We start from the raw sequence: 144,179 nt of genomic DNA, 5'->3' as shown, positions 1-144,179 counted from the left end.
TCTGTAGGTCTAGAGGTCTTAGAATAGCTTAAAATAAGGAAGTGGAGGGAATGAAGCCCAATACGGCCGTACTGAACTTAATACGGCCGTATTGAAGCTTCAATACGGCCGCAGTGAACTCAATACGGCGTATTGAAGTTTCTGAAACTTCAATACGGCCGTACTGAAATCAATACGGCCGTATTGAAGCTTCAATACAGCCGTATTGAACTCAATACGGCCGTATTGAAATTTCTGAATTTCAATACGGCCGTATTGAACTCAATACGGCCGTATTGAAGTTCAAAAATTTCAATACGGCCGTATTGCTCCTGTAGGCCGTATTGCGCCTATTCCCTATAAATATGACGTCAATTGGACGTCATTAGACACTTTCACACTCAGTTTTGACTCCCTCCTTGAGTATTCTGGGGTTTTTGAGCAGTGTTCTGCCCTAGAAATCTCTCTGGGAGTCGATCCGACGAAGTTCTGGAATTCCGAGCACTTAGCTTGGAGATTCGAACCTAGTCGAAGGGAAATCCTCCGGATTTCCATAGTCAAAATTTTATAGGAGGGAGCGAGCGGGCTTGTAGAGCGAGGGAACGCCAAAAAGCTTCCCAGTTTTACGAAATATATAAAAGCACGCTTCAAAGGTTTCTTCTTAAAGTCCTTCCTTTTACTGCTTTCTGTGTGAATATTTAAACTGTCATCATGTAGATAGTTAATTTATAATTTCTTAGAATAAATAGGGGTAATTTAGTAATTTTACACTGTTATTTTAGAAATAATCTGTCATAGGGAACCCGAAAGGGGCGCTGTGGGGTGCTAACACCTTCCCCACGCGTAACCGACTCCCTTACCCAACTCTGGTTGTAATGGCCAAAGTTGATTTATAAAATCAATTGCCTTATCCCTTTTTCCAATGTTTTGAGTAAAACATTGGTGGCGACTCCACGAACCATCCTTTTGCGAAAACCACTAATCCATGGAGGGTCCCGCTTGGGATTAATATGGATTGGTGAGACATTTTAATAAATAAATTGGATAAGATCGACAAGGTCTCAGTTTGAGAACAAGTCGTTCTAATAATCCAATACATTTTCAAAACTAAAATAAAAGCGAGCTTGACCGTCTTCGCGACCGCCGAGGCCCGTTTGGGCCGGTGGCGACAGGTCTATACATCCCTATCGGAAGGAGAAGAACACTTGATGACGACGACCGACCTTGACGCTTGTGAACCGACCTTCCTAAAGATCTGGCTTAAAGAACGTCGAGAAGGATCATGGTTCCTCTTCGTCCTTTGATCTTTATCCTCGGATTCTTTATTTTCCTCGGTTTTTTTTTTTTTTTTTTTTTTCTTTTCCTTTATTCTTGGGAGCTTTATCATGAAGATCTTCGGGAGTGTAGATCCTGCCACTCCTAGACATGCCCCCAAGTCCAGCGATGTTAGAGATATCGCTGTCGGTAGAAGAATGGATGTCGTATATCCATGGCACAGTCTTATTCGATTCGTAGGGGAAAGGTCTTGGAGCAGTGATCCTTAACGGTGTCGGACCTTCCCCTTTATTCGTCTTGATTACCAACAACGGAGTTGATGTGCGTTCGCTTGGCGCGGTTGTTGGCTTACACTTAATAACAAATGGCGTGCGATCCATCTTGAACATACGCATCGATTAATTCTTTCTTTTTATTAATGTTTATTAATGAATCACTAGGAGGGATGTATGAAATGCAAACCTAGATCCCTCCATGATCTTTGATAAGAATGCATGATATGAGATGATGACGTTGAATATGCATGCATTGTGTTTATTCAACTAAGCATTATCATGTTTTCGGGATGCTCCTAAGATGATGCATGATATTGCTTGGTTTGGATAAATATCTTTTTTTTTTTTTTTTTGGATATTTTGTTTTTTGTATTTTTTGGGTGAAAAGGGAAACTACCTATATGAATGTGATGAAGGTAGATGTTAACACCATGTAATGGAAGATTCTTATTCCTATTTATTCTTATTTTAAAAGGGAATGTTGTATGTTTAAAGAATGCAATGTATGCTTGTCGCCACCCGCCGAAACGGACCTTGGCATTCGCGACGATGGTCATGACTCGTTTTAAAGTTTTGGAAAGTGGTGGATTGTTAGAACGACTTATTCTCAAACTGAGACCTTGTCGAACTAACAATTTTATTAAAATGGTTCACCAATCCATGTTAACCCCAAGCGGGACCCTCCATGGATTAGTGGTTTTCGCAAAAGGTAGGGTTCTTGGAGTCGCCACCAATGTTTTACTCAAAACATTGGAAAAAGGGATAAGGCAATTGATTTCATAAATCAACCTTGGTCATTACAACCAGAGTCGGGTAAGGGAGTCGGTTACGTGCAGGGAAGGTGTTAGCACCCCACAACGCCCCTTTCGGGTTCCCTATGACGGATTATTTCATAAATAACAGTGCAAAATTACTAAATTACCCCTATTTATTATAAACGATTATAAATTAAATATCTACATGATGACAAAATTAAATATGCGACAATCAGAAAGCAATAAAAGAAGGGATTTTAAGGAAAACCTCTTGAAGCGTGCTTTTATATATCTAAACAGATGTTAGGAGGCTTTTTGGCGCTCCCTCCCACTACACGCTTGCTCGCTCCTTCCCTAAAAATTAATCTTTACTATGGAAATCAAAAAGATTTCCCTTCGACTAGTTCGAATTCTCAAGCTAAATGCTCAGAACTCAAGAACTTCGTCGGATCGGCTCTCGGAGAGATTCCTAGGGCAGAACACTGCTCAAAAACCCCAGAATACTCAAGGAGAGAGTCCAAGAAGTGTGAAAAAGTGTCAAATGACGTCCAAATGACGTCCTATTTATAGGGATGAGGCGCAGTACGGCCCCTGGGATCAATACGGCCCGTATTGAGTTTTTGTACTTCAATACAGCCGTATTGAATTCAGTACGGCCGTATTGAAATATAGAAACTTCAATACGGCCGTATTGGTTTCAGTACGGCCGTATTGTAGTACAAAATGTGCAGTACGGCCGTACTGAACTCCAAGGAGGCCGTATTGAGCTCCAAACCTCCCACTTTCTTATTTTTGGCTACTCTAAGACCTCTAAACCTACAGATAGTCATCCTATGGTCTTCTGGGAGTCCTTCTGGCTGACTTTCCTTTGATCTTTGAGAGTCTTCGAGTCTTATTTCTGACCCGGACAATTTTAGGGGTCTACAGCTGCCCCCCTTTACTTAGTCAAACGGCCTTTTGGTGTACCGTTTGATAAGTAAAGGAGTTGACCCAATTGTCCGGGGAATAAGCCATCCTTCCGACTTGTAGTGTCTTCAGGTGGGAAAATTGTTGAGTAGCCTCTCCAGGTTGAGTTTGCCCTCTCCAGGGTGAGTATTAGTCGTCGCCTCTCTAGGCTCATGCATACCTCCGTGTTCTTGACAACCTCGGGGTAGCTGAGTACCGCCTCTCCAGGCTATACCAACGTGTTCTTGACAACCTCGTGGTAGTTGCATACCTCCGTGTTCTTGACAACCTCGGGGTAGCCGAGTACCGCCTCTCCAGGCTATACCAACGTGTTCTTGACAACCTCGTGGTAGTTGCATACCTCCGTGTTCTTGACAACCTCGGGGTAGCCGAGTACCCGCCTCTCCAGGCTATACCAACGTGTTCTTGACAACCTCGTGGTAGTTGCATACCTCCGTGTTCTTGACAACCTCGGGGTAGCCGAGTACCGCCTCTCCAGGCTATACCAACGTGTTCTTGACAACCTCGTGGTAGTTGCATACCTCCGTGTTCTTGACAACTTCGGGGTAGCCGAGTACCGCCTCTCCAGGCTATACCAGCGTGTTCTTGACGACACTGGCAGTTGCATACCTCCGTGTTCTTGACAACCTCGGGGTAGCGTGAGTTTGCCCTCTCCAGGGATTTGTGATGATTTTGTCTCCACAGTCCACGATGCTGCTTCGACGATTTGTTTTTGATTTTGGTGCCGCTGAGGGCTGGATAACGCAGGGATCCGTCTAGGGGATGTGCAGTTACTCATAGGTTCTTGTGTCCCAACTTTCCATTGCGTAGTTGGTACCCATTGGGGAATTTCTGATTCCTTGGGGTGTAGACACAAAGATGCTCTTTTCTGATGTGAGCGATGCCTTATGATTGGCTGACGTCCTTTCGACGTTGGTGGAGTATCCTGGTTATCCTTATTCGGGTGACTCTTTTGATTTTCCAGTTTTTGTTGCCTCTGTGTAGGCTATTATCCGCTGGGGGATTTTGTCATTAATTGTGATTAGCCTCTTCTGTTAGACAGATCATCTTGACGTTCAATGATTGGCTTGATGCCGAATTCCGCTTGGGGAATGATTATTGATCTTTTCGATTTTTTCTCTTTTTTGAAGGAGTGCCTCTGAGTAGGCAAATGTGGATTGAGGATTTTATGTATCCCAGAGTATTATTTAGAAAGCCTCTTCAGGCTTAGCTTCACTCATCGCTTGAGTTGGAAAGCTATCTTCCACTGAGGAAGTATGAGTCCTTTCGACTTGGATATTCTGTTTAGATGATCAAGCCTCCCTTGGGGAATCTTGCTTGATCTTGGTTTGATAGCTCTCACTGGGGAATTTGGTCCGTGAGTGGAAGCTGAGATATCTCTGGGGAGTATTATTTCGGCGAGCCTCTCCAGGCTCAATTATTCTGATGAGGGAGTATTATTTCGGCAAGCCTCTCCAGGCTCAGTTATTCTGAGAGAGTATTATTTCGGCAAGCCTCTCCAGGCTCAATTATTCTGTGGGAGTATTATTTCGGCAAGCCTCTCCAGGCTCAATTATTCTGTGGGAGTATTATTTCGGCAAGCCTCTCCAGGCTCAGTTATTCTGTACGAGTATTATTTCGGCAAGCCTCTCCAGGCTCAGTTATTCTGTACGAGTATTATTTCGGCAAGCCTCTCCAGGCTCAGTTATTTTGTACAATTTGTTGGGTTTTCTGTATTTTGCCTTTTTTTTTTTTTGTTGATTTTTTTCAATAAACAGAGAATAAGTGATCTTCCAGTACACCTATCATCTGTATGCATGTATGCGGTATGATGCACCTAATTCTATTTGATTTATTTTTTCAAAAGAATTAACCGATGCGTTTCTTTGTTTGAATCTTGCCATTCCTCTAGACGGGCTGTGCGCTGCCGATTTCTGTAACCGAGGAATGATGTGTGTTATATTGAGATGGGCGTCATCAACCCAGTGATCCTCCCCTTCCTTTAGAAGACGTGTCAACCCTCCTATTGACCACTATATCTCCATGTTTCCACTAGATTATCCTAAAATCGTTTGGGACAAGAGAGAAAAGAAAGGAAAGATATTTTTGTTCTGAAGTTTGTGTTTTAGAGGGGATTTATTTTTTCAAAAATGGTTTTTGTAAGAATGGTTGGCCAAGGTAGGCTTATGTGTTTAAGCTTGTTTGATTAAACACTTATGAAGTTAAGAAAATCTTGTTATTGACGTTGTGATTTTGACAACTTAGATAGCTTCCCTTGAACCTTTCTTTTTGAATTCGGTTCATGGTACCATCATGGATTTCTTTTGTTTTTTGATTGTCCTTATTTTTGCCTAAAACACCCTTTTGTGGCGTTTTAGCGGACTTTTGTTTTTGTTCATTTTTGCAACCCTAACTTTTGCCTAGGTCACCCTTTTGTGGGATTCCTAGCGGGTCTTTTGCTCTTATTTTTGCACAGCCCCCTTTTTGGGTTTCCTGGCGAGCTTCTTTTATTTTAAAGGATTTCTTTTTATCCATGATGGCACTTGTCGAGGCCAAGGGAAGGTGCTCTAAGTTGTCACGCACACTTCCACATAAAAATGATGCGGGTTTATTGTTATTTAAGACAATCTTAACCTCATTCATGCTTATTCAAACAGGGTTAAAATAATGTGGTCTAGAATTTTATTATAAGCAAGAAGAGAAGCAGTAAGAAATAATAAAGAATGATTTTATTATAATCATAATGGAAACATGTGCCCTATCGAGGCTCGGGGGTCGGGCTGTCCCCGAGGAGTAATCTCTAATAGTCATCAGGTCTATATGTCCCTATCGAAAGGAGAAGAGCACTTGATGACGACGACCGGCCTTGACGCTTGTGAACCGGCCTTCCTAAAGATCTGGCTCAAAGAACGTCGAGAAGGATCTTGGTTCCTCTTCGTCCTTTGATCTTTATTAGGGTTGTATCCTAACCCTTGTTTCCCCGGATTATCCTTGATAATAGGTAGCTCGGGAATTCCTTGGGAATCCTTGCCAAGTCCTTGTCCTGGCAAGTATCCGTTCTTGGTGAGCATGGAGGCTACCTTCTTCATTTCTCGGGGAAATGTTTCGACATTGGCAATCTCCAATGCTTGGAAGGCGGTTTCTAAAGCTTCCTCTGCTGCATCCACGTAAGATATGGTGGATGGCTTACTGATGAGTATGTCATCTTCAGCTTGTACAGTCACCAGCTTGTCACCCACTGTGAATTTGACTTTCTGGTGGAGCGTAGAAGGAACAGCTTTCGCATCATGAATCCAAGGTCGGCCGAGGAGACAGCTGTATGCGGGAGTAATGTCCATCACTTGAAATTCGACGTTGAAGATGGTGGGTCCAATTTGGATTGGGAGATTGACTTCTCCCACCACTTCTCTTTTAGAACCGTCGAAAGCTCGAACGATCATATTGCTCGGGCGCATTTGGATTCCCTTGATTGCCATTTGATCGAACGTTCTTTTTGGCATCACATTCAAGGAAGATCCATTGTCTACCAAGACTTTAGCGATGTGATACTCCTTGCACTTTACAGAGATGTGCAAGGGCTTGTTGTGGTTCGGTCCCTCAGCGGGGATTTCTTCATCGGTGAAAGTGAGGTGACCATTAGCCGTGATGTGACTAACAATCCCCTCAAACTTGTCTTGGGAGATAGTGTGCGACACGTATGCCTCGTTCAAGACTTTCAACAGAGCTTGTCGATGCGGTTCGGAGCATAGGATCAACGACAACAGAGTAATCTTTGCTGGCGTCTTATGAAGTTGATCCACGATGGAGTACTCGCTCTGTCGGATATATTTTAACAGCTTATCAGTCTCCTCCTTGGATTCTTTGTTTTCCTCGGTTTTTTCTTTTTCTTTTTCTTTTCCTTTATTCTTGGGAGCTTTATCATGAAGATTTTCGGGAGTGTAGATCCTGCCACTCCTAGTCATGCCCCCAAGTCCAGCGATGTTAGAGATATCGCTGTCGGCAGAAGAATGGATGTCGTATATCCATGGCACAGCCTTATTTGATTCGTAGGGAAAAGGCCTTGGAGTAGTGATCCTTAACGGTGTTGGACCTTCCCCTTTGTTAGTCTTGATTACCAACAACGGAGTTGACGTGTGTTCGCTTGGCACGGTTGTTGGCTTACATTTAATAACAAATGGCGTGCGATCCATTCTGAACATACGCATCGATTTAATCCTTTCTTTTTATGTTTATTAATGAATTACTAGGAGGGATGTATGAAATGCAAACCTAGATCCCTCCATGATCTTTGATAAGAATGCATGATATGAGATGATGGCGTTGAATATGCATGCATTGTGTTTATTCAACTAAGCATTATCATGTTTTCGGGATGCTCCTAAGATGATGCATGATATTGCTTGGTTTGGATAAATATATTTTTCTTTATTTTTTTCTTTGGGTATTTTGTATTTATTATTTTTTTGTATTTTTGGGTGAAAAGGGAAACTACCTATATGAATGTGATGAAGGTAGATGTCAACACCATGTAATGGAAGATTCTTATTCCTATTTATTTTTATTTTAAAAAGGAATGTTGTATGTTTAAAGAATGCAATGTATGCTCAAACAATGTCACATAAACAATGCACAAACAATTCACTCATCCACGAACAGTCACGAGCGAATCACGAGGTAGGGGTATCCTGCAGAAAAGTGCATATTCAAGGTGGTTCTAACTGTTCTCACCGGTCTGAGGCCCCCAAGGTGCCCCCATTATAGGGACCCAATTCCTCTTGTCGTAAGTCGATGGAAAGCTCCAACGAACTGTCGGACTCAAGTTCATGGTTATCACCTTGAGTGATGCTTTCCGACAACGGTCTACGGGCACCTATAGACCCATTCGACAACCGGCCGTACTAACATCCACTCCCTATGGCTTTCCACTCATGCCCCCGGGTATAGAGGGAACTGTTGTGTGCAAAGGTTTGTGTGCAGTTTTTATTTCAAACAATTGCGAAAATTTAAACATACAACAGTTATTAAAAGCCACATAGATAAAGCATGTTATCATACAAGTAAGGGGTAATGAAGTAATTTTAAACTATTATTTTAGAAATAATCCATCACTAAATGGGACTGACTCTCGAGGCTTCCCCAGCGGAGTCGCCATCTGTCGCCACCCGCCGAAACGGACCTTGGCATTCGCGACGATGGTCATGACTCGTTTTAAAGTTTTGGAAAGTGGTGGATTGTTAGAACGACTTATTCTCAAACTGAGACCTTGTCGAACTAACAATTTTATTAAAATGGTTCACCAATCCATGTTAACCCCAAGCGGGACCCTCCATGGATTAGTGGTTTTCGTAAAAGGTAGGGTTCTTGGAGTCGCCACCAATGTTTTACTCAAAACATTGGAAAAAGGGATAAGGCAATTGATTTCATAAATCAACCTTGGTCATTACAACCAGAGTCGGGTAAGGGAGTCGGTTACGTGCGGGGAAGGTGTTAGCACCCCACAACGCCCCTTTCGAGTTCCCTATGACGGATTATTTCATAAATAACAGTGCAAAATTACTAAATTACCCCTATTTATTATGAACGATTATAAATTAAATATCTACATGATGACAAAATTAAATATGCGACAATCAGAAAGCAATAAAAGAAGGGATTTTAAGGAAAACCTCTTGAAGCGTGCTTTTATATATCTAAACAGATGTTAGGAGGCTTTTTGGCGCTCCCTCCCATTACACGCTTGCTCGCTCCTTCCCTAAAAATTAATCTTTACTATGGAAATCAAAAAGATTTCCCTTCGACTAGTTCGAATTCTCAAGCTAAATGCTTAGAACTCAAGAACTTCGTCGGATCGGCTCTCGGAGAGATTCCTAGGGCAGAACACTGCTCAAAAACCCCAGAATACTCAAGGAGAGAGTCCAAGAAGTGTGAAAAAGTGTCAAATGACGTCCAAATGACGTCCTATTTATAGGGATGAGGCGCAGTACGGCCCCTGGGATCAATACGGCCCGTATTGAGTTTTTGTACTTCAATACGGCCGTATTGAATTCAGTACTGCCGTATTGAAATACAGAAACTTCAATACGGCCGTATTGGTTTCAGTACGGCCGTATTGTAGTACAAAATGTGCAGTACGGCCGTACTGAACTCCAAGGAGGCCGTATTGAGCTCCAAACCTCCCACTTTCTTATTTTTGGCTACTCTAAGACCTCTAAACCTACAGATAGTCATCCTATGGTCTTCTGGGAGTCCTTCTGACTGACTTTCCTTTGATCTTTGAGAGTCTTCGAGTCTTATTTCCGACCCGGACAATTTTAGGGGTCTACAATGCTCAAACAATGTCATATAAACAATGCACAAACAATTCACTCATCCACGAACAGTCACGAGCGAATCACGAGGTAGGGGTATCCTGCAGAAAAGTGCATATTCAAGGAGGTTCTAACTGTTCTCACTGGTCTGAGGCCCCCAAGGTGCTCCCATTATAGGGACCCAATTCCTCTCGTCGTAAGTCGATGGAAAGTTCCAACGCACTGTCGGACTTGAGTTCATGGTTATCACCTTGAGTGAGTTTTTCGACAACGGTCTACGGGCACCTATAGACCAATTCGACAACCGGCCGTACTAACATCCACTCCCTATGGCTTTCCACTCATGCCCCCGGGTATAGAGGGAACTGTTGTGTGCAAAGGTTTGTGTGCAGTTTTTATTTGAAACAATTGCGAAAATTTAAACATACAACAGTTATTAAAAGCCACATAGATAAAACATATTATCATACAAGCGAGGGGTAATGAAGTAATTTTAAACTATTATTTTAGAAATAATCCATCACTAAATGGGACTGACTCTCGAGGCTTCCCCAGTGGAGTCGCCATCTGTCGCCACCTGCCGAAACGGACCTTGGCATTCGCGACGATGGTCGGACTCTTTTTAATGTTTTGGAAAATGATGGACTGTTAGAACGACTTATTCTCAAACTGAGACCTCATCGAACTAACAATTTTATTATATGATTCACCAATCCATGTTAATCCCAAGCGGGACCCTCCATGGACTAGCGGTTTTCGCAAAAAGAAGGGTTCTTGGAGTCGCCACCAATGTTTTACTCAAAACATTGGAAAAAGATATAAGGCAATTGATTTCATAAATCAACTTTGGCCATTACAACCAGAGTCGGGTAAGGGAGTCGGTTACGTGCGGGGAAGGTGTTAGCACCCCACAACGCCCCTTTCGGGTTCCCTATGACGGATTATTTCATAAATAACAGTGTAAAATTACTAAATTACCCCTATTTATTAGAAACGACTATAAACGAGATATCTACATGATGAAAAATGCAATGCAACAATCAGAAAGCAATAAAAGGAAGGATTTGAAAAAGAAACCTTTGAAGCGTGCTTTTATATATTCAAATAGACGTTAGGAGGCTTTTTGGCGCTCCTTCCCACTACACGCTCGCTCGCACCTTCCCTAAAAATTAATCTTTACTATGGAAATCAAAAAGATTTCCCTTCGACTAGTTCGAATCCTCAAGCTAAATGCTCAGAACTCAAGAACTTCGTCGGATCGGCTCTCGGAGAGATTTCTAGGGCAGAACACTGCTCAAAAACCCTAGAATACTCAGCCAGAGGGTGGAGAAATGGTCCAAATGTGTGGAAATGTGTTCAAATGACGTCCTATATATAGGAGTGAGGCGCAGTACGGCCTCTGACATCAATACGGCCCGTACTGAAGTTTTGAACTACAGTACGGCCGTATTGAATTCAGTACGGCCGTACTGAAGTTCAAAAAACTTCAGTACGGCCGTATTGGTTTCAGTACGGCCGTACTGAAGTTCAAAAACTTCAGTATGGCCGTATTGGTTTCAGTACGGCCGTATTGTAGTTCAAATTGTTCAGTACGGCCGTACTGAACTTCTAGGAGGCCGTATTGAGCTTCAATCCTCCCACATCCTTATTTTAAGCTATTCTAAGACTTCTAAACCTACGAATAATCATCCTAGGGTCTTCCAGGGTCTTCCAGGAGTCCTTCCGGCTGACTTTCCTTCGGTCTTCAAGAGTCTTCGAGTCTTATTTCCGACCCGGACAATTTTAGGGGTCTACAAAGATTTAACTGAATTACTTGATCAACCCCTATTGGAGAATGAACCAAGTGATGTGCCTAAAGTGAGTGAATCACATGAGAAAGCAAAGGAAACAACTGAACAACTGCCTAAGGAATGGAGAACTTCTAGAGACTTATCAATGGATAACATAATTGGAAATATTGGTAAGGGAGTTTCAACTAGGAGTGCTATTAAAAATATTTGCAACACTATGGCATTTGTGTCACAAGTTGAACCTAAGAGCATTGATGAAGCACTAAAAGATGAACATTGGTTAATGGCAATGCAAGAAGAACTAAATCAGTTTGAAAGAAATGAAGTGTGGGATTTAGTACCATTACCAAAAGATTATCCAATTATTGGAACCAAGTGGGTTTTCAGAAATAAGCTTGATGAATCTGGGATAATACTAAGAAATAAGGCAAGACTAGTGGCTAAGGGGTATAACCAAGAAGAGGGGATTGACTATGATGAGACTTTTGCCCCTGTAGCAAGGATTGAGGCCATTAGATTACTTCTTGCTTATTCCTCTATAAAGAATTTCAAGTTGTATCAAATGGATGTGAAAAGTGCTTTCCTCAATGGGTTGATACAAGAGGAAGTGTACGTTGAACAACCACCAGGCTTTGTGGACTTTAAGAATCCTAATCATGTGTACAAGCTCAAAAGGGCACTCTATGGCTTGAAGCAAGCTCCTAGATCATGGTATGACAGGTTGAGCAAATTCTTGATTGAGAATGACTATGAAAGAGGAAAGGTGGATAATACATTGTTTGTTAAGAAATTTAATAATGATACAATGTATGTACAAATATATGTGGATGATATTGTGTTTGGATCCACAAATACCTCTCTTTGTAAAGAATTTTCTAAAACCATGCAAGGAGAATTTGAAATGTCAATGATGGGAGAGCTTACATTCTTTTTAGGATTGCAAATCAAACAAATGCATGATGGAATATTCATAAGTCAAAGCAAGTATTGCAATGAACTTCTGAAAAAGTTTGGTATGGAAGGGTGTAAGGAGGTTGCCACACCTATATCAAACAATTGCAATCTTGACTTAGATGAGAAAGGAATTGTTGTTGATAGTTCAAAGTATAGAGGCATTATTGGATCACTCTTGTACTTGACAGCAAGTAGGCCTGATATAATGTTTGTTGTGTGCCTATGTGCAAGATTCCAAGCTAATCCTAAAGAATCTTATATGAAGAGTGTGAAGAGAATCCTTAAGTATTTGAAAGGTACAACTAATGTGGGGTTGTGGTATCCAAAGGGAGTCTCACTAAGTCTGATAGGCTACTCAGATTCAGACTATGCTGGGTGTAGACTAGATAGAAAGAGCACAAGTGGAACTTATCACTTACTAGGGAGTGCACTTGTTTCATGGCATAGCAAAAACCAAGCTTGTGTTTCTTTAAGTACAGCTGAGGCTGAGTATATAGCTGCTGGAAGTTGTTGTGCTCAAATTCTTTGGATGAAACAAAAATTAAGAGATTATGGAGTTGAGTTGAATAAAATTCCTTTTAGGTGTGACAATACTAGTGCAATAAATCTGACCAAGAATCCAATTTTGCACTCTAGGACAAAACATATTGAGATAAGACACCACTTTTTGAGAGACCATGTGCAAAGGAATGATTGTGTTGTAGAGTTTGTAGAAACTAGCAAACAACTAGCTGATATTTTTACAAAACCTCTACCAAGGGAAAGATTCAACCATTTGAGAATTGAATTGGGAATAATCAATGAATCATGTTTGAATTGATTATGCTTTGAGAGTGATAGTTAGAGATGCTTGGAAGAGATTATTCAAAGTGACAAATAAGACGGTGAAATTTGAGAAGTTAAAATTTCTGAGAAGCAAAACTTCTCTGGAATAATCGATTATCTTAAGATATAATCGATTATCTTAAGTAAACCCATGGAAATAATCAATTATCTAGGTAATAATCGATTATCTAGAACATGAAGAATTCCAAGAGCCTCTGAAATAATCGATTATTTGGGCAATAATCGATTATCTGGTAAGAAGGAACTCAAGAGTCACTGTAATAATCGATTATCTTGGGTAATAATCGATTATCTAGGAGTTGGAATCTAAGAAGTCACTGGAATAATCGATTATTCTGTAAATAATCGATTATCTGGACTGTTAGGAGAAAATACCCTCTGTAATAATCGATTATCCTGAAAATAATCAATTATCTATATCAGATTGTGTTTTTTAAGGGGTTTTTGCTGATGCAAATAATCGATTATTTGCATAAATAATCGATTATCTGGGCAGTTTTTAAAATTCCTGATGCGTTTAAACGGTTTAGTGCGCGCCAAACGTTTGGAACCTCCTATAACCTCCTACTTAGAAGCCATTAGGGCATAAACCCTCTCTTTTCTCATTTTCTCTCATTCTCTCTCAAACCCTCTGATGAGTCATTATTTTCCCTTATTTTCTTACCTTTCTGTACTTATTTTAATCTCTGATTTGCGCTTAATTGTTAATTATCTGCACTGTTTTCTATTTGGGCTTTAATTGAACCAGTAATTCATATTTTATCTAATTTGAATTTTCTGAATCTAATTATTCCAAATTTTTATTTTCAGGGCAGTTTAATAATTATCTGGGCTTGGAATTAAATTATGGACCTCAAGTGCAGCTGCCACGTCATCTGCCACATCATTTGCCATGTTACCACTGCACCATTTTCCACCTCAGCATTTAATTTCATTTTGTATTCTGTTTTATTGTAATATTTCGGGTCAAACCTGACTTGGGGCCCATTTTGACTCTACTAGGTTTTATTTAGGGTTTTACATGTTTTGGTTCCATGTTGCTTTCAATTTCGTTTATTGTCTTTGAGCTGCCATTTTCGTTCTTCTCTTGTCTTCTCTGGTTGTAGAACTTGAATATTTACAGATTATTCATTTTCGTTTTCCTGATTGCCATTAACGTTTTCCTTGTCTGCCATTTTCGTTTTTCTTCTCTTCCATTTTCGTTTTTGTTCCATTTTCATTTCTGTTTGTATTATTTTCGTTTCTATTCGCATTTTCGTGTCTGTTCCATCTTAATGGAAGGCTAAAAACCACTGGGTTGGCTTCTTGTTGTGGATTGTAATCTCTGTTTGAGGTTCGGTATATTTTTCTGTCTCTATTCTGCTTGTTCTTCTTCATTTAACCTCTATTGGGTCCATGCTTAATGGGCTGTGCTTCAAAGCCACAGTTGCTTAATCTGTGAAGAGGTTGATGCGGTATACGTTTGCTTAATTCGTGTAGGGAAATCTTGAGTTAATCTTCGCTTAGTTGATTAACTCGGATGGAACAAGGATTAAGTGGTTAATGGGGTAATCTTTGAGAACCAGGGATAAAAGAGTTACAATCCAAACAAGGAGCCAATCTGTTTTACTTACTGTTTTATTTCGTATTATTTTGTTATAAACTAAAAATCTGAACCAAACCCCCCATTTCGTGTGATTAAGCCTTTAACAGTAAAAGACGGTCCTTGGGAGACGACCTAGGAGTCACTTCCTAGTACTACATTAACTTGTATAAATTTGACCGGATACAGCTCCGATCAAATTTGGCACCGTTGCCGGGGATCATCGGTTCCTGTTAGAGGCTTTGTGTTTGTGTGTTATTTGTGTTATTTGTTTATGTTGTGTGTTTTGTGTTTTATAGTTTCTGTTATGTTATGTGTGTTTTTGGTGTAGTGTTTTAGTCAGTTAAAGAATTCATGTTGTTAAGTGTGATGAACAGTAAACAAATGGAACAGTAACTCAAATTTGGTTTTTGGTGCATTTGTTATCTTGTGTTTGTGATAACTGATTCCATTTGATGTGCCAAATCATTGTTATGTTTATTGAGTTTCATTGTTGTGTTTATTGAGTTTCAACTCTGGTGCATTTCGTGGTGAATTTTGGTGCATTTTGGTGCAAAAATCTGGTCCATTTTGGTGCAAATCTGGTGCATGTTGGTTAAAAATCTGGTGCATGAGGTGCAAAATCTGGTCCAATTTGGCTAAAAATCTGGTGCGGTTACTCTGTTTTTTTGGTGCGTTTTCTGGTCAGTTTTGGTGCGTGTTCTGTTCCGGTTTGGGATGCTCTGTTTTCTCTCCCTACTACTCCTCTGTTCGGGTTCTAAAATGGTGGGAGATTGGTGCGGAAGTGGTCCAAAATTGGTGCAAAACTTGGTGCAAAATGTGGCGCATGAATAGTGCTGAATAGTGCCAAATTTTCCAATTAATTGTGATTTTTGGTTTTGATAGCTAGACTTGTTATTTTTGTCTGATTTTTTTTGTGGTAACTTATTTCAACCTATATTTTGTGTAAAAAATCGCTAGGGCACATAGTTTGGTCAAAATTTGGAGATACAAATTTTTCAAAAAACTTTTTCAGCAAAACTTCAAACGGCCATAACTTTTGCTCTGGTTATCGGAATTAGGAAAACTTTTTTTTCATTTTGTGTAGAAAAAAAAGATCTATCCAACCCACACTGCTAGGCTGGGTGGCCCCAGCCAGATCTTCAAAAAAGGTCTTTTACTATTTTTTTTCTATTTTTGAAGTTTTATTTCACTATTTCTCCAAACTTTTGTAATTTTTTTAAAATAGTTAGGTTTTGAATTTTGTTCTCAACTTTTTTGTGGTGGTGTCTTATGATTTTAGGATGATGTTGGTGCATTAGTTTTGATATTTTCTGAGTTTTCATGGAAATTCCCAGTTTACCCCTACTATTCACGTGTCCTGATGCATGTGTTGCATGTAGTGCATGACTAGGAGCAACCCTGGTTATTTGCATCCATTTGATCTTGAAATTGATAGGATATTCCATAGATTAATTAGAGAGCATATCATTCCATCTTTAGATAGTTTTAGTCATAGCCATAGTGATAGTGTTAGTGATAGTCTTAGTGTAAGTGTTGCATCTGAACTTGATTCAAGCCAACCACAAAACATGGGTGAACATAATGGACCTCGAGAGAGAACAGTTAGGGAGATGGCTGCACCTGATTTAACATATGAGAGTCTATGCATTCAATATCCTGAGGAAGATATCCCTTTTGTGCTTAAAACTGGACTGATCCATTTGTTGCCTAAGTTTCATGGTCGTGCAGGTGAGGAACCACACAAGCATCTCAAGGAGTTCCACATAGTTTGTTCCACCACGAGGCCACCTAATGTCCCTGAAGATCACATCTACCTGAAGGCATTCCCTTTTTCATTGGAGGATCTTGCCAAGGACTGGTTGTACTATCTGGCTCCTGGTTCGATAACAGGCTGGGATGACTTGAAGAGAGTGTTCCTCGAGAAATTTTTCCCTGCATCTAGGACCACTGCAATCCAGAAAGACATATCTGGAATTAGGCAACTCATGGGAGAGAGCTTATATGAGTACTGGGAAAGATTCAAGAGGTTGTGTGCTAGCTGCCCTCACCATCAAATTAGGCAACTCATGGGAGAGAGCTTATATTGTTGCAGTATTTCTATGAGGGGTTGAAGATGATGGATAGAAGCATGATTGATGCAGCTAGTGGAGGAGCTTTAGGAGATATGACACCTGTTTCTGCTAGAGGGCTGATTGAAAAAATGGCATCCAACTCACAACAATTCAATATGAGGAGTGATGCCATAGTTGTGAGGGGTGTGCATGATGTGGTAGCCTCAGATTCCACTGAACACAAGAAGCTGGAGAGTAAGATTGATGCTCTCACTACCTTGGTTTCACAACTGGCTGCAAATCAAAAATCAGCTCCACCACCAGCAAAGGTATGTGGCATCTGCACTTCAATTGGTCATCCAACAGATGCTTGTCCATCCTTGCAAGACTCTTCTACAAGTCCTAATGCCCCACAAGCATATGCTGCAAATATCTACAATAACAGACCAGCGCAACAACAACAACAGCAGCAGAGTTATGACCTATCCAGCAATAGGTACAATCCAGGTTGGAGAAATCATCTTAATCTCAGATGGTCTAACCAGCAGCAGTAGCAACAGCAGCCATCCCCTCCTTTCCAAAACAATGCTGGTCCTAGCAGATATGTACCTCCTCCTATCCAACAGCAACAACAAAGACAACATGAAGCTCCTGTACCACCAGCTCCTCAACCTTCTACTTCTGAGCCTTCATTGGAGGAGCTAGTGAGGCAGATGACTCTTCAAAACATGCAGTTCCAACAAGAGACAAGAGCTTCCATTCAAAGTTTGACAAATCAAATGGGTCAGATGGCAACTCAGCTCAATTAGGCACAGTCCCAAAATTCAGACAAGTTACCCTCACAAACTGTGCAGAATCCAAAAAATGTGAGTGCCATCACATTGAGGTCTAGCAAACAGATTGACATACTAGCACCACCTACAGCTGTTGTACCTCCACCTGAGCCTACACTTGAGAAAGAGGGCCATACAGGTAGTAGAAAAAATTTTCATGCAGGTGGACCTTCTTCCAGTGCACACAGTGATGATCTACATCAGCCTCCTATCCCTCTTCCATTTCCACCAAAATCAAATCCAAGCAAAAAGATGGAAGAGATGGATAAGGAGATCTTGGAGACCTTCAGGAAGGTGGAGGTGAACATACCTCTGCTGGATGCCATCAAGCAAATTCCCAGATATGCAAAAGTCTTGAAGGAGCTGTGCACTCACAAGAGGAAGCTGAAGGGAAATGAGCGAATCAGCATGGGCAGAAACGTCTCAGCACTCATAGGTAAATCTGTTCCACACATTCCTGAGAAGTGTAAAGACCCAGGTACATTTTGTGTACCTTGCATTATTGGTAATAATAAATTTGAAAATGCCATGCTTGATTTAGGAGCTTCAATTAATGTCATGCCTTTGTCTATTTTCAATTCTTTTTCTCTTGGTACTTTGCAACCTACGGGTGTGGTCATTCAGTTGGCCAATAGGAGTGTTGCCCACCTCACAGGTTTTATAGAGGATGTCTAGGTTCGGGTTGGTGAACTAATTTTTCCTGCTGATTTTTATGTGCTTGATATGGAGGATGGATTCTCCCATGGTTCTGTCCCAATCATTCTAGGCAGACCATTTTTGAAAATAGCCCGGACCAAGATTGATGTTTATGCTAGCACCCTGTCTATGAAATTTGGTGATATTGTTGTTCATTTTAATATTTTGGATGCCATGAAATTTCCTTCTGAAGCTCATTCTGTTTTTCATGCTGAATTGATTGATGATATAGTTGATGAGCACATTCATGGTTTAGATTCTTCTCATGCTAGGAAGCATTCATTTTCATCTGATTTGTATAGCTATCTTCCATGCATTGAGTCTGAGTCTGAATTTGAATATCTATCTCAATGTGAAACTGATTATGAGCCATCTGAATTTGAATTTGACACTTTGGGTGTTGTACCTCTTGCTCTTGATTTTATACAGTCAGAATGCACTAACCATGTTGCAGGAAGTACAAAAGAATCTGACTTGCAGGTTGAGGTACAGGCTGCGGAACCCCTTCTCCCTTCTTTGGTTCCTTCTGATGTTCAGCCAGCACCCACACCAGAGTTGAAGCCTCTTCCAGAGAACCTCAAGTATGCTTACTTGGAGGATGATGAGAGATTCCCTGTGATCATATCCACATCCCTTGATGTTGATTAAGAGGATAGGTTGCTGCATGTGCTTCGGAAGCACAAGAAGGCAATTGGTTGGACCCTGGCAGACATTCCTGGTATTAGCCCATCCACATGCATGCACAGGATATTATTAGAGGATGGAGCTAAACCAGTGAGACAACCCCAGAGGCGACTCAACCCTGTCATTTTGGAAGTTGTGAAGAAAGAGGTGACCAAGCTTCTACAAGCTGGGATCATCTATCCCATTTCAGACAGTCAGTGGGTGAGTCCGGTCCAGGTGGTCCCCAAGAAGACAGGCCTCACTGTTGTCAAGAATGAAAAGGATGAACTCATACCCACCAGAGTCCAAAACAGTTGGAGGGTCTGTATTGACTACCGGAGGCTCAACCAAGCAACAAGGAAGGATCATTTTCCTCTGCCCTTCATTGATCAGATGCTTGAGCGTCTGGCAGGTAAATCTCATTATTGTTTTCTTGATGGGTTCTCTGGCTATTTTCAAATTCATATTGCTCCTGAGGATCAGGAAATAACCACATTCACCTGCCCTTTTGGTACTTTTGCCTATAGGAGGATGCCTTTTGGCCTATGCAATGCCCCTGGCACATTCCAGCGGTGCATGCTCAGTATTTTTAGTGATTTTATGGAAAATTTCATAGAGGTGTTTATGGATGATTTTACTGTTTATGGATCCTCTTTTGATGCATGTTTGGATAGTTTGGATAAAGTTCTGAATAGATGTATTGAGACTAACCTTGTTCTTAATTTTGAGAAATGTCATTTCATGGTAGAACAGGGTATAGTTTTAGGACATATCATTTCTAGTCGGGGCATTGAGGTTGACCCTGCAAAGATATCTGTCATTGCACAATTGCCTTACCCCTCTTGCGTGCGAGAGGTGCGATCTTTTCTTGGCCATGCAGGTTTCTACAGGCGTTTCATTAAGGACTTCAGCAAGAAAGCCCTTCCACTATCCAGCTTGCTTCAGAAGGATATTGAATTTGATTTTGATGACAGGTGCAAGGAGGCGTTTGATTGCCTCAAGACAGCTTTGACCATCACTCCTATCATTTAGGCACTAGACTGGACAGTTCCCTTTGAGCTGATGTGTGATGCTTCAAATTATGCACTAAGGGCTGTCTTTGCACAGAGGGTTGACAAATCACCTAGGGTGATATACTATGCTCCAGAACATTGGATGCTGCTCAAGCAAATTACACGACCACGAAAAAGGAACTTTTAGCTATTGTTTTTGCACTTGATAAATTTCGGTCATATTTGCTTGGTTCTCGTGTTGTTGTTTTTACAGATCATGCAGCTCTGAAGTACCTGTTGAAGAAGGCTGACTCAAAGCCTAGGCTGATCAGATGGATGCTCTGGCTTCAAGAGTTTGACTTGGACATCCGTGACAGGAGCGGAGCACAAAACTTGGTAGCAGACCATCTCAGCAGGATTGAGAGAGCTGGGGATGACGACACTCTGCCCATTCAGGATGATTTTCCTGATGAACAGTTGTTAACAATTTCTATTCCTACCCCCACCCCTTGGTTTGCAAATATTGTCAATTATTTAGTTGCTTCTGTTTTTCCTCCTTTAGCATCTAGAGCTCAGATTGATAAACTCAAGAGTGATGTTAAACATTATGTTTGGGATGACCCCTATTTGTGGAAGTTTTGCAGTGATCAGGTAATCAGGAGATGTTTGTCGGACCATGAGATTGACTCCGTCCTGCAGTTCTGTCATTCTTCTGCATCTGGTGGTCATCTTAGCATTCAAAGGACAGCTTGCAAGGTGCTTGACTGTGGTTTTTACTGGCCCACCATCTTCAAGGATGCGTGGAAGATTTGCAGCACTTCTGAGCAATGTCAGAGAGCAGGGGGAGCCCTTTCTTGGAGACAGCAGATGCCTCAACAGCCCATGCTATTCTGTGAGGTGTTTGATGTCTGGGGTATTGATTTCATGGGTCATTTTCCTGTCTTTTTCGGTTTTTCATATATTCTCCTAGCTGTTGATTATGTTTCAAAATGGGTGGAAGCCAAAGCCACCAGAACTAATGATGCTCGGGTTGTTGTGGATTTTGTCAGATCTAACATATTCTGTAGGTTTGGAGTACCCAGAGCCATTGTTAGTGATCAGGGCACCCGTTTTTGTAACAGATCCATGCAGGCTTTGCTCAAGAAGTACGGGGTAGTGCATAGAATTTCTACACCCTACCACCCCTAGACTAATGGGCAAGCTAAGATTTCAAATAGAGAGATCAAGACGATCTTAGAGAAGATTGTCCAGCCCAACAGGAAAGATTGGAGCAATAGGCTGGAGGATGCTCTCTAGGCGCATAGGACTGTCTACAAAGCACCTATAGGGATGTCTCCTTATCGGGTTGTCTTTGGTAAGGCATGTCATTTACCTGTGGAGATAGAGCACCGAGCCTACTGGGCTGTGAAGACCTGCAACTTCTCTATTGATCAGGCTGGAGAGGAAAGAAAGTTGCAACTGAGTGAGCTTGATGAGATCCGCCTTAAAGCCTATGAGAACTCTAAGTTCTACAAGGAGAAAACCAAGAAGTTCCATGACAGCTTGATAGCTAGGAAGGACTTCGTGGTTGGCCAGAAAGTTCTCTTGTACAATTCTCGGCTCGGACTCATGGGTGGTAAGTTACGTTCTAAGTGGATTGGACCTTTTTTTGTTACTAATGTTTTTCCTTATGGTACAGTTGAGGTCAAAAGTGAATCCACAGACAAGAGCTTCAAAGTTAATGGGCACCGTCTGAAGCCTTTCCTCAGCAATCCATCCCTGTTGAATGCAATTGAAGAGGAGATGTCTCTGCTCGACCCTGCTACTCTCCCACCATGACTTAGGGAGTTTTCTTTTCTCCTTCTCTTTCTTTACTTTTATTGCACTTGTCCAGATTTATTGATTGTTCTGATTGCTCTGATCTTCTGTTTGGGCCACATTGGGACAATGTGTGATTTAAGTGTGGGGGGGACTGTTTTGGCTTGATTACATGTTTTTAGGGTTTATTTGTTATTTTAGGTTTTATGTTCACTACGTGTTCTGTACAGCTTTGCATGTTTCTCTATGATTTCTGGGTTTTGATTGTTTGTATGCACTTACTTCATTCTTGGATAGGAGTTTCTTGATACTATATGGTTTGAAAACCCTGTTTTTCTCTGCTTGGAAAGATGCTTTTGAGGTTTGAGAGGTTGTTTTAATTGTGACAGATATACCCTGTGTGAGGATTTGAGCCACTCTTTGTTCTTACTTGTGTGTTATGCCTCTTGATTGCCTGCACAGTTGCCTTGTCTTGACTCTTTTTGATACTTCTTGATTCACATGCATGTTTGGATATGATTAAGGCATTTTTGTTCTTATAAGCCTCTGGCCAAATAAGCTTACCCTGAATTATCTCCTCTGATAACCCCTGCTGAGCCTATTTCCCCTTCTTTGTTTGAAGCTCATTACAAGCCTTAAGCGAAAAACCATGAATACCTTAACCTTAGGGAGTTTTGGAGCTTTGGAATTGTTTTGGGAATAAGTTATTGAATAAGTGTGGGGGTGTGTGTATGTTTCATTGGATGATATATATTGGCTAGTTGATTCCTTATGCTGTACATTTTACTTCTCTGCATGTTATCTTTTCTCATTTCAAAATTCGTGTGTACTGTTCACTATGTACTTTTCATTCAAAAAAAAATTACAAAAAATCAAAAAATCAAAAAATCAAAAATAAATAAATAAATAAATAAATAAAAACGAAAAAAGAGAAGTTGTTTGAGGCAAGAGAAAGAGGATTGATCATCATAGAGGTCATTAGAGGTTTCTGGGTTTGTTTCTTGTGCGTATTCTTGACTTATTCCCCATTGCTCCTCTAGTTCCTCTGGTTTGTAGTTACTTATCCCATATATTTTCCTCTACCCTGTCCTTGGCCTCATTACAACCCTAAAAAGACCTTTTGATCCTTATGTGAATGTTTATTGGGTGTTGATTTTAGAGGCTTGCCAAGTCTATCTGTTGCTTGTTTTTCATGAGTGCTTTGAGAGTATACAGTTGCCTAGACACTTGAGAGATACAGTGATACAGTGCATCTTGTGAGGTTCTGTTGCTTTTGATTCACCTCTTGAGCTGATTGATTGTCTTGCCATGTCTTGAAATGCTTGGATGAGTTCCATAAGTATCTGGTTTCTCTGACTCTTTGCATGTTGGATGTTGTCTACTCTTTTTCTTTTCCCAGGATTCATTGAGGATTGTGTAAATCTGTTTGTTTTCTTCTGTGTATTCTTGTTTTTTTTTCTTTCTTCCTGTTGGGTCACTCTCTTTGTTGTCTCTGGAATTGTTCCTTGCTCTACCTTTTGATTTTGCCCAGGAGTGCAAAAGGCTAAGTGTGGGGGAATTTGATGAGTCATTATTTTCCCTTATTTTCTTACCTTTCTGTACTTATTTTAATCTCTGATTTGCGCTTAATTGTTAATTATCTGCACTGTTTTCTATTTGGGCTTTAATTGAACCAGTAATTCATATTTTATCTAATTTGAATTTTCTGAATCTAATCATTCCAAATTTTTATTTTCAGGGCAGTTTAATAATTATCTGGGCTTGGAATTAAATTATGGACCTCAAGTGCAGCTGCCACGTCATCTGCCACATCATTTGCCATGTTACCACTGCACCATTTTCCACCTCAGCATTTAATTTCATTTTGTATTCTGTTTTATTGTAATTTTTCGGGTCAAACCTGACTTGGGGCCCATTTTGACTCTTCTAGGTTTTATTTAGGGTTTTAGGGCAGCCACTAGGGGGATATTCTGATGTGACCACGTTGGGGCTGCCTCTCTTGAGTTTTGTAAACGTTTTTCTTTCATGCAGCTACAGTGTTTTACATGTTTTGGTTCCCTGTTGCTTTCAATTTCGTTTATTGTCTTTGAGCTGCCATTTTCGTTCTTCTCTTGTCTTCTCTGGTTGTAGAACTTGAATATTTACAGATTATTCATTTTCGTTTTCCTGATTGCCATTAACGTTTTCCTTGTCTGCCATTTTCGTTTTTCTTCTCTTCCATTTTCGTTTTTGTTCCATTTTCGTTTCTGTTTGTATTATTTTCATTTCTGTTCGCATTTTCGTGTCTGCTCCATCTTAATGGAAGGCTAAAAACTACTGGGTTGGCTTCTTGTTGTGGATTGTAATCTCTGTTTGAGGTTGGGTATATTTTTCTGTCTCTATTCTGCTTGTTCTTCTGCATTTAACCTCTGTTGGGTCCATGCTTAATGGGTTGTGCTTCAAAGCCATAGTTGCTTAATCTGTGAAGAGGTTGATGCAGTATACGTTTGCTTAATTCGTGTAGGGAAATCTTGACTTAATCTTCGCTTAGTTGATTAACTCGGATGGAACAAGGATTAAGTGGTTAATGGGGTAATCTTTGAGAACCAGGGATAAAAGAGTTACAATCCAAACAAGGAGCCAATCTGTTTTACTTACTGTTTTATTTCATATTATTTTGTTATAAACTAAAAATCTGAACCACACCCCCCATTTCGTGTGATTAAGCCTTTAACAGTAAAAGACGGTCCTTGGGAGACGACCTAGGAGTCACTTCCTAGTACTACATTTACTTGTATAAATTTGACCGGATATGGCTCTGATCACCCTCAAACCCTAACTCTCTCAAATCCTCTCAAATCTCTCATCTTCTTCAACACCCACTCATGGCATCTTCATCAAAGGCACCAAAGAAGCTTGAAGTGAGGGGGAGCAAACGTCCTCTACCCTCTGGGCAACTGATTTCAAAGTGGTTCCCTGATGAGAAGACTCAAGAATATTATTTTGAGTGGTATGTGTCGCCACCCGCCGAAACGGACCTTGGCATTCGCGACGATGGTTGGACTCGTTTTAAATTTTGAAAAATGATGGATTGATAGAACGACTTATTCTCAAACTGAGACCTTGTCGAGCTACCAATTTTATTAAATGATTCACCAATCCATATTAATCACAAGCGGGACCCTCTATGGATTAGTGGTTTTCGCAAAAATTAGGGTTCTTGGAGTCGCCACCAATATTTTACTCAAAACATTGGAAAAAGATTTAAGGCAATTGATTTTATAAATCAACTTTGGCCATTACAACCAGAGTTGGGTAAGGGAGTCGGTTACGTGTGGGGAAGGTATTAGCACCCCCACAGCGCCCCATTAGGGTTCCCTATGACGGATTATTTATTAAATAATAGCGCAAAATTACTAAATTACCCCTATTTATTATAAGCGATTATAAATTAAATATCTACATGATGATAAATTTAAATATGCAACAATCAGAAAGCGGTAAAAGAAGGGATTTTTAGAAAAGAAACCTCTTGAAGCGTGCTTTTTATATATCAATGAAGTCTAGGAGGCTTTTTGGCACTCCCTCCCTCTACAAGCTCGCTCGCTCCTTCCTAAAAATAATTTTTTACTATGGAAATCCAAAAGATTTCCCTTCGACTAAGTTCGAGACTCAAGCAAATGGCTCGTGACTCAAGAACTTCGTCGGATCGACTCCCAGAGAGATTTCTAGGGCAGAACACTGCTCAAAAACCCCAGAATACTCAAGGAGGGAGTCAAAACTGTGTGTGAAAGTGTGGAATGACGTCCAAATGACGTCCTATTTATAGGTATGAGGCGCAGTACGGCCCCTGGGTTCAATACGGCCCGTATTGAGTTTTTGTACTTCAATACGGCCGTATTGAATTCAGTACGGCCGTATTGAAATACAGAAACTTCAATACGGCCGTATTGGTTTCAGTACGGCCGTATTGTAGTACAAAATGTGCAGTACGGCCGTACTGAACTCCAAGGAGGCCGTATTGAGCTCCAAACCTCCCACTTTCTTATTTTTGGCTACTCTAAGACCTCTAAACCTACAGATAGTCATCCTATGGTCTTCTGGGAGTCCTTCTGGCTGACTTTCCTTTGATCTTTGAGAGTCTTCGAGTCTTATTTCCGACCCGGACAATTTTAGGGGTCTACAGCTGCCCCCCCTTTACTTAGTCAAACGGCCTTTTGGTGTACCGTTTGATAAGTAAAGGAGTTGACCCAATTGTCCGGGGAATAAGCCATCCTTCCGACTTGTAGTGTCTTCAGGTGGGAAAATTGTTGAGTAGCCTCTCCAGGTTGAGTTTGCCCTCTCCAGGGTGAGTATTAGTCGTCGCCTCTCCAGGCTCGTGCATACCTCCGCGCTTCTAGTTACTTTGGTAGCGTGAGTCTTGCCCTCTTCAGGGTGAGTTTGCCCTCTCCAGGGTGAGTTTGCCCTCTCCAGGGTGAGTATTAGTCGTCGCCTCTCCAGGCTTGTGCATACCTCAGTGCTTCTGATCACTTTGGTAGCGTGAGTCTTGCCCTCTCCAGGGTGACTTTGCCCTCTCCAGGGTGAGTTTGCCCTCTCCAGGGTGAGTTTGCCCTCTCCAGGGTGAGTTTGCCCTCTCCAGGGTGAGTTTGCCCTCTCCAGGGTGTTGCCTCTCAACATGGGCAGCTGAGTTTGCCCTCTCCAGGGTGAGTTTGCCCTCTCCAGGGTGAGTTTGCCCTCTCCAGGGTGTTGCCTCTCAACATGGGCAGCTGAGTTTGCCCTCTCCAGGGTGAGTTTGCCCTCTCCAGGGTGAGTTTGCCCTCTCCAGGGTGTTGCCTCTCAACATGGGCAGCTGAGTTTGCCCTCTCAAGGGTTTTGCCTCTCAACATGGGCAGCTGAGTTTGCCCTCTCCAGGGTTTTTCCTCTCAACATGGGCAGCTGAGTTTGCCCTCTCCAGGGTGAGTTTGCCCTCTCCAGGGTGAGTTTGCCCTCTCCAGGGTGTTGCCTCTCAACATGGGCAGCTGAGTTTGCCCTCTCTAGGGTGAGTTTGCCCTCTCCAGGGTGAGTTTGCCCTCTCCAGGGTGAGTTTGCCCTCTCCAGGGTGTTGCCTCTCAACATGGGCAGCTGAGTTTGCCCTCTCCAGGGTGTTGCCTCTCAACATGGGCAGCTGAGTTTGCCCTCTCCAGGGTTTTGAGATAAGTTTGTCTCCACAGTCCACGATGCTGCTTCGACGATTATTTTTGATTTTTGTGCCACTGAGGGCTGGATAACGCAGGGATCCGTCTAGGGGATGTGCAGTTACTCATAGGTTCTTGTGTCCCAACTTTCCATTGCGTAGTTGGTACCCATTGAGGAATTTCTGTTTCCTTGGGGTGTAGACACGAAGATGCTCTTTCTGATGTGAGCGATGCCTTATGATTTGCTGACGTCCTTTCGACGATGGTGGAGTATCCTGGTTATCCTTATTCGGGTGACTCTTTTGATTTTCCGGTTTTGTTGCCTCTGCGTAGGCTGTTATCCACTGGGGGATTTTTTCGTTTTGTTGTGATTAGCCTCTTCTGTTAGGCAGATCATCTTGACGCTTGATGTTTGGCTGAGAGCCGGATTCCACTTGGGGAATGATTATTTGTCTTTTGTGATTTTTCTTGAAGGGGTGCCTCTGAGTAGGCGAGTGGGGATTTAAAGTTTATATATCCCAGAGTATTATTTAGAAAGCCTCTTCAGGCTTAGCTTCACTCATCGCTTGAGTTGGAAAGCTATCCTCCACTGAGGAGGTCATAGTCCTTTCGACTCGGATATTCTGTTTAGATGATCGCGCTTCCATTGGGGATTTTGACGATCTTGCTTTGCTAGCTCTCGCTGGGGATTTGTTCCATGAGCTTAAGCTGAGGTTTCTCTGGGGAGTATTATTTCTGCGAGCCTCTCCAGGCTCAGTTATTCTGAGAGAGTATTATTTCGGCGAGCCTCTCCAGGCTCAATTATTCTGAGAGAGTATTATTTCGGCAAGCCTCTCCAGGCTCAATTATTCTGTGGGAGTATTATTTCGGCAAGCCTCTCCAGGCTCAGTTATTCTGTACAATTTGTTGGGTTTTCTGTATTTTGCCTTTTTTGTTGATTTTTGGCTTTTTCTGTATTTTTGCCTTTTTTGTCGATTTTTTGGCTTTTTCTGTATTTTTGCCTTTTTGTCGTTTTTTTTTTTTTTTTGGCCTTTTCTGTTGACTGTTGTCATACACAAGCAATTTTTCTATTTTTCTATTTTATGCAATTGCCTCATGATAAGGTCTTTGAATGTGCAACTAATGTGTGTGTGATGCACAAATGCAAGTTTGATTATTTTATTAATGCTTTTTTTTTTTTTTAAATGAATGGCTCTCCCTATCCTCCTTTTCTTGGAGGAATTTCTGTCGTCGACGTGAGGGAATATCTTTGTGAGCCTTTTTCACAGGAGATTACGGATTTTATAGGAACCCCTCCAATTTTCTTTATTGACTGATTATTAAAGGAATTTCGTACAATTTTTATGAAATACCAATTTTAGAGGCATAATCACATGGTCAAGAGAGAAGAGAAAATGAATAGATATTTTATTGATATTCACAAGTGTTTTTACAGAAAGATATACAGAAGGAATTTCTGAAGAATGGCTGGCCAGGGTAAGCTATATACATTGGGCTTAACAATTATATCTGTAATTGTTGCTTTTTACATTCCCCTAGTTTCTTCGGGTGAGATGCCTGAGCCAGGAGTGTAGATGCTGCAAGACGCTTGCTTCTAGAAGATAATCACTTGAGCCGCCTTTCGGTTTTCGATTCAAGTGATCGTTGCTTGCTTTGTTTTTGTATCTTATTCTTTTGCCCCTAATTTTTGCCTAGGACATATCCTAGCGGGGATAAATTCGCCTTTGTTTTGCCTAGTACCCTTGTACTGGCGGGCTTTTTATTTTGCCCTAACTTTTGCCTAGGACGCCCTTTTTGGGTTTTCATCCTAGCGGGCCTATGCAAGCAACGTCTTCAAGCATAGTACTTCTTTACCACGTCAGCGTTGACTGGGTATCGAAGTTCTTTTCCATCCATGTCTGTGAGGATCAATGCTCCTCCTGAGAAGGCTCGTTTTTCCACGTATGGTCCTCCGTGATTTGGGGCACACTTTCCGATTTTGTCCTTTTGAGTTGGTAGCAATTTCTTCATTACCAACTCTCCCTCATGGTAGACTCGAGGGTGGACTTTCTTGTCAAAAGCCTTTTTGATCTTCCTCTGATAGGCTTGACCATGGCATATGGTGTTCAGCCGTTTCTTTTTGATAAGGTTCAACTGGTCGTATCGGCTTTGAACCCATTCTACCTCGGAAAGTTTTGTTTCCATGATTACCCTTAGAGAAGGTATCTCGACTTCGACGGGTAGAACTGCCTCCATCCCATAAACGAGGGAGAATGGAGTAGCTCCTGTAGATGTACGTACTGAAGTCCTATAGCCATGAGGAGCGAAGGGTAACATCTCGTGCCAGTCTTTAAATGAGACAACCATCTTTTGCACTATTTTCTTGATGTTCTTATTGGTTGCCTCGACTGCCCCATTCATCTTTGGCCGATATGGGGAAGAGTTATGGTGTTGGATCTTGAATTCTTGGCACAGTTCTTCCACCATTTTGTTGTTCAGATTAGATCCATTATCAGTGATGATTTATTTCTCCATGCTTCCACTAGATTATTCTAAAATCATTTGGGACAAGAGAGAAAAGAAGGGAAAGATACTTTTATTCTGAAGTTTGTGTTTTAGAGGGGATTTATTTTTCAAAAATGGTTTTTGTAAGAATGGTTGGCCAAGGTAGGCTTATGTGTTTAGGCTTGTTTGATTAAACACTTATGAAGTTAATAAAATCTTGTTTATTGACGTTGTGATTTTGACAACTTAGATAGCTCCCCTTGAACCTTTCTTTTTTTTTTTTTTTGAATTCGGCTCATGGTACCATCATGGATTTCTTTTGTTTTTTGATTGTCCTTATTTTTGCCTAAAACACCCTTTTGTGGCGTTTTAGCGGACTTTTGTTTTTGTTCATTTTTGCAACCCTAACTTTTGCCTAGGTCACCCTTTCGTGGGATTCCTAGCGGGTCTTTTGCTCTTATTTTTGCGCAGCCTCCTTTTTGGGTTTCCTGCCGAGCTTTTTTTTATTTTAAAGGATTTCTTTTTATCCATGATGGCACTTGTCAAGGCCAAGGGAAGGTGCTCCAAGTTGTCACACACACTTCCACATAAAAATGATGCGGGTTTATTGTTATTAAGATGATTTTAACCTCATTCATGTTTATTCAAACAGGGTTAAAAATAATGTGGTTTAGAATTTTATTATAAGCAAGAAAAGAAGCAATGAGAAAGAATAAAGAATGATTTTATCATAATCATAGCGGAAACATGTGTCCTTATTTCATCACTGATATGGGTCCCAATGTTGACCTCTTTTATCTCTCGGCCCTGCCCCAAATTCACAGTCTCCAATTTTTCTTGACACGGTTGGAGTAGACGAGCTTCTTGATCTAGCGGTCTTTGCAGATCCGGAGAGATGGCCTCCTCATCACTGTCCAACTCAACCCATTCATCCTCAACTTTCGGATCCCGGTCAGAGCGAACAATTACAGACATAATTATTTTATTGGTTCTGTTTAAGTTTAGAATTATTAATGTTAATGAGGAAAGAGAGAAAAGAACAAAAGAGAGAATGATATGTGAAAAATGCCTCTTTATTGATATGTATTAAAACTGTACAAAAACCCTTATTTACATGAAAAGGTTCTCATGATCTCGGGTACTGATCATGAGTCCCTAAAAGAGAAATATGAAGGGGCCCTATCGTGGCTTGTTCTTCTCTCTAATCCTGCTTTGGCCGAGGATTCTTGCTCACGTCGGGCGCTGTTGAATCAAAAGTGATCCACCCAGCATCGATAAGGTTTTGGACCTTATATTTGAGAGCTCTACAGTTCTCCGTTGAATGCCCCGGTGCCCCCGAATGGTATAGACATTTATCTTGTGGATTGTACCAATCGGGGTAGGGTGGATCCATTTTCTTTGGTGGAACATAAGCTAGGAGACGTGCTTCCACTAGCTTCGGCAGGAGGTCGCTATATGTGGTCGGAAGTTTATCAAACTTCTTCACAGGGTTGTATTGCGACTTTCCTGACTTCGAAGTGGAAGAAGATGAAGAAATATTTACGGCATTGACTCCTCTCTCCTTCTTCTTCCTAAAGGTCGTCTTAGCTTTAAATGATTGGGAAGGTTTAGCTAGCTTCCCACTTTTCAGCTCTTGTTCCACTCTTCCTCCAACATGATGGGACTCATGGTCACTGTGCTCAGCCCCGTGTATGTTGTGGTGACGCATGAGTTCCATCATTTGCGCCATTTGCTCCTTGAGCTGTGAGAGCTCAGCTGTAAGCTTCTTATTTTGTTCCTCCAACGCGTCCATCTTCTTGATTTTCTGCGCGCGCGTGAGGACAGAGAGATGACCAGCCACTTTCTAAAATGAATGTTTAATTAGTTTATTTATGGGATGAATACGCTCTTGACATGAGCTTGATAACCCTCCATTTTTAAGGCGCTGCCTTTTTAAAACGGAGTGTTACCACCCTCCTTGACTTATGATCCCTCCCCAACGGAGAATCTCGATAATTATGGGTCTCTTTTACTCATGTCAAGAGGTATTGGTGAACCTAAAATGCATGGTTTATGAGGATGCATGATGTCTTATCGGTAATGATGTACATGCTCCTCACTTTTATTATATTTTCACACATGATCTTTCCTCTCATGTCATGGTATTTTCATGCATGGGGATTATTCTTTAGACCTTATCACGAGGTTTATTATTAATGCACAAACAATATCACATAAACCTATACACAAACAATTCACTCATCCACGAACAGTCACGAGCGAATCACGAGGTAGGGGTATCCTGCAGAAAAGTGCATATTCAAGGTGGATCTAACTGTTCTCACCGGTCTGAGGCCCCCAAGGTGCCCCCATTATAGGGACCCAATTCCTCTCGTCGTAAGTCGATGGAAAGCTCCAACGCACTGTCGGACTTGAGTTCATGGTTATCACCTTGAGTGATGCTTTCCGACAACGGTCTACGGGCACCTATAGACCCATTCGACAACCGGCCGTACTAACATCCACTCCCTATGGCTTTCCACTCATGCCCCCGGGTATAGAGGGAACTGTTGTGTGCAAAGGTTCGTGTACAGTTTGTATTCCAAACAATTGCGAGAAATTAAACAAACAACAGTTATTAAAGCCAAATAGTTAAACATGTTATCATACAAGTGAGGGGTAACGAAGTAATTTTAAACTATTATTTTAGAAATAATCCATCACTAAATGGGACTGACTCTCGAGGCTTCCCCAGTGGAGTCGCCATCTGTCGCCACCCGCCGAAATGGACCTTGGCATTCGCGACGATGGTTGGACTCGTTTTAAATTTTGAAAAATGATGGATTGATAGAACGACTTATTCTCAAACTGAGACCTTGTCGAGCTACCAATTTTATTAAATGATTCACCAATCCATATTAATCCCAAGCGGGACCCTCTATGGATTAGTGGTTTTCGCAAAAATTAGGGTTCTTGGAGTCGCCACCAATATTTTACTCAAAACATTGGAAAAAGATTTAAGGCAATTGATTTTATAAATCAACTTTGGCCATTACAACCAGAGTTGGGTAAGGGAGTCGGTTACGTGTGGGGAAGGTATTAGCACCCCCACAGCGCCCCATTAGGGTTCCCTATGACGGATTATTTATTAAATAATAGCGCAAAATTACTAAATTACCCCTATTTATTATAAGCGATTGTAAATTAAATATCTACATGATGATTAATTTAAATATGCAACAATCAGAAAGCGGTAAAAGAAGGGATTTTTAGAAAAGAAACCTCTTGAAGCGTGCTTTTTATATATCAATGAAGTCTAGGAGGCTTTTTGGCACTCCCTCCCTCTACAAGCTCGCTCGCTCCTTCCTAAAAATAATTTTTTACTATGGAAATCCAAAAGATTTCCCTTCGACTAAGTTCGAGACTCAAGCAAATGGCTCGTGACTCAAGAACTTCGTCGGATCGACTTCCAGAGAGATTTCTAGGGCAGAACACTGCTCAAAAACCCCAGAATACTCAAGGAGGGAGTCAAAACTGTGTGTGAAAGTGTGGAATGACGTCCAAATGACGTCCTATTTATAGGGATGAGGCGCAGTACGGCCCCTGGGTTCAATACGGCCCGTATTGAGTTTTTGTACTTCAATACGGCCGTATTGAATTCAGTACGGCCGTATTGAAATACAGAAACCTCAATACGGCCGTATTGGTTTCAGTACGGCCGTATTGTAGTACAAAATGTGCAGTACGGCCGTACTGAACTCCAAGGAGGCCGTATTGAGCTCCAAACCTCCCACTTTCTTATTTTTGGCTACTCTAAGACCTCTAAACCTACAGATAGTCATCCTATGGTCTTCTGGGAGTCCTTCTGGCTGACTTTCCTTTGATCTTTGAGAGTCTTCGAGTCTTATTTCCGACCCGGACAATTTTAGGGGTCTACAGTATGCTGGCCGGAGAATCATTCCTCCGAAGACCCTTAAACTCGAATGGTTTAAGAATGAGGGTTTCAGTTTTCCAACCCTTTTGGAGCACCAAGGATTGAAGAAATTTTTGGAGATGGATGGACCTTATTATCCTGAGTTGATAAGGTTATTCCTCTATTTTGCCACAAGCAACGACGACATTATGCAATCGGTGGTGAAAGGGAAAATGATTCGGTTGGACGGACCGACATTGGAGGCTGCTGCGGGGCTAAGCGGCACTGGACAGGAGAAACCCCAACCTTTCAACTTTGGGGATTTTGAAGAGCTAACAACCTTCCAGGACTGTCAAAGGAACCCGTTGAACACCAACTACAGGAAATTCTTGGCGGGAGGTATGAAAAAGAACTCTCGTTTAATTTCTTTTATTATTGCTTGGATGTTGAAACCCAGGTTGCACAACCATGCTCAGATGTCAAGAGATGACATTCTGTTGATGCATGTGATTAAAAAGAAAATAAAGATCGATTGGGTATCGGTCGTGAACGATTGTATGTGAAAGGCTAGACGGAAGGAAGACGGCCCAATTGCTTATGCTCTTTTGTTGTCTAAGATTTTTGAAGTTGCTGGTGTAGATCTATCTGGAGAAAGAAAAATAATTTTGCATGCCTCAAACAAAATAGCGAAGTCTTCATTGCATCACATGGGGATGCTTAAGCAAGAAGACAAATGGGTGTTTAAAGGCGATGTACCCCCTACTCCGGAGCAAGCAACCGATGAAGACGGTGTTCCGTCACACGATGAAGATCAGCCACCACAGGTGGAAACTGAACCGAGCAAGGAGCCTGAAGCGGAGCTGAAGCCGTTTTCACCCTTTGAGCTGTCGCCACCGGCCCGAAACGGGCTTTCGGCATTCGCGAAGGATGGTTGGACTCTTTTATTTGTTTAAAAATATGGATTGCTAGAATGACTTATTCTCAAACTGAGACCTTGTCAAACGAGCAATTTTATTAAAAGGCTCACCAATCCATGTTAATCCCAAGCGGGACCCTCCATGGATTAGCGGTTTTCATAAAAAGGAAGGGTTCATGGAGTCGCCACCAATGTTTTACTCAAAACATTGGAAAAAGAAGTTTAAGGCAATTGATTCAAAAATCGACTTCGGCCATGACAATCAGAGTCGGGTAAGGGAGTCGGTTACGCGTGGGGAAGGTGTTAGCACCCCACAGCGCCCCTTTCGGGTTCCCTATGACAAATTATTTCTAAAAATAATAGTGCGAAATTACTAAATTACCCCTATTTATTCTAAACAATTATAACTTAACTATCTACATGATGACAGTTAAATATACACACAGAAAGCAGTAAAAGGAAGGTCTTAAGAAGAAACCTTTGAAGCGTGCTTTTATATTCAAGTAAAACTGGGAAGCTTTTTGGCGTTCCCTCGCTCTACAAGCCCGCTCGCTCCCTCCTAGAAAATTTTAACTATGGAAATCCGGAGGATTTCCCTTCGACTCAGTTCGAGACTCAAGCAAAAAGCTTAGAACTCGAGAACTTTGTCGGATCAACTCTCCGAGTGATTTCTAGGCAGAGCACTGCTCAAAAAAACCCAGAATACTCAAGAAGAGGGTTAAAACTCAGTGTAAAAGTGTAGAATGACGTCCAATTGACGTCATATTTATAGGGATGAGGCGCAATACGGCCTCTGGGGGTCAATACGGTCCGTATTGAAGTTTTGAACTACAATACGGCCGTATTGAATTCAGTACGGCCGTATTGAAGTTCAAAAAACCTCAATACGGCCGTATTGAGTTCAGTGCAGCCGTATTGAAGTTCAGTGCAGCCGTATTGAGTTCAGTGCAGCCGTATTGAAGTTCAGAAACTTCAATACGGCCGTATTGAGTTCAGTGCGGCCGTATTGTAGTTTAAAATGTTCAATACGGCCGTACTGAACTTTTGGGAGGCCGTATTGGGCTTCATTCCCTCCACTTTCTTATTTTTTGCTACTCTAAGACCTCTAAACCTACAGATTGTCATCCCACGGTCTTCTAAGAGTCCCTTTGGCTGACTTTCCTTTGATCTTCGAGAGTCTTCGAGTCTTATTTCCGACCCGGACAATTTTAGGGGTCTACAGCTGCCCCCCCTTTACTTAGTCAAACGGCCTTTTGGTGTACCGTTTGATAAGTAAAGGAGTTGACCCAATTGTCCGGGGAATAAGCCATCCTTCCGACTTGTAGTGTCTTCAGGTGGGAAAATTGTTGAGTAGCCTCTCCAGGTTGAGTTTGCCCTCTCCAGGGTGAGTATTAGCCGTCGCCTCTCCAGGCTCATTGCATACCTCGGTGCTCTCGACAACTGGGTAGCTGAGTACCGCCTCTCCAGGCTTGTGCATACCTCGGTGCTCTCGACAACTGGGTAGCTGAGTACCGCCTCTCCAGGCTTGTGCATACCTCGGTGCTCTCGACAACTGGGTATCTGAGTACCGCCTCTCCAGGCTTGTGCATACCTCGGTGCTCTCGACAACTGGGTAGCTGAGTATTGCCTCTCCAGGCTTGTGCATACCTCGGTGCTCTCGACAACTGGGTAGCTGAGTACCGCCTCTCCAGGCTTGTGCATACCTCGGTGCTCTCGACAACTGGGTAGCTGAGTATTGCCTCTTAGGCTTGTGCATACCTCGGTGCTCTCGACAACTGGGTAGCTGAGTACCGCCTCTCCAGGCTTGTGCATACCTCGGTGCTCTCGACAACTGGGTAGCTAAGTATTGCCTCTTAGGCTTGTGCATACCTCGGTGCTCTCGACAACTGGGTAGCTGAGTATTGCCTCTTAGGCTTGTGCATACCTCGGTGCTCTCGACAACTGGGTAGCTGAGTACCGCCTCTCCAGGCTTGTGCATACCTCGGTGCTCTCGACAACTGGGTAGCTGAGTACCGCCTCTCCAGTCTTGTGCATACCTCGGTGCTCTCGACAACTGGGTAGCTGAGTATTGCCTCTTAGGCTTGTGCATACCTCGGTGCTCTCGACAACTGGGTAGCTGAGTATTGCCTCTTAGGCTTTGAGATGATTTTGTCTCCATAGTCCACGATGCTGCTTCGACGGTTTGATTTTGATTTTGGTGCCGCTGAGGGCTGGATAATGCAGGGATCCGTCTAGGGGATGTGCAGTTACTCATAGGTTCTTGTGTCCCAACTTTCCTTTGCATAGTTGGTGCCCATTGAGGAATTTCTGTTTCCCTGGGGTGTAGACACGAAGATGCTCTTTCTGAGATGAGCGGTGCCTTATGGTTGGCTGACGTCCTTTGACGTTGGTGGAGTATCCCGGCTATCCTTATTCGGGTGACTCTTTTTGATTTTCTGGTTTTGTTGCCTCTGGGTAGGCTGTTATCCGCTGGGGGATTTTGTCGTTGATTTTGATTAGCCTCTTCTGTTAGGCATATCATCTTGATGTTCAATGATTGGCTGAAAAGCCAAATTCCGCTTGGGGAATTGTTATTGATCTTTTTGGATTTTTGCTTTTTGTAGGAATGCCTCTGTGTAGGTGACTGGGGATTTGAAGTTCTTATGTATCCCAGAGTATTATTTAGAAAGCCTCTTCAGGCTTAGCTTCACTCTTCGTTTGAGTTGGAAAGCTATCTTCCACTGAGGAAGTTTAGGTCCTTTGATTTGGATATTTTGTTTGGATCATGCTTCCGTTGGGGAATTTCGATGATCTGGTTTGGATAGCTTTCTCTGGGAAATTTGGTCCAAGAGCTTAAGCTGAGGTTTCTCTGGGGAGTATTTGATCGAAGCCGTATCCGATCAAATAAAAACAATTAAATGTAGTACTAGGAAGTGACTCCTAGGTCGTTCTCTCAAGGAATAATGCATTTAAGCCATAGGATTCAAGCAACGGAAATTAAAATAGAGGGGGGGGGGTTTTGATTGAAAAAGAAACAAATAAATGGTAACCAAACGGTAACAAACAATAAACTAAACAGTTGGATTCCTTAACTAGATAGCTTGACCTCTTATCCTCAATTAATCTAAACATGCAAGTTACTGAGTTAAATCACATTCGAGCTCCTAATTAACCAACTAAGCGAAGATTAATTAAGAATTAAACAAAGTAAGTTGCAGTTAAGCACTTACACAACCCACTTCAATTCTCTATTTGTAAATCTCATCACAATTCACATAATCTCGTTAACTAAGCGAAAACCCAATTATATAACTTGTGAAATTAATAATGATTCGTCAATTAACTAAGCGAAAATCTAAGAACCATTCATTAAGAACTCAAATAGAGATTATGGAATGTAATTCAACTCAAAAACAACATTAAAACACCATTAACCTCAAAGAGACATTGCTATCCACATTAAGAAATCCAACCAAAGCTACTTAGCTACTCATAGCATTAGCTAGTAAATTAAATCCTAAGCTAATCAACATTAAAGCCATAAATTTGAAATTAAATTCGTGTGCAGCAGCAAAGTAAAAGTAGCAACAACCTAACACAATAAAATGCAGATAACACAATAAGTAAAATAGATTGGCTCCTTGTTCGGATTGTAACTCTCTTATCCTTGGTTCACAATAAGATTGCTCTATTAACTACTTAATCCTTGTTCCATCCGAGTTAACCAACTAAGCGAAGATTAACTCAAGATTTCCCTACACGAATTAAGAAAACGTATACAACATCAACCTCTTCACAGATTAAGCAACTGTGTCATTAAGCATAGCCCATTAAGCATGGACATACTAATATAGAGGTTGAATGAAGAAGAACAAAGTAGAACAGAGACACACAAACATACCCAACCTCAAACAGAGATTACAATCCATAACAAGAAGCCAACCCAAAGGTTTTAGCCTTCCATTAAACTAGAAATGGAAATGAAAATGCAAGGAAAATGAAAATGCATTAAATCAAGTTAAAGAGTACTACAATCTAGCCTTCCATGGAGGAGGCAAAGAACAGAACTAAAATGCATACAAAAGGAAAGGACAATAAAACATAAACTACAACTACAACAGAAAAAATAAACTCAAAGAAAACAAAGAGAAGGGAGGAAGAAGAACACCCAAGAGTAACTTATTTGAAGGTGTATTCAGGGATGTCTTACAATGGGAGAGTGAAGGCCTATTTATAGCCTTCATATAACACATAAGAAATATAAAATAATGGAAAAAGCTTAGACAAAACGAAATGGGAGAGTTGGTGGGATGAGTTGGTGGGATGAGTTGGATTCCATATTCTTTTCCGCACCGAGTTGTTTTCCACCGAATTAGACCTTCTAGATGATCGAATTGGCCGACGGCGCCTTCTGCAAATATTTAGGTCTTTGTCTTAGCTTTCCAGGGCCACCGAGTTTGCACCATTTGGATCACTACAGCCCAAGTTATGCCCTGAAGACCGAGACATGTTCATCAGCCCAAAAACAGCGAAAATTTAGAATAATAATTCCCAACTATCCAATTTGGCCCAACAACACACATATCTATCTAAATCCTATAATTAACCATGAATGGAATGTAAAATAGCTAAATTGAAGGATAAGATACATATCAAATTATGACTTATCAGTATTATTTCTGCGAGCCTCTCCAGGCTCAGTTATTCTGAGAGAGTATTATTTCGGCGAGCCTCTCCAGGCTCAGTTATTCTGAGAGAGTATTATTTCAGCAAGCCTCTCCAGGCTCAGTTATTCTGAGAGAGTATTATTTCAGCAAGCCTCTCCAGGCTCAGTTATTCTGTTGAGGGAGTATTATTTCGGCGAGCCTCTCCAGGCTCAGTTATTCTGAGAGAGTATTATTTCAGCAAGCCTCTCCAGGCTCAGTTATTCTGAGAGTATTATTTCGGCAAGCCTCTCCAGGCTCAGTTATTCTGTATGAGTATTATTTCGGCAAGCCTCTCCAGGCTCAGTTATTCTGTACGAGTATTATTTCGGCAAGCCTCTCCAGGCTCAGTTATTCTGTATGATTTGTTGGATTTTCTGTATTTTGCCTTTTTTGTCGATTTTTTGGCTTTTTCTGTATTTTTGCCTTTTTGTCGTTTTTTTTTTTTTGGCCTTTGTTGACTGCTGTCATACACAAGCAATTTTCTATTTTTTTTATTTTATGCAATTGCCTCATGAAGAGGTCTTTGAAAATTTCTTTGTGGCTAATACGGCCATATCCATTTCAGTACGCCCGTATTGAGTTGAAAATTTGTTCATAACCCTATTTTTAGTACGGGTGTACTGAACATGATACGGGCGCATTTGTTTTTTCTGAAGTTTGATTTTTTTTTTTTTTTTTTATTTTTTTTTTTTTTAAGAAACAGAGAATAAGTGATCTTCCAGTACACCTATCATCTGTATGCATGTATGCGGTATGATGCACCTAATTCTATTTGATTCATTTTTCAAAAGAATTAACCGATGCGTTTCTCTGTTTGAATTTTGCCATTCCTCCAGACGGGCTGTGCGATGCCGATTTCTGTAGCCGAGGAATGATGCGTGTTATATTGAGATTTGGTGTTATCAACCAAGTGATTCTTCCCTTCCTTTAGAAGATATGTCAACCCTCCTATTGACCACTATATCTCCATGTTTCCACTAGATTATCCTAAAATCGCTTGGGACAAGAGAGAAAAGAAAGGAAAGGTATATATTTTTCGAAAGTTTGTGTTTTAGAGGGGTTTTTATTTTCATTTTGAAAAATGGTTTTTGTAAGAATGGCTGGCCAAGGTAGGCTTATTGTGTTTAGGCTTGTTTGTTTAAGCATTTATGAAGTTAATCAAATCTTGTTATTGACGTTGTGATTTGACAACTTAGATAGCTTTCCCTGAACTTTTTCTTTTTGAATTCTGTTCATGGTACCATCATGGATTTCTTTTCGCTTTTTGATTGTCCTTATTTTTGCCTAAAACACCCTTTTGTGGCGTTTTAGCGGACTTTTGTTTTTGTTCATTTTTGCAACCCTAACTTTTGCCTAGGTCACCCTTTCGTGGGATTCCTAACGGGTCTTTTGCTCTTATTTTTGTGTAGCCCCCTTTTTGGGTTTCCTGCCGAGCTTTCTTTTATTTTAAAAGATTTCTTTTTATCCATGATGGCACTTGTCGAGGCCAAGGAAAGGTGCTCTAAGTTGTCACGCACACTTCCACATAAAAATGATGTGGGTTTATTGTTATTAAGACAATTTTAACCTCATTCATGCTTATTCAAACAGGGTTAAAAATAATGTGGTTTAGAGATTTATTGCAAGCAAGAAAAGAAGCAATAAGAAATAATAAAGAATGATTTTATTATAATCATAATGGAAACATGTGCCCTATCGAGGCTCGGGGGTCGGGCTGTCCCCGAGGAGTGATCTCTAATAGTCATCAGGTCTATACATCCCTATCGGAAGGAGGAGAGCACTTGATGACGACGACCGGCCTTGATGCTTGTGAACCGGCCTTCCTAAAGATCTGGCTTAAAGAACGTCGAGAAGGATCTTGATTCCTCTTCGTTCTTTGATCTTTAACAGGGTTGTATCCTAACCCTTGTTTCCCCGGATTATCCTTGATGATGGGTAGCTCCGGAATTCCTTGGGAGTCCTTGCCAAGTCCTTGTCTCGGCAAGTATCCATTCTTGGTGAGCATATGGGCTACCTTCTTCATTTCTCGGGGAAATGTCTCAACATTGGCGATCTCCAATGCTTGGAAGGCGGTTTCTAAAGCTTCCTCTGCTGCATCCACATAAGGTATGTTGGATGGCTTGCTGATGAGTATGTCATCTTCAGCTTGTACAGTCACCAGTTTGTCACCCACTATGAACTTGACTTTCTGGTGGAGCGTAGAGGGTACAGCTTTCGCATCATGAATCCAAGGTCGGCCAAGGAGACAGCTGTATGCCGGAGTAATGTCCATCACTTGAAATTCGACGTTGAAGATAGTGGGTCCAATTTGGATTGGAAGATTGATTTCTCCCACTACTTCTCTTTTAGATCCGTCGAAAGCTCGAACGATCATGTTGCTCGGGCGCATTTGGACTCCCTTGATTGCTACTTGATCGAGCGTTCTTTTTGGCATCACGTTCAAGGAAGATCCATTATCTACCAAGACTTTAGCGATGTGATACTCCTTGCACTTTACAGAGATGTGCAAGGGCTTGTTGTGGTTCGGTCCCTCAGCGGGGATCTCTTCATCGGTGAATGAGAGGTGATCATTAGCCATAATGTGACTAACAATCCCCTGAAATTTGTCTTGGGAGATAGTGTGCGACACGTATGCCTCGTTCAAGACTTTCAACAGAGCTTGTCGATGCGGTTCGGAGCATAGGATCAACGACAACAGAGTAATCTTTGCTGGCGTCTTATGAAGTTGATCCACGATGAAGTACTCGCTCTGTCGGATATATTTTAACAGCTTATCTGTCTCCTCCTAGGATTCTTTTTCCTCGGTTTTCTTTTCTTCTTTTCCTTTATTCTTGGGAGCTTTATCCTGAAGATCTTCGGGAGTGTAGATCCTGCCACTCCTAGTCATGCCCCCAAGTCCAGCGATGTTGGAGATATCGTTGTCGGCAGAAGAATGGATGTCGTATATCCACGGCACAGCCTTATTTGATTTGTAGGGAAAAGGTCTTGGAGTAGTGATCCTTAACGGTGTTGGACCTTCCCCTTTGTTCGTCTTGATTACCAACAACGAAGTTGACGTGTGTTCGCTTGGCACGGTTGTTGGCTTACACTTGATAACGAACAGCGTGCGATCCATTCTTTGAACATACGCATCGATTAATTCTTTCTTTTTATTAATGTTTATTAATGATTTACTAGGAGGGATGTATGAAATGTAAACCTAGATCCCTCCATGATCTTTGATAAGAATGCATGATATGAGATGATGACGTTGAATATGCATGCATTGTGTTTATTCAACTAAGCATTATCATGTTTTTAGGATGTCCCTAAGATGATGCATGATATTGCTTGGTTTGGATAAATAATATTTTTCTTTATTTTTCTTTTGGGTATTTTTTGTATTTTTTGGGTGAAAAGGGAAACTACCTATATGAATGTGATGAAGGTAGATGTTAACACCGTATAATGGAAGATTCTTATTCCTATTTATTCTTATTTTTAAAAGAATAGGAATGTTGTATGTTTAAAAGGTGCAATGTATGCTCATACAATGTCACATAAAAATGCACAAACAATTCACTCATCCACGAACAGTCACGAGCGAATCACGAGGTAGGGGTATCCTGCAGAAAAGTGCATATTCAAGGTGGTTCTAACTGTTCTCACCAGTCTGAGGCCCCCAAGGTGCCCCCATTATAGGGACCCAATTCCTCTCGTCGTAAGTCGATGGAAAGCTCCAACGCACTGTCGGACTCGAGTTCATGGTTATCACCTTGAGTGATGCTTTCCGACAACGGTCTACGGGCACCTATAGACCCATTCGACAACCGGCCGTACTAACATCCACTCCCTATGGCTTACCACTCATGCCCCCGGGTATAGAGGGAACTGTTGTGTGCAAAGGTTTGTGTGCAATTTATATTTCAAACAATTGCAGAAACTAAACATACAACAGTTTATTAAAGCCATATAAATAAAGCATGTTATCATACAAACAAAGGGTAATAAAGTAATTTTAACTATTATTTGTTAAAAATAATCTGTCACTAAATGGGACTGACTCTCGAGGCTTCCCCAGTGGAGTCGCCATCTGTCGCCACCCGGCCCGAAACGGGCTTTCGGCATTCGCAAAGGATGGTTGGACTCTTTTATTTGTTTAAAAATATGGATTGCTAGAATGACTTATTCTCAAACTGAGACCTTGTCAAACGAGCAATTTTATTAAAAGGCTCACCAATCCATGTTAATCCCAAGCGGGACCCTCCATGGATTAGCAGTTTTCATAAAAAGGAAGGGTTCATGGAGTCGCCACCAATGTTTTACTCAAAACATTGGAAAAAGAAGTTTAAGGCAATCGATTCAAATATCGACTTCGGCCATGACAACCAGAGTCGGGTAAGGGAGTCGGTTACGCGTGGGGAAGGTGTTAGCACCCCACAGCGCCCCTTTCGGGTTCCCTATGACAGATTATTTCTAAAAATAATAGTGCGAAATTACTAAATTACCCCTATTTATTCTAAACAATTATAACTTAACTATCTACATGATGACAGTTAAATATACACACAGAAAGCAGTAAAAGGAAGGTCTTAAGAAGAAACCTTTGAAGCGTGCTTTTATATTCAAGTAAAACTGGGAAGCTTTTTGGCGTTCCCTCGCTCTACAAGCCCGCTCGCTCCCTCCTAGAAAATTTTAACTATGGAAATCCGGAGGATTTCCCTTCGACTCAGTTCGAGACTCAAGCAAAAAGCTCAGAACTCGAGAACTTTGTCGGATCAACTCTCCGAGTGATTTCTAGGCAGAGCACTGCTCAAAAAAACCCAGAATACTCAAGAAGAGGGTTAAAACTCAGTGTAAAAGTGTAGAATGACGTCCAATTGACGTCATATTTATAGGGATGAGGCGCAATACGGCCTCTGGGGGTCAATACGGTCCGTATTGAAGTTTTGAACTACAATACGGCCGTATTGAATTCAGTACGGCCGTATTGAAGTTCAAAAAACCTCAATACGGCCGTATTGAGTTCAGTGCAGCCGTATTGAAGTTCAGTGCAGCCGTATTGAGTTCAGTGCAGCCGTATTGAAGTTCAGAAACTTCAATACGGCCGTATTGAGTTCAGTGCGGCCGTATTGTAGTTTAAAATGTTCAATACGGCCGTACTGAACTTTTGGGAGGCCGTATTGGGCTTCATTCCCTCCACTTTCTTATTTTTTGCTACTCTAAGTCCTCTAAACCTACAGATTGTCATCCCACGGTCTTCTAAGAGTCCCTTTGGCTGACTTTCCTTTGATCTTCGAGAGTCTTCAAGTCTTATTTCCGACCCGGACAATTTTAGGGGTCTACATGAGCAAATAATGATCAACAAGATGGATGCAGTGATGGAAATGTCGAGAAGACATGAGTCTTTGTTTTCCGGTATTCTTGACAGATTTGATGACCTGGATCATCAAGTGAGGCTGATCAAGGCTCAACTTGGCATACCGGAGGATGAAGATTGATCTCTGTTTTGATTAGTTTTAATTAGGATTTTAAATTCTGGTTTGGAACAATTAATTTCAATTTGGTTGTAAGGTTTTTAATTTCTGAACAATTTTAATGCTTGTTGTTGAACAATTTAAATTCTGATGAATTTGGAGTTTATTGTGCTAATATGTTGCCTTAATTGTGATTCCAAAGTGTGATTTGGAATGCTAGTGCTGAAATGATCTGTTTTGTGAGCATGTGTGGTGATATTTTAGTTTTGATTTTGTTGATTGGAATGCTCTGTTTGTTTATATTGTGGTAATGTGTTTCTTGGCTTGACTTGTTCTGAATTGGTGTACAAATGATTCAATTTGGATTGCTGAGCCAAAGTTTTTTTTACTTGGTTATTGCTGGACATACTCTGTACATGGCTTATAATTGTCAAACTTGGCTTACTTTGTTTTTGATAATGCCAAAGGGGGAGAAAAGGTTAAAAGGGTTGCGTGTATAGTTGTTATAGTTGTTGTTTTTGCAGGTATTGTGCTTGTGTGTGTATTGTGCAGGTTTTATAGAGGTTTTGTATGTTGGAATTAAAGGGCACAATGGCTAAGAAGCCTTGAAGCACAATATCATTAGCATTGGATTGATATAATATGAATCATGGGTTATCATCATCAAAAAGGGGGAGATTGTTGAGCTTAGTGAGTGTCGCCACCGGCCCGAAACGGGCTTTCGGCATTCGCGAAGGATGGTTGGACTCGTTTATTTGTTTAAAAATGTGGATTGCTAGAATGACTTATTCTCAAACTGAGACCTCGTCAAACGAGCAATTTTATTAAAAGGCTCACCAATCCATATTAATCCCAAGCGGGACCCTCCATGGATTAGTGGTTTTCGCAAAAGGAGGGTTCGTGGAGTCGCCACCAATATTTTACTCAAAACATTGGAAAAAGGGATAAGGCAATTGATTTAAGAATCAACTTTGGCCACTACAACCAGAGTTGGGTAAGGGAGTCGGTTACGCGTGGGGAAGGTGTTAGCACCCCACAGCGCCCCTTTTGGGTTCCCTATGACAGATTATTTTTAAAAGAACAGTATAAAATTACTAAATTACCCCTATTTATTCTAAGCAATTATAAATTGACTATCTACATGATGACAGTTTTAAATATGCACACAGAAAGCAGTAAAAGGAAGGATTGAAGGGAAACCTCTTGAAGCGTGCTTTTATATTGCAAAGAACTGGGAAGCGTTTTGGCGTTCCCTCGCTCTACAAGCCCGCTCCTCGCTCTCCTAGAACAAAATGACTACGGAAATCCGGAGGATTTCCCTTCGACTAGGTTCGAATCTCCAAGCTAAGTGCTCGGAATTCCAGAACTTCGTCGGATCGACTCCCAGAGAGATTTCTAGGGCAGAACACTGCTCAAAAACCCCAGAATACTCAAGGAGGGAGTCAAAACTGAGTGAAAAAGTGTGGAATGACGTCCAATTGACGTCATATTTATAGGGAATAGGCGCAATACGGCCTACAGGGGCAATACGGCCGTATTGAAATTTTTGAACTTCAATACGGTCGTATTGAAGTTCAATACGGTCGTATTGAAGTTCAGAAATTTCAATACGCCCGTATTGAGTTCGCTGCGGTTGTATTGAAGTGTCAATACGGTCGTACTGACTTCAGTACGGCCGTATTGAAGCTTCAATACGGCCGTATTAAGTTCAGTACGGCCGTATTGGGCTTTTTCCCTCCACTTCTTTATTTTGAGCTATTCTAAGACCTCTAGACCTACAGAGAACCCTCCTAGGGCCTTCGAGGAGTCCTTCTGGCTGATTATCCTTCAGTCTTCGAGAGTCTTCAAGCTTTATTTCCGACCCGGACAATTTTAGGGGTCTACAGCTGCCCCCCCTTTACTTAGTCGGACGGCCTTTTGGTGTATCGGCTGACAAGTAAAGGAGTTGACCCAATTGTCCGGGTATTGTGCCGACCTTCTGACTTGTAGCGTCTTCCGGTGGAAAAATGTTGAGTAGCCTCTCCAGGTGGGTGCATACCTCGGCGCTTCTGACATCCTCGGTAGCTGAGTTTACCTTCTCCAAGGTCAACTTCACTCGACGCCCGAGCCGGAAGTTGGACATCAACGCGCCTCTGATGACGCTGATGGTTGAGTACCCGCCTCTCCAGGCTTAGCTTCACTGTTTGTTCGAGCCGGAAGCTAAGTATCCTTGTGACGACGGTAGCAGTGTGAGTTTCGCCTCTCCAGGCCTAGTCTCGCTCTTTGTTCGAGCCGGAAACCAAGCACCTTTGTGACGGCGGTGAGCAGTGTGAGTTTTGCCTCTCCAGGCCTAGTCTCGCTCTTTGTTCGAGCCGGAAACCAAGCACCTTTGTGACGGCGGTGAGCAGTGTGAGTTTTGCCTCTCCAGGCCTTGCTTTGCTTGTTGCCCAAGCTGGAAGCTGTAAGTACCGTCTCTCCAGGCTTAGCTTCACTCTTTGTTTGAGCCGGAAGCTAAGTACCTTTGTGACAACGGTAAGCGGTGAGTACCCCTTTTCCAGAGATAGCTTCGCTCATTGCCCGAGCCGGAAGCTGCGTACCTCCGTGTTTGTGACGACGGGGTAGCGTGAATATCTCCTTTCCAGGGATTCGTGATGATTTTGTCTCCGCAGTCCACGATGCTGCTTCGACGGTTGTTTTTCGATTTTGTGCCACTAGGGGCTGGATAACGCAGGGATCCGTCTAGGGGATGTGCAGTTACTCATAGGTTCTTGTGTCCCAACTTTCCATTGCGTAGTTGGTGCCCTTGAGGAATTTCTAACTCCTTGGGGTATAGACACAAATGCTCTCTCTCTGAGTTGAGCGATGCCTTATGATTGGCTGACGTCCTTTCGACGTTGGTGGAGTATCCCGGTTTATCCTTATTCGGGTATCTCTTTTTGATTTTCTGGATTTTGTTGCCTCTGTGTAGGCTGTTATCCGCCAGGGGATTTTGTCATTGGTTGTGATTGGCCTCTTCTGTTAGGCAGATCATCTTGATGTTCAATGATAGGCTGAGAGCCGGATTCCACTTGGGGAATGATTATTGATCTTTTTATGATTTTTCCTTTTGAAGGAGTGCCTCTTATGTAAGCGACTGAGGAATTGGGGTTCAGTGTTCGGCTGAGTGCCGGATTCCGCTTGGGGAATATTTATTGATATTTTTTTGATTTTTCTTCTTTTGCAGGGATGCCTCTGAGTAGGCGATTGGGGAATGAGGGATCTTATGTATCCCAGAGTATTATTTAGGAAGCCTCTGCAGGCTTAGCCTCACTCAGCGCTTTGAGTCGGAGAGCTATCTTCCACTGAGGAAGTGTTAAGTCCTTTGACTTGTATATACTGTTTGGATGATCGCACTTCCATTGGGGATTGCGTCGATTTTGCTTTGATAGCTCTCGCTGGGGGATTTGGCCCGTGAGTGTAAACTTGAGATATCTCTGGGGAATCGAGCCTTTCTAGGCCCAACTATTCTGAAGGAAGAGTATTGTTTCTGCGAGCCTCTCCAGGCTCAATTATTCTGAGGGAGTATTTTTTCTGCGAGCCTCTCCAGGCTTTAGTTATGATGAAAGAGTATTATTTCGGCTAGCCTCTCCAGGCTCAGTTATTCTGTAAGAGTATTATTTCAGCAAGCCTCTCCAGGCTCAATTATTCTGTGATGTGGAGTATTATTTTGGCGAGCCTCTCCAGGCTCAATTATTCTGAAGGGAGTATTCTTTCTGCGAGCCTCTCCAGGCTCGATTATTCTGAAGGAGTATTATTTCTACGAGCCTCTCCAGGCTCAATTATTCTGTCTGATCGGGAGAGTATTATTTAGGAAGCCCCTACAGGCTTAGCCTCACTCAATGCCTGAGTCGGAGAGCTACTTTCCACTGAGGAAGTCTGAAGTCCTTTGACTTGGATATATTACTTGGATGATCGTACTTCCTTTGGGAGATTTTGACGATCTTGCTTTGAAAGCTCTTGTTGGATATTGGCTTCGTGAGCTGAGGTTCCCTTTGGGGAGTATTATTTCTGCGAGCCTCTCCAGGCTCGATTATTCTGTACAAGCTGTTTGTTGGATTTTCTGTTTTTTTTTGCCTTTTTCGTTTTCGGCTTTTTCTATGTTTTGCCTTTTTATTGGTTACGGCTTTTTTTCGTTTTTGCCTTTTCTTTATTGGTTTTGGCTTTTTCTATACAGAAATGTCTCAGTTATTATGAGAGAGTATTATTTCGGCGAGCCTCTCCAGGCTCAGTTATTTTGAGAGAGTATTCTTTTGGTAAGCCTCTCCAGGCTCAGTTATTCTGAGAGTATTCTTTCGGCAAGCCTCTCCAGGCTCAATTATTCTGTGGGAGTATTGTTTCGGCAAGCCTCTCCAGGCTCAGTTATTCTGAGAGTATTCTTTCGGCAAGCCTCTCCAGGCTCAGTGATTCTGTATGACGCTGTTGATTTTCTGAATCTTTGCATTTTGTTTGCTGCTGTCATACACAAGCAATTTTTCTATTTTTTCTATTTTATGTAGTTGCCTCATGACGAGGTCTTTGAAAATTTCTTTATGGCCAATACGGCCGCATCCATTTCAGTACGCCCGTACTGAGTTGAAATTTTGTTCATAACCCTGATTTTAATACGGGTGTACTGAACATGGTACAGGCGCATTGTTTTTTCTGAAATTTATATTATTTATTTTTTTTGTTTTTTCAATAAACAGAGAATAAGTGATCTTCCAGTACACCTATCATCTGTATGCATGTATGCAGTATGATGCACCTAATTCTATTTGATTCTTTTTTCAAAAGAATTAACCGATGCGTTTTTGTGTTTGGATTTTGCCATTCCTCCAGACGGACTATGCTCTGCCGATTTCTGTTACCGAGGAATGATGCATATTTGATCTTGGTGTCATCAACCAAATGATTCTTCCCTTTCTTTAGAAGATGTATCAACCCTCCTATTGACCACTATATCTCCATGTTTCCACTAGATTATTCAAAAATCGTTGGGACAAGAGAGAAAAGAAGGAAAGGGTATATTTTTCAAAAGTTTGTGTTTTAGAGGGGATTATTTTATTTTTAAAAAATGGTTTTTGTAAGAATGGCTGGCCATGGTAGGCTTATGTGTTTAGGCTTGTTCGATTAAACACTTATGAGGTTAAGCACATCTTTGTTATTAATGATTGTGCTTTGACAACTTGGATAGCTTTTCTTGAGCTCCTTGTTGAATTCAATTGATGGTACCATCATGGATTTATTTTGTTTTTCTTTTTTGACGGCCCTAACTTTTGCCTAAAACACCCATTCGTGATGTCTTAGCGGGCTTTTGTCTTTGTTCATTTTGTAACCCTAATTTTTGCCTAGGTCACCCTTTTGTGGGATTCCTAGCGGGTCTTTTGCTCTTATTTTTGTGCAGCCCCCTTTTTGGGTTTCCTGCCGAGCTTTTTATCTTTAGGATTCCTTTATCCATGATGGCATTTATTGATGCCAAGAAAAGGTGCTCCAAGTTGTCACACACACTTCCACATAAAAATGTTGTGGGTTTATTGATTATTAAGATGATTTTAACCTCATTTATGCTTATTCAAACAGGGTTAAAATAATGTGGTCTAGAATTTTATTGCAAGCAATAAAGAATTAATGAAGAATGATTTTATTATAATCGCAGCGGAAACATGTGCCCTATCGAGGCTCGGGGGTCGGGCTGTCCCCGAGGAGTGATCTCTAATAGTCACTGAGTCTATACATCCCTATCGGAAGGAGAAAAACATTTTGACGACGACGACCGGCCTTGACGCTTGTGAACCGGCCTTCCTAAAGATCTGGCTTAAAGAACGTCAAGAAGGATCTTGATTCCTCTTCGTTCTTTGATCTTTAACAGGGTTGTATCCTAACCCTTGTTTTCCCGGATTGTCCTTGATAATGGGTAGCTCCGGGATTCCTTGGGAGTCCTTGCCTAATCCTTGTCCTGGCAAGTATCCGTTCTTTGTGAGCATATGAGCTACCTTCTTCATTTCTCGGGGAAACGTTTCAACATTGGCAATTTCCAATGCTTGGAAGGCGGTTTCCAAAGCTTCCTCCGCTGCATCCACATAGAGTATGGCGGGTGGCTTATTGATGAGTATATCATCTTCATTTTGTACAGTCACCAGCTTGTCACCCACAATGGATTTGACTTTCTGGTGGAGCGTAGAGGGTACAGCTTTCGCATCATGAATCCAAGGTCGGCCGAGGAGACAGCTGTATGCGGGAGTGATGTCCATCACTTGGAATTCGACGTTGAAGATAGTGGGTCCAATTTGGATTGGAAGATTGATCTCTCCCACCACTTCTCTTTTAGATCCATCGAAGGCTCGAACGATCATGTTGCTCGGGCGCATTTGGATTCCCTTGATTGCCACTTGCTCGAGCGCTCTTTTTGGCATTACGTTCAAGGAAGATCCATTATCTACCAAGACTTTAGTGATGTGATACTCCTTGCACTTTATAGAGATGTGCAAGGGCTTGTTGTGGTTTGATCCCTCGGCGGGGATTTCTTCATCGATGAAGGTGAGGTGATCATTAGCCTTGATGTGACTAACAATCCCCTCAAACTTGTCTTGGGAGATAGTGTGCGACATATATGCCTCGTTCAAGACTTTCAACAGAGCTTGCCGATGCGGTTCGGAGCATAGGATCAATGACAACAGAGTAATCTTTGCTGGCGTCTTATGAAGTTGATCCATGATGGAATACTCGCTCTGTCGGATATATTTTAACAGCTTGTCTGTCTCCTCCTCGGATTCCTTATTTTCCTCGGTTTTTTCCTCTTTTTCTTTCCCTTTATTCTTGGGAGTTTTGTCATGAAGATCTTCGGGAGTGTAGATCCTGCCACTCCTAGTCATGCCCCCAAGTCCAGCGATGTTGGAGATATCGCTGTCGGCAGAAGAGTGGATGTCGTATATCCACGGCACAGCCTTATTTGATTTGTAAGGGAAAGGCCTTGGAACTGTGATCCTTAATGGTGTCGGACCTTCCCCTTTATTCGTCTTGATTACCAACAACGGAGTTGATGTGCGCTCGCTTGGCGCGGTTGTTGGCTTACACTTGATAACGAACGGCGTGCGATCCATTCTTTGAACATACGCATCGATTATTTCTTTCTTTTTATTAATGTTTATTAATGGATTACTAGGAGAGATGTATGAATGACTCCTAGATCTCTCCATGATCTTTGATAAGAATGCATGATATGAGATGATGACGTTGAATATGCATGCATTGTGTTTATTCAACTAAGCATTATCATGTTTTTAGGATGTCCCTAAGATGATGCATGATATTGCTTGGTTTGGATAAATAACCCTTTTTTCCTTTTTTTTTTTTTGGGTATTTTTATTTATTATATATTTTTTTTTGTATTTTTGGGTGAAAAGGGAAACTACCTATATGAATGTGATGAAGGTAGATGTTAACACCATGCAATGGAAGATCCTTATTCCTATTTATTTTTATTTTAAAAGAATAGGAATGTGGTATGTTTAAAGAAATGCAATGTATGCTCATACAATGTCACATAGGCAATGCACAAACAATTCACTCACCCACGAACAGTCACGAGCGAATCACGAGGTAGGGGTCTCCTGCAGAAAAGTGCATATTCAAGGAGGTTCTAACTGTTCTCACTTGGTCTGAGGCCCCCAAGGTGCCCCCATTATAGGGACCCAATTCCTCTCGTCGTAGGTCGATGAAAAGTTCCAACGCACCGTCGGACTCAAGTTCATGGTTATCACCTTGAGTGATGTTTTCCGACAACGGTCTACGGGCACCTATAGACCCATTCGACAACCGGCCGTACTAACATCCACTCCCTATGGTTAATCACTCATGCCCCCGGGTATAGAGGGAACTGTTGTGTGCAAAGGTTTGTGTGCAATTTATATTTCAAACAATTGCGGAATTTTAAAAATACAACAGTTATTAAAAGCCATATAATAAATCATGTTATCATACAAGCAAGGGTAATAAAGTAATTTTAACTATTATTTGTTAAAAATAATCTGTCACTAAATGGGACTGACTCTCGAAGCTTCCCCAGTGAAGTCGCCATCTGTCGCCACCGGCCCGAAACGGGCTTTCGGCATTCGCGAAGGATGGTTGGACTCGTTTATTTGTTTAAAAATGTGGATTGCTAGAATGACTTATTCTCAAACTGAGACCTCGTCAAACGAGCAATTTTATTAAAAGGCTCACCAATCCATATTAATCCCAAGCGGGACCCTCCATGGATTAGTGGTTTTCGCAAAAGGAGGGTTCGTGGAGTCGCCACCAATATTTTACTCAAAACATTGGAAAAAGGGATAAGGCAATTGATTTAAGAATCAACTTTGGCCACTACAACCAGAGTTGGGTAAGGGAGTCGGTTACGCGTGGGGAAGGTGTTAGCACCCCACAGCGCCCCTTTTGGGTTCCCTATGACAGATTATTTTTAAAAGAACAGTATAAAATTACTAAATTACCCCTATTTATTCTAAGCAATTATAAATTGACTATCTACATGATGACAGTTTTAAATATGCACACAGAAAGCAGTAAAAGGAAGGATTGAAGGGAAACCTCTTGAAGCGTGCTTTTATATTGCAAAGAACTGGGAAGCGTTTTGGCGTTCCCTCGCTCTACAAGCCCGCTCCTCGCTCTCCTAGAACAAAATGACTACGGAAATCCGGAGGATTTCCCTTCGACTAGGTTCGAATCTCCAAGCTAAGTGCTCGGAATTCCAGAACTTCGTCGGATCGACTCCCAGAGAGATTTCTAGGGCAGAACACTGCTCAAAAACCCCAGAATACTCAAGGAGGGAGTCAAAACTGAGTGAAAAAGTGTGGAATGACGTCCAATTGACGTCATATTTATAGGGAATAGGCGCAATACGGCCTACAGGGGCAATACGGCCGTATTGAAATTTTTGAACTTCAATACGGTCGTATTGAAGTTCAATACGGTCGTATTGAAGTTCAGAAATTTCAATACGCCCGTATTGAGTTCGCTGCGGTTGTATTGAAGTGTCAATACGGTCGTACTGACTTCAGTACGGCCGTATTGAAGCTTCAATACGGCCGTATTAAGTTCAGTACGGCCGTATTGGGCTTTTTCCCTCCACTTCTTTATTTTGAGCTATTCTAAGACCTCTAGACCTACAGAGAACCCTCCTAGGGCCTTCGAGGAGTCCTTCTGGCTGATTATCCTTCAGTCTTCGAGAGTCTTCAAGCTTTATTTCCGACCCGGACAATTTTAGGGGTCTACAGTGAGTTTTGATGATCACAACACAAGTGTACAACAAAAACTTACACAAAGTACAACAACAACTTGGAAGCACAAAGACAAAGTCAAAGAAGAGTCAAAGAAGAGTCAAGAGAATGTTATGTAATAGTGCTATGTAACAAAGTATAGAGTTTATAAATTATTTTGATGTTCTGTATGCTTTGTGCATGATCAAATCTATATCTAAACTAAGTAGAGAGTATATGATGATGAGTTAAAACATTGAAAAGTTATTTTGAGACTTAAAATGAAGTTTTAAGTACTAACTCAAAATAATCGATTATTGTCAAATATAATCGATTATTCCAGCAATAGGCAAAATGGAATGCCTTGCTGCAATAATCAATTATTTGCCAAAATAATCGATTATCCCAGGAACAACTTTCTGGAATAATCGATTATCCAGCAAAATAATCGATTATATTGTTCTTGGTTGGTTTCCAGAAAACCTGAAGAACAAAATAATCGATTATTCTTTAAACTAATCGATTATCTGCGTCTGAAACTTTTATAAATAGTTTTGAACTTTGAGAAACTTCATATAAGAGTTAGAACTGATAATCAATTTGTGAAAAACGTTTTGTGGAGTCTTTGTGACATCTTGGAGAGTTTTCTTTGTGAAATCCAAGAGTGAAAACGTTTGTGAAAAGCTTGTGAGAAGATAATCATCGTCATATTCTTGAAAGGGGAAGATAAAGATTTGTTCAAGAATTCCAGGTGAATTCGTTCCTTTATTCTTTGTGAATCTTTGTAAAAAATCTTGAGAAGGGTTTCTCAAGTGGTAAGGTTTCTTGTAGTGGGTTCTACAAGGGGTGCTTTCTTGGGGTCAAGAAAGTGGTTATCTTTTGTGTTGAAGTATATGCATGTGTGTGCTTAAGATAGTGGAACAAATCTTAATCAGGTGTTGATTAAGGACTGGATGTAGGTCACATGTGGAGTGGCTGAACCAGTATAAAAGACTTGTGCAATCTTCTTCTACCTTATCTTTTATATTGTGTAATTTCTTGGTTGAACTTTAAAGAAGATAAAACTTGATTAACAAGTGTATGTGAATTTTGTCAGTTTAAATCTGAATTAGAGCATTATTGTTGAACCTCATTATGTTGTAATCAAGTGAGCATATTGCATTAATATTTTCATAACAAGTCTTTAGAAAAGCTTCATTTGAAAATTCAGTCTTAGAAAAGTTTAAAAGTGAAATAAAGATCCTAAATACTCTGATAATTTTTAAAGGGTCATAGAATCCAATTCACCCCCCTCTTGGATTGTGCCATTCTTTTCTAACACATTGTATTTTCGTTTTCCTTCTTCCTTGCATTTTCGTTTTCCTTCTTCCTTGCATTTTCGTTTTCATTTTCATTTCTGTTGAATGGGAAGCTAAAACCCTTGGGGTTGGCTTCTTGTTATGGATTGTAATCTCTGTTTGAGGTTGGGTATGTTTGTATATCTCTGTTATTCTTTTTTCTTCTTCATTTAACCTCTGTATCAATGTGTCCATGCTTAATGGGTTGTCCTCAATGCCACAGTTGCTTAATCTGTGAAGAGGTTGATGTTGTATACGTTTGCTTAATTCGTGTAGGGAAATCTTGAGTTAATCTTCGCTTAGTTGGTTAACTCGGATGGAACAAGGATTAAGTGGTTAATAGAGTAATCTTATTGTGAACCAAGCATAAGAGAGTTACAATACGAACAAGGAGCCAATCTATTTTACTTGTTGTGTTATCTGCGTTTTATTTTGTTTTATTGTGTTTTAAACTAAAAAATCTGAACAACCAACCCCCCTGCGTGTTTAAGCCTTTGACAAAAAAAAAATGGTCCTTAGGAGACGACCTAGGACAACTTCCTAGCACTACATTTAATTGTTTTTATTTGACCGAATACGGCTTCGATCAATGACTATACTTGGCCTAGGATTTGTTGGTGACAAAAGGGAGAGTGACTAAATAGTTTTTTATATTTAAAATATTTAAATTTCTTAAAAATTTTACAAATCTTTGCTCTAAACTAGCCTTACATTGAACATATTTGTTTTATGCAAGTTATATTCTTCAGATCATGCTTTTTTTCGAAGAAAGTCCCCTATGCATTGCATATATCACCTAAGTTATATATACATGTTATATTACTCATATGATCTAATATGCATGATAAGAAAGAGATAAAAAAAGGCATGCTCTGCAATATATAAAATCATTTTTGTATGCTTTACTTTAGCTTTAAAATCTCTAAGATGCTAAGACTAAAACTCATATGATCAGTATGCAAACTTAGTTTGACATGCTATAAGAATAGAAATTGAATGTCATTCTTGCTACTCTATTATGATCACTTAGTCTATCTCAAATGTCATAATGACTAATGATAGAACTAAGAGAATGCAAGAATGTACTCGTAAAAATCAACTAGCTTGAATAATCTTATAGCATCTAAAATGTCTCTTAGATCACTATGATAAAATGATCCAAATCATTTTTTTGCTTTTTAAGAAAAAAATATCTTTTAAAAGATAAAAGGATTTCAAAAAATCAAAAGTCTTTCCTGAGATTAAAAAATCATTTCATCTTAATTACTAAAGCAAAAATATTTTCTAAGATGAAGAAAAATAGACATTTCAAAAAAGTTTTGTCACCATCAAAAAGGGAGAGTTTGATAATTCAAAAGACGATCTTGGATCCCTCAAGATTTGGAATTTTAATGTTAACAAAAGAAACATTTTTACAAGAGAAAATGTCTTCAAAAATGATTATAGATGAAGTGTAAAATACAAATCGCCTGTAAGATGATGTGAATTAAATAAAGCATACAGTCTGTCTAATATACATTAATGTTCATTATTTATTGAGCCTAATGAAAAATTTCATTTGAATATTTTATTCATCAACATATTCAACTAGAAATTTATCTTGGAAATCATAAATCTTTTAAAGAAAACAAAGTCAAGTTTTCTGCCAAAACCAAGGACAAAGATCCCTAAAATTAGGGAGAAAAGTAGACAAAGGTGTTGCTATTGTTACTCTATGTTAACATTGCTTCTGGAGGCTCTATTTGGTATAGAAATATGATTAGTAACCTCCTTGATCATATAAGAGGTGTCATTTGGTGAAATGCATTTAATTTTTGTATTAAATGAGTCAACGATTAGCTCTCATTATAAGGAAAGGCGTTGAAGACAAACTAAACAAACTTGTGAGCTGGACTTAAAATGTTGCAATGGTCATATTTTGCAAAGCTATTATTTAAGAAGATTTGAAGTTCAGGAAAAAAAAACTGTAAATTATATGTGTGTATAAACTTCAGTTTTTTTCCCTTACAAAGCATGTTGCACTATATTGGTTGTATAATATTTGAGTGAGATGAAACAACATCTTTGAAACCTTTATCACCATTGATGTAAGGTTGAGTTAAAGAGACTTATTTGTAAAAGAGTACTTGGTTGTTAAGCTTGGTAAGGCTTGTTGTGAAAAGAATACTTGGGTAATTGCTTGAATAGACAAGTCAAAGAATACTTAGGGTTGAGCTACAAGTGGCTTGTTGAAAGAATACTTGTATCTTTGTTTAAAGATAGTGGAACTCAATTTGGTTGGATTGAGAACTAGACACATTCTTGGTGGTTGAGAGGAACCAATATAAAAGTATCTAGTGTTTTGTCTGACTTCTCTTCGCACTCTATCTGACTAGCATTATTACTTCATTACAAAAAAGTGAGTTTTTTATATAAACTATTCAACACCCTCCCCCCTTCTAGTGTATATCTTTTCTCCACAATTTTCAACAAGTACATCCTATGTGTGCTTAGTGTGGGCACTTTTGAAGATAATGTCTAAAACCCTTGCTCAATGGTTCTTAACGCCACTTAAGTGTGCTAAAAGCCATGGTTCAGCGTTAAGTCAAACCATGCCAATGCAAAAGACCCTTCAAACAAGCATATGATTTAATTATTTTTATATAAAGTAAGTATTTATGAAATGCATTTATATTGTTGCATATTAAGGTAATCACCTAAAAAACTGTATCTCTAATTTAAGTTTTATTTTCCAAAATAAGCAAGTTATGGAGATCTTGAATTACAACATAGAAGATTTTTGTGTATATTACATATATAAGCTTAAACATGAACATTTGATCTTAAATTTTAATGTTTTGAATATGCTTTAGTTAGGGTATTGTCTTATACATATGTATTAGTGTATTTATTTTGAATGATTCTTTAATTATTTTGGGATCTCACCTAATAAATCAATTTGTATTATAGTATAATCATTGAAAGTTATTGTATTGCGTTTACTACATGTATTATCCGTACTGCGAAACCGAGCTCCGAGCTCGGCATCACAGCGCAAGATGACCTCGGGCACGCGCTACGCGACGTCAGCTCGGCATTTAAGTAGTTCATAACTGATCTCAGGGAATCTCCCTCCAGACGAGATCTATTATCTAATCTTATCATATCTCATCTCAGGCCCAGGGCCCAAAGCAACCATAATTCACACTAAGGTACGTGCATTACTTATACGAGACTCATACTCATACAAACCCTAACTTTAGCATCGGAGTCTCTTTTGCAGGTACCACCCCCATCTTGGAGCATCAAGCGTACCAGCGAAGGAGGCTCACCAATCTTACTCAGAGGATCATCTCTACATCAAATTTTCGGTAAGAACATTTGGCACCCACCGTGGGGCCGATCAAGACAGCTCTTATCGGCCATGCTTATGGTATTCACCAGAAGCCATAGTAGACGTGCAACAGACGACGCAAATCACTCACCTACCATGGATAACGAAGCAGCATTGAGGAGACTAATCGACCAGGTCAAACATATGCGGCAGCAACACGCCGCCGACCTACAAAGCATGCGTGCCAAGCACGACACTGACCTAGCGGCAATGCGTACCGCTAATGAAGCCGACCTGGCGGCGCTACACGCCGAGAACGAGCGAATCCACGCTCAACTCCCTCGGCACCACTCTGATCATCCTCCTCATACGAGTAACCACAATGAGGAGGAGGAGCACTCAGTCTCTCACCCCGGACCGCGACTAGGGCACCGACTCAATGACCTGTCACGCATCGGTCCCATGCACCGACACACAAGTCAGCCCATGAAGTCAGCAAGGCCCCTACTCATATCCCAGGGGATCAGGCAACCTTCCGCCGCCACCCTTTTGTGGATGGAATCATGGAGACACCACTCCCTCATGGGTGGAAGCCTCTCCACCTCGATCGCTATGATGGCACAACGGACCCAGATGAGCAAATCGACCTGTATACGACGCAGGTAAACCTCTACACTAACAGTGATGCTATCTTGTGTAGGGTTTTTCCAACCTCGCTCAAGGGAGCTGCGCTCAACTGGTATACCCAGCTGCCCGCCGAGTCCATTGATAGTTTTGGCACACTAGTCAGAAGGTTCACAGCGCAGTATGCGACGAGCCGACCTCACCATGTCACTTCAACCGCCCTGGCCAGTCTCAGGCAAAACGACGACGAACCACTCTGGGCGTTCATGGAGCGATTTGCCGCCACCTCGGTTAAGATCAGAAATCTGAACCCCGAGGTCGCCCTGCATGCCATGCTTATGGCACTCAAGCCCGGACCATTCGTCGACAGCCTATGTCGTGAGTCTCCTCGCGACATGGACGAGCTTCGCGCTCGCGCGGCAGGCTACATCCAGATGGAGGAACACTTCGCTTTCCGTGACCAGGTTTGCGGAAAAGGACCAGCGAAGCCGGAACAAGGGCACAAGGAGAATCATGGTTCGATACCTCCTTGTGGAGGCCAACACCTCCTATAACATCATCATTAGGAGGCCGACGTTGAACCAGCTTGGGGCAGTGGTGTCCACTCTGCACCTCACCATGAAGTTCCCAGGAAGCGACGGTAAAATCATCTCCGTCAAAGCAAATCAGAAGACGGCTCGGCAGTGCTACGCCGAGAGTCTGAAGATCTCCTCGTCCAGCAAGCAAAGCAAGGGAGATCCCCCACCGTAGCTCACATCACCCGCAAGGAGGCCACTGACCTTGGCCCGAGGACCGATCCCTGTAGTGAAAGATCGAGCCCCGCTAGCAAGCCCAAAGACAAAGCTCAAGACACCAGAGCTCCCCGACTACAAGAACACGGCAAAGAGCCAATGCCGCACGCTACGCACCTTAAGTGCCATTTCAACTAATTGTGTATGAACGAGTTGTGCACTCTTTTCCTGCCTCAGTCTTTGTTTTGACTGAGAGGGTTTTTAATGAGGCACACGGACATAATCAATGAAATGACTCATTCTGGTCAATCCATATTCTTATTTTATGTTCTTATCCAAGGTCGAGTTCGAACCTTAATAAAATCATTTTTGCTCCAATTTAAGGTCGAGTACGAACCTTAAGCATGCTCATCCGAGGTCGAATCCGAACCTCATTAAAGTTTGAGGTCGAATACGAACCTCAATAATCTTATCCAAGGTCGAGTTCGAACCTTAATAAAATCATTTTTGCTCCAATTTAAGGTCGAGTACGAACCTTAAGCACGCTTATCCGAGGTCGAATCCGAACCTCGTTAAAGTTTGAGGTCGAATACGAACCTCAATAATCTTATCCAAGGTCGAGTTCGAACCTTAATAAAATCATTTTTGCTCCAATTTAAGGTCGAGTACAAACCTTAAGCACGCTTATCCGAGGTCGAATCCGAACCTCGTTAAAGTTTGAGGTCGAATACGAACCTCAATACTCTTTATCCAAGGTCGAGTGCGAACCTTAAGCACGCTTATCCGAGGTCGAATCCGAACCTCGTTAAAGTTTGAGGTCGAATACGAACCTCAATACTCTTATCCAAGGTCGATTTCGAACCTTAATAAAATCATTTTGCTCCAATTTAAGGTCGAGTACGAGCCTTAAGCACGCTTATCCGAGGTCGAAGCCGAACCTCGTTAAAGTTTGAGGTCGAATACGAACCTCAATACTCTTATCCAAGGTCGAGTTCGAACCTTAATAAAATCATTTTGCTCCAATTTCTGAGGACCTCGGCATTATCGACTTAAGGTCAAAATTCGAACCCTCACAAGAATTAGTTAACAAAAATCGGAGGTCGAGCTCGAACCTTCACAAAGATACAATAGACACCGGGTATATCTCTCAAAACGCGCAAAAAAGGAAAAATCAGGCTTAAACGCAAAAGCAAAAGAAAACGCAACAACAAGACAAAAATACATATATACAAGTGATGCTTCCAGAGTTCTACACTCGAATTCAAAACAGAAAGATAAAGCAGAAAAAATTTAGCTAAGCCAGTACAAAATTGGCCTACGCAAAGGCATTCTCGCTGGAGTTGTCCTCGACATCATTCTCCCTTACCAGCTTCCCAAAGCGGACGACCTTCTCCACATGCATAGCGGAGAAGTCAAACCCCGGCGCAAGGAGCCTGGCCTGGCGAGCGGCCTTGAGGAAACCCCTCTTATGCTCTACCACAACAGAGTGCTCGGTCTCCTCGAGTTTCCTCTCCAGCCCCGCTTTGGCCTCCTCCAGCTTCGCGAGGTCCACCCTCAAAGCGGCATTCTCCTCCACTTGGCCGCCAAGAACCACCTTGTCACAGAGACCTTTCTCGGCCGCCGCCACCAGTTCAGCCTTCTGCGCAGTGACCTCATCCTCTAAGGCACGCATACGAGCTCAGGAGGAACTGGAGAGCTCCTGCAAGTCGCGAACCTGAGTAGCATAGGTCTCGTTCGACTGCAGGGAAATCTCTAGAGACTTCCGAAGCCTCTCCACCTCCATTCGAGTAGCTTGAAGCTCGGCTTCGTTACGCAGCTTAGCCTCCCCGAGAGCACCTTCCAAGGCCCGGTTCTCGTCCTTCAAAGCCTTGCTCCCCTCCCTTAGGGCCTTAGCTTCTTCCTTCAAGGGCTTAACTTGGCCCTTCAGCCTGGCCAGGTCCTCCTGCTGCTTGGAACACTTGTGCTTCTAGTGGTCAACAATAGCCATAGTCCTCCGAAGAAAGACTTGAGCAGCGTCAAAGCCTTCCACAGGCCCGACCTCCTCGATCATCCCCTGATCCTCCGAGCTCAACGTGCCCTCGGGGAAGAATCTCTCGGCAGTCACCCCAGCGCTCCACAGCGAGTTCATGTCGGCCGAGGCACTCACATGGTCCAGGCGCACATCAGAGCGACCCTTCCCGAACCGGTGAGCAATATATCGGCTCCGGGAAGCCCCCTGTGACGGCCCTGACGATGGTGTAGAGGCCACAGGCGTAGCCGGAGGGACCTCGGCACTTGGCCCCTTGCCGCGAACTGTAGCAGAAGCAGAAGCCGGCATCCCCCGCTCGGCACCAGGGGGGTCCACGTCTGGAACCTCCGACCTTAGAGGCACCGGGGTCTCGACAGCGCCCCCTTCCTGCAAAAACCGATCTCATGTCAAGAAAAAAGAATCTACCATACAAGGTAGAGGGAAAAGAAAAAATTGAGGTACTCACCTTGGCAGCATGGGCGACCTGCTCAGCAAACAGGACCTCCACCTCGGTAGCTACCCCAGCCTGCAAAGAGAGACAGCACCTCAACAAACCAAGCCAAATCAACATAGAAAATAAATTAATGCACAAAACACCCACCTCGGCAGAGGGAACAGCTTGCTCAGAAGTCCCTGCAATAGCTACTTGGGGAACCTCCCCAGGCGGAGGGCTCCCAGTGAGATCGACTGCATCGGCATCTGCAGCCTTGGAGGTCACCTCCTCCATTCCGCGAAGGGCAGAGGTCCCCCCGACCTCTTTATCGCCCCTCTTTCTTTTTCGGGTGACCTTCAGGGGGGAAACCTCCTCCTCTGGAGGCTCAGGGACCTTGAGCTCGGTCACGTTGTAGCGGTGCTTCAGCTCGCGCCACTTATTCATGCCCATTATGCCTACAAACACAGCATACCGAAGCACATCAGAAAAAGGATTTTCGCAAACCTTAATAATCTAAAAAGAGGGTGAAATACTCGCTCTCCAGGCCCCTCTCCCTATATGTTGAGTTCGCAAGCGACAGAACGAGCTTACAATCCAGCGGACGAGGAAGCGCTGCGAGATTCTCAACGGCGGCCGCCTCAGTTTCAATTGGCCAACCCCTTGAAACCTGGACGGTTCAGAGCACTAGTAGAACGGGAACTTCAGCAGCCCGCCGAAGTAAAACCCCCCATCCTCCAATGGGTTGACATCCACAAGAGCGACCCGGAAAAACTCTTGCTTGAAATTCTTGTATGAGTGGGCGTAGAGGGTAAACAAACCCCCATCCCTACTCCCGCTTAGGGACAGTATGCCATAAGGAGGAACGCCTATCTTCAACTGATAAAAATGAAAAAAAACGAGAAGGGACACCTCTACCCCTAGCACTGAACAGAGGACTTGAAAAGCCCTCAAAAAACCCCAACTATTGGGGTGCAACTGGCAAGGGGCCGAGTTGACAAAATTCAAAAAATCACACTCAAATTGGGTGAAGGGAAGGCAGACACCTAAATCCCTAAAAAAACAATGGTACATATAAAAATGGGGAGAGTCAGTGGACTTCCCCGTATACACGCCCTCTCCGGCCTGACACGGTTCAAGATGGATCATTCGGGACACAAAAGGGTCACAGATTTTGAGCGATCTCAAAACCGCATTGACTTCACGAAAGGACCGGAAAACGCTTTGGGTCTTCGCCATCTCGCGCCGAACCCAGTCAGACCCTGGAATGCCTGGAACGAGGTCTGATGGCGGAGCCACCTCCTTCTTTTTCGCGGCGACGGTCGCACCGGCAGCCGCCGCCTTACCCCGTGCCTTGCCCTTGGCAGGTGCGGAGGAACCAGCACCACTCCCTCCAGCTATAAAGACGACAAGAAAGACCCAAAGAAGAGTGGGGAAGAAAGAAAAAGAAAACTGCAGAAAGAAAGTACCTGGTACTCTTCCTCAGAAAATAACCCTAACAATGACTGGGTTACCGAAAACGATGACGGGGACTGTGAAAATGGAGACGGAGAACGAACGGAAGCAAGAAAGCAAAGAGAACTATCGTACTCGAGAAGCCAAAGAGTGGAAGAAAGTAAAGTGAATGAGAAGAGACGCGGGAGAGAGAAAGAAAAGGGTTTTTCCCCAAATTCAAAACGGTCACGGCACGTGTCAGCCAAAAGACACGCCTGATCACACATTAAATGAGGCCATCATTGCATAACCGTCGCGCCCATTAACGCGCCGGCCTCGGTTATCGAAATGAGAAGGCACCTTGATAGGCCAACGTACGCGAAAGGTCACTTCCCTCTAGCGAGCTTGGTCTTAACTCCTCGACCTGGTCTTCGGAGCTCGGGGGGCTAGTGTACTATCCGTACTGCGAAACTGAACTCCGAGCTCGGCATCACAGCGCAAGATGACCTCGGGCACGCGCTACGCGACGTCAGCTCGGCATTTAAGTAGATCATAACTGATCTCAGGGAATCTCGCTCTAGACGAGATCCATTATCTAATCTTATCATATCTCATCTCAGGCCCAGGGCCCAAAGCAACCATAATTCACACTAAGGTACGTGCATTACTTATACGAGACTCATACTCATACAAACCCTAACTTTAGCATCGGAGTCTCTTTTGCAGGTACCACCCCCATCTTGGAGCATCAAGCGTACCAGCGAAGGAGGCTCACCAATCTTACTCGGAGGATCATCTCTACAGCAAATTTCCGGTAAGAACACTACATATGGAGTATCTTTATGTTGCATGGTACTAAGATGTAATATCCCCATGGTGTTACAAAATACATTGACTATCACCACTCTCTATCACAAAGCACTAAAAAACATATTTAAAAGCATAGAGTCTTTAGACAATTGAAGACATATCTTAGTGATACAATAACTATTATATAGTAACACATGTTTATATAATGTTAATAACTTTTAGACACAAAATAAGTGGTTTATGTTCTATTGTACATGTTTTGGAAATTATTTTAATCTTCGAACACGTTCTTATCTAATTAAAGGCATGAAGAAGTACTCTATGCTCAATAACTGCAAAAAAAAATAAATAAATCAATAAATCAATACAAAATCTTGTTCTACTTTGTATGAAAAAGATAAAAAGAAATGTAATTGCAAACATTTTGAAATGAAATATATAAATAAACTAGTAATAGTTCACATCTTTGTATGTTCTATGCTATGAACGGTGTTCAGTTTTTCACCAAAAGATGAAATTAGATTGATTAAGAGCATCAATTTAGTCATAAAATTTCATTGTCACAAAGAAAAAGCTCCAATTTCACTAATGTAGCATTTTCTTTTTTATTTTCTATTGAAAATAAGAAATCAATAGAATGCAAACAACCTTATTTCTAAAGACAAGGGAAAGTAATTGGATATTTTTTTTATAATGGTAATCTTAATATCGAATTCCTTAAATGCTAAATAGTCATTGAAAATTTACCTTCCATATAAAAAAATAAAAGGATGCTATGGAAGCATTGTGTCTCAAATCTACAGATTTGGCCTTAAACCAGAGAATTGAAGCTAGAACAGCATGTCCGAGACCCTAAAACATTAGCTCCAGATAAATTTCACACATTTCTCAAAGGTTTAAACAATTTTATATTCGCTTATATCAATATATGAAACAATAGACATGTTTTCTCTTGAAATAATGTATTCTTTAAAGATAAATTTTTACCCTAAAAACTTATATCAAGATCAAAAGGTTGGAAATATCCTTTCCTAAGGAAATATTTCATCATATTAGAGAGTGACAATATTAAAGAAAAATGGAATCTATCGCACTATAGTAAACATTATATATACTTAAAGGTTCAAAGGGAGAAAGAAATTATGTCTAGTCTTTATTAGTTTTCCAACATACATTTTAGAAACTTGGCACGGAGCATTTACTTTGGATTATTTTTTTTTTTTTTTTTTGTATTTTCTTATCAATAATATAGTCTTATTTGTTTGATAGAAATTGTTCCTATTAGACTTATTAACTTTAAGATTTTCTAATAGAAATGGGAAAAGGAAATGGAATACTTTTAATAATTAGGTTAGTTATTCACAAAAGATAGAAAAAATTAAGTTATAATATACTAATAATAGTCCCTTAGTCCATACTATATAAAGAAATAATTCATGGTATATAAGAAAAAATAAAATCAATCCAAAGAGATACTCTAAGTTTTTCTAAACCACTTAAGATATCACTAGGATATTATGGGACATTTGTTATATGTTTTAACACATTTTAATCAAAATCACAACCCGGTATTCTAGTGCAGAAAGAAATAATTAATTTTTGGTGAATGTAAGAGAAATAACTTCTAAAGTGAAATAATAATATAACACCTATAGTTGCAACCTATACAAGTAATAAGTATTTTACCGTTACAATTTTAATCCAAAGGGAAGAAGAAGATGTTGCTCCCATTAGGAGGGCGACTCCAAAAGCAATTTCAAAAAGGGAAACACAAATCCAAAATACCTAGCAAAGATTAGTTAGGAACAACCAAAGGAAAAATAGGAGAACACAATTAATTCTATTAAGATATTGAATTTGAAGAACATACTCGTTTCAAACCTATACGTGCTGGTAGAGAATAAATGCCAAATGTTTTATCTCCTTCAATGTCAGGTATATCCTATGCAAAAACAATAAAATGTTTTATATAAGGTACACTTATAAGGAACCAAAATTTTGATACTGGAAAGAAAAATATGCTCTAAGGAACTACAGGTTTTTACCTTGCATAATGACATACCCACAGAGAAGATGCTAACAAATACAACATTAAAAATCAATGATCTTGGAAAATTAGCTGGCTTCTTGAACACAAAAGTCTGTACAATGTTACATTAATTAGTAATAAAAAAATATACAAATTTCTTTCTTTTTTCTTACTTTGATTAATAACATGGAAAATGATAATAGAGAATATAGAATTCCTAGGACTATATGGCAAAAATATATATCATTACATAGAGAAGGTAGTTTGATAGTTTGTGATCACATGTACATATTTATAATTTACCGAAAATTTGTGATAAGTCTTTCATTATTCAGGTAAAATAATTATACTTGGCGTAGTCAACTTTCAAGATAAATGTAAATATCATGCTAGAGTAATGAAAGTGAAGTTCATTCATCTCTCTCCACATTCAACTTTCTCACTCACATCTAATGATTCAATTCTCATTAGTGAATTAAGATAGATAATTATGAATCCAATGAAACCAACATTAGAAATTTGGGAGAAGGGTTTGTTGTTATTGTTATTTACATAAAAGTTAATGTAGGTCACACAATAAAAATTTAAAATCATAATTGGCTATAGAACAAAACCTGCATGTGATAGAAAAAGGAAATTGGAAATATAAATGCCCAAGTAACAATCATGCACAATGCTGCAAGTAGTGGGTGTTTCTTCCATCTTAGCAAGGGCACCTGAAAAGTTCCAAAACATTATTATCACCATAAAAAAAATTAAAATGTATTTTGTTATAAAATATTCATGTATATTAATCTAATAAATTGGTTTGAATTTGAATAATAAATTATAATGGGAAAATGTTTTTTTTTCAAGAGGTACTAAAATGATTTAACAAAAAAAAATCTTTTTTCGATGTCAAATAAAATATTTTTTATAAATAAATACTCTTAACTCAAAATAAATTATTTGAAATTTTAATATTTCAAAAAGTACTTTAAGAATGTTTGGGTTTAAGGACTTTAAAGTTTATTGGAAAAACTAGTCAAGATATTGGTGGGGATTCATAGCTAGGTTCTTTCACCAAGCTTGAGGGATTACAAATGGGTTCCTAATCATTGATTGTATGGATGATGGTGTAAACTTCATGTGACTTTATGAGAGATATCTCATATGATGGTTTTGGAACCAAAGACGTATGAAATGTATAACTCCTAAAATTGTTTTGATGATAAAAAAGTGATTACAATTTATGGAATGCCTAAGAAATTATTTTCTAAGATGTTTTTAAGTTAATAAAAATGTTTTGGCTCAAAATTGTAAAGGAGAATCCAAATATATTCAATATTGAGAGTGATAGTTCTCATTCTCACAAAAAAAAAAATCGTTCTCACAATATATGTTACCTACATATAAATACTTCAATATAAATCGTGAGTTTCAAAATCATATTGTACCTTATCATATAAATTTAAATTAACATATAAAATATTTTTATGAATATTCTTTAATTTGAATTAATGAGACAAAGTATTAAATAGTTTTAAAATATTTTAAATATTTATAGACATGATTTTTACGTTCTAAACCTTTTATTCAATAGTTCAATCGTTAAATTTGAATGTGGACCATAAGTTATTGAGTGGAGTAAGTTTACCAAGACTTTCTCTTAAAATAAGTAGATCTCTCCCTTGTATGTGTGTGTATGTGTTTTTCCTCTATACAAAATGCTCGAAGTTGTACCAAGACTTATACATGTAAGAACAAGTCATTCGTTGAAGCACCAAAATGAATAAACAATTAGTAGGAAGTTCATATTGCCTTTACAAAATCAAAATCTTCTTTTGCAATGTTTGTTTGACATAATCTATGCTAAATATTTTTTTTTTTCAAAGAAGAAGAAGACACTTTTTTTTCACATAGGTGTCAAGACTTATCAAAAAGACTTCAACGTAATGTTGTAACATCCCACTTTTCAGCAATAGGAGAATAAGTGCACATAGGTGCATCCTTAATCATTTTTGTTTTGGAAAATAAATATGATTATACATTAAAAATATTTTAGTGATTGATTTAAAAAAATACTTATAGTGTTTTCAATTTTTTTTCTTCTGTTGGTTAAATTGAGTTCAAAAGCTGAGATAAATATGATGTATTAACTATATTAATTACCTATAAGAATTTATTTCCTTTCATCGAATATTAAAGTTTTTACTAAAATAATTCCTTTAATTTTGATTAATTAAAGTTAATTAGATATACATTACTATATTAATTTATTTGAGTGCATATAAATTCCATATTTTAGCTAGTAGTAAGTGTTTTTAAATCACTATCTATGATGGGAAATTGATGTTTCAAAAGTTTTTTCTAAGTCAAAATAAGACTCTTAACAACCTCCCTAAAATTTTAAAGAGTCAATTGTGAGATTAATTGGTTAATCTCATTGATCTTTTATCTCCTAAAGTTCCTCTCCTTTTGTTCTCTAAACTCCACACAACTTTCAAAATTCATACCTATGCATTCTAGACACTAATTCACTCCACTCAAAACACTTAACCAAACTTAAAAGCCCAAAACCCTTATCCTCACATATTTCCTTTTTCATTTCACGGTTAAAACATACACAAACACACACACACAAGCTTCACTAACACTCTTCCTTTTCCAAATTCTCTACAAGCACTTATCCCTTTCATCTCTCCCTCAATTTCAATCTTTCCCTCTCAAGTCTAAACATCATGCCTACCTTTCCATTTATCTCACCCTTCCATGCCAATCACAACACATTCTTTCATCCTCCATTCATCACATCCTTTCATCCACTATCAACCTCACCTACTTCTTCTTCTATTCATTCATCATGTAAACTCTAATGTCCATGAGACCTCTACCAGATCACCACCCTGACCTCCTCATTTTTCCTTCTTCATTCTCGGTCTCCTTGTCCTTCTTTTTTCCAAAATTGATACCTTTTCAGGCTTTTGAGAGACTTTGGAGCTTTTCTTTAAAGTTTGGATAGAACCAATTCAACCTCGTTGAGTTCTGGATATCATCAATGAGTTGAAATGAACATATTTTTCTTTTTTCATTCCTTTTAACCATCATTTATGGGGTTTTGCATGTGAGCCTCCAATTTCCCAAATGCCACATAAAAACCATCTATTGTGATCTTTTTTCTAATCTATTTTATTTGAAAGGTCCTAGTATCCAGATTAAAAACTAGAGAGAAAGTAATCTCGCTTACAAGTTCAAGAGCGAAAAGAGAAAAGAGCACGAAAAAAGCTTGGAATGCCTTCAAGAAACCTTTCACAAACCCAAGGTAAGGAATGTGTGAGATAACCTACTATTAGGTTTTTGGAGTTAGTCAGAAGCACTAACAACTCATTTCTATACACTTTACTTTATGAGTTTGTATTATTTAACTATTATTTATTGAATTGGTAAATTATGCTTATGAATTATCTTTTTATTGTTTTGTGTGTATGGATTGTATGCCTCATGGATTTTAACAAAAACCTTGAGATAATAAAAATCTATAAGTTAGACTATCTCATTCAGTTTTTCTACATGACACTTTTGAGCCTTTGTACAATGTTTATAAGATTTAGAAATTTTTAGAATTGATTGATATATAAAGGCATGTTATATCAAATGATATTCTTGTACATGAAACTATAGATGGTGTGATACTCGATGAAATGTATTTGTTTAGTGTATTCTTAAGTTGCGTGAAATGATAAGTGATATTCTAAGTTGATAACTCCAAAGGAAAATGACTGTGTTGTGATAGATTCTTAATTGAATGAAATATACTCAAGGTGTATGAATTAGATGTGTTATTATGGGAATAAAGTACTAAATGTGCTAAACCTTCTTAAGACTGTTTTGTCCAAAATTATATGTTTATTCAGGACCCTAAGTTTTAAGATATTTGTTGAATTTGGCAACGAAAACCTTGTTTTTCTTAAACTCATTGATTTATTCCTTCTAAACTAGGATTTGATACATTGAGGTTTTGTAGATTTAAGATTTTTCTTTTAACCTTGATTGGTCCAATTACAAATATTTTTGTTTAAACAAGCTTTAATATAATGTATTTTAAAAAAGGGTTACACAAGGTCAGCTTTTTAAGAGAAGTGAATAAGCCATGACTCGTGAATACTTCCATCTATTTTAGTACCATTTAAAGTGCTTAAAATAAGCTTTGAACAAACACAACCATTTACAAATTTTCAAAAGTTAACTCATGATAACAATTGAAACCAATAGAAAAGATACAAAATAAGAAATAAAAATTAACAAACTCTAAGAGATGGAACAAAGGGAGAACTAAGAAGATGAACATCATCATTAACTATTGAGGTTTTGGGTTTGAGAAGAATAGCAATCCTATATCACCTCCACCTAAACCAGTAAAAGAGAATAAAGCTAGAAGAAGCATGTGCTAGCCTTGGAACTTAGGTTGATAGATAGTTTAATCAATTTTACACCACTACAACATTCGTACTGATATTTAAGAAAGGATGCTAAAAATAAAAAACTATTTCTTTCATCTTTTAGATGAAGTTTCTATTACAAATCTATTATAAACAACCAAATCTATAATCCCTTAGTCACATCACAACAACTCTAATTGTTGCATCATGGATACTTTTTAACTTATATATGAAACATTGTAAGATGAAAAAAGAAGTTTAAATGAAATTCAAAAGAACTCACATCGATTGAATAAGCAGTCCATACAAACAAGCAAAATAGAAGACCCCAAATCAATGGCCATGAACCGATAATCCAACCAAAACAAATACACTGTAAAAGATAGTAAAATAATAAGTCTTATTTAACTTTATCAATGAAACTCATACTGAAAATTATCATTATAATAAGGGATGAATAATCAATTTATCACCAAGGTTAAACATGATGCACCAACAATGACGCCAGTTTTAAATGATATTTCCCCAGAGGCCAATGGAAGATAAGGTTTGTTTATCTACAAGAAAGCATGTAACACAAAGTAGTAATTAGATAAACCGTATGATACGTCCTCATAAAAATTTGTAAGTTATAAAAAGTTGCATGTTTTCATTTCAAAGGTTATAATAATTAGGGAGATGATAAACCCAAATATAAAAAGGTATTTAGTGGTCAAAATCATATGAAGTGCCCAAATTATTGGGTGTGAGCATACACTCATGTACACACCCATTCTTTATATGTTTTTTAATATTTGAAAACAATTATTTCACCAACATTGTTTTTGATGGAACAATTCAAAAACCCAAAATAAATAAAAATATTATTTATTTTTTGGTTTATATTATTTATTTCTAATAATAAGTTTCATACCTTGTCTATTTCAATGTCGAATAATTGATTCACACTAGTAACATAAATATCCAAAAACAAGAATGGTATCATGGCCTGAAACATTTTAAAACAAAAAATATTAACGAAGTCAATTGTAGGTTATAATTAGCTACTTGAAAAGAAACAACATATTTAGAGTCTCACCTGTAACACGCCAATAAAAAATAGTGGAGATATATCTGATAATTTCTCCACTGCAAGGAGAGACGCGGAAATTGTGCTTAATGTCTAGCAAAAGAAAAATAAAATTGAACAATTTAAAACATTAATGATATTATACTATTATCCAAAAAAATGGTTCATACAAATGAACCAAATTAAGAATTGACAATAATATTTAAGGATTAGTTTTGAGAGTAATCATAGGAAAGATTAAATTTACTCGAGTAAAAATGGCTTGTGGAATGGAAAGCTTGTAGAAAGCAATCAACAAATATTTTAAAGAGGAGAAAATATTTTTGGGATCAGAAACATGAGGTTCGAAATCAGAAGATGGTTTAGGGATCGCTTTCACAACATATTTTTTATTGCATTCTTTGTTTGTGGACCCTCCTTCAATGCATTTATAATGATGGTGCCAAGTTGGTTGTCGCACCCTCCAAAAATTATATTTTGTTTGAGTTTTCCTTCTATGCTCTGAACCTGTTGATATATATAAGAATCTAGATCAACAAATGTTGAATACTATTGATATATAAGAATCTAGATCAACAAATGTTGAATCTTATATCAAAGACCATGCTCAATAGAAAAAAAAATCTTGTATTAAAACTACTACAATTAGGAAAACATGACAACAAATCAAGAATGAATAATCAATTTTAAAAACTTAAATTAAGTAAATCATCATCAAAATTTATTTTGTTAGAGTATACATTAAAAAAAACTTTAATGTAGTAATATTACTCTTTACAAATTGAGTTTGATTCACGAGTCATTTACACATAAGAAACCTCTTTATTTGATCGTGTAAGACTTAACAAATTTGAAAATATTTATATTACTTTTTCATAGATTATTTTTAGTAATTTTTTCAAGGTTTTTGAAATATGAAAAATTAGAAGAAAAATGAATTTTCAAAGTAGAATGGATTTTTTAATATCTATCTTTTATCAATATATATATATATATATATATATATATATATATATATATATATATATATATATATATATATATATATATATATATTATATTGGTAACAAAGGTTTGATTACTACTCCTACATATCCCTTCGTTTGTGGGAAAAGTAAAGTCACACAACTTTGAAAATAGATTGTTGGTTGACATTATCTATGAAAAAGGGTTTTACTTTGAATATAAATTTTTTGGAAGAACTAAAATTTAATATTTTTAAAATTAGAGGGACTAAATGTCTTTATTTTAAAATAAAATGACCAAAATTATGAATTGATAAAAATAGAGGAACTAAAAGTACAATTTAACCAACAATTTATTACTTAAAAATATCTAATAATAACTTGATTGGTGCCTTAATATTCAATCTTGTCAAAATTTTGGAGATATGTTTTTGGAGCAATGATTTTTTTTTTCCATTTTGAACTAATATGATTTAATTCAATAGTGCTTTAAAATATATAAAATAAAATATATTAACATCAAATTAATATTCTAACATCTTATTTTGGTTTTAATTCAATTATATAAATAATTCAATTATTTAAATACTTTAATTTCTATTTATAACAATATAAAGGTGATTGATCATTATTTTCGCATACACAATTTTTAAGACGTTTTTACAATTTATTTATTATGGCAGTTGCACACTTCCTTTTATTTTTTTTAGTGTAACATAACTCAATAATTTAACTTTATTAATTTAAATAAACATTATTATTTTCCAAAACTAAACTTCATACCTCATAATCGTTTTGTAACTCTCACACCTCAAAATATTAACAAGGCATGAAGTATCTTATTTTCACTAGTATTCAAATAAGTTTTACAAATATATCCAATCATATTTCACTAATCTTCAACATTACAATAATTTGATTTACATGCATTTTCTTGTGTAATTTGAATTAAAACTAAAATGGTTAAATGCATTTTTCATTTTTAAGTACTATAATGTGCAATTTCCTAAGTTATGATGTTTGTGAAATAGTTGTTGCTTCTAAGTGATGGGTGACAGTTATGTAGTAATAGTATATAATAGGGGTGAGCAGAAATTCCGTCCCCGACCGAATCCGAAGTGCCCGCAGGTAAGTTCCTTTGTGCGGCCGGTTTTTTGCGGTTTCTCGGTTTTTCGGGTTTGTTAGAGTCGGTTTATTATGGGTTTTGTTGGTCGGGTTCGGATTAAAAAATTTGAATCCGTAGATATCCATACCCGACCGACCCAAAATAATTCATTTTAGCACCGCGAGAGGAACCCTAGCCGCTGCTCACGAAACGAAACCTTCTCTTCTTGTGCTCAGAAAACCTAACCACCGCCGCTCAGCCTCAACGCCCTATTAAGCTTGTTCTGAAGAACAAACTTGTCCTTGATTTCAGTGGCGACCTTGAGGCGGTTCAGAAGCTCGCCAACATTCCCACCGCGTCCTTCCTTGTGTGTCGGAGATATAAAGCGAGTGCACCGGAAGACTGGGGAATGGGTTGAGTAAACTCCCCTGGGGCCGGAAGGGAAGGAGGTCCTCATACGGAGTCGCACACTTACTTGAGCAGTGCGGAAGACTGAGGAATGGGTTGAGTAAACTCCCCTGGGGCCGGAAAAATAACAGACGAAGCCTTGATTTTGGCCATCCACTTGAAGGCGTCGTCTAGGGTTTCGGCGTCGGTGAAGCTCTGGAGGAGGTGCTGGTAGCGCTCGAACTTGCGCTCGAATCCGACTAAACCGACCCGGTTAATCCGAGACCCGACAAATCCGAACCCGATAAACCCGAAACATTGTTAGGTCGAAAATGGGTTAAATTTTTTTTTGGTCGGTTTGGATTGGGTTAAATATTTTTTACCCGAACCCGTCCGAACCCGACCCGTGCTCAGGCCTAGTATATAACAACTCAAACATACAAGAATGGCAGGAATCTAGAGATTTGTACAAGTGAGATTATGAAGTTAAGCATGGCTTAAAGGAATTAATTTGTACTAACTATAACAACAAGATACATCTACTTTCCAAAGGTTCTTGTTAATGCTTTCTATTTTTTAGTATGTAAATTTGATTTGTTTTATCAGGCCAAAGGTTGCTTAATTTTTAATAACTATTATAATATTAGTATATAGCTCATCATTTAAGAACTTTATAGTTAAGTGTGTTTGATTTGGAGCAATTTAGGTATGAGTAACTTTCTGGGAAGTTTCCCAAACAGTGTGCGAGTGAGAACAAAGTATGTTAAGAGTCTTGTGTTGATTTGTGGAGATAGTAAATGATCTTAAATAAGGGTGTTCAAATCCAAACCAACTTAAACAAAAAATTGCAAACTAGTCCAAAAAAAACCTAAAAACCAATGCAAAACAACAAATTAGTGGTTCGATTCAATTTTTAAATTTTCAAAATTGTGTGGTTTGGTTCGATTTTTGGATTGGAATATGAAACTGCTCAAAACTAAACCAAACTACACTTATTTATCAATATATATTTTTCCAAAATGCAATGTGCATTTATACAAAATTGACACATAAAATTGAAGGTGTTTTATAAAATTGAAAGATACTAAAAGATGTTTATCTCTCCAAATATACATTATAATATTTAAAAGGTATTTTATAATATTATAAACTACTAACTAAATTTTAGAATAAAAAATTATGAATTATTTATAACGTTTGAAAATATTTTTTTTAAATGACAAACTATATATATGAGAAAAAATATTTAATATGATAACTGAAATTGTATTAAAGAAATGATTTTACTAAAATAATAAGTTAAAATTGGTGTTAAATACATTAATTGACAATATTTTAGCATTTGTATACTTGTAGTTTTTATTTTTGACGTACAATCTTAAACAAATAACATGAAATTAAATATTTTATTTTTTTAAAATAAAAAATTTTAAAAACCGTAAAATCAAACCAAACAGTAAAAGTTTGTTTTGGTTTAGTTCAAATTTCATAATTTATTCAAATCAAACTGCACTTAATTTTTTTTTCGGTTCGAGTGACATTTAAGGTATAAACCAAACCAAATTGCACTGTGAATATCCTAATCTTAAAGACAGTCAAACATCTCAGAAAAGGGCTAGCAATGGGAAATTTTGACTGATAAAAGGTTCTCACCAAGGAGAGTTATGTAAAATATCTTTGTGTGAAGTACCATGAAGTTGATGACATCATGCCTAGGGGCCAAGTCCTAAAGGAACAAAGAGGAGTGGGCTAGGCTTAAAGGAAAAAGGCTTAAACTCTTATTGAGCTTTGGGTTATGTAAGTAGCTTACTTTCTCTTCTTTGTGTATTTTCCTTATAAATAATTCCTTTATTTTTTACCTTGTATTTTGGGTCAAAGTAGTATAAATTTTATTTCCTTGTATTGATTTTTGTAACAGTCCGATTTTCACAGATTGTACGAAGACCCAAAAGCCCAATATGGGTGATTTAGTAGTCCAGAACGGGCCTTTCCCAAATTGGAACAGGCTGTTCCAAACCACCAAAATGGCCTATAACCCTAGTTGGGAATGAGTCGTTCCAAACATGGCCGTTATGGGTTAAAATGTAACCCCAGAACAGGCCATTCTAGTTTTAGAACGGGCCGTTCTGGATGTGAAATTTTACAAATGACGAAGAGTCCAGAACGGGCTGTTTCGGATTTGAAACGGGCCATTCCGGCCACTCCTAATGCTTATAAATAGAGCGCTCTGGCACTCCCAAAAAGCACACCTTTCAATTCCGACTTCTTTTCCTTCTACATTCTCTGAAGACCGAGGGGAACCTAGAGGAGGAAAACAACTAGATTCTGCTTTAGTTTTAGCTACTGCTTATCGAGGTACGGGGGAAAAGGGAATTATTTGTATGCAAAGTTACATAAGGGAATTGGATAGAGGAGGAAGCTCGTAGGATAAGTAATTTTATAATTGTTTTTGTTTGGAGAATTATTGGTATTATGAGATTCTGCATGTGTTAAGTGCAGACCCCTAAAATTGTCCAGGTCGGAAATAAAGCTCGAAGACTCTCAAAGACTGAAGGAAAGTCAGCCAGAAGGACTCCTGGAAGACCCTAGGATGATTCTCTGTAGGTCTAGGAGTCTTAGAGTAGCTCAAAATAAGGGTGTGTGAGGATTGGAGCTCAATACACCCTCCCAGAGGTTCAGTACGGCCGTACTGAGCCATTTGAACTGCAATACGGCCGTAGTGAACTCAATACGGCCGTACTGTAGTTCAAAAAACTTCAGTACGGGCCGTAGTGAAATCAATACGGCCGTACTGAAGTTTTTGAACTTCAGTACGGCCGTACCAAATTCAATACGGCCGTACTGTAGTTCAAAAACCCAGTACGGGCCGTATTGACCTCCCAGGCCGTATTGCGCCCCAATCCTATAAATAGGACGTCATTTGCACGTCCTTACACACTTTTTCCATACTTTTGGACCCTCTTGCTGAGTATTCTGGGGTTTTTGAGCAGTGTTCTGCCCTAGAGGTCTCTCCGAGAGCCGATCCGACAAAGTTCTTGAGTTCTGAGCATTTAGCTTGAGGATTCGAACTAGTCAAAGGGAAATCTTTTTGATTTCCATAGTAAAAATTAATCTTTAGGGAAGGAGCGAGCAAGCGTGTAGTGGGAAAGAGCGCCAAAAAGCTTCCTAACGTCTGTTTGAATATATAAAAGCACGCTTCAAAGGTTTCTTTTTCAAATCCTTCCTTTTATTGCTTTCTGATTGTTGCATTGCATTTTTCATCATGTAGATATCTCGTTTATAGTCATTTCTAATAAATAGGGGTAATTTAGTAATTTTACACTGTTATTTATAAAATAATCCGTCATAGGGAACCCGAAAGGGGCGTTGTGGGGTGCTAACACCTTCCTCGCACGTAACCAACTCCCTTACCCGACTCTGGTTGTAATGGCCAAAGTTGATTTATGAAATCAATTGCCTTATATCTTTTTCCAATGTTTTGAGTAAAACATTGGTGGCGACTCCAAGAACCCTTCTTTTGCGAAAACCACTAATCCATTGAGGGTCCCGCTTGGGATTAACATGGATTGGTGAATCATTTAATAAAATTGTTAGTTCGATGAGGTCTCAGTTTAAGAATAAGTCGTTCTAACAATCCATCATCTTTCAAAACATTAAAAAGAGTCCGGCCATCGTCGCGAATGCCAAGGTCCGTTTCGGCGGGTGGCGACAGATGGCGACTCCACTAGGGAAGCCTCGAGAGTCAGTCCCATTTAGTGGTGGATTATTTCTAAAAATAATAGTTTAAAATTACTTCATTACCCCTCGCTTGTATGATAATATGTTTTATCTATGTGGCTTTTAATAACTGTTGAATGTTTAAATTTTTGCAATTGTTTGAAATAAAAACTGCACACAAACCTTTGCACACAACAGTTCCCTCTATACCCGGGGGCATGAGTGGAAAGCCATAGGGAGTGGATGTTAGTACGGCCGGTTGTCGAATGGGTCTATTGGTGCCCGTAGACCGTTGTCGGAAAACATCACTCAAGGTGATTGTAGACCCCTAAAATTGTCCGGGTCGGAAATAAAGCTTGAAGACTCTCGAAGACTGAAGGAAGATCAGCCAGAAGGACTCCTGGAAGGCCCTAGGAGGGTTCTCTGTAGGTCTAGAGGTCTTAGAATAGCTCAAAATAAGGAAGTGGAGGGAATGAAGCCCAATACGGCCGTACTGAACTTAATACGGCCGTATTGAAGCTTCAATACGGCCGCCGTGAACTCAATACGGCGTATTGAAGTTTCTGAAACTTCAATACGGCCGTACTGAAATCAATACGGCCGTATTGAAGCTTCAATACAGCCGTATTGAACTTAATACGGCCGTATTGAAATTTCTGAATTTCAATACGGCCGTATTGAACTCAATACGGCCGTATTGAAGTTCAAAAATTTCAATACGGCCGTATTGCTTCTGTAGGCCGTATTGCGCCTATTCCCTATAAATATGACGTCAATTGGACGTCATTCCACACTTTTTCAGATAGTTTTAACCCTCTCCTTGAGTATTCTGGGGTTTTTGAGCAGTGTTCTGCCCTAGAAATCACTCGGAGAGTTGATCCGACGAAGTTCTTGAGCCCCGAGCCATTTTGCTTGAGGATCGAACCTAGTCGAAGGGAAATCCTCCGGATTTCCATAGTTAAAAGTTTTTTAGGAAGGAGCGAGCGAGCTTGTAGAGCGAGGGAATGCCAAAAAGCTTCCCAGTTTCACTCAATATATAAAAGCACGCTTCAAGAGGTTTCTTCTTAAATCCTTCCTTTTACTGCTTTCTGTGTGCATATTTAAACTGTCATCATGTAGATAGTTAATTTATAATTGCTTAGAATAAATAGGGGTAATTTAGTAATTTTACGCTGTTATTTTAGAAAATAATCTGTCATAGGGAACCCGAAAGGGGCGCTGTGGGGTGCTAACACCTTCCCCACGCGTAACCGACTCCCTTACCCAACTCTGGTTGTAATGGCCAAAGTTGATTTGTAAAATCAATTGCCTTATCCCTTTTTCCAATGTTTTGAGTAAAACATTGGTGGCGACTCCACGAACCCCTCCTTTTGCGAAAACCACTAATCCATGGAGGGTCCCGCTTGGGATTAATATGGATTGGCGAATCATTTAATAAAATTGCTCGTTTGACAAGGTCTCAGTTTGAGAATACGTCATTCTAGCAATCCATATTTTTAAACAAATAAACGAGTCCAAACCATCCTTCGCGAATGCCGAAAGCCCGTTTCGGGCCGGTGGCGACAGATGGCGACTCCACTGGGGAAGCTTCGAGAGTCAGTCCCATTTAGTGACAGATTATTTTTAACAAATAATAAGTTAAAATTACTTCATTACCCCTTTGCTTGTATGATAACATGCTTTATATATTTGGCTTTAAATAACTGTTGTTTGTTTAAATTTCCGCAATTGTTTGAAATAAATTGCACACAAACCTTTGCACACAACAGTTCCCTCTATACCCGGGGGCATGAGTGGTAATCCATAGGGAGTGGATGTTAGTACGGCCGGTTGAATGGGTCTATAGGAGCCTACGAGACCGTTGTCGGAAAAACATCACTCAAGGTGATAACCATGAACTTGAGTCCGACAGTGCGTTGGAACTTTCCATCGACTTACGACGAGAGGAATTGGGTCCCTATAATGGGGGCACCTTGGGGGCCTTTGACCAAGTGAGAACAGTTAGATCCTCCTTGAATATGCACTTTTCTGCAGGAGACCCCCACCTCGTGATTCGTTCGTGACTGTTCGTGGATGAGTGAATTGTTTGTGTAAATGCTTATGTGCAATTGTTTGTGCATTAATAAATAACCTCGTAATAAGGTCTAAGAATAAATCCCCATGCATGAAAATGCCATGACATGAGAGGAAAAACCAATGTGTGAAAATATAATAAAAGTGAGGAGCATGTACATCATTACCAATAAGACATCATGCATCCTCATAAACCATGCATTTTAGGTTCACCAATACCTCTTGACATGAGTGAAAGAGACCCATGACTATAGAGATTCTCCGTTGGGGAGAGATCATAGATAAAGAAGGGTGGTAAACTTCCGTCTTAAAAAGGCAGCGCCTTAAAGATGGAGGTTTATCAAGCTCATGTTAAAGAGTGTATTCATTCCATAAAATAAACTAACTAAAACATTCATTTTAGAAAGTGGCTGGTCATCTCTCTGTCCTTACGCGCGCACAGAGAATCAAGAAAATGGAAGCATTGGAGGAGCAAAACAAGAAGCTCACAACCGAGCTTTCACAGCTTAAAGAGCAAATGGCGCAAATGATGGAACTCATGCGTCACCACAACGTCCATGGATCTCATCACAGTGAACATGGGTCCCATCATGAGGGAGAGGAGGAAGAGCATGAAAAAGATCCTCCACACACTATACCCCTTGGGGCTGGAATTATGATTAAAGAGCCCGAGGTTTCAAAAGAACAATTCCACGCCCTAGAGGATCGGTTGAGGGCTATGGAGGGGCATGATTTTGACATCAAAGATGCCGCTGACATGTGTTTAGTGAGGGACATTCAATTCCCTCCTAAATTTAAAGTGCCGGATTTCCCAAAGTACGTGGGATCGACTTGCCCCAAAAGTCATCTCACCATGTACTGTCGCAAGATGGCTGCATATGCCACAAATGAAAAGCTCTTGATCCACTGCTTTCAAGAGAGCTTAGCCGAAACTGCACTCAATTGGTATATGCAGCTGGATGGAAATCAAGTGTGCACGTGGAGACAGTTGGCCGACGCCTTTCTCAAGCGTTATAAGTATAACATCGACCTAACACCCGATAGGTCAGATCTTCAAGCCTTGAGTAAAAAGAATGATGAATCCTTCAAGGCGTACGCCCAACGTTGGAGGGAGTTGGCGGCACAGATAGAGCCCCCGCTGTCGGATAAGGAGACGGTGTCCTTATTCATCAACTCGTTGACTGGTCCCTATTACGATAAAATGATAGGGAACACAACGACACTCTTCTCGGACATCATCACCATTGGAGAAAGGGTGGAACAAGGACTTAAAAGTGGGAAGCTGGCTAAGCCTTCCCAACCATATGAAGCTAAGAAGGCCTTCGGGAAGAAGAAAGAAGGAGGAGTCAACGCTGTAACCATTTCTCCATCTTCTTCCACTTCGAAGTCAGGCAAATCGCAATACAACTCTGTGAAGAAGTTTGACAAACTTCCGACCACTTATAGCGATCTCCTGCCGAAGCTAGTGGAGGCGCGTCTTATAGCTTACATTCCACCAAAGAAAGTGAATCCACCTTACCCCGATTGGTACAATCCACAAGACAAATGTCTATACCATTCGGGGGCACCGGGACATTCAACGGAGAACTGCAGAGCTCTCAAGTATAAGGTCCAAGACCTTATCGATGCTGGGTGGGTCACTTTCGATTCGACGGCGCCCGACGTGAGCAAGAATCCTCTACCGCAGCAGGAGTAGAGAGAAGGGCAAGCCATGATAGGGCCTCTCCACATTTTTTTCTTTTAGGGACTCATGATCAGTACCCGAGATCATGAGGACCTTTTCATGTAAATAAAGGGTTTTGTACAGTTTTACACTCATATATCAATAAAGAGGCATTTTTTCACACTTTATTCTCTCATTTTGTTCTATTCTCTCTCTCTCATTAATATTAATAAACTCTAAACCTAAACAGAACCAATAAATAATTATGTCTGTGATTGCTCGCTCTGACCGGGATCCGAAAGCCGAGGGTGAATGGGTTGAGTTGGACAGTGATGAGGAGACCATCTCTCCGGATCTGCAAAGACTGCTAGATCAAGAAGCTCGTCTACTCCAACCGAATCAAGAAGAATTGGAGACCGTGAATTTGGGGCAGGATCAAGAATTGAAAGAAGTCAACATTGGGACCCGTATCAGTGATGGAATAAAAACACAATTGATTCAATTATTGAGGGAATACAAGGACGTATTTGCATGGTCGTACCATGATATGCCCGGGTTGGACTCCAACATTGTCGAACACAAGTTGCCCTTAAAAGAGGGGTTTCGACCCATTAAGCAAAAGCTTCGACGAATCAAGCCCGAATGGTCCTTAAAGATTAAGGAGGAGGTAGAAAAACAATTGGACGCGGGATTCTTGGTTGTATCCCAATATCCCGAATGGCTGGCTAACATTGTGCCAGTCGTCAAAAAGAATGGGAAGGTTAGAGTGTGTGTTGATTATAGGGATTTGAATCGTGCCAGTCCAAAGGACGATTTTCCCTTGCCCCACATCGATACACTTGTGGATCACACCGCCACAAACACACTCTATTCCTTTATGGATGGATACTCGGGGTATAATCAAATCAAGATGAATATAGAAGACCGCGAGAAAACTTCTTTCATTACACCCTGGGGAACTTTCTGCTACAGGGTGATGCCTTTTGGACTTAAAAATGCGGGTGCCACCTACCAACGAGCGATGGTGACGCTATTCCACGATATGATCCACAAAGAAATTGAAGTATACGTGGATGACATGATCGCAAAGTCAAAAGACGAGATGGACCACATCCAATATTTGAGAAAATTATTCAATCGGCTTCGTAAGTATCAGCTTAAGCTAAACCCGGCTAAGTGTACTTTCGGAGTTCGGTCAGGTAAGCTTCTCGGGTTCATCGTCAGTGAAAAAGGCATAGAGGTGGACCCCGATAAAGTAAAGGCAATAATGGAAATGCCTCCTCCCAAAACTGAGAAAGAAATTAGAGGATTCCTCGGCAGAGTGAACTACGTCGCAAGGTTCATCGCACAGTTGACTGACACGTGCAAACCAATATTCAAGCTGTTGCGCAAGAATCATTCCGAAGTTTGGGATGAGAATTGTCAACAAGCTTTCGATAAGATCAAACAGTGTTTGGCCAATCCACCAGTGTTGGTGCCACCTGTCGAGGGAAGACCATTAATCCTCTATCTAACGGTGCTTGATGAATCCATGGGAGCTGTGCTAGGACAACAAGATGAAACAAAGAAGAAAGAACAAGCCATCTACTACCTGAGCAAAAAGTTCCTCGATTATGAAACCCGCTACACGCCACTAGAAAAGACGTGCTGTGCGTTAGCATGGGCAACACAATGGCTCAGGCAGTATATGATTAGGCATACTACTTGGTTGGTTTCCAAAATGGACCCAATTAAGTACGTGTTCGACAAACCGATAATCACTGGGAAGATTGCCCGATGGCAAGTGCAATTATCAGAATTTGACATCATACATGTCACACAAAAGGCCATCAAGGGTAGTACCCTAGCTGATTACCTAGCACACGGGCCGACCAATGACTATCAATCCCTTCAGGATGATTTCCCCGATGAGGATATAATGCATTTACAACATGAAGATCCTAAGGATGATACGTGGACCATGTATTTCGATGGAGCCTCCAACATGCTTGGACAGGGGATTGGAACAGTATTAATCTCCCCACAAGGAAAGCATATCCCCTTAACGGCAAGACTCAACTTTGACTGTACAAATAACATGGCCGAATACGAGGCTTGCGCGTTAGGAATCCAAGCAGCAATCAACAATGGTATCCTAAAGCTCAAAGTATTTGGAGATTCGGCTTTAGTCATTCACCAACTGCGAGGTGAATGGGAAGTCCGAAATCCTAAGCTGATACCATATGTTGAGCATATCAAAGACCTGATACAATTCTTTCAAAATGTCGTCTTTGAATATATCCCAAGGGAGGAAAATCAGTTCGCTGACGCCCTTGCCACACTATCATCGATGTTCGCCTTGGATAAGGAGCATGAAATGCCCATCATCAATATCCGGCGGCACGATAAGCAAGCGTTCTGCCTACTGATAGATGAAGCTGTTGACGATCATCCATGGTTCCATGACATCAAACAATATCTGTCAAAAGGGGAATATCCTGATATGGCCAGCGATAATGATAAAAAGCATATCCGAAGAAGGGCCATGGGATTTCTGTTGATTGGAGAAACCCTCTACAAAAAGAATTATGACTCGGTCTTGTTGAGGTGCATAGACCAAGTCGAAGCTCAAAATGTAATCAAAGAAATACATGAGGGGGTTTTCGGTACCCATATTCCCGGGCCTGCAATGGCTAAGAAAATCCTCAGAGCAGGATATTATTGGTCGACCATTGAAAGGGATTGTTACCAATACGTCCGGAAATGCCACAAGTGTCAAGCATACGCCGACAACATTCATGTCCCACCAACGCCACTCAATGTGTTGGCTTCACCATGGCCATTCGCAATATGGGGCATGGATGTTATTGGACCCATCGAGCCAAAGGCATCCAATGGACATAGGTTCATCCTTGTGGCCATTGACTATTTCACCAAATGGGTAGAAGCGGCATCGTATGCTCATGTGACCCGAAAGGTGGTAACATCCTTCATCAGAAAGAATATCATATGCAGATACGGTATTCCCGACAAAATCATCACTGATAATGGATCCAATTTGAACAATAAGATGGTGGAAGAACTGTGCAAAGAGTTCAAAATTCAGCACCATAACTTTTCCCCATATCGACCAAAGATGAATGGGGCGGTCGAGGCAGCCAATAAGAATATCAAGAAGATAGTACAAAAGATGGTTGTCTCATTCAAAGACTGGCATGAGATGCTACCCTTCGCTCTCCATGGTTATAGGACTTCAGTACGTACATCCACAGGAGCTACTCCATTGTCCCTTGTTTATGGAATGGAGGCAGTTCTGCCGGTTGAAGTCGAGATACCGTCTCTGAGAGTAATCATGGAAGCAAAACTTTCCGAGGCAGAATGGGTTCAAAGTCGACACGACCAATTGAACCTTATCGAAGAAAAACGACTGAACGCCATATGCCATGGTCAAGCCTACCAAAGGAAGATCAAAAAGGCTTTTGACAAGAAAGTCCATCCTCGAATCTACCATGAGGGAGAGCTGGTGATGAAGAAATTGCTACCAGCTCAAAAGGACAAAATCGGAAAGTGGGCCCCAAATTACGAAGGACCATACGTGGTGAAGCGAGCCTTCTCCGGAGGAGCATTGATTCTCACAGACATGGACGGAGAAGAACTTCGATACCCAGTCAACGCTGACGTGGTAAAGAAGTATTATGCTTGAAGACGTTGCTTGCATCAGCCCGCTAGGATGAAAACCCAAAAAGGGCATCCTAGGCAAAAGTTAGGGCGAAACAAAAAGCCCGCCAGTACAAGGGTACTAGGCAAAACAAAGGCAAAATTATCCCCGCTAGGACATGTCCTAGGCAAAAATTAGGGGCAAAAGAATAAGATGCAAAAAGTAAAGCAAGCAACGATCACTTGAACCGAAAACCGAAAGGCGGTCCAAGTGATAATCTTCTAGAAGCAAGCGTCTTGCAGTATCTACACTCCTGGCTCAGGCATCTCACCCGAAACAACTAGGGAAACGGGAAGAGCAGCAATCACAGATATAATTGTTTAAGCCAAAAATGTATAGCCCACCTCGGCCAGCCATTCTTCAGAAAATCCCTTTGTAAACCTTTCTGTAAAAACACTTGTGAATATCAATAAAAATATCCATTTGTTTCTTTTCTTTCTTGACCATGTGATTATGCCTCTGAATTGGTTTTTCATAAAATTGTACGAAATTCCATTAATAATCGGTCAATAAAAGAAAATTGGAGGGGTTCCTGTAAAATCCATAATCTCCTGCATAAAGGCTCACAAAAATACTCCCTCGCGTCAATGACAGAAAGTCCTCCAAGAAGAAAAGGATAGGGAGAGCCACTCACTTTTCTAAATAAATGAACAAAAATAAAAAATTGTATTGCATTTGTGCATCACACACACATTAGTTGTACATTCAAAGACCTTATCATGAGACAATTACATAAAATAGAAAAATAGAAAATTGCTTGTGTATGACAGCAGCAAGCAAAATACAAAGATTCAGAAAATCAACAGCATCATACAGAATAACTGAGCCTGGAGAGGCTTGCCGAAAGAATACTCACAAAATAACTGAGCCTGGAGAGGCTTGCCGAAAGAATACTCACAAAATAACTGAGCCTGGAGAGGCTTGCCGAAAGAATACTCTCTGAATAACTGAGCCTGGAGAGGCTTGCCGAAATAATACTCCTACAAAATAACTGAGCCTGGAGAGGCTTGTCGAAATAATACTCTCTCATAATAACTGAATTTAATTTCTTTGGCACTTTTTAATTCTGTACAGAAAAAGCCAAATCAGAAGAAAAGGCAAAATACAGAAAAAGCCGAAAATAAAAAAGGCAAGGATACAGAAAATCCAACAAACAGTTTGTACAGAATAACTGAGCCTGGAGAGGCTTACCAAAATACTCCTCATCCCCCAACTGTATAGAGTAAATGAGCCTGGAGAGGCTCGCAGAAATAATACTCCCCAGAGGGAACCTCAACTCATGCTCTTGGATTCAAAATCCCCAGCAAGAGCTATCAAGCAAGATCGTCAAAATCCCCAATGGAAGTACGATCTCCCAAGCAGAATATCCGAGTCAAAGGACTTAAACTTCCTCAGTGAAGATAGCTCTCCAACTCAAGTGTCGAGTGAGGCTAAGCCTGTAGAGGCTTCCTAAATAATACTCTGGGATACATAAGATCCCTCATTCCCCAATCGCCTACTCAGAGGCATCCCTGCAAAAGGAGAAAAATCAAAAAAAAAAAAAAAAAATCAATAACCATTCCCCAAGCGGAATCCGGCCCTCAGCCGAACACTGAACCCCATTCCTCAGTCGCCTACATAAGAGGCACTCCTTCAAACGGAAAAATCATAAAAAGATCAATAATCATTCCCCAAGCGGAATCCGGCTCTCAGCCTATCATTGAATATCAAGATGATCTGCCTAACAGAAGAGGCCAATCACAACCAATGACAAAATCCCCTGGCGGATAACAGCCTACACAGAGGCAACAAAATCCAAAAGTTAAAAAGAGTTACCCGAATAAGGATAACCGGGATACTCCACCAACGTCAAAAGGACGTCAGCCAAACATAAGGCATCGCTCAACTCAGAGAGAAAGAGCATTTGTGTCTATACCCCAAGGAGTCAGAAATTCCCCAAGGGTACCAACAATGCAATGCAAGTTGGGGCACAGGAACCTGTGAATGACTGCACATCCCCTAGACGGATCCCTGCGTTATCCAGCCCTCAGTGGCACAAAATCAAAAAAAAAAAAACAACCGTCGAAGCAGCATCGTGGACTGTGGAGACAAAATCATCACAAATCCCTGAAAAGGGGATATTCACACTACCCCGTCGTCACAAACACGGAGGTACACAGCTTCCGGCTCGAGCAATGAGCGAAGCTATCTCTGGAAAGGAGGCACTCACTGCTTACTGTCGTCACAAAGGTACTTAGCTTCCGGCTCGAACAAAGAGTGAAGCTAAGCCTGGAGAGGCGGTACTCACAGCTTCCAGCTTGGGCAGCAAGCAAAGCAAAGCCTGGAGAGGCGAAACTCACACTGCTCACCGTCGTCACAAAGGTGCTTAGTTTCCGGCTCGGACAAAGAGCGAGACTAAGCCTGGAGAGGCGAAACTCACACTGCTACCGTTGTCACAAGGGTACTTAGCTTCCGGCTCGAACAAAGAGTGAAGCTAAGCCTGGAGAGGCGGTATTCACAGCTTCCAGCTTGGGCAGCAAGCGAAGCAAAACCTGGAGAGGCTACTCGACAATTTTCCACCGGAAGACACTACAAGTCAGAAGGTTGGCTTATTACCCGGACAATTGGGTCAACTCCTTTACTTGTCAATCGATACACTAAAAAGACCGTTTGACTAAGTAAAGGGGGGGCAGCTGTAGACCCCTAAAATTGTCCGGGTCGGAAATAAAGCTTGAAGACTCTCGAAGACTGAAGGAAGATCAGCCAGAAGGACTCCTGGAAGGCCCTAGGAGGGTTCTCTGTAGGTCTAGAGGTCTTAGAATAGCTCAAAATAAGGAAGTGGAGGGAATGAAGCCCAATACGGCCGTACTGAACTTAATACGGCCGTATTGAAGCTTCAATACGGCCGCCGTGAACTCAATACGGCGTATTGAAGTTTCTGAAACTTCAATACGGCCGTACTGAAATCAATACGGCCGTATTGAAGCTTCAATACAGCCGTATTGAACTTAATACGGCCGTATTGAAATTTCTGAATTTCAATACGGCCGTATTGAACTCAATACGGCCGTATTGAAGTTCAAAAATTTCAATACGGCCGTATTGCTTCTGTAGGCCGTATTGCGCCTATTCCCTATAAATATGACGTCAATTGGACGTCATTCCACACTTTTTCAGATAGTTTTAACCCTCTCCTTGAGTATTCTGGGGTTTTTGAGCAGTGTTCTGCCCTAGAAATCACTCGGAGAGTTGATCCGACGAAGTTCTTGAGCCCCGAGCCATTTTGCTTGAGGATCGAACCTAGTCGAAGGGAAATCCTCCGGATTTCCATAGTTAAAAGTTTTTTAGGAAGGAGCGAGCGAGCTTGTAGAGCGAGGGAATGCCAAAAAGCTTCCCAGTTTCACTCAATATATAAAAGCACGCTTCAAGAGGTTTCTTCTTAAATCCTTCCTTTTACTGCTTTCTGTGTGCATATTTAAACTGTCATCATGTAGATAGTTAATTTATAATTGCTTAGAATAAATAGGGGTAATTTAGTAATTTTACGCTGTTATTTTAGAAAATAATCTGTCATAGGGAACCCGAAAGGGGCGCTGTGGGGTGCTAACACCTTCCCCACGCGTAACCGACTCCCTTACCCAACTCTGGTTGTAATGGCCAAAGTTGATTTGTAAAATCAATTGCCTTATCCCTTTTTCCAATGTTTTGAGTAAAACATTGGTGGCGACTCCACGAACCCCTCCTTTTGCGAAAACCACTAATCCATGGAGGGTCCCGCTTGGGATTAATATGGATTGGCGAATCATTTAATAAAATTGCTCGTTTGACAAGGTCTCAGTTTGAGAATACGTCATTCTAGCAATCCATATTTTTAAACAAATAAACGAGTCCAAACCATCCTTCGCGAATGCCGAAAGCCCGTTTCGGGCCGGTGGCGACAGTGATAACCATGAACTCGAGTCCAACAGTGCGTTGGAGCTTTCCATCGACTTACGACGAGAGGAATTGGGTCCCTATAATGGGGGCACCTTGGGGGCCTCAGACCAGTGAGAACAGTTATAACCTCCTTGAATATGCACTTTTCTGCAGGATACCCCTACCTCGTGATTCGCTCGTGACTGTTCGTGGATGAGTGAATTGTTTGTGCATTGTTTATGTGACATTGTTTGAGCATACATTGCATTCTTTAAACATACAACATTCCTTTTTTAAAATAAGAATAAATAGGAATAAGAATCTTCCATTACATGGTGTTAACATCTACCTTCATAACATTCATATAGGTAGTTTCCCTTTTCACCCAAAAAAAAAAAAACAAAAACAAAATACTCAAAGAAAAATAAAGAAAAAATATATTTATCCAAACTAAGCAATATCATGCATCATCTTAGGAACATCCCGAAAACATGATAATGCTTAGTTGAATAAACACTATGCATGCATATTCAACGCCATCATCTCATATCATGCATTTTTGTCGTAGATCATAGAGGGATCTAGGGGAATGCAAGGGCAGTTGAAGAAAGTGGATTTCTTATTATACCGTGCCGAGAGGTTGGACCACCTCTGTTCTTTGATGCCACGTGAGGCTCGTGTGGAGTTCGAGAAATCTTATGGACGAGTCCTCGACTTGATGAAGATATGTGTGGATCTGGCTTTTCTGAGAGCATTGGTTCACTTCTGGAGTCTCGATCTGCATTGCTTCGAGTTCCCCCAGTTTGATTTAGTTCCTACTCTCGAGGAGTATGAGCTCATGCTACGATGGCCCAAATCAGCAGGGGTCTATGTCTTTCATGGCAATCATGTGGCCGTGGAGAGGGTTGCTACTCAAGTCAAACTGCCATCACGATCATCTGCCTTAGTGGGGAACGGTAGTATCAAAGGTTGGAAGCTCGCTATGATTGAGGACCACCTTTCTTCTTTGGCTGGTGAGGGAGATTGGTTAGCTTTCAACAAGACTCTAGCGTTAGCCGTGTTTGGGACGATCCTATTCCCCTTTCACGCTAACACAGTGGACCATGCTGCTATGGACGCTTTCTTCGCATGGGACGTACACATGAAGAGTCCCGTGCCTGCCATTCTTGCCGACACCTTGCTTTCTGTCCACCTATCTCAGCAGAAGCAAGGGAAGATTATCTGATGCTGCACCTCCTTGTTATATGTGTGGGGCATTACACATTTCTATGCCTCTAGTCACATGGGGACTTTGCCCGATTCGTTGAGGAGTTTTTCGAAGATCCCCGTATGCCGCCGTTATGCTTCCGAATGGAAGGAAGAGATGGAACAGTGGAGCATTGAGCACTTCACATGGGTTTGTCCTTGGTTCCGTCCGAGCAACATATTGATGAGATGCGGCAGCTACCCAAGTATACCTTTGATGGGCCTTAGAGGTTGCATAGCCTACTCACCTAGATTGGCTATGAGGCAACTTATGAGGACTCAGATTGTTCCTACCAAAGAGGAGCTTGGAGGATTGTGTTTCTCCTTTGATTCCGAGCATCAGAGGGACATGCACGCTGTCATTAGAGCGTGGGAGAAACCAATCTATGAGGGAGATCGAGAGCTTGGAAAGCCTCGGGTATCCGTCTCCACCGACTACGAGATCTGGAGGAGTGAGAGGGGTGTGCCCCAACCATCCACCTCTTGCGCAACCACAGTCACAAGGAGGGTGTTGCAAGAACAATTCGATGCCATGACCAAGAAGCTGGAAATCATGGGAGCTCAGATGAGAGTTCTTGAAGAGAAAAACGAAGAATCCAGTTTCGCCATTGACGGTCTACAAAGGCAATGCAAGAAAAAAGACCACGAGATAGAACGGCTCAAGGATGAATGTGCTAACCTTAATGAGAAGGCTATTCGGGCATCTAAAATGCCAAAAATCAAACCGAGTAGTCAACTCTGAGATGTCGACGCAAAGATAGCACACCTTGAAGCCGAGTACGCAAGGCAGGCACAGTTGATCAAAGACATGCAGGATGATCTACTCTTGACTCGATCCGATGCGCAGCAATGGCGGGAAGTTGCTCAACAACAGACCGCAAGCCTTTCTGATTTTCGCAAGAAGGAAAGGGAAGGATTAGCACAGATGGCTAAGCTCCGAGAGGAGAAGGATCGAGCCGAAGACGAGCTTAATGAGCTGCAAGCCATGATCAACTACCACATTCAAAAGGCGAAGGACGCTCAAAAGCTTAGCGATAATATGAGCCAAGCAGTCCATACGCAAGTTGAGGCAATGGCCCGTCATGTAGAGGAAGCCGAAGATGAATGGAGAAGAAACATGAACCCGCCTGTGGGTTTCTATCGGCTCTTCTCATTTTGTAAAAAATTGCTTCAAAGCATTGTATAACAAGTTGTACACTTTCCTTGATTAAATAAATCGAATTTTTGAGATCTATGAAATCTTTCAATTGCCTTTGCATTTCATAGTCATTCATTCACATACATCCCTCCTAGTAATTTATTAATAACATTAATAAAAAGAAAGGATTAATCGATGCGTCGCACGCCGTTCGTTATTAAATGTAAGCCAACAACCGCTCCAAGCGAACGCACATCAACTCCGTTGTTGGTAATCAAGACGAATAAAGGGGAAGGTCCGATACCATTGAGGATCACTGCTCCAAGACCTTTTTCCTACGAATCGAATAAGGCTGTGCCATGGATATACGACATCCATTCTTCTGCCGACAGCGATATCTCTAACATCGCTGGACTTGGGGGCATGACTAGGAGTGGCAGGATCTACACTCCAGAAGATTTTCACGATAAAGCTCCCAAGAATAAAGAAAAAGAAAAAAAAACCGAGGAAAATAAAGAATCCGAGGATAAAGATCAAAGGACGAAGAGGAACCAAGATCCTTCTCGACGTTCTTTAAGCCAGATCTTTAGGAAGGCCGGTTCACAAGCGTCAAGGCCGGTCGTCGTCATCAAGTGTTCTTCTCTTTCCGATAGGGATGTATAGACCTGATGACTGTTAGAGATCACTCCTCGGGGACAGCCCGACCCCCGAGCCTCGATAGGGCACATGTTTCCGTTAGAATTATAATAAAATCATTCTTTATTAATTCTTACTGCTTCTCTTCTTGCTTACAATAAATTTCTAGACCACGTTATTTTTAACCCTGTTTGAATAAGCATGAATGAAGTTGAAATTGTCTTAATAACAATAAACCCGCATCATTTTTATGCGAAAGTGGGTGTGATAACTTGGAGCACCATTCCTTGGCCTTGACAAGTGCCATCATGGATAAAAAAGAAATCCTTTAAAAACAAAAATCATAAAAACAAAAAAAGCTCGGCAGGAAACCCAAAAAGGGGGCTGCACAAAAATAAGAGCAAAGAACCCGCTAGGAATCCCACGAAAGGGTGACCTAGGCAAAAGTTAGGGTTGCAAAAATGAACAAAAACAAAGGTCCGCTGAGACGCCACAAAGGGGTATTTTAGGCAAAAAATAAGGACAATCAAAAAAGCAAAAGAAATCCATGATGGTACCACGAGCCAAATTCAAAAAGAAAGGTTCAAGGGAAGCTATCTAAGTTGTCAAATCACAACGTCAATAACAAAACTTTCTTAACTTCATAAGTGTTTAATCAAACAAGCCTAAACACATGAGCCTACCTTGGCCAGCCATTCTTACAAAAACCGTTTTCAAAACAATAAATAATCCACACAAACTTTTGAACAAAAAAATATCTTTCCTTTCTTTTCTCTTGTCCCAAACAATTTTAGAATAATCTACTGGAAACATGGAGATATAGTGGTCAATAGGAAGGTTAATACATCTTCTAAAGGAAGGGAATGATCACTGGGTTGATGACACCAATCTCGATATAACACGCATCATTCCTCGGTTACAGAAATCGGCAGCGCACAGCCCGTCTAAGAGGAATGGCAAAATCCAAGCAAAGAAACGCATCGGTTAATTCTTTTGAAAAATAAATCAAATAGAATTAGGTGCATCATACCGCATACATGCATACAGATGATAGGTGTACTGGAAGATCACTTATTCTCTGTTTATTGAAAAAACAAACAAAAAACAAAAAAAAAAACAAAAAAAAAACAAAAAAAACAAAAAAAAATAAAAAAATAAAAAAACAAAAAAACAAAAAATATAAACTTCAGAAAAAACAATGCGCCCGTACCATGTTCAGTACACCCGTACTAAAATTAGGGTTATGAACAAATTTTCAACTCAATACGGGCGTACTGAAATGAATACGGCAGCATTGGCCATAACGTCCACACCAATACGGGTATATTGAATTCAATACGGCCCGTATTGGCCTATTCTTTTGTACATCCACAACATCTTCATTCCTCTGCATACTTTATCTGTGAGTGTGTTTGAGATCCTTCGGTACAGAAAAAGCCAAAAAATCGACAAAAAAAGAGAAAAGGCAAAATTCAGAAAATACAGAATAACTGAGCCTGGAGAGGCTTGCCGAAATAATACTCCCCAGAGACCTCTCAGCTCACACTCTTGGACCAAATCCCCAGTAAGGGCTATCAAAGCAAGATCAGTAAGATCCCCCAAGGGAAGCAATAATCATCCAAACTAAATATCCGAGTCAAAGGACTCAGACTTCCTCAGTGGAAGATAGCTTTCCAACTCGAGCGACGAGTGAAGCTAAGCCTGAAGAGGCTTTCTAAATAATACTCTGGGATACATAAGATCCTCAATCCTCATTTGCCTACTCAGAGGCACTCCTTCAAAAAGAGAAAAATCAAAAAGATCAATAACCATTCCCCAAGCGGAATCCGGCACTCAGCCGAACACCAAACATCAAGATAATTCGCCTACTCAGAGGCACTCCTTCAAAAAGAGAAAAATCAAAAAGATCAATAACCATTCCCCAAGCGGAATCCGGCACTCAGCCGAACACCGAACATCAAGATCATTCGCCTACTTAGAGGCACTCCTTCAAAAAGAGAAAAATCAAAAACATCAATAACCATTCCCCAAACGGAATTCGGCATTCAGCCAAACACCGAACGTCAAGATAATCCGCCTAACAGAAGAGGCCAATCAAGATCAAAACGACAGAATCCCCCAGCGGATAACAGCCTACGCAGAGGCAACAAAACCAGAAAATCAAAAGAGTCACCCGAATAAGGATAACCGGGATACTCCACCAACCTCGAAAGGACGTCAGCCAATCATAAGGCATCGCTCACTTTGGAAAGAGCATCTTTGTGTCTGCATCCCTAAGGAATCAGAAATTCCCCAGTGGGTACCAACTACGCAATGGAAAGTTGGGACACAAGAACCTATGAGTAACTGCACATCCCCTAGACGGATCCCTGCGTTATCCAGCCCTCAGCGACATCAAAATCAAAAACAACCGTCGAAGCAGAATCGTGGACTGTGGAGACAAAATCATCACAAATCCCTGGAGAGGGCAAACTCACGCTACCAAAGTGACCAGAAGCACGGAGGTATGCAACCCTGGGGAGGGCAAACCGCAGACCCTGGAGAGGGCAAACTCAAGCTGCCAAAGTGATCAGAAACACTGAGGTATGCAACGAGCCTGGAGAGGCGACGACTAATACTCAGCTACCCCGTCGTCAGAAACACGGAGGTATGCAGCGGCCAACGTCGTCAGAAACACGGTAACCGCAGACCCTGGAGAGGGCAAACTCATGCTACCGAGGTTGTCAGAAACACCGAGGTATGCGACGAGCCTGGAGAGGCGACGACTAATACTCAGCTACCCCATCGTCAGAAACACGGAGGTATGCAGCTGCCAACATCGTCAGAAACATGGAGGCATGCAGACCCTGGAGAGGGCAAACTCATGCTACCGAGGTTGTCAGAAACACCGAGGTATGCAACGAGCCTGGAGAGGCGATGACTAATACTCACCTACCCCGTCGTCAGAAACACGGAGGTATGCAGCGGCCAACGTCGTCAGAAACACGGTAACCGCAGACCCTGGAGAGGGCAAACTCACGCTACCAAGGTTGTCAGAAACACCGAGGCACGCGACGAGCCTGGAGAGGCGACGACTAATACTCAACCTGGAGAGGCTACTCAACAGTTTTCCCACCTGAAGACGCTACAAGTCGGAAGGGTGGCTTGCTCCCCGGACAATTGGGTCAACTCCTTTACTTGTCAATCGGTACACCAAAGAAGCCGTTCAACTAAGTAAAGGGGGGGCATCTGTAGACCCCTAAAATTGTCCGGGTCGGAAATAAAGCTCGAAGACTCTCAAAGACTGAAGGAAAGTCAGCCAGAAGGACTCCTGGAAGACCCTAGGATGATTCTCTGTAGGTCTAGGAGTCTTAGAGTAGCTCAAAATAAGGGTGTGTGAGGATTGGAGCTCAATACACCCTCCCAGAGGTTCAGTACGGCCGTACTGAGCCATTTGAACTGCAATACGGCCGTAGTGAACTCAATACGGCCGTACTGAAGTTTTTGAACTTCAGTACGGCCGTACCAAATTCAATACGGCCGTACTGTAGTTCAAAAAACTTCAGTACGGGCCGTAGTGAAATCAATACGGCCGTACTGAAGTTTTTGAACTTCAGTACGGCCGTACCAAATTCAATACGGCCGTACTGTAGTTCAAAAACCCAGTACGGGCCGTATTGACCTCCCAGGCTGTATTGCGCCCCAATCCTATAAATAGGACGTCATTTGCACGTCCTTACACACTTTTTCCATACTTTTGGACCCTCTTGCTGAGTATTCTGGGGTTTTTGAGCAGTGTTCTGCCCTAGAGGTCTCTCCGAGAGCCGATCTGACAAAGTTCTTGAGTTCTGAGCATTTAGCTTGAGGATTCGAACTAGTCGAAGGGAAATCTTTTTGATTTCCATAGTAAAAATTAATCTTTAGGGAAGGAGCGAGCAAGCGTGTAGTGGGAAGGAGCGCCAAAAAGCCTCCTAACGTCTGTTTGAATATATAAAAGCACGCTTCAAAGGTTTCTTTTTCAAATCCTTCCTTTTATTGCTTTCTGATTGTTGCATTGCATTTTTCATCATGTAGATATCTCGTTTATAGTCGTTTCTAATAAATAGGGGTAATTTAGTAATTTTACACTGTTATTTATAAAATAATCCGTCATAGGGAACCCGAAAGGGGCGTTGTGGGGTGCTAACACCTTCCTCGCACGTAACCGACTCCCTTACCCGACTCTGGTTGTAATGGCCAAAGTTGATTTATGAAATCAATTGCCTTATATCTTTTTCCAATGTTTTGAGTAAAACATTGGTGGCGACTCCAAGAACCCTTCTTTTGCAAAAACCACTAATCCATGGAGGGTCCCGCTTGGGATTAACATGGATTGGTGAATCATTTAATAAAATTGTTAGTTCGATGAGGTCTCAGTTTGAGAATAAGTCGTTCTAACAATCCATCATCTTTCAAAACATTAAAAAGAGTCCGACCATCGTCGCGAATGCCAAGGTCCGTTTCAGCGGGTGGCGACATTAAGGATTATGAATATATAATTAATTTGTAAAAATGATGATGTGGGAGGGAGAACGAAATTGTAGAAAAGTGCTTGTGAGTTAGGTTTTGGAAAAATTGGGAGTTTTACTATTTTATTTAATATTCTATTAAATTGGTGAATCAATTGGGTTTTATATTAATTTATAAATTTTATGGTTATTTTATATGATAACAATTGATGATCTAGACGTGGATTCATGGTAAATTGCTAGAGGGATATGTGAACCATTGTTTTGTGTGGACTTATCTATATTGTGTATGTGATGCGGAATTGACTTAAGGACTATGGTGTGATGTCTTGGCACAAATGTGTACATATTGTATCTATTGTTTTAATATTGAATTGATAACATGACGTGAGTATGTTGACATGAAATGAGATGTTGATGTGATATGATTGTGGTTCCTCACACATATGACCAGGGATGAGACGACTCTTGGGTAAGTGATGCTACAGGGATCGCGTGCCCTTGGCATAGTGTGGGATGAGTGAGACAATTAACACGTATCACTTATGTCAGATGTGGCGTGGCCATGGCATAGGGTTAATTGTAAGATTTGTGTGGATTATGAATATGATTGTGGTTCCTCACACATATGACCAGGGATGAGATGATCGTTGGCTAAGTGATGTTACAAGGACGGCGTGCCCCTGACATAGTGTGGGATGAGTGAGGCAATTAACCCGTATCACTTATGTCAGTTGTTGTGTGGCCTTGGCATATTGTTAATTTTAAGATTTGTGTTGATTACGAATGTGAAAATGATAGTGTTAATTGCAAGAATTGTTATGGATTGATATGATTGTGAATTTGTGATGTGAAGTTGATGCATGATTGTTAGAATTAGAATATATAGAGATGGTTATAAAGTAATGAGTTATGATGAAATGATGTGTTGGATTTTCCTTGTGTACTTTACATATAAATGTTTTCTTTTCTCACCATACAATTTATGGATGTTTTAGGTGAGGAAGACCCAACTTTGAGTGGCATCTTGAATGCCAACAAGCTGAAGAGGCTATATTCTAGTATTTTCGTCATGGGATATGCCATGCTAGACCTAAATGTGGCAAAGAGGTCTTAGGCTTCGATGGAGGACCATCCTTGAAGCATCATATAGGGTCTATCACAAGGTCCATGGCTAGGAGAGTAGAGGAAGAGGAAGAACACACCACACAAAAGGCCATGGTCATCATGTGTGTGGAATTTAAGCCTTCTCCTTAATTTGTTGCTTTCTTTTCCCATTTTTCCCTTGTATTTTAGGGTACATTAGATATTAGGATTTTATTTTTTATTTTTATTTAGCCTTTGTATTATGGGGAAAAATTATTCTTAGGATTTATTTTAGGATTTAAGCCTTATTTTTAATGTGAAAAGTCCATTTCTTTCTTTTTTTAGACCTAAGGATACTTTAGTCTTTTAGGAGGGATGAGGGCCATTTCATTTGGGATGCATTTAGGGTTCATTTAGGGTGCATTTGGACTCCAAAATTTCGGCCAAATGCTCCCAAGAAACGCTAGATGCCTTTCTCTCCCTATAAGTACTCTAGGTAACCCACGTTGTAGCCACTTTGGAAATTAATGAATTTGAGTGAGCCTTTGTGCCTCTTTATTCCTTCCTTAGTCTCCTAGGAACTCCATGGCCCCTTATCCTATCCTCTCTACCTAGAGTGAGCTTGGTTCTTCCTTGGTTGGCTTTCATCATCCTAAGTGAAGTGAGCTAGCCTAAAGGAGCTACACCACCAAACACCATCGATTTCTCTCCTTTCCTTTGTGCATCAACTTCACCTAGCCCAACACCATCTCCACCACTTCCTTTCCCTTGAAGAGATCACCATCACATCATTCCAACTTGGAGAATAGAAGGAATCAACAACTAGCCCCAATGGAGAAGTTGGTTCCATCATGTGGTATCAGAGCCATGGTTGTCTTCAAGGGTAACTTGTCTCTTCTCTTTTGTGTCTTCTAAATGTTTCTTGTCGTGTCTATGTCTTCTCATATGTCTTGATGTTATCCTCTCAAATATTGCTTAAAATGTTGTCTTCTTGTTGAGTGGTTCATTATTGGTTCATGAGTCTTCCTTTGTTGTGCTCTAGGTTTCCTTTAAAATAGGTTCTTGTGTGCTTTTCTCCATTTTGACCTTTGCTGGAAAATTTTGTCAAGAACATGATGAACACTTTATGAACCCCATTTTAATCATTATTTGTCCAAAGTATATGCATAACACTTTCACTTGATGTATGTAACATGGAAATGAATGATGCATGTTTCCTCTCCTAAGTGGCTGGCCAGAAATTTTGCATGTTCTTATAGGTCATTCATGAATGTTATTTAGTTCATAACATGTTCTAAAAGTTTGTTGAATTCCATGTGGATTTGTCTCCTATACATGCATGGTTAGCCACCCCTACATGCTCATCATCACATGATTGTCCCTTGTCCTTTGTATGACAACCAAGTAGTGTTTTATGCTGAAAAGATCTACCAAGAATGTGTGTTTGTTTGCTAAAAAAAACTACACCAAATTAGTACATAGTACAAGACACATTCCACCTTACAAAAGTTGTTTTTTGCATGCCACTTGTCCTTTTTGTCTCCTACTTTTTTGTGCTACTTTTAATTCACCCACGAGTGTAAAAACCAAGCAACATAACAAGGATAAAATTCAAAAAATAAAACTGACCAAGGGTCTGCACCAAAAGCTGGCTGGAAAAATACAAGAGAAAAAAAAATTCAAAAGGAAATTGTTGCTAGACTTGTAGACAATTACCATTATACCCTTGCACACTTGGAGTTGGACTTTGACCATTTTTGGACCCATATTTGGACCCATTTTATGACCAAAACCGTGGCTGGACATTAAGGAAAGGACCTCACATTAATTTTAAGGAAAAGGAACATTAAACACTTAATTCTATTCTAGAACCCTTCTAGGATTTTCCTTTGAGTGCTTACCTTCTTAAATGTGCCTTAATTTTTTGCTTGTCTCTCTCAGAATTCCTTATGTTTTGTCTCATCAATATTCTTCATGGGTTTAGCCTTCCTAATTGAGCATTTTTAGTTTTTATTTCTTGGCCTCTTTTCTTGCTCTTGGTTGGTTTGTTTCACTTGGTGTAGATGAAGCCTACCTCTACACTTCCGTGCAATTTTGGGGAAGATTGAGTTGGAGGAGTTGGCCATGAGATCCAAAGAGCTTTGGGAGGGAACCATCACAAACTTAGAGTGCCAAACACATTGGGAGGAAACTAACCAAGTTTGCTTATTGTGAAGGGAACACCAAATTGGAGCTTGAAGAATTTTCTTGTTTTGTTTCTTTACTCTTTCTTTTGCGCCAATTTTGTGTTGTTTTGATTGGGCCACTTGTGTCTTGGTCCTTATTCATTCAATTGGGTTGTAAATTGGCCTCTTAAATTAATTAGTTTTTAGGAGTAGTTTCGTTTAGTACTTGTGGAAGTGTCTTGAAAACCCCCAAGGTCACTTCAAGCTTCCACCCTAGGACTTCCGACTAGTATATGCTTTATTGCTTTCCTTTAATTCTCTTAGTTGTTAGCATAATTCCTTTGGTTTTTGTATGTTCGTTTAGAGGCTTCCAAAGTTGCCTACTAGGGGTCCGAACACACACTCACTCTTGTTGTGCTAAAATTAATTTTGTGAGAAAATTGAAAAGGGGCTTAGTGATTTCTACTTGAAAAGGCTTGGTTTTTAAGAGATTCTTTATAGTCCACCTCCCTTGATAGTTCACTTTGTGCACTTAGGCCTCCTATCATTTTTCTTGCCCTAAAAAATCTTTTGTGAAAACCTTTTATCACTCACTCTTTGTGAAAATATTTTCAAGAACCTCTTTGTGAAAACCTTTCTTGATCAAAGATGAGTGATCATTCAGGTGTAAGGGGTCAAAATACTCATAGTAGTAGACATAGTCTTAGGGATGAAATTAGAGAACTTAGGGAATACATAAAAAGAAAAGAAGAAGAAAATGAAAAAAGAGAGGAAGAACATAAGAGAAAAGAGAGAGAAAATAAGAAAAACAATAAAGAAATAAAAGAAATGCTTGCAAAACTAGTCATGGGGGAGTTGGGGGATCCGACCCAAGGCCCCAAGGAGGGAATGGGGGAGACCCCCTAGAAGTGAAAGTGAAGGTAGTCAACACCCTACAAACCCCCCAAGTGATAGCCATTATAGTAGTCATCAAAATGATGATTACTATCAATGGCCACCAAGAACACAAAGACCAAGGGAGTCTTCCAATAAGGAACCCAATATTACTCTTCCCTCATTTCATGGCAAAGACAATGTTGAAACATATTTAGATTGGGAAATGAAAGTTGAAAAACTTTTTTCTTGCCATGGAATAAGTGAAGAGAAAAAGGTTTCTTTAGCAGCCCTTAGCTTCCAAGGGCATGCTATGTATTGGTGGACCTCCTTGGAAAAAGAAAGAAGATTGCACCATGATCCCCCAATATAATATTAGAATGAAATTCGTAGTGCCTTAAGAAGGAGGCATATTCCCCCATACTATGACCGTGAGCTTATAGATAAGCTTCAAAGGTTGAAACAAGGGTCAAAAGTTTTAGAAAATACTCCACTCCCTCTTATTACAAGAATTTCAAGAAGGAAGGATCCTCTTCCAAACCTTATTTCAAAGAAAAAGAAAAAGAACAAGAAAAAGGAAAATCTTCTCTTAAAGCTCCTGCTAAAGAATCTAAGTCAAGTGACATCAAGTGCTTTAAGTGTCTTGGGAGGGGACATATTACTTCTCAATGTCCCACAAAGAAAACCATGATTTTAAGAGACCAAGACCACTATAGTATCCTTGATGAAGCTACTTCTTCTTCATCTACTTCAAGTAGTGAGGATGATGCCATAGATTTGGAAGAATAAATCTTACCTTGTACTGGAGACTTACTCATGGTTAGGAGGCTTCTTAACAACCAAACTAGTGATATTGACCAATCTCAAAGAAAGAACTTATTTCACACAAGATGCAAGGTTTTAGAAAATACTTGTTCTCTCATTGTAGATAGTGGTTCTAGTTGCAATTGTTGTAGCACTAGATTGGTTGAGAAGTTAGCCTTGACTACAATACCCCATCCTAGACCTTATAAATTGCAATGGATTATTGAGGAATGAGGAATTGTACTCAACCAACAAGCAAACATACCAATCTCCATTAGCAAATATAAGGATGAAGTTTTGTGTGATATAGTGCCATTGGAGGCTAGTCATGTTGTTCTTGGGAGGCCTTGGCAATTTGATAAGAAAACCTTCCATGATGGCCTCACCAAGAAGATAAGTTTCCAACACTTGGGAAGAAAAATCATTTTGTGTCCTCTATCACCTTCTCAAGTGAGTGAGGATCAAATCAAAATGAAAGCCAATAGGGAAGAAGAGGAAAAACAAAGAAAACAAAAACAAAAATCAAAAAAAGGAAAAAAAAGGTCCTTCTTCAAGGACTAAAGAAATGAAAAAGGAGGTATCAAGTTTAGAGGCAAGTGTCCCCTCTAAAGAAGTTATTCACAAGAGTCACTTATCTCTCAAAAATTATATTAAGAAAATACTCTTGCTTGATAACCTTTATACCTTCTTTGTTTCAAAGAGACACTTACTACCACTAGTCATGAACTTGAGTCTCTACCTTAAGAGGTCCAAATACTTTTGAAAGAGTTTGATGACCTATTTCCTCAAGAAGTTCTAAGTGGACTTCCACCTTTAAGAGGGATAGAACATCAAATAGACCTCATACCAGGAGCTAGTCTTCCTAATAGGTCCGCCTATAGGACTAACCCTCAAGAGACCAAAGAGATAGAATCTCAAGTTGATGACCTGTTAAAGAAGGGATGGGTTCAAAAGAGCCTTAGCCCTTGTTCCGTCCCCGTTCTTTTGGTGCCCAAGAAAGATGGAAAATGGAGGATGTGCATGGATTGTAGAGCCATCAATAACATCACCATAAAATATAGGCACCGAATCCCTAGGCTAGATTATATGTTAGATGAGCTACATTGATGGAATAGCATTAAGGCCAAGAAGTCCAAAAGGTGATGTATTGAAGGAAGCAAAAGGAATGGGTTAGTGTTGAAAAACCATAGGAGGAGTGAGGCCTCTTTTGGACCTTAGCTCCTAAGTTTTTATTAGCATAGCATTTATTTTTATTCCTATTTTGCCCTTGTCTTTGATTTTCCATTTTTACCCTTGTATTTTGGGATATCTTAGACATAGGATCTATTTTACTTGTATTTCCAATTTTACCCTTGTATTTTGGGATATTTTAGTCATAGGATTTATTTTCTTTTGTATTTCCCATTTTACCCTTGTATTATGGGGTACTTTAGATCATAGGATTTTATTTTTGGACTAAGGTATTTGATTAGGGTGGGAACAAAACCTAGACATATTTTTTTGTGGCTCTTGGACCTATTTTTGGTGTTAGAAAGGCTTAGGCCCAAGTGGAGGGCAAAGGTTGCATGGTCTTATCATGCACCTAGATATAGCCTAACTAATCCCAAAGATTCCATCCTTGGCCACCAAGTTGCATCTAGGGTTCATTTGCATTTCATTTGGTGTGCATTTGGCTTATGAATTTCGTCCATGTACTCTCCAAATGCAACCCTAGATGCCTCCCACTCCTATAAATACCCTAGGCTATGCATCATGTAAATACTTTGGAATATATGAATTTGAGTGAGCATTTTTGCCTCGAATCCTCTCCTTAGTCACTAGGTCAATTCGGCCTACCTCTCTTATCTCCTCCTTAGAGTGAGTTTAGGGATACCTTGAATGGCCTTCACCTCCACTTAGTGAAGAGAGCCAACTAGAACACCCAAAACGCCATCCTCCCTTCATTTTTCATATTCGCCCAAGCCATCACCATCTACGTCATCCTTCCTTTTTGCCTCACCCTTGAAGGACATCCACCCCCTAAGGTCACTATCTTGGCCTTGGCAAGGAGCTCCTCTTCACCATTGACGTTTGTTCATCCCCTTGGTGGAAGGAGTCCATCATACATGGGGACAACATATTCTCTAAAATTGATCTTAAGAGTGGTTATCACTAAATTAGAATCAAAGAGGGTGATGAATGGAAAACCACTTTTAAAACCAAGTTTGGTTTGTATGAATGGTTAGTGATGCCTTTTGGACTCACCAATACCCCTAGCACCTTCATGCGTCTAATGAATCATATACTTAGGGATTGCATAGGAAAATTTGTAGTTGTTTATTTTGATGACATTCTAGTTTTTAGCAAATCCTTGGATGAGCATCTTGGACATCTAAGAGGAGTCTTAATAATCCTTAGGGACAACCACCTCTATTCCAACATGGAAAAATGCACCTTTTGTAAAGAGAATGTGAACTTTTTGGGCTTTATAGTTGGCAAAGAGGGAATGCAAGTTGACCCCGAGAAAATAAAAGCCATCCAAGATTGGCCCACCCCAAAAAAGTGTGGGAGATGTGAGGAGCTTCCATGGTTTGACAAGATTTTATAGAAGATTTGTGAAAGACTTCTTGACACTTGCATCCCCTCTTAATCAGCTTGTTAAGAAGGATGTTCCTTTTATTTGGGGTGAAGCCCAAGAAAAAGCTTTCAATGATCTTAAAGAAAAGCTCACCAATGCACCCATTCTAGCCCTCCCAAACTTTGCTCAAACCTTTGAGCTAGAATGTGATGCATCTAGTTTTGGCATAGGTGCCATGTTACTTCAAGGAGGCCACCCCATTGCTTACTTTAGTGAAAAACTTCATGCGGCCACCTTGAACTATCCCACCTATGACAAAGAGCTTTATGACCTTATTAGAGCCCTCCAAGTTTGGGAACATTACTTAGTGACTAGGGAATTCATCATACACACCTATCATGAGTCACTTAAGTACATTAGAGGGCAAGGGAAGTTAAACAAAAGACATGCCAAGTGGGTTGAATATCTTGAGCAATTCCCTTATATTATCAAATATAAGAAGAGAAAAAATAATGTGGTGGCAGATGCTTTATCTAGAAGGCACTCATTACTCTTTTCCTTAGGGTCTCAAATCCTTGGTTTTGATAATATAAAGGAGTTGTATGAGGATGATCAAGATTTACAATCCATCTTCACCAAATTCCTCCAAAAGCCTTTTGATGGGTTCTATCTTCTTGAGGGGTACCTTTTTAAAATGGGAAAACTTTGTATAGCCCAAGGATCCATTAGAAACTTTTTGGTTAAGGAAAGTCACGAGGGAGGTCTCATGGGCCATTTTGGGGTTGATAAAACCCTAAGCCTTTTGAAATCTAAATTTTATTGACCACACATGAGAGTGGACGTTCAAAGGCATTGCTCCAAGTGTATCACTTGCCTTCAAGAAAAATCAAGAGTAATGCCTCATGGACTCTACACCCCTCTTCCTATATCTAGCTCCCCTTGGGTTGACATTAGTATGGACTTTGTGCTTGGTCTCCCAAGGACCCAAAGTGGGTTTGATTCTATCTTTGTGGTTGTGGATCGTTTTAGCAAAATGGCTCATTTTATACCATGCCACAAAGTAGATGATGCTAGTTATATTGCGAAACTTTTATTCAAAGAGGTGGTTCGTTTGCATGGGTTACCCAAGATTATTTGTCTGATAGGGATGCTAAGTTCTTTAGTCACTTTTAGAAAATTCTTTGGGAAAAACTAGGAACAAAGCTTGTCTATTCCACTACTTGCCACCCACAAACCGATGGGCAAACCGAAGTAGTGAATAGGTCCTTATCCACATTGTTAAGGGTCATTTTAAAAGGGAACAAGAAAACTTGGGATGAATGTCTCCCCCACATAGAGTTTGCCTATAATTGAATAGTCCACAAGACTACTAACCTTTCTCCTTTTCAGGTTGTATATGGCTTTAATCCCTTTACCCCTCTTGACTTGATTCCACTCCCTAATACTACTTTCTTAGAAGGAGTATCTAGGGCTGAATTTATAAGAAAATACCATGAAAAAGTCAAGAGCCAAATTGCAAAACAAACCGAAAAAAATGCCAAGTACAACAACAAAGGGAGGAAAAAGGTAACCTTTGATATTGGGGATCGGGTTTAGCTTCACTTGAGGAAGGATAGATTCCTTACTCAAAGGATGTCCAAAATAAACCCTAGGGCGGATGGCCCTTTTCAAGTTCTCAAAAGGATTAATGATAATGCATACATTCTAGACCTTCCCTTTGATTATTGAGTTAATTCCTCTTTTAACGTTTGTGATCTTACACCTTTTGTAGGGACTAATGACATGGATGAGGATGACGATTTGAGGTCAAATCCTTCTGAAGAAGGAGGGGATGATGGAGGACCATCCTTGAAGCATCATATAGGGCCTATCACAAGGTCCATGACTAGGAAAGTAGAGGAAGATGAAGAACACACCACACGAAAGGCCATGATCATCATGTCTGTGGAATTTGAGCATTCTCCTTAATTTGTTACTTTTTTTTTCTTTCTATTTTTCCCTTGTATTTTGTGGTACATTAGATATTAGAATTTTATTTTTTATTTTTATTTAGCCTTTGTATTATGGGGCAAAATTAGTCTTAGGATTTATTTTAGGACTTAAGCCTTATTTTTAAGGTCAAAAGTCAATTTCTTTCTTTTTTTAGACCTAAAGGTACTTTAGTCTTTTAGGAGGGATGAGGGCCATTTCATTTGGGATGCATTTAGGGTTCATTTAAGTAGAGAAAAATGGTGACTTTTTAGGTGTTTAAATAAGTGAGAATGACTAGATGAAATAATGAAGAGAATTAATTAGGAAAGAGTACTAATGGAAGGAGGCATAGGGAAAAGGATGAGTATAATAATTATGACAAAGAAGAAGATGAGAAAAGATAGAGTGTTTCCATAATGGCTTAATCAGTTAGAAGGAGAAAGTAAGGAAGAATTATAAGTTAAAAAAAAAAGTGATGGACGGCCATCCATGAAGACCATAGGACCTTTGACAAGGTCTATGGTAAGAAGGCTAGAGAAAGCTACTAAAGAAGATAATGAGCCTAGAGTATGCATTCTTTTAGTTGCTTAGTCTCCTTTGTACATATTGTATAGGATATTTTTTGACCATGTATTTTGGGTCAAGTAGTGTAGGATTTTTTTTCCTTGTTTTTTTTTTTGAAAGGTGTAATTAGTAATTTAGGTAGACTAGACCATGGACTTCTTTGGGCATGGATGGTCCAAAAAAATTTCAAATCCACCAAGATTGGACGTCTAAACTTGGTGAGGAAGCCATCCAAGTTTGTTAAAATAAATCACACGACCTTGAAAGCTACATCTCAATAAACTAGTTTGAAATAATCATTAGTTTAGGTAGATGGAGTTAACTTAAGCTAACCTAGGTTATTTCTACACTAGGATTAGCTTAGCTTGCTCCATAAGTTTTTAGGAAGGTAACTAGAGTTAGTTAGCTTAAGTACAAGATAGCTAGCCATGGTTCCACTTGACCATAGTTAGTCTAGCTTACACTATAAACCAACCAAACTTTTATATGTAGGAATACATGTAATGGTCGAAAATAACTTTGGAGTCTATGTGAATTAGATTGAAACTTGTTTCATTTCTCTTATCCTCTCTTGAGTGTGATGATATTTGGAGTGACTTATCACTCATAAAGAGTGGCGTCAACATAGAGGGGTTCTACCTCTTCATATGTGTTGGAGGATGACTTCTAACGCCATTGAAAGCCATTGGAAAAGCTAGGAGGAGACCAAGGAGGAAAGATCTATTATTCAAGAAGACTTGGAGGAGAACTACATCAATATAGTCTTTCCAAAGGGTTTTCCATCAAAAAGGATGAAAAGGCTAATGTTAATGATAGTGACAATAAATAAAGGTAATTGAGAGTGACATTGTTGATGAGATGTATGTGGTAGGGATGGAAAAATTAGACCATATCAATTCCTTCAAGCTCGCCAAAAATGGTAAGGTCAGTTGGCTTGCCAAGTAAAAATAGGCTGAAAGCCTTGGCCTACTCCGCCTAAAGGTCAGTTGGTAAGCTGATGGGCCAAGTCGCCAATATTTTTTTAAAAGAATATAATAAAGAAAATAAAGTTTGTATAATTATTTAGTGTAACTTTTTTAACATATTTCTTTCTCAATATCTAAAAGACCAACTAAATTAGTATATTTAAATAATAAAATAAATCTCAAATTACTATAAATTTAGTTTCATTTGCAACACAGGAAATTTCAGATTTATGATATAATAACCACTAGGCTTAGCTTAGTAGTTGGGTGAGGAATGATTGAGATAGTTAAAATCATGTTAGTCCAAGTTCAATTTCATTACAATCATCTTTGTATTTTTTCCTATCTTTATCAAAATAAAAAATTTATGATATATAATAAAATAGATATATAATTATAATAATAATAGTTCTTTCAAAACATTTGTTATATAAAAAAACTCAAATTTTACATATAATAAAATAAATCAAATATACAACATATTTATTACATAATAAATCATATATTATTTATATAATAAATTTGATACGATTTATTTAAATTTAATATTAATTCTTTAAAAAAAATAAATTGATGGATAGGCCAATCCAATCTCAACCTATCGTTTACTCTAACAAGATTACAACTAAATGAGACATAACAAACAAAGTAACGGATTACGTACCTACCCTATTTGCGTGTGGGAACGTATTAGTAAATAGTATGTGGCGTACATAATGCACAGTCAACTTATATATCAACCAATAAAAATATATTGTGCGGCTGAGACTGAAAATTTTCAACCTTTCCTATTAGTTTACTTTATTACTGTGATAAAAAAAATGCAAAAACTCTTTAATTTGTTGGATTTTTCGATTTCAATATTTTCAAAGTAAAAGTACGAAATAATTTACTTGTGCTTATTCGAGCTGAGTCGGGTTCCACCAAACTGATTTATCCGGCCCGATTAAAATAATTTGTATCGAGTTTAGTTTTATTTCTTTTAAATTTTTGGTAAATGATATACACATTTTTAATTTTTAATAAGATTTAAATATATTTTTAGTTCTAACAAAATTAGTGAGTTTTGATTTTGATTATTGTAAAGAAATTTCTTTATTTTTTATTTTCCTAAATTTGTAAACATTAATTTTTGTCTTTATAAAATATTTTTTGTTTTTATAAAATGAGTAAATTTTTATTTTGGTTCATGTAAAATACTTTTTTTCTTGAATTTTTATCTTTCTAAAATCACTATTTTTAATAATTTTTACAATTTAAGATTTTAAGATATACAAAAATATTTATTTTAAAGATCTATAAATATTTTTTGAAGGGTCATCCATGATATCACTACTCCTAAAAAGATCACTTCCCTTTTTAATGAATAAACAAGTAGTTGAAAATAATTACATAATAAAAAAGATTAAATACAATAATTATAAATTTTACAAGGATGAAAAATTTTAAAAATAATTAATAAAGACCAAAATTAAAATTTGATCATTAGGTAATTAAGAACTGAAAGCATATTTAAGCATTTTAATAATAAATGTCTTTATTTTTGTTTTTATAAAATATTTCTTAAATATCCTTTCAATTTATTCTTTGTTTAGAATATATTTTTTCAAAAGCTATTTTTTCATTCACTCTCACTTCCTCTATTCCTTAATTTTGTCCATTACTTTAACCTTCTCTAACCACTTTTAATTGATTCTTCTTTTTAACTTTTTTCTCTCTAACAATCAAGACCCTCAGAACCCCTTTTTGTTATTGCTTAAATAATATTTTTTCATTATTAACTTCATCAACTCATTTTATTTTTATAATACTGCATAAATTAGATATAAGGTGGTAAAATATTTTGAAAACATTTTAAAAAAGTATGATCCATCAACTTGCTATCAAATTTGAAACACACTAACCCGGTCAATAATTGGTTGCTTTGAGTTGTGTCATAAGTTACGAAAAATTAAAGATTATTTCAATGATAAATACCAAAAGCAAAATGTATAAATGAAAACGAAAAGGCGATAAATTTGTATTGTTTTTTAATCAATGATTAGTTGATAGACACTTGATGACAGAATTTGGAGTGAGTCATCAATGAGCTATGGCTAGTGCAGATAAAGAAGATTCGTAAATAACCTAGATACAAAAAGGAAAAAGTTCAGCAAGATAATGGAATTAGTAAGATAATAATGAGGTTGATTACTGAAGTAGTACATAATTTAAATGATATAGTAGTTACTCATGAGTATGTGTTCAACGATATATTTTTGAAGTTATCATTATATATATATATATGTATATATATATACATAATTAATTAATATTTGAAATTTGTCAATAGGATCGATCGCGGGTAAGATTGAGTTATTTTCAACGTTCCTAGAATAATTAGTAATATTGGTCAATCCATACATGTAGGGTAAAAAGTGATTCCTCCTTCAACTAGCTAATACATATTTCACGTTGGAGATAGTTATAATAATTATAATAAAGATTAAAGGAGTTGGGGGGATATGTAACACGTACTTGTAAAATAAATATTTTTGGTGGAATATTTACTCCGCAAGATATTTCCACCTGCAATATATAGCAATGAAATCTCATTAGTCAGAAAATGCTTAATTCTCTAATGAAAAATTAACAAAATTAATACCCAAAGTTTTACAGGAAAGATAGATGAAATCAAGAAGAAAGAAATGGGTTATGGATAGCATATATATATATATATATAGGTACCAGTTGTGAGTGAAGAAGCATTAGGAAAACATCTAACAAACGCTGAATCCATGGAAATTGAACCTAGTAATTAACAACACAAAGTACTTCCTTTAGAAAATTAAACACACCCGCGCAACAGAGAAAACTAGAAGAGGTTTTATAGACTAGATTAGACTTAAAATAATATCATTGACCAACAAATTGAAACATTCAATCATATGTCATCCTTTTGGGGGGAAATAATTAATTGCAATATAATAATGTACACTCCATCGCAGTTGACATGGCCAACTTTGCTAGGCAAATAATAGAAACTAAAGTAGTAGCAAGGGATCCGGATCCTCCATCATACATATATGACCAATGAAATTCTACTAAAAATTAATATATTATTTTTATAGACGTGTATATCTTGCATTAAAAGTATATATCATGTAAAGTCAAACAAAAGAAGAATTGCACGCGTATATTATATTAAAAATGTAAACAATATAAAATTAAAGAAACATAAAAAATGCTACTGGAAAATATGACATTTTCAACGGGAGAAAAGTAAAAGACAGTGGAAATTTTATAATTTTTTTTATATACTTTTGTACATTGATTACTAACTAATTGACGTAAAAGATGTCCTACTAATAATACCATGAAAGAAACAAAACGCTGTAAAATATTATTGATGTGAAAAGTGATGTTTTACGGCGTAAACCAATGTAGAATGAATTTTTAAAATCTCCTCCTTCTCTTTTCTTAGTCGTGACCCTGGAAACTTGCTTTGTGACGCAATACCAGTTACTTCTTTGGATGAGATTACTGATACACTTTTTATGATCTTGTCACTTCACCAAAATTAGATTTTTCTAGCCATTATTTTGTTCTTTAGCGATTATATAAATGATTATTATTTTTTTTACTAAAAATTAATTAAATAATGACTGGTGTATTTAGGATCGCTAATATTATTAATAACATTAAATAGAATACAGGTAAAGACTCACTAAATTGTCAAGAAAACTTGGTCATTATTTTTTTACCAGCAATTAAATAATGGTTGGTGTATCTAGGGTCGCTAATATTATTAGCGGCATTTATATAGAATGCTGGTAAAAACCCACTAAATTATCAGGAAAACTTATTATTTTTTTCAATTATCTCCTTTCCATTCATTTAGTGACTTTTATCTTTTTATCTCTAGTCGATGTGAGACTTACTAGGTGAAAGTTGTTCTCTAATTGTTTTATAACACTATTAAACTTGATAATAGTAGGTGATTTGATACCAACTTAGAATAGTGAATTAGGAGTCTAATTCAACCCTACAAAACCAACAACTTATAAGGTGATAATCAGGGACGGAGCCAGGATTTCAATACTGGGGGGCCGAGAATAAATAATATATAATTTATAATAAATGAAAATTAAAGTATCAAAAGCATATTATCTGACAAAACTAGATAATAATTAACATAATTTAATAAAAATTATTTCTCATATTTACATTTGATAAATATATCGAACATATTGCAAGATCAAGTTATTCAAGTATGTACCTTTATTTCTTAAGTTGTGCCCGTCGTTGTTTCATGAAGTAAAAATCATCAATTATCATATCAGTTGTAAATCTTCGTGCAATCTCCTTCTCAATATAAACAATCATGTAGTCAGTAAGAAAACCATCTTCCATCTTGTTGCGCAAACTTGTTTTTATAATCTTCATAGCTGAAAAAGCACGTTCTGTAGTTGCTGTTGACACGGGCAGAGTAAGAACAAGTCGTATCAATCGATCAATTAAAGGATAAACATTTGATTTGCCAACCTCTACTAGTTTTTGACATAATTCACCAAGAGTTGACAAATTATGAAATTTGGGATCCTTTGGCACATCAAACTCATAATGTTGCAATTCATATTCCATATGAATCATTTCTTGGTCAGAAAAATCTGAAGAGTAAAATTTCTTAGCTAGACTACAAATATCACAAGCATTAAATGATTTGAATGCATCTTTAGGATCCAAAGCTACACTCAACATAAGAAGTTCAGTTGATTGCTCGCTGAATCTACTATTCAATTCTTTCAATTGATAATCTATCGCTGCAGTAAATATATCTACACGATAATGATGCTCAACTGTCACAGAATCCTTTTTAAGCCGAGTTCGAATTATGTCAGAGTAAGTAGCACTCATATCAGGAATTGGTACACCTCGTCTATTGCAAAAAGAGTTAACATTTTCTAAAAGAGAATCCCAACCAAAATCCCTTAACTTTTGAATTAGTGACTTTGTGCTAGAAACCAAACACATAGCATTCACAATGTCTTGATTCTTTTGCTGCAAAGCTTGACAAAGCTTGTCTGTGATTCCCATAATTTCTTTCATAACATGTAAAATGAAAACAAATTCAAAAGACATCAATACTCTGAAAGCATAAGTAGCATCACCTCGTTGAGAGCCAGTTCCATTAACCACCAAATCTTCAAGAACTGAAGTAGTTGCATTAAACATGCGTAGAAGGCTACATATTGAATTGAAATGAGAACTCCATCTAGTATCTCCAGGTCTTTGTAGTGTGCCAATTTGATTAGCTCCCCTCCCAGTTTCAATCTCATCATTTGCAACCAAACGTGCAATTTCAGTCTCATAAGCATCATGTAACTCATCATTGCGTTTGCAAGAAGAACACACAACATTAACAATCCTACTCAAGTTTTGAAAAAAAGCATGAACATCACTTGAATCTTTAGATGCAGCAACAAGAGCTAATTGTAACTGATGAGCCAAACAATGTACATAATATGCATAAGGACATTCTTGAAGAATAAGAGCTTGCAAACCATTCCACTCTCCACGCATATTACTAGCTCCATCATATCCTTGGCCTCTAATATTTTCAATGTTGAGATTATGATTAGACAATACTAAACAGATTTCTTGCTTAAGAGTGGATGATGTAGTATCTTTCACATGTACTAAATCCAAGAAGCGCTCTTTAACAAATCCATTCTTATCAACAAATCTAATAACAATAGCCATTTGTTCTCTCTTAGATTCATCTCGAGCTTCATCAATAATCAAACAAAATTTTGCATCACCAATCTCTTCTCGAATTTCATTTTGCACCCTTCTAGCAAAAACATTTAAAATTTCTTTTTGAATAGTAGGTGAAGTGTATTTTGCATTTTGAGGAGCATTCTCCAAGACAACTTGATCTACTTCGTTATTATAAGAAGCTAAGAGTTTAATCATTTCAAGAAAGTTACCTCGATTTGTTGACCACAAACTCTCATCACGTCCTCTAAAAGCACAAGCTTGAAATGTCAACCATTTAACCACATCGATGGATACTTTAAGACACAACCGATTGCTTAGAATTTGCTGTGAAGTTTGCTTGTTCAACACTTTATCAATGTGGCATGATTGATTCTTGAAATCTTCTAAACATCTAAGAGCAGCATTGTGAACAGAATTAATATTTTTCCCCATGTGAGATAAAAATGCACAATCTTTTCCATTATTCACTTTCTTCCAATTTCTAAATCCTGCCGAAGTGAATGGACTTGGTTTTTTAGAAAATAAAAAACATGGAAAACAATAGGCAGCATCTTTTTCCGGTGAATATTCTAACCAAGAAAACATTCTAAACCAATGAGCTTGAAATCGGCGAGGATGATCTTCAAGACCTGAAAGTGGATACAAATCCATTAAAAATTGATATGGTCCAAACTTCACATACGCCCTACGAATATCATCTTGTTGATTAATAGGATAGTTCCAAATTTGTAAACGTTTTCCAGGATCGCGAATCAAGGTACCACTCTCAATTGTTTCTTGTTCAGTCCTCAAAGCTTTGGGAGGAGGTGGCTGTTGCTCATCAACTTCAGCAACATCATCAACATTTGTATCTAAATTTGAAATTGGTGTATTAGACAGTGTTTCTTCATCATCTCTCTCTTTTCTTTTGAAAAATGATTCAATAGTTGTCTTCCTCATCTTCATTGAACCTAAAAGAATTTAAAACTATAAAAATCATACGAAATAGGCAACAACACTAACACAGTAACACTCTTAACAAATTCTAATTAAATTGAGGGGGAAAGGGTTTTCAGCATAATAGCAAAGGGGAAAATATTAAAACAATTAAAAGAAAACATTCATTAAAATATTAGTAACAAAAAAGAAGTGTTAATTTACCTTTTGAAGAACTAAAATAAAAAGAGAGATTGAAGACGCAAGGAGCCAAGGAGAGATTGAAGAACCAATGATGCGGTGCAGGTGTTGTTATGAAATAAGAATCAATGACGAATTGATGATTATTGATTGACGTGGTGCAAGCTGTGAATTGTGATGCTAACTAGTCAATAGTCACTACCCAATCTTATTCCTATTGCCAGTGTTACTTGAGAATTGAGAAGGCAAGAATTGGAATGATCAAATGAGGCGCTACATTTTTTTAAAAAAAAAAAAATTCCAAAGTGATACCACATAGCAGGCCGTACCAGAAGTCCAAAAGTTGAATAAAAAAATAAATTTGGGTTATTCATTTAATTATACATATGAGTTTATATTAAAAATAGGGGGTGCCAATGTGCCATATAGTAATATATATGTATATAAAAAAAAATTAAAATTGTTGGGGGGGCCGTGGCACCCGTAGGTCCCCCCTTGGCTCCGTCCTTGGTGATAATTATCACTCATTTATATACTCTTTAATTATCTTATCTTTAATCGATGTGCGACATAAATTTTTCTCAATAAATAATTGTTGCTAATAATAAACATTGATGTAATGTAAATACATTTTTAGTGGCTATTATATATTAGCCATTAATATTTTTATTATATAATTAAATAACAACAATTAATTTATTATCATTAAATAATTATCGTTAATAATAAATTAATTTTGTTGTAGTGTTTATCTTTTCTTACATGGATGTCACTATAATCTCGTTTCATACAATCAAAAATCATACTTAGATAACTTAGCGTAAAGCTGTCTTAGATATATATTTTTTTTTCACCCTCAACTCCAACATGATGATATCACACCCTAAGGTCAATCTTACTAAACACACAATCATCCATTAATTGTTCCATAAGGTCATCTATCCTCAATTAACATACATGCATATCAAATCATATTAGAATACCTATTTTAAACATTCATATATACCATACCCAAGCATGTATGAATCAATCACCATTTACTCCATATAGCATGTACATGAACCAACTTTACCACATAGCATCATACAACCTTAAACAACCTCTCAATCCATATGACAACGCCTCAGAACATCATAACCAAATCAGTTTTTATACTTGCATTACCTAACAACTCAAAACATCACGACACCGTACATATCCCTTCAACAACTGTCAAAGAAAAATGATACATAGAGATTTATACTCATCCAAATGATCTCAAACCTATCTCAATAGAAAGCTAAGAGAATAAGCTACAACTCTTATGAAGACATGAAATTCTAAATTGATCATCTTCTTAGCTAAAAATTCAAAAACCACAACAGATATATTCAATGCTTATAGTTAGACCTCTGATCACCAAAGAAACTATAACTATAGTCCTAGACCTCCGTTTTACCTAATTCTAGTTCCATTGGAAAGATAACGTCTAAGGCTACAACTTTTGTGAAGACCACAAAATCTAAATCTGTCAATAACAAAAATACCCTACACCAGACAACAGTAATAGTGTACTAACATCCCACAAAATACCTCAACCCTTCCAAACTCACTCCTTTCCACCTTAAACTCATATTCAAACTTAAACTCAAGCAACTCATATATTCAACACAAAAGACTCAGAAAATAAAACTCACATGCTACCTAAACCATAAAAGGTTAACATGCAAACACCCACACTCAAGGAAATTACCAACATTTCAATCTCTCCTCAAGAATACCAAAACTCCAATTCTCAACATACAAACTCCTTGGATTCAATCGCTACAACTATAGATTTCAGAAAATCTAGCAACCATAAACTCTTAATACACTTGACGAGTCAATGTCTCACTCACATCCAAGGTTCAAATAGTTTCTAGTTCATTAGGACGATGCTTCCTCCACTACTACTTGCACATATGATCACAACACAAGCGATACCACCCAACCACTACTTCTTACATAAGCAAGAAATATCAAAATAAATAAGAAATCATAATAATGAAGAAAAGTAATAGAAATAGCATCAACTAAGCTATATCATGTCTATCAGCCAAATTATGAGAAAATGATACACATAATTAAATAAACAACAAACATTATTAATCATCACACTAGCATATCAATAAGTTCCACAATTAATTCATTCCATCATTCATCTACCAAACAAGCATAGTAGACTCATAACTCACGGTCGATTGGATAGACCTGCTCTGATACCACTAAATATGACACCCTTACTACCCCAACACATATCTTGTAATAATGTAAATAAAACTAACGAATAAATTTTTCAACGTTGGTAAAAAGGATTAACATAAAATCTTCATACCTATTCTTCAATATCCAAAATAATTGAAAATAAAACTTGGAAGAGTTTACAAATTGTTTTCAAAATAATAAGTACAACTCCAAATCCATATAAAAATCCATGTCCTAGAAATCCTCTTCCCCGATGTCACAATATCAGAGCATACCCACAATTCAACTATTGGCATTCTAGATGTTACCCATAGCCAGATCTTCCTCACCTAAAACATCAAAAAATTGTACGGTGAGAAAAGAAAACATCTATATGTAAATCATACAAGGAAAATCCATAACATAATCTCATCATAACTCGTTACTTGATGAAGTATTTACAAGCATTTCTATATATCCTAATTCTATCAATCATGCATCATCTTCACATCACAATTCACAATCACACAAATCCATCACAAATCTTGCAATTAACACTATGCCAAGGTCACGCCACCCCTGTAGCATCTCTTGCCCAAGGTCGTGTGATGAGTAATTACTTTCCCTTATTTTCTTACCTTTCTGTACTTATTTTAATCTTTGATTTGTGCTTAATTGTTGATATTCTGCACTATTTTCTATTTGGGCGTTAATTGGACCGGTAATTCATATTTTAACTAATTTGAATTTTCTGAATCTAATTATTCCAAATTTTATTTTCAGGGAAATTTAATAATTATTTGGGCTTGGAATTAATTTTTGGACTTCAAAAGGAGCTGCCACGTCATCTACCATGTCACTGCTGCACCATTTTCCACCTCAGCATTTAATTTCATTTTATATTCTATTTTTATTGTATTTTTGGGTCAAACCTGACTTGGGGGCCCATGTTGACTCTTCTAGGTTTTTTTTTAGGGTCCTAGGGAAACCACCAACCTTTAGACTTGATGTGACCACGTTGGGCTGCCTTCTCTTTGTTTTGTTTTACATTTTTCTCTCTGGTAGCTGGGTTTTACGTTTTGCTCTCTTTAGCTGCCATTTTCGTTTTACTCTCCTCTTCTCTTATATGCATTTTACGTTTTGCATCTGAACTGAACCCTTGCATTGAAGAATATACATTTTTCGTTTACATTTTTCTCTCCTATCCTTGCATTTTCGTTTCTGTATCTTCTTTTATTTTAATGGAAGGCTAAAACCCCTGGGTTGGCTTCTTGTTATGGATTGTAATCTCTGTTTGAGGTTGGGTATGTTTGTACATCTCTGTTCTTCTTTGTTCTTCTTCATTTAATCTTTGTATCAATGTGTCCATGCTTAATGGGCTGTGCCGAATGCCACAGTTGCTTAATCTGTGAAGAGGTTGATGTTGTATACGTTTGCTTAATTCGTGTAGGGAAATCTTGGGTTAATCTTCGCTTAGTTGGTTAACTTGGATGGAACAAGGATTAAGTAGTTAATAGAGTAATCTCATTGTGAACCAAGGATAAGAAAGTTACAATCCGAACAAGGAGCCAATCTATTTTACTTGCTATGTTATCTGTTTTTTATTGTTTTATAAACAAAAAAGAAATCTGAACCAAATCCCCCCCTTCGTGTTTAAGCCTTTGATAGAGAAAAAATGGTCATTGGGAGACGACCTGATGGAAGAGCATGGGCTAAAGGCCCAACCACTAGAGCTATGGCCAGGAGATTACTTGAAGACTTGACTACTTCAGAGCTTAGTGGGTCCAATGGGCTTGGTGGGCCTAGGGTGCTTCTCACTTGGACCTTGATTGATTAAACACCATGTTTCATTGCATTTTATTAGTATAGGAAATTAATTTGCTTTTGGTCTTGTATTTTGACCATAGATTAGGGTTTATGTTCTTGGGCTTATAGTTGGGCTTCTTAGGCTTTGGGCTTTTGATACCAAATATTAGGCTCATTCTTCTTCTTGTAATTTTTTCTATTCATTGTATTTCTTAGGCCAATGTATTTCGGTCAATAGATTAGGTTTATATGAAGTATACATTAATAGGTGCATTAGGATTCATTCATATGACATTTAGAAGTACTTTGAATTGAATTTGAGTCACATGGAATGCATGGAGAGGTTCCGGCCATGTGAGCTTCAAATTCAACTCAAATCACTTCCAAATGACATTAGGGTGAGGTACCTATCCGGTTATGTCACTTGGTTAAGCCTAAGTTTGAATTTCAAATTCAAATTTGAAATTCAAACTTGGCGCCAACTAAGCTACACGGATTGGCGCCAAGCTAGACCTAATTTTCACCTATAAATGTATTCTTTCCCACCATGTAAAAACACTTTTGAATATATGAGATTTCTGAATTGATTTCAGCCATCTTCAAGAGTCACCAAATTTCTAAGAGAGAGCAATAGAGAGTGCCGTCAAAACCTTAGGATTCCCTAGTTCCTATCCTTTGAAGTGAGCAATCTCTTGATTGCTTGAGCTTGGATGCTTCTCTCAAGGCTTAGGCCTAGTTCATACGTGCATTCCTCATCCTTCAAGTGTTCTTTCATTTGGATTTCAAGTCTCCTTTGAAGAAGATCCGGCCTAGGCAACTCCAAGGAGAAGCACATCCTTCACTTCTCCTAGTGTTGCCATCATTTTTGGTATCAAGAGCAAGGTTCTTCAAGGAGATAAGTTCTCTTGTGTTTTGTCCGATTGTTTTGTTGTTTGTGTACTCTTGTATGTCTTCTTTGAGTTTCTATTCGGATCTAATTGTTTTGAAGTAAATTTGTTCCATAGATCCATTGTTTGATTGTTCTTGATTTCTTCCACAATCAACATGTTTAGGACTTATTTGCTTGTGCTTATTTTTGATTTTATTTGAGTCTTTCCATTCCTTGTATGTGTCCGTGATTGGACCTCATGCATTTGCATTAGATTTTGGTTTTTAATCCTTGTTTTGTCTTAGAGTTTGTGATTAGTCCTTATATGTTACAAAATTCCTTGAATAGCATGTTAACCTAATTTTTATTTTGAGTGCATTGTCTATATTGTTTGGTCTCGGTTTGTGTAATCTTTTGCCTACCTATATGTGCTTTTTATTTTGCCTTATTGAGTTCATAATTTGCTGTTAGTTCTAGCAAATTTCTTTAGAGTTAGGTTTCCTTTGTGTACTTAAGTTTTCAAATCACTTTCTATTGAAAATTCTTGAAAAACATTTGTGTTGCTTAAATTTTTCAAGTGCTTAATCCTACTTCTAGTGCACTATCTTTTTGGATTCAAATTTTAAAAGCATAGAGGCTGAAAAACAGAGGAAAATACAGAGCCTATTGTTTCAAATAGTTAAAAAAAAAAGAGAGAAAAGTGAACAAAGAATCCATTACAAAAACCTAAAAACCAGTGCACTAGTTTCATCATTTTTCACTTGAATTTTGATCAATTTGTAGTCACGGTTTCTATAGCTTGGAATCATAAAAAAATTTGAAACAAAAGGCAAATACCTTCTCTGGAATCTCAATTTGAATATAGAAAAAGAAAGAAAAAAGAAATATAGAAAGCATTTTAAAGTGAAAAAGCCGAGAGGTGTTCATTGATAAAAATTCACTTGATTCCTTGTTATTATTTTGACTACTATTTGTTCTTGTAGACCCCTAAAATTGTCCGGGTCGGAAATAAAGCTTGAAGACTCTTGAGGACTGAAGGAAAGTCAGCCAGAAGGACTCATGGAAGGCCCTAGGAGGATTCTCTGTAGGTCTAGAGGTCTTGTAATAGCTCAAAATAAGGAAGTGGAGGGAATGAAGCCCAATACGGCCTCCCAAAAGTTCAGTACGGCCGTATTGAACATTTTGAACTACAATACGGCCGCACTGAACTCAATACGGCCGTATTGAAGTTTCTGAACTTCCTACGGCCGCACTGAACTCAATACGGCCGTATTGAGGTTTCTTGAACTTCAATACGGCCGTACTGAATTCAATACGGCCGTATTGTAGTTCAAAACTTCAATACGGGCCGTATTGACTCCAGGGCCCGTATTGCGCCTGTTCCCTATAAATAAGACGTCATTTGGACGTCATTCTACACTTTTACACTGAGTTTTAACCCTCTTCTTGAGTATTCTGGGTTTTTTTGAGCAGTGCTCTGCCTAGAAATCACTCGGAGAGTTGATCCGACAAAGTTCTCGAGTTCTGAGCTTTTTGCTTGAGTCTCGAACTGAGTCGAAGGGAAATCCTCCGGATTTCCATAGTTAAAATTTTCTAGGAGGGAGCGAGCGGGCTTGTAGAGCGAGGGAACGCCAAAAAGCTTCCCAGTTTTACTTGAATATAAAAGCACGCTTCAAAGGTTTCTTCTTAAGACCTTCCTTTTACTGTTTTCTGTGTGTATATTTAACTGTCATCATGTAGATAGTTAAGTTATAATTGTTTAGAATAAATAGGGGTAATTTAGTAATTTCGCACTATTATTTTTAGAAATAATCTGTCATAGGGAACCCGAAAGGGGCGCTGTGGGGTGCTAACACCTTCCCCACGCGTAACCGACTCCCTTACCCGACTCTGGTTGTCATGGCCGAAGTCGATTTTTGAATCGATTGCCTTAAACTTCTTTTTCCAATGTTTTGAGTAAAACATTGGTGGCGACTCCATGAACCCTTCCTTTTTATGAAAACCGCTAATCCATGGAGGGTCCCGCTTGGGATTAACATGGATTGGTGAGCCTTTTAATAAAATTGCTCGTTTGACAAGGTCTCAGTTTGAGAATAAGTCATTCTAGCAATCCATATTTCAAAACATTAAAACGAGTCATGACCATCGTCGCGATTGCCAAGGCCCGTTTCGGGCCGGTGGCGACAGATGGCGACTCCACTGGGGAAGCCTCGAGAGTCAGTCCCATTTAGTGACAGATTATTTTTAACAAATAATAGTTAAAATTACTTTATTACCCCTTGTTTGTATGATAACATGCTTTATTTATATGGCTTTAATAAACTGTTGTATGTTTAGTTTCTGCAATTGTTTGAAATATAAATTGCACACAACAGTTCCCTCTATACCCGGGGGCATGAGTGGTAAGCCATAGGGAGTGGATGTTAGTACGACCGGTTGTCGAATGGGTCTATAGGTGCCCGTAGACCGTTGTCGGAAAGCATCACTCAAGGTGATAACCATGAACTCGAGTCCGACAGTGCGTTGGAGCTTTCCATCGGCTTACGACGAGAGGAATTGGGTCCCTATAATGGGGGCACCTTGGGGGCCTCAGACCGGTGAGAACAGTTAGAACCACCTTGAATATGCACTTTTCTGCAGGATACCCCTACCTCGTGATTCGCTCGTGACTGTTCGTGGATGAGTGAATTGTTTGTGCATTGTTTATGTGAAATTGTTTGAGCATACATTGCATTTCTTTAAACATACAACATTCCTATTCCTTTTTAAATAAGAATAAATAGAAATAAGAATCTTCCATTACATGGTGTTAACATCTACCTTCATCACATTCATATAGGTAGTTTCCCTTTTCACCCTAAAAATACAAAAAATATATATTCAAAAAAAGAAAAATGATATTTACCCAAAACCAAGCAATATCATGCATCATCTTAGGGACATCCCGAAAACATGATAATGCTTAGTTCAATAAACACAATGCATGCATATTCAACATCATCATCTCATATCATGCATATAGATCATGGAGGGATCTAGGAGTCATTCATTTCATACATCTCTCCTAGTAATCCATTAATAACATTAATAAAAAGAAAAAATTAATCGATGCGTATGTTCAAAGAATGGATCGCACGCCGTTCGTTATCAAGTGTAAGCCAACAACCGCGCCAAGCGAACACACGTCAACTCCGTTGTTGGTAATCAAGGCAAACAAAGGGGAAGGTCCAACACCATTAAGGATCACCGCTCCAAGGCCTTTCCCTTACGAATCAAATAAGGCTGTGCCGTGGATATACGACATCCACTCTTCTGCCAACAGCAATATCTCCAACATCGCTGGACTTGGGGGCATGACTAGGAGTGGCAGGATCTACACTCCCGAAGATCTTCAGGATAAAGCTCCCAAGAATAAAGGAAAAGAAGAAAAGAAAACCGAGGAAAAAGAATCCGAGGAGGAGACAGACGAGCTGTTAAAGTTTATCCAACAGAGCGAGTACTCCATCGTGGATCAACTTCATAGGACGCCAGCAAAGATTACACTGTTGTCGTTGATCCTAAGCTCCGAACCGCATCGGCAAGCTCTGTTGAAAGTCTTGAACGAGGCATATGTGTCGCATACTATCTCCCAAGACAAATTTGAGGGGATTGTTAGTCACATTACGGCTAATGATCACCTCTCTTTCACCGATGAAGAGATCCCCGCTGAGGGACCGAACCACAACAAGCCCTTGCACATCTCTGTAAAGTGCAAGGAGTATCACATCGCTAAAGTCTTGGTAGATAATGGATCTTCCTTGAACGTGATGCCAAAAAGAACGCTCGATCAAGTGGCAATCAAGGGAGTCCAAATGCGCCCGAGCAACATGATCGTTCGAGCTTTCGACGGATCTAAAAGAGAAGTAGTGGGAGAAATCAATCTTCCAATCCAAATTGGACCCACTATCTTCAACGTCGAATTTCAAGTGATGGACATTACTCCGGCATACAGCTGTCTCCTTGGCCGACCTTGGATTCATGATGCGAAAGCTGTACCCTCTACGCTCCACCAGAAAGTCAAGTTCATAGTGGGTGACAAACTGGTGACTGTACAAGCTGAAGATGACATACTCATCAGCAAGCCATCCAACATACCTTATGTGGATGCAGCAGAGGAAGCTTTAGAAACCGCCTTCCAAGCATTGGAGATCGCCAATGTTGAGACATTTCCCCGAGAAATGAAGAAGGTAGCCCATATGCTCACCAAGAATGGATACTTGCCGGGACAAGGACTTGGCAAGGACTCCCAAGGAATTCCGGAGCTACCCATCATCAAGGATAATCCGGGGAAACAAGGGTTAGGATACAACCCTGTTAAAGATCAAAGAACGAAGAGGAATCAAGATCCTTCTCGACGTTCTTTAAGCCAGATCTTTAGGAAGGCCGGTTCACAAGCATCGAGGCCGGTCGTCGTCATCAAGTGCTCTCCTCCTTCCGATAGGGATGTGTAAACCTGATGACTATTAGAGATTACTCCTCGGGGACAGCCCGACCCCCGAGCCTCGATAGGGCACATGTTTCCACTATGATTATAATAAAATCATTCTTCATTATTTCTTATTGCTTCTTTTCTTGCTTACAATAAAATTCTAGACCGCATTATTTAACCCTGTTTGAATAAACATAAATGAGGTTAAAATCGTCTTAATAAAAATAAACCCGCATCTTTTTTCATGTGGAAGTGTGTGACAACTTGGAGCACCTTTCCTTGGCCTCAATAAGTGTCGTCATGGATAAAAAGAAATCCATTCAGGACCAAAAATCCTAAAAAACAAAAAGCTCGGCAGGAAACCCAAAAAGGGGACTGCGCAAAAATAAGAGCAAAAGACCCGCTAGGAATCCCACAAAAGGGTGACCTAGGCAAAAATTAGGGTTACAAAATAATGAACAAAAACAAAAGCCCGCTAAAACTCCACAAATGGGCGTTTTAGGCAAAAGTTAGGGCAATCGAAAAACAGAATAAATCCATGATGGTACCACCAACTGAATTCAACAAAGGGGCTCAAGAAAAGCTATCCAAGTTATCAAATCACAAACGTTAATAACCAAGACGTGCTTAACTTCATAAGTGTTTAATCAAACAAGCCTAAACACTTAAGCCTACCATTGGCCAAGCCATTCTTACAAAATCCATTTTTCAAAAAATAAATAATCCCCTCTAAAACACAAACTTTCGAAAAAATATCCTTTCCTTCTTTTCTCTCTTGTCCCAAACGATTTTTGAATAATCTAGTGGAAACATGGAGATATAGTAGTCAATAGGAGGGTTGACACATCTTCTAAAGGAAAGGAAAATCATTTGGTTGATGACACCAAAATCAAATACGCATCATTCATCGGTTACGGAAATCAGCAGAGCACAACCCATCTAGAGGAATGGCAAGATCCAAACAAAAAGTGCACCGATTAATTCTTTTGAAAGAAATGAATCAAATAGAATTAGGTGCATCATATTTGCATACATGCATACAGATGATAGGTGTACTGGAAGATCACTTATTCTCTGTTTATCTTAAAAAAAAAAAAAAAAAAAATACGCCCGTATTGGTTTCAATACGCCCGTATTGAGACTACCGTTGAAGCAACTCTTCAGATTCAACACGGGCGTATTAAAACCAATACGCCCGTATTAGCCTCCAATACGGCCGTATTGCATTCAATACAGCCGGTATTGGTTACCAATTTTGCCCACTAACGGATACGTCAATACGGCCGTATTGAATCAATATGGGCCGTATTGGCGAAATTTTGTCTATAAATAGGTTTTTCCCTTCTTATTTTTGCATTCCAATCTTCATTCCTCTGCATACCTTGCTTGTGAGTGAAACCCAGAAATCTTCTCCAAATACAAAATGGCTGAATCATCCAGAAAGAGGCAAAGAGCCCCAGCTCGACTCGTAATGACAGATCGACATCAGGAACGGCTACAGCTCATAGAGTCATTCACCTTCGAGCCGTCGAGGGCACTCGACTTTGACATTCTCTGTACAGTGGGCTTGGAGGATGAAGTCCGAGGCTACTTCGACAGTATAGGATGGGGATTCCTCCTTGATCCCCCTTCTCAGCTGTACTTGACGGCGACGAAGGAGTTTCTGGCCACTGTCGGCGTTATTGAGTCGACAAACAGTTTTGGGGAGGCTGTCTGCTCAGTTGACTTCTGGATGAACCAGGGGTACCGCTCACTGACGTTGGACGAGTTCAACGTCCAAGCAGGATTTTTCAGCAGGACTGATCAGCTGGCATATCGAGATGCTATATGCGAGTGGCCTGATCAGTGGACCCTGGTCGGCATGTGGAGAGCGATCACAGGCCACGAGGACTATCATGCCGGGGTGAAGGGCACCCGGCTCCCGACCGCTCTTCGGATCTGTCACAAGATCCTCACCAGCACCATCCATGGCAGGTGGAAGAGCCCCGAGTCGGTGACATGGCCGGATTTATTAGCATTATACTGCATGGCCACCAGTCGGAGGGCCAACCCCGGATACTTCTTCCTCGAGCACGTCAAGAACTTGGGGGCACGAGAGGGAGGATCTAGGCAGGGATACATCCTGGTTGCCCCACTCCTCTCACGGCTTGCGGAGACTTGGGGATGCCCAGACGGCGCAGAGCCAGGGCCATTGGCACCGAAGCCAATTAATGCCTCCACCTTGATCAGTATGAAGATCATAGCGAGGTCAGGAAGGGGGTATGTACGAGCGGATGGCCCCGATGCCTTCGCCGAGCTCTTCAATGACGTTGATCTTCAGGGCGACGGCAGCCCACAGCCAGAGGCCGGCACCTCACAGTCGGATAAGGCCTACTTTGATGCCCGCTTTGACGCTTTACAGCAAAGCATCGATACTCGATTCGATGCTTTTCAGCACAGTATCGGCGCATGGCAGCAGAGCACCGATACTCGACTGGACACTTTGGTGCAGGGGTTCGACAACCTCTCGGTCTGGATGCACCGCCAGTTCCCCGCTCCTCCACAGGACCCGCCGGCAGAAGAATGAAGACCGGCTTTCTTTTTCCTATTTTTATGTATTTGTTTGAATGGGCTGCGTCCCATCATTTCCCTTGTACAAAATTTCATGTTTATTTAATGAATGAAATTTTTCACTCTTTGAGTCTAAATCTTTTAGCACTTTTATTTCTGTACAACAAAAGCCAAAATCAACAAAAAAGGCAAAATACAGAAAAAGCCAAAATCAATAAAAAGGCAAAATACGGAAAAAGCCCAAAAATCGATAAAAGGCAAACATAGAAAATCCACAAAATTGTACAGAATAATTGAGCCTGGAGAGGCTTGCTGAAATAATACTCTCTCAGAAATAACTGAGCCTGGAGAGGCTTGCCGAAATAATACTCCTTCAGAATAACTGAGCCTGGAGAGGCTTGCCGAAATAATACTCTCTCAGAATGACTGAGCCTGGAGAGGCTTGCCGAAACAATACTCTCTCAGAATAATTGAGCCTGGAGAGGCTTGCTGAAATAATACTCCCCAACTATACAGAATAAATGAGCCTGGAGAGGCTCGCATAAATAATACTCCCCAGAGAAACCTCAGCTTAAGCTCATGGAACAAATCCCCAGCGAGAGCTATCAAAGCAAGATCGTCAAAATCCCCAATGGAAGCGCGATCATCCAAAGCAAAATATTCAGTCAAAGGACTTGAAACTTCCTCAGTGGAAGATAGCTCTCTGACTCAAGCGCTGAGTGAGGCTAAGCCTGCAGAGGCTTCCTAAATAATACTCTGGGATACATAAGATCCCCAAATCCCCAGTCGCCTACTCAAGAGGCACCCCTACAAAAGGAGCAAAATAAAAAATATATCAATAAATATTCCCCAAGCGGAATTTGGGCGTACAGCCAACCACTAAACATCAAGATGATTTGCCTAACAGAAGAGGTCAATCAAAAATCAACATCCAGAATCCCCAGCAGATAACAGCCTACACAGAGGCAGCAAAAATCAGAAAATCCAAAAGAGATACCCGAATAAGGATAACCGGGATACTCCACCAACGTCAAAGGACGTCAGCCAATCATAAGGCATCGCTCACCTCAGGAAGAGCATCTTTGTGTCTGCATCCCCACGGAATCAGAATTTCCCAGTGGGCACCAACTACGCAATGGAAAGTTGGGACACAAGAACCTATGAGTAACTGCACATCCCCTAGACGGATCCCTGCGTTATCCAGCCCTCAGTGGCACAAAAATAAAAAACAATCGTCGAAACAGCATCGTGGACTGTGGAGACAAAATCATCACAAATCCCTGGGGAGGGCAAACCGCAGACCCTGGAGAGGGCAAACTCACGCTACCAAAGTGACTAGAAGCACGGAGGTACGCAACCCTGGGGAGGGCAAACCGCAGACCCTGGAGAGGGCAAACTCACGCTACCAAAGTGATCAGAAGCACGGAGGTACGCAACCCTGGGGAGGGCAAACCGCAGACCCTGGAGAGGGCAAACTCACGCTACCAAAGTGATCAGAAGCACGGAGGTACGCAACCCTGGGGAGGGCAAACCGCAGACCCTGGGGAGGGCAAACCGCAGACCCTGGAGAGGGCAAACTCACGCTACCAAAGTGATCAGAAGCACGGAGGTACGCAACCCTGGGGAGGGCAAACCGCAGACCCTGGGGAGGGCAAACCGCAGACCCTGGAGAGGGCAAACTCACGCTACCAAAGTGATCAGAAGCACGGAGGTACGCAACCCTGGGGAGGGCAAACCGCAGACCCTGGGGAGGGCAAACCGCAGACCCTGGAGAGGGCAAACTCACGCTACCAAAGTGATCAGAAGCACGGAGGTACGCAACCCTGGGGAGGGCAAACCGCAGACCCTGGAGAGGGCAAACTCACGCTACCAAAGTGACTAGAAGCACGGAGGTACGCAACCCTGGGGAGGGCAAACCGCAGACCCTGGAGAGGGCAAACTCACGCTACCAAAGTGATCAGAAGCACGGAGGTACGCAGACCCTGGAGAGGGCAAACTCACGCTACCAAAGTGACTACAAACGCGGAGGTATGCATGAGCCTGGAGAGGCGACGACTAATACTCACCCTGGAGAGGGCAAACTCAACCTGGAGAGGCTACTCAACAATTTTCCCACCTGAAGACACTACAAGTCGGAAGGATGGCTTATTCCCCGGACAATTGGGTCAACTCCTTTACTTATCAAACGGTACACCAAAAGGCCGTTTGACTAAGTAAAGGGGGGGCAGCTGTAGACCCCTAAAATTGTCCGGGTCGGAAATAAAGCTTGAAGACTCTTGAGGACTGAAGGAAAGTAAGCCAGAAGGACTCATGGAAGGCCCTAGGAGGATTCTCTGTAGGTCTAGAGGTCTTGTAATAGCTCAAAATAAGGAAGTGGAGGGAATGAAGCCCAATACGGCCTCCCAAAAGTTCAGTACGGCCGTATTGAACATTTTGAACTACAATACGGCCGCACTGAACTCAATACGGCCGTATTGAAGTTTCTGAACTTCACTACGGCCGCACTGAACTCAATACGGCCGTATTGAGGTTTCTTGAACTTCAATACGGCCGTACTGAATTCAATACGGCCGTATTGTAGTTCAAAACTTCAATACGGGCCGTATTGACTCCAGGGCCCGTATTGCGCCTGTTCCCTATAAATAAGACGTCATTTGGACGTCATTCTACACTTTTACACTGAGTTTTAACCCTCTTCTTGAGTATTCTGGGTTTTTTTGAGCAGTGCTCTGCCTAGAAATCACTCGGAGAGTTGATCCGACAAAGTTCTCGAGTTCTGAGCTTTTTGCTTGAGTCTCGAACTGAGTCGAAGGGAAATCCTCCGGATTTCCATAGTTAAAATTTTCTAGGAGGGAGCGAGCGGGCTTGTAGAGCGAGGGAACGCCAAAAAGCTTCCCAGTTTTACTTGAATATAAAAGCACGCTTCAAAGGTTTCTTCTTAAGACCTTCCTTTTACTGTTTTCTGTGTGTATATTTAACTGTCATCATGTAGATAGTTAAGTTATAATTGTTTAGAATAAATAGGGGTAATTTAGTAATTTCGCACTATTATTTTTAGAAATAATCTGTCATAGGGAACCCGAAAGGGGCGCTGTGGGGTACTAACACCTTCCCCACGCGTAACCGACTCCCTTACCCGACTCTGGTTGTCATGGCCGAAGTCGATTTTTGAATCGATTGCCTTAAACTTCTTTTTCCAATGTTTTGAGTAAAACATTGGTGGCGACTCCATGAACCCTTCCTTTTTATGAAAACCGCTAATCCATGGAGGGTCCCGCTTGGGATTAACATGGATTGGTGAGCCTTTTAATAAAATTGCTCGTTTGACAAGGTCTCAGTTTGAGAATAAGTCATTCTAGCAATCCATATTTCAAAACATTAAAACGAGTCATGACCATCGTCGCGATTGCCAAGGCCCGTTTCGGGCCGGTGGCGACAGTTCTATACTTATCCAATTGCTTTCAAATTTCTTTTGTTTTGTTCATCTACTCTAGTACCTATCTAGGAACATTCCTAACTGTGTGCTAGCTTTATTTGAAGCCTTAATTTTTCAGTTTTACTTGTTGAACCTCTTTGAGTCTTGTCTTACACATATTACTCTTTATATTGGTATAAGCTTTTCAAATTGTGCTTTGTTGCTTGTCTTGTTTTCTTTCCTTAAACTCCCTGTGCTGGAAGTGGCCTCAAATCCTTGCTCAAGGATCAAGCATTGCTCAACAAAGAGTAGGAAAAGTTTGGATACTAAGACTACAAAATTTTGACCTAATTTAGTGACCTAGCTTTTCCTAAACTTCCTTCACTTGAGTGATCATTCCTTTCACCTTGTGAGGCAGCCACCATTAATCTCTTTTGTTGTGTTTATTGTGCAGGTCCAGGCATCTCATTTGAAGGGTTAGTGGCGGATTAAACACTTAAATAAGTGTTAGAAAAGTTCAACAACAAATTCGTCACTAATTGGTCACCAAAACCGCCATTTATTGCTTTCTAGGCTAGTTTAAATTTTGCAATCTCTCTTGTATTTTTAAACCAATTTGTAAAGCTTGGAGGGAGTATTAAGAAGCTGGTCAGGTATATCTAACTCCTTTGGTAGCTACTCACGTGTAGTACTAGTGGAAGTGGCTTGGAAATTTCATATGTTTCAAGCTTCCACTTAGGATATCCGACTAGTTGCTTATCTTGTTTCCTTTAAGTTTCTTGTCCTTAATTGTTTTATCCTTAATTGTTTTATTTTGCTGCCTTGAAACGTCTAGAATTGTGTAGTTTTATTTGCTCACGTTTAGCTAGTTTCAAAAACAAACAAATTGTGAAAAGCATACAAGATTTTTTTGTGAAAAGTTTTGGGGAATTGAAAGTACCACAAAGGAGTTTAGTGATTTCCACTTGAAAACGCTTGGTTATTAAGTGGCTCTTTGTAGCTCACCTCCCTTGATAGTGCAACTTGTACACTTAGACTTCCAAGTGCTATTTTCATTCCTAGAAAATGTCAAAAACATTTTATATCTTTTGCATAGCATATAAAATTCTTATTGCTTAATCATGAGTCATCATTCTCAATGTAGTAGTGACTTTGAATCTCCTAAAAGTTTTAAAAGAATTGTTAAGGAGGTTGAAGCATTAAAACTTTGGAAGCATGAAGAGGTACTTCAAAAACAAAAGGAAAAGATTGAAAGAGAAGTACAACTTCTTGCTTTAGAAGAGGAGATACAAAAGATTAAGCAACAAGAAGAAAAAATTTTAAAAAAAATTCATAAAAGAAAAAGTCAAAAAAGTTCTTCAAAGAGTTCCACTAAGAGTTCCAATGACTCTCAAAGCCAAGAGTATGATGGTAGCTTGAATATGGATGCTTTCTACCAACCTAGACCTAGGAGAGTCATTAAGGAACCAAAAGTGAGGGAATCAAGGGTTGATCTCCCTTACTTTCATGGAAAAGAAAATGTGGACGCCTACTTGGATTGGGAGATGAAAGTGGAGCAAATCTTCACTTGTCATCAAGTAGGTGAGGAAAGAAGAGTTCCTTTAGCCACCCTAGCTTTCCAAGGACAAGCCATGTATTGGTGGACATCCTTGGAAAGAGAGAGAAGACTTCACAATGATCCTCCCATCACTTATTGGAATGAATTGAGGAGTGCTATGAGAAGAAGGCACATTCCTTCTTTGATGGAAGGTGGCTTAGTTCCATGCACGCCCTTGATCTTGGTTCAACAAGGAGACTCCAAAATGGTGGAAGAATGGTGGTGATGTTGGCGGAAGCACAAAAGAGGATGGTTTGCTCAAGGTTGTTTCATCCAAGTGTAGGATGAAACCTATGTAGGGTTTTGCTCTCTTAGGGTGGAGATGGGAGGAGGTTAGCCAAAGGCAACCTAGAAACTAGGGAAGAGTGGGTGTTTAGGGTGGTGGTGGTCACGCTCAAGGGGAGGAAGGTGTTTGGTGGGGGTGTTGCTCCTTTTGGCTAGCTCACTTCACTAAGGAGGGTGAAGGCCAACCAAGGAAGCACTACAAGAAAAACTGTTATTACCTACGGAATATTACCTACGGAATTTTTTCCGTAGGTAATATTTAGTTATCTACGGAATATTACCTACGGAATTTTTTCCGTAGGTAATTTTTAGTTATCTACGGAATATTATCTACGGAATTTTTTCCGTAGGTAATGTTTGGTTATCTACGGAATATTACCTACGGAATTAGTTATCTACGGAATATTACCTACGGAATTTTTTTCATAGGTAATTTTTAGTTACCTACGGAATTTTTTCCGTAGGTAATTTTTAGTTACCTACGGAATTTTTTCCGTAGGTAACTACTGAATATTACCTACAAAATTTTTTCCGTAGGTAATATTTAAGATTTTCTTTTTCTCACATTTTAATTATATATATATATATATATATTTTTTTTTTTCTTTTAATACAATGTACAAACGAAATGCGTATATTATTTTTCTTTTAATATTTTAAAGTTTAATATTAGTAATAATTTATTTTATTTTTTAAAAACTGTAATAAAGTATGTAAATAGAATACGAATTTATCTTTCAATAAATTTATAAATTTTACTTTACTATATAAATCAACAAGTTTAATATTTAAAAAGATAAACAAAAATATATATAATTTTAATATATTATATAATTTAATATAATAATAATTATTATTATTATTATTTTATTTTTATTCATTTTTATTCAAATAGATCAATTTTTAAGTGTAATATAAGTTTTTTTGAAATAACTTGTAGCGTCACTAGTAGAAAATAAGTATATTACGTCACCCCTTTTACGTCGGAAATACGAAAATCCGACGTAAAAAAAATGCGGTGGCATTTTTGTAATTTTTGCGAACTTTTTTACGTCGCACCTGGTAAGGTCCGACGTAAAAAGTCCAATCTACGTCGCACCTTCCCAGGTGCGACGTAAAAAGTCCAATCTACGTCGCACCTTCCCAGGTGCGACGTAAATTTACGTCGCACCTTCCCAGGTGCGACGTAAATTTACGTCGCACCCTACCAGGTCCGACGTAAAAAAGACGCAAATTTGAATAAGAGAGCGCGAGGCACACCGCGCGCATTCACTTTTCATTTTTTTCTCTGTAAACCCTCTTCCTCTTCGTTGTGTAAATCCCTCCGCCTCCTACTCCTTCGGTCCTTCCTTCCTTATAATTTTTCTATCATTCAGTCTCCGTTCATACGACAAAAACAAGCAGTTTGCGTTCATACGACTAAATGTGTATTTTGAACTTATTATGTGTGTTTCTTTATATATTTTGAGTAGGAACAACCAGTGGCTGAAGCCAAGCCTGAGGAGAACAGAGAAGAGAAGCGATTCTGGGAAGAAAAGCGATTTCTGGGAGGAAAACGCAGAAGAAAAGCGATTTCTGGGAAGCAGAACGGGCCGTTCTGCAAGGAGAACGGCCCGTTCTCCAAGCAGTATGGGCCGTTCTCCAAACAGAATGCCCCGTCCTGCAAGGAGAACGGGCCGTTCTCCAAGCAGAACGGGCCGTTCTGCTGCATTATTTTTCTTTTTTTTTTAAATTTTTACGATTTTTTACGTCGGACCTGGGTATGTCCGACGTAAATTTACGTCGGTTTTTGACCCCCGACGTAAATTTTACGTCTCCCGCTTCTACGTCGGACGTTTCCCTGACGTAAAAACCCCTAAATAACCGACGTAAAAAGGGTCTTTTGTACTAGTGCGTATGCTTTTAAATTAAATAGATTATAGTAAAAAATAAATATTAATAAAAATTATTATTTTAAATTTTTTATTTTTATAAATTAATGATGATAAAAAATAACATACTAATATTTGGTTTTAAATTTGATATGAAAATATTATAATATAATTAGATAAGATTTTAAATTAGTATTTTATTAATGGTTGATAATTAGAAAATAAAACAAGAATAAATATATTTTTTGAATTTTATATCTTAAATTCAAGATGAATAAATATATTAAGTTAATTAATTAATAATTTATTTAAAATGTTAAATTTTAGTTATCTACGAAATTTTATCCGTAGGTAATTTTTAGTTACCTACAGAATTTTTTCCATAGGTAATTTTTAGTTACCCACGGAATTTTTTCCGTAGGTAATGTTTAGTTATCTACGGAATATTACCTATGGAATTTTTTCCGTAGGTATTATTTAAGATTTTCTTTTTCTCACAATTTTTATTATATATATTTTTTCTTTTAATACAATGTAGAAACGAAATGCGTACATTATTTTTCTTTTAATATTTTAAAGTTTAATACTAGTAATAACTTATTTTCTTTTTTTAAAAAATTGTAATAAAGTATATAAATAGAATATGAATTTATCTTTCAACAAACTTATAAATTTTACCTTATTATATAAATCATCAAGTTTAATATTTAAAAAGATAAATAAAAGTATATATAATTTTAATATATTATAGTAAATTTAATATAATAATAATAGTAATTATTATTATTATTATTATTATTGTTATTCATTTTTATTCAAATAGATCAATTTTTAAGTGTAATATATGTTTTTTTTAAATAACTTGTAGCGTATGCTTTTAAACTAAATAGATTATAGTAAAAAATAAATATTATTAAAAATTATCATTTTAATTTTTTTATTTTTATAAATTAATGATGATAAAAAATAACATACTAATATTTGGTTTTAAATTTGATATGAAAATATTATAATATAATTAGATAAGATTTTAAATTAATATTTTATTAATGGTTGATAATTAGAAAATAAAACAAGAATAAATAGATTTTTTGAATTTTATATCTTTAATTTATGATGAATAAATATATTAAGTTAATTAATTAACAATTTATTTAAAATGTTAAATTTTAATTTATAAAAATAATATTTTAAAAGAGAAGGGTTATAATAACACCAATGTAATAATAAGGGTTATTTATAATGTTAAAATTTAATTTATAAAAATAATATTTTAAATGAGAATTTTATAACTTCAACCGTTATATTGAAAGTTTTGTACTCTTAGCTGATATATACAAAATTTTATATTAGTTCAAGATTATTTGATACTTTATTCTTGTAAAACAAAATTGACGTAATATATACATTTCAAAATATACTAAAATAACATTTTGATTACCTTTAAGTTGTTGTTCAATTTTAACAAAATTTTATATAAACATATAAAGTGATATGAACTTTCGATCTAACGGTTGGATTTACAAAATTCATATTTAATATAAAGTTATTGAGCAGTATAATACTTATAGTAAAAATTACACCGATGTTATTATAGCCCTTGTCATTTTAAAATATATAAATTATTATTTAAACTTTTAAATTTATAATAAATAATTTAAATTGTATCATAATATTAATTTTAAATATAAATAAGTAGATTGTTAATTATACAAGTAAGTATATATATATATATATATATATATATAAAGATTAATTAAATATAATATAATTATTATATATATTTTTATAGCAGTCTAGACATACCAAAATGAGAGGGATCTAAAAATAGTATAAGTATGAGATTGTATAGATGAGAATGACTTAAATGAATTAATTTGTACTACTTATACTGATAACATGCATTAGCTTTTCTGTAGCCCATTTCATCAGAACTCCACAGTTAAGCGTGCTTGAGCTGGAGTAGTACAAGGATGGGTGACCTTCTGGGAAGTTTCCCAGAAAATGTGCAGGAATGACAAAACAAGTTAAAAAGTGAAGTGTAATGAAATAAGATCCTTGAGAGGCTAAATATGAAGGTTGTTATATTAATAAATTTATTAAAATTAAAAAAAAATTAAATTTCGTAGGTAACGTTACCTACGGAATTTTTTCCGTAGGTAACGTTACCTACGGAATTTCTCCGTAGGTAATGTTACCTACGAAATTTTTCATAGGTAACGTTACCTACGGAAAATTCCGTAGGTAACTTTACCTACAGAAAATTCTGTAGGTAACGTTACCTACGGAATTTTCCGTAGGTAAAATCCGTAGGTAACATTACCTACGAAAAATTTCCGTAGGTAACGTTACCTACGAGCTTATTACCTACGGATTTTTTTCCGTAGGTAATCCGTAGGTAATTAACAGTTACCTACGGATTTTTAGCATTACCTACGGATTTCTTCCGTAGATAATGTTGATTTTTCTTGTAGTGAAGGCCAAGCTCAACTCACTCATGGTGGTTAGGGAGGAGGAGAAAGGAAGGGCCGTGGAGTTCCTAGGGACTATGGAAGAGAAGTTGAGGCAAAAAAAATGCACACTCAAATTCAATATGATCCAAAGTATGTACAAGGTGATAGGCTAGGGTATAAATAGGAGTGCTAGCATCTAGGGTTTCATTTGGTGTTGCATTGGCCGAAATTCACCAAGCCAAATGCACACTAAATGAGATGCAAATTAACCCTAGATGCTACTTGGTGGCCAAGTTTGGCATCTAAGGGTTTAGGTTGGCTACAACAAGATGCATGATAAGTCTATGCACCTTGGCCCTCCAATTGGGCCTAAGCCTACCTAACACCAAAAATTTCCAAACAATGCCACTAAGTGTGCGTCACCCTCCTAATGGTCACACCTAGCCCATTTGAATTTAACCTAAGCATCTAAACACCCCAAAATACAAGGGCAAAATGGGAAATACAAAGAAATAAACCCTAGGACTAAAATACCCCAAAATACAAGGGTAAAATTGGAATAAACCAAATAAATCCTATACTACTCAAAATTAGTCATAGCATTGGACCATGTGATGGGTTTCACATGAAGTACCATGGATGGTCCTCCATCATACCCTCCTTCTTGAGAAGGATTTGACCATAAATCTTCAAGTTCTTCCATTCCATTGATCCTTCAAAAGAAGTGAAACCACAATTAGGGGAGTAAAATATTAAAACTTAACTATGCAATCCTTAAGTACATAATTTGTTGAATGAAGGTGCTTAGGGCAAAAGGGAAGAGCCAAAGAGGCATCACCATTTAAATTTTATTGACCCATGCAATTCATTCACCAAATCATCTAACTTAGGATTGGGTGCCTTTTATTCAATGATGGCTTTTAAAAAGGTGCTCATCCTCCATTGCCATCTTTCTTTGGCACCAAAGAAAAGAGGATGGCACAAGGGTTAAGGTTCACTTGAATCTAGCCCTTTTTCTTCAAAGGAAAAATTCTTTTTTTCTTTTCTTTTCTTTTTGTTTTTGTTTTTGCTTTTCTCTTCATCATCTTTCTTAGCCTTTAGTTTGAGTTGGTCCTCATTCACTTGAGAGGGTGATAGAGGACACCACACAAACTTCTTACCTAAGTGTTGGAAACTTATTTTATTGGTGAGGCCATCATGGATTATGTGCTTGTCAAATTGCCATGGCCTCCCAAGCAAGACATGACTAACCTCTAATGGCACTATGTCACACAAAACATTTTCTTTATAGTTGCCAATAGAGATTGGTATGCTTGCTTGTTGGTTGACTACAACACCTCTTTCCTCATTGATCCATTGCATTTTGTAAGGTTTAGGATGAGGTTTTGTAGTTAAGGCTAGCTTATCAACCAATCTAGTACTACAACAATTAGAAGTAGACCCACTATCGACAATGAGAGAACAAGTACTTTCTAAGACCTTGCATTTTGTTTGAAACAAGTTCTCTCGTTGTGATTGGTCAATTTCACTAGATTGATTGTTAAGGAGCCTTCGAACCAACAATAAGTCTCCTTCACAAGGTAAAATTTCTTCCTCGGAATCTATGGCTTCTCCTTCACTACTAGAGGAAGAAGAAGTAGCTTCATCAAGGCTACTATAGTGGTCTTGGGCTTTTAAAACCATAGTTTTCTTTGTAGGACATTGGGAAGCAATATGTCCTCTTCCAAGACACTTGAAGCACTTGATTTCACTTGACTTAGACTCTTTGGAAGGTGCTTTAAAAGATGATTTTTCTTTTTCTTTTTCTTTTTCGTTTTCTTCCTTGGGATAAGGTAGGGAAGAGTAGCCCTCCTTCTTAAAATTCTTGGAATAAGAGGGAGTGGATTCTTTTCGAAAAGTTTTTCTTGTAAGTTGATGCTCCACTCTTGAACAAAGTTGAACTAGTTCGTTTAAATCCCTATAAGGTAAAAGTTCAATATCTCAAGATTAAGACCACTTTGAAATCTAGAGATTGTGGTCCTCTCTTCCTCCCTAATCCCAGCCCTCATCATTAGCAACTCCATAGATTGCCTATATTCTTCCACACTAGAGGACCCTTGTTTCAATCTTTGAAGCTTATCCATAAGCTCTCGGTCATAGTATGGAGGAATATGCCTCCTTCTTAAGGCACTACGGAGCTCATTCCAATATTGGATTGGGGGTGTAGACCCCTAAAATTGTCCGGGTCGGAAATAAAGCTTGAAGACTCTCGAAGACTGAAGGAAGATCAGCCAGAAGGACTCCTGGAAGGCCCTAGGAGGGTTCTCTGTAGGTCTAGAGGTCTTACAATAGCTCAAAATAAGGAAGTGGAGGGAATGAAGCCCAATACGGCCGTACTGAACTTAATACGGCCGTATTGAAGCTTCAATACGGCCGCAGTGAACTCAATACGGCGTATTGAAGTTTCTGAAACTTCAATACGGCCGTACTGAAATCAATACGGCCGTATTGAAGCTTCAATACAGCCGTATTGAACTCAATACGGCCGTATTGAAATTTCTGAATTTCAATACGGCCGTATTGAACTCAATACGGCCGTATTGAAGTTCAAAAATTTCAATACGGCCGTATTGCTTCTGTAGGCCGTATTGCGCCTATTCCCTATAAATATGACGTCAATTGGACGTCATTAGACACTTTCACACTCAGTTTTGACTCCCTCCTTGAGTATTCTGGGGTTTTTGAGCAGTGTTCTGCCCTAGAAATCTCTCTGGGAGTCGATCCGACGAAGTTCTGGAATTCCGAGCACTTAGCTTGGAGATTCGAACCTAGTCGAAGGGAAATCCTCCGGATTTCCATAGTCAAAATTTTATAGGAGAGAGCGAGCGAGCTTGTAGAGCGAGGGAACGCCAAAAAGCTTCCCAGTTTTACTCAATATATAAAAGCACGCTTCAAGAGGTTTCTTCTTAAATCCTTCCTTTTACTGCTTTCCGTGTGCATATTTAAACTGTCATCATGTAGATAGTTAATTTATAATCGCTTATAATAAATAGGGGTAATTTAGTAATTTTACACTGTTATTTTAGAAATAATCTGTCATAGGGAACCCGAAAGGGGTGTTGTGGGGTGCTAACACCTTCCCCACGCGTAACCGACTCCCTTACCCAACTCTGGTTGTAATGGCCAAAGTTGATTTATAAAATCAATTGCCTTATCCCTTTTTCCAATGTTTTGAGTAAAACATTGGTGGCGACTCCACGAACCCTCCTTTTACGAAAACCACTAATCCATGGAAGGTCCCGCTTGGGATTAATATGGATTGGTGAGACATTTTAATAAATAAATTGGATAAGATCGACAAGGTCTCAGTTTGAGAACAAGTCGTTCTAATAATCCAATACATTTTCAAAACCAAAATAATAAGCGAGCTCGACCGTCTTCGCGACCGCCGAGGCCCGTTTGGGCCGGTGGCGACAGATGGCGACTCCACTGGGGAAGCCTCGAGAGTCAGTCCCATTTAGTGACAGATTATTTTTAACAAATAATAGTTAAAATTACTTCATTACCCCTTGCTTGTATGATAACATGCTTTATATATTTGGCTTTAAATAACTGTTGTTTGTTTAAATTTCCGCAATTGTTTGAAATAAAAATTGCACACAAACCTTTGCACACAACAGTTCCCTCTATACCCGGGGGCATGAGTGGTAATCCATAGGGAGTGGATGTTAGTACGGCCGGTTGAATGGGTCTATAGGAGCCTACGAGACCGTTGTCGGAAAAACATCACTCAAGGTGATAACCATGAACTTAAGTCCGACAGTGCGTTGGAGCTTTCCATCGACTTACGACGAGAGGAATTGGGTCCCTATAATGGGGGCACCTTGGGGGCCTTTGACCAAGTGAGAACAGTTAGATCCTCCTTGAATATGCACTTTTCTGCAGGAGACCCCTACCTCGTGATTCGCTCGTGACTGTTCGTGGATGAGTGAATTGTTTGTGCATTCGTTATGTGACATTGTTTGTGCATTAATAAATAACCTCGTGATAAGGTCTAAAGAATAATCCCCATGCATGAAAAAACCATGACATGAGAGGAAAGACCATGTGTAAAAATATAATAAAAATGAGGAGCATGTGCATCATTATCAATAATACCTCATGCATCCTCATCATCATTTATAGGTTCACTAATACCCTCTCGATGTGAGTGAAAGAGACCCGTGACTATTGAGATTCTCCGTTGTGGAGAGATAATAGCCTAGGGAGGGTGATAAACTTTCATCTTAAAAAGGCAGCGCCTCAAAGATGAAAGATTATCAAGCTCACATCAAGAGTGTATTCATATCATAAATAAGCTAATTAGAATAAACATTCATTTTAGAAAGTGGCTGGTCATCTCTCTGTCCTCACACGCGCAAAGAAAATCAAGAAAATGGAAGCGCTAGAGGAACAAAACAAGAAGCTCACGACCGAGCTTTCACAGCTCAAAGAGCAGATGGCGCAAATGTTGGAACTCATGCGTCACCATAACATTCATGGATCTCATCACAGTGACCATGGGTCCCATCATGAGGGAGAGGAGGAGGAGCATGAAGAAGATCCTCCACATGCCATACCTCTTGGGGCTGGAATTATAATCAAAGAGCCCGAGGTTTCAAAAGAACAATTCCACGCCCTAGAGGATCGGTTGAGGGCTATGGAGGGGCATGACTTCGATATTAAAGATGCCGCCGACATGTGTTTAGTGAGGGATATTCAATTCCCTCCCAAATTTAAAGTGCCAGATTTCCCGAGATACGTGGGATCGACTTGCCCCAAGAGTCATCTCACCATGTACTGCCGAAAGATGGCTGCATATGCCACAAACGAAAAGCTCTTGATCCACTGCTTCCAAGAGAGCTTGGCTGATACCGCGCTCAACTGGTATATGCAGCTAGATGGAAATCAAGTATGTACATGGAGGCAGTTGGCCGACGCCTTTCTCAAGCGCTACAAATACAACATCGACCTAACACCTGATAGGTCAGATCTTCAAGCCTTGAGTAAGACAAATGATGAATCCTTCAAGGCGTACGCCCAACGATGGAGGGAGTTGGCGGCACAGATAGAGCCCCCGCTGTCAGATAAGGAGATGGTGTCCTTATTCATCAACTCGTTGACTGGTCCCTATTACGATAAAATGATAGGGAACACAACGACACTCTTCTCGGACATCATCACCATTGGGGAGAGAGTGGAACAAGGACTTAAAAGTGGGAAGCTGGCTAAGCCTTCCCAATCATATGAAGCTAAGAAGGTCTTCGGGAAGAAGAAAGAGGGAGAAGTCAATGCTATAACCATACCCTCGGCTACTTCCACTTCGAAGTCAGGAAGATCGCAATTCATCCCTGTGAAGAAGTTTGATAAACTTCCGACCACTTATAGCGATCTCCTGCCGAAGCTAGTAGAAGCCAAACTTCTAGCTCATGTTCCACCAAGGAAGATCGACCCACCTTACCCCGATTGGTACAAGCCGCAAGACAAATGTTTATACCATTCGGGGGCACCAGGGCATTCAACAGAGAAATGCCTAGCTCTCAAATACAGGGTCCAAGACCTTATTGATGCCGGGTGGGTCACCTTCGATTCGACAGCGCCCGACGTGAGCAAGAATCCTCTGCCAAAGCAGGAGTAGAGAGAAGAACAAGCCACGATAGGGCCCCTTCATACTTCTCTTTTAGGGACTCATGATCAGTACCCGAGATCATGAGAACCTTTTCATGTAAATAAGGGTTTTTGTACAGTTTTAATACATATCAATAAAGAGGCATTTTTCACATTATTCTCTTTTTTGTTCTTTTCTCTCTTTCCTCATTAACATTAATAATTCTAAACCTAAACAGAACCAATAAAATAATTATGTCTGTAATTGTTCGCTCTGACCGGGATCCAAAAGTTGAGGATGAATGGGTTGAGTTGGACAGTGATGAGGAAACCATTTCTCCGGATCTGCAAAGATTGCTAGATCAAGAAGCTTGTCAAGAGAAATTGGAGACTATAAATTTGGGGCATGGCCGAGAGATAAAAGAGGTCAATATTGGGACCCATATCAGTGATGAAATAAGGACACATGTTTCCGCTATGATTATAATAAAATCATTCTTCATTGCTTCTTTTCTTGCTTATAATAAAATTCTAAACCACATTATCTTTAACCCTGTTTGAATAAACATGAATGAGGTTAAAATCATCTTAATAATAATAAACCCGCATCATTTTTATGTGGAAGTGTGTGTGACAACTTGGAGCACCTTCCCTTGGCCTTGACAAGTGCCATCATGGATAAAAATAAATCCTTCAAAATAAAAGAAGCTCGGCAGGAAACCCAAAAAGGGGTCTACGCAAAAATAAGAGCAAAAGACCCGCTAGGAATCCCACAAAAGGGTGACCTAGGCAAAAGTTAGGGTTGCAAAAATAAACAAAAACAAAGGTCCGCTAAAACGCCACAAAAGGGTGTTTTAGGCAAAAATAAGGACAATCAAAAAACAAAATAAATCCATGATGGTACCATGAACCGAATTCAAAAAGAAAGGTTCAAGGGAAGCTATCCAAGTTGTCAAATCACAACACGACTTTTTAACTTCATAAGTGTTTAATCAAACAAGCCTAAACACATAAGCCTACCTTGGCCATCCATTCTTACAAAAACCATTTTTGAAAAATAATCCCCTCTAAAACACAAACTTTTGAAAATATATCCCTTCCTTCTTTTTTCTCTTGTCCCAAAAGATTTTGGAATAATCTAGTGGAAGCATGAAGAAATAAATCATCACTGATAATGGATCTAATCTGAACAACAAAATGGTGGAAGAACTGTGCCAAGAATTCAAGATCCAACACCACAACTCTTCCCCATATCGGCCAAAGATGAATGGGGCAGTCGCGGCAACCAATAAGAACATCAAAAAAAAAAAATAATATAGTGCAAAAGACGGTTGTCTCATTTAAAGACTAACACAAGATGTTACCCTTCGCTCCTCATGGCTATAGGACTTCAGTACGTCCATTTACAGGAGCTACTCCATTCTCACTCGTTTATGGGGTGGAGGCAGTTCTACCCATCGAAGTCGAGATATTCTATCTAAGGGTAATCATGGAAACAAAACTTTCCGAGGCAGAATGGGTTCAAAGCCAATATGACCAGTTGAACCCTATCAAAAAGAAACGGCTGAACGCCATATGCCATGGTCAAGCCTATCAGAGGAAGATCAAAAAGGCTCTTGACAAGAAAGTCCACCCTCGAGTCTACCATGAGGGAGAGTTGGTAATGAAGAAATTACTACTAACTCAAAAGGACAAAATCGGAAAGTGTGCCCCAAATCAAGGAGGACCATAAGTGATAAAACGAGTCTTCTCAGCAGGAGCATTAATCCTCACAGACACGAATGGAGAAGAACTTCGATACCCAGTCAACACTGACGTGGTAAAGAAGTATTATGCTTGAAGACGTTGCTTGCATAAGCCCGCTAGGATGAAAACCCGAAAAGGGCGTCCTAGGCAAAAATTAGGGAGAAATAAAAGCCCGCCAGTACAAGGGTACTAGGCAAAACAAAGGCAAAATTATCCCCACTAGGATACGTCCTAGGCAAAAGTTAGGGGCAAAAGAATAAGATGTAAAAGCAAAGCAAGCAACGATCTCTTGAATCGAAAACCGAAAGGCGGTTCAAGTGATTATCTTCTAGAAGCAAGCGTCTTGCAGCATCTACACTCCTGGCTCAGGCCGAAGCAATTAAGGGAACGTAAAGAGCAACAATTACAGATATAATTGTTAAGCCCAATGTATATAGCCTACCCTGGCCAGCCATTCTTCAGAAATTTCCTTCTGTATATCTTTCTGTAAAAACACTTGTGAATATCAATAAAAATATCCATTTGTTTCTTTTCTTTCTTGACCATGTGATTATGCCTCTGAATTGGTTTTTCATAAAAATTGTACGAAATTCCATTAATAATCGGTCAATAAAAGAAAATTGGAGGGGTTCCTGTAAAATCCA

The 144,179-nt window shown here is 39.4% G+C and overlaps 2 protein-coding genes across 3 annotated transcripts; both read right to left on the bottom strand.

Moving 5' to 3' along the window:
- Positions 1–60,435: 60,435 nt before the first annotated feature.
- LOC109802283 (glycinol 4-dimethylallyltransferase-like) lies at positions 60,436–111,283 on the bottom strand. Of its 2 annotated transcripts, XM_083059455.1 has the most exons (13): positions 110,501–111,277; positions 110,291–110,341; positions 72,029–72,288; positions 71,791–71,874; positions 71,626–71,700; positions 71,186–71,269; positions 70,996–71,085; positions 66,909–67,010; positions 66,311–66,406; positions 66,136–66,207; positions 65,952–66,050; positions 65,013–65,117; positions 60,436–64,597 (listed from the first exon to the last, which is right to left on the bottom strand). In XM_083059455.1, the coding sequence occupies exons 1-13, from the start codon at positions 110,550–110,552 to the stop codon at positions 64,556–64,558; spliced, it is 1,212 nt and encodes a 403-aa protein (XP_082915581.1). In that variant the 5' UTR covers positions 110,553–111,277; the 3' UTR covers positions 60,436–64,555. The 2 variants fall into 2 exon arrangements, with proteins under 2 accessions (XP_082915581.1, XP_082915582.1); XM_083059456.1 differs by lacking the exon at positions 65,013–65,117 and having other exon boundaries at positions 110,501–111,283.
- Positions 111,284–111,832: 549 nt separating this feature from the next.
- LOC109788806 (uncharacterized) lies at positions 111,833–114,894 on the bottom strand. Its single transcript, XM_020347633.3, has 2 exons — positions 114,674–114,894; positions 111,833–114,483 (listed from the first exon to the last, which is right to left on the bottom strand). Exon 2 carries the CDS (start codon positions 114,476–114,478, stop codon positions 112,034–112,036), a length of 2,445 nt encoding a protein of 814 aa, XP_020203222.2. The 5' UTR covers positions 114,479–114,483; positions 114,674–114,894; the 3' UTR covers positions 111,833–112,033.
- Between the last annotated feature and the right edge of the window lie 29,285 nt (positions 114,895–144,179).

The sequence above is a fragment of the Cajanus cajan genome, chromosome 7, assembly GCF_000230855.2.
Source record: "Cajanus cajan strain Asha chromosome 7, NIPB_CcT2T_4, whole genome shotgun sequence".
NCBI classification, from domain to species: domain Eukaryota; kingdom Viridiplantae; phylum Streptophyta; class Magnoliopsida; order Fabales; family Fabaceae; genus Cajanus; species Cajanus cajan.
Note: the sequence above shows the minus strand (reverse complement) of the source record. Positions and strands in the feature narration are given on the sequence as shown.

Coding starts and splice junctions, on each gene's coding strand:
- LOC109788806 (XM_020347633.3), bottom strand. CDS start 114,478: ATGAAGATGAGGAAGACAACTATTGAATCATTTTTCAAAAGAAAAGAG.
- LOC109802283 (XM_083059455.1), bottom strand. CDS start 110,552: ATGGATTCAGCGTTTGTTAGATGTTTTCCTAATGCTTCTTCACTCACA. Junction 66,208..66,310: donor TGGGTATGTCATTATGCAAG/GTAAAAACCTGT, acceptor GTTTTTGCATAG/GATATACCTGACATTGAAGG. Junction 64,598..65,012: donor TTTATTTTTTTATATGGAAG/GTAAATTTTCAA, acceptor TTTTTTTTGCAG/TTATTGAGCATAGAGTACTT.